The following is a 102,500-nucleotide window of genomic DNA, read 5'->3' as shown; positions in this document are numbered from 1 at the left end:
ATGTATTCCCACCGAGGTCCCTGGAATCTCATTGACAGCACTTCTCAAGACATATAGGCCAGAGCTGACTTCGGCATGCTCTTATGTTCAAAGGCATTTGCTGAAGCAAAGCCATAAGTGGGAAATATACTGTAGATCTACACTGAACTCAAAACTGTCATGATTACAGGCTCAAGTGAGGCACGCATGGTGTGTGGTGCATCTGCAGGGACAAACTCTGTTAAACTGTTGCTGGGAAAATGAGTAGGAAATACGTTATTGTATGCAGAAAGAGTATTTGTGTTTTTGTAGGACCCCTACTTCAACTCTCCAAAATGTTAAGACATCCTTAGCCACAGTCATCCTGACATAATGGGCTGATGAAGTGAGACCATTGTTGGCTTTCTGGAGCTAACCATGTTAGAATAAACTTGTAGCATTCAGAATAATGCAGTAGAGATGAGCCTTTAGTACAGGGCGATTGAATTGAATGAATGTCTTCTCTTTCAGGGTCTTACCATTCAAAGTGCATCAGCTTCTCGTTTCCATGGTTTCCCTCCCTGTGCCAATGCCATCTTTCCACCAGTCTGCCTGCGCGAGAGAGTGAACAAGGGCGGGGGAGAGATAGAAAAACTGAGAGAGAGAGAGAGTGACAGAAGGCTTTTAGCAGTGGTTATCTCTACTTTGCATAAAGTCCCCTTTGCATTACCCAGTGCATGAATGGTGTCTGAATAAACAGACCAACCAGCTAATGTGGAAGCCTCCCTGGGTTACAAGCGAGTGGGTGTGTATAAAGTAATCTAATTTGTGGTCTCCTTCAAAAACGACACGGTTTGATCAAGGATTAAAAAAAAAAAGAGTACATCTCCCAAATGGTATTTTCATATTAGTCACAACGAGCTAAAGGAGCAGGAGTCATTTTAACATCATAATGAAGCGATTCGCCATTCCCATCACCACCTCTTTTCTGACTGGTTTACACACACAGATATGTTATGCTGACTGGTTTACTGTGAAGTGAGAAGTGTTTTAAACTAAACTACACACAAAGAAGAAACTCAGGAGGCTTGAAAGGGAGCATAACTGATTCTCTTGTACATACATACCCTATGCGGAGGCACAGGCAGACAATACTATTTAGATTTGTATTAGAAAATTAGGTCAGAATCATTTGTGGCAGCCTTAATTTAAGCCTTAAAATTTTGGGTGCATCGTGTGTAGGGGTACCTGAGGGCTTTTCTTAGTGCGATACCTTAGTATTTGGCCAGGGGGCGCTGTGACTTTAAGAGGAGCATGCCTTTTAGTGGATGTCTGAGCTCAATAAACATTCCTTTCATGCTGTGTGAAGCTCTGCTGACTTATACGGGAACCCTGAATTTCTCCATAATTATGCTAATGGTCCAGATGGTGGCATGATGAGTGCCATTCTCTTTGATATTCTCACACTGCAGATTGCCTGTGTGCAGACCAACGCAATCTGACACACGTTCAAAGTCAGTGTTCACACCACCTACTTGATCTCATGTAATTACTTTGTGTTTCCTTTAACTGATACAAGCGCCCTCTTCACTATTAAATGCATTTGCTTTTAATTGTGAATGGGAATTTGACAGGTCCGGTAATGTATAATGTATAATGAAAGAAAGGTGTCAGCATCCTTTGCTTATCCACACATTTACTTTTAATTTCACTGTTCTGCACTCTAGTAAAGATACAACACAGTTAACAGCAATTTAATACTTCAAGAATATCATAGTGTCATCAGAAGATATAAATATACCGTAAAGTATGGCAATATCACCTGAAAGATCTATTTAATACACTATAAGGCCATACAGGAATTATTGTAGTGACTTTATTTTGGAGTAGTTCTACACCACACACACATTCATACACACACAGGCCAGCCATTCACGCCTGAGTCACACAATGACGGTGTTCATCCAGGCCTTGGACTCTGGTGGTGCCGATCAAAGACCTTCTTTCACATCTCTGTTGGGATTAAATGGCCCTTCACCCTCTTGGGGCTGTGCACCACTGTACCTTTAGCTCCTGCTGATGCACTGGCCCATGAAGAGCTGCTCATTGGGGGAGGACGCCGATAAGGTGCACGTAGTGTTAGATCAATAGCATGTAGACCCACTCAAGAGCTGCAGATATCCATCTTCTCTGCGCATTGCATCCTATAGGATACAGCTTCATTTGAACTTGCTAATCAGATAGAAACGCGATAGGTCTACTTACATCTCAAGAGCATGTCTTTCCCTGTGAAATTTAACAAGCAGTGCAGCCTTTGTGTGTATGCCACACACCTTCACATCGGAGGATGGCTCACACTCGAGAATAGTCTGTTGCTGGAGGGCTTTCAAGTCTAAAGTGGAGTTATTTGCATAGGTTAAATATTTGCGCCTTTCAGCAGCTTCTGTCGATATTACGGATTTGCTGTTCTGCCAATTTTAATTCCTTTCATCCCACTCCTCCCACATTTCTGGAATGATGGTGGAAATTGTTGAAGGATTGTTGCTTGAAATTCCATAACAGAGGTTTAGAGGAAGGGAAGTTGGGAATGATGGAACACAAAGTGGGCCTATATATCTTACTTGGGCATACAACAGAAACAAATCAGTGCAATGATAGCCTGCAGGCATGAGATTATATCGCTTGTGTGCAGGGTTTGGCCAGTTATTGTGTGCATTGCAGTGTATGCATAACTATTTCTGTATGGCCTGTACAGGAAAGTGACAAAGCTTAAATATTCTCCAGTGTGAACATTGACTAAATCATTGCTGGTTGTTTGAACCCTGAGAAAGATTCTTATTTCTTTCAGACTCTCATTGCATTCTGTTGCTGATATGCAGATATGCTGTGTCTGTGTCCATGGTGCTGATATATATATATCACATACATACATCACATGCCACTTGATGATCACATCTGATCATAGACATGATAACTTTATTTGTATCATCATATAGATTGAGGCAATTTGGTGGTTATTTGGACAGATTGCAAGTAAGGTTTCATGCTGAAGTTGCTGTGTGCACTTGCATTTCATCTTTACCGACACATCTGTAAATGCATGCGAGCTTGGCGGCAAGTTATTGGCGTAACAGAGAAACTACAGCATGAAATAAAGTTTTCACTCCTCCCCATTATTTCTCTCTGTCTCTTTCCATCCATCCATCTCTCTATATCTCTGTCTTTACATTCACATCATCTCTCTTTTTATTTCTCTCTGTATATCCATCTCCCTTATCTCTCCCTCCCTCTCTTACTCACTCTCTCTCTGTCTCTCTCTGGTGCGCGTTCACAACACTAACCTTGGCTCGACGTCAGAGCCTGTGCAGCAGTGCAGTATAATGGGAGCGCAAGCAACCCAGAGCGCCTCATAGGGGGCTGTATATCGCTGCTGTATCCTCTGCTTGGCACTCTCTAGCCCTTCTCCAAACCCTCTCCAGTACCTTGCCTACAGCCCATGCGTGGGCTCCCCCCTCCCCACTGGATCCGTACCCTTCGACATGGATGTCCCACCGTCCCTCGACCGGGAGGATTGTTGTTTCTTGGCGCAGTGAAGGAGGAGAAGGGGAAGGAATCATGCCGGGACTGCTAATGGATTTAGGGAAAGCGCAAGTGACCATGCCGTGATCTTGCGCATCCAGGGCCGCCGTCACCCTGCCTTGCCCAACGAGCGTAGAAGAATTACGGGGGAATCGAACCCGCGCACCGGGGGGATTAAACCACTGTGCATTTTTTAAAAACAACATGAAGATTACCTCCCATCATCTGATGATAAGCAGTCTCGTTTTCAGGTCCAACCTCAGGCTGATCCCGCTTCTGCTGCTGTTTCTTGGTTACTCTCGCGGGATGCCACACGTTTTAAGATTTGGTAAGAATCTGTTTGTTTATACGCTATCATCTGTAATGACGTGTGATCACACGAACTGTCTGTATGATTGTCGTCAGTGAATGAACGAATTCATCACGAGTATGTATCGAGACATTTTGTCCCACTATTGCCTTGTCTTTAGTGTAGAGTTGGCAAAACAATTCGACTTGCGCTCTATAGACTCATATTTGTTCATGGATAGTTTACAGTTGTATCGTTATAATCTAAATAGGTTTTGTAACAGTATTTTACCGAGTGCATTTTATCATCAAGAATGAATGGTGTTTTCCACGAACCTTGAAACCAGTGTTACAGCAACTTTGAAAGAAAATAACCCGCAGCAGTTCACGGATATGGGCAGCTGATGAAACTCAAGAACAATATCACTACCGGACTCGTTGCTCACATTTCCTCTCCGGTATTCTCACGGAGTCTTGTATCTCCACGGCCTTTTAAACTGCTGACACCTCAACATGTCCTCTGCTGTAAATGTTTACATGTAAACATTACCCGCTTCAAGATGCAAGATTACATGTAAACATTACACCCAGCGTGCGGATCAATTCCTCTGATCTGTCACAAGGGCTAATCGATACGGCGGGCAGTACTTTTTATTCGTAATCCCACAGAACTGCTATCCCACTAATCCCATGGGTTTTTGCCTTTTTATACCGTTATTGGCATCGTTCCGGTTCTCACATTTAGCTCAGAAATGTAACAGTTTAAATGCACTAACCGAAAATCATTTCTGATAGTTAAGTGTAGCTCATTAGCCTAAACATTGATTAGCCTGTTGTCTTCAATAACTAGAATACCGCCTGGCGGAATAATTATATGAATGCTTATTATTAAAGTAGTTCTTTAACAGTTGCCACCACGGTACATTGTTGCTGATTCATAACTTCTAAATTGTGCTAACGCCTGTCTTCATGTTCTAAAATCACTACACCAAGGCCGCTTGTGGTTTCGTTTGTCGTTTAATTAGATCCCTCTCAGGATGGCTGTGTTTTGCCTCTTTTTTTAATGTACAGAGAGCATCTTGAAGTGACAGGGGAGCCCCCCTGACAGCGTTGACAACACATCCTTACAATCCCCAATTCCCCAGATGGTCATGTTTTAGAGTCAGGCCGCGTCCGCAATAGCCGCCGCTATGGCAACGGGATGTGCTTGTCTTCCTGCTGCATCCTCAGCCCGATGAGCTATTTCCCGTCTCACACGTTGTCTGACAGTCGCCGGACGTCTATTCAGTAATCCTTAAGGGACGGCGAAGTCCCTGCATAATAGCATTTGACACGAAAGTTTCCAAGCCGGCAAATAATGAGTAAATTCCTGAGAAAAGTGGGGGCAATAACTGATGAAATATCTGTTACAGCTTGGAGGGAATTTTGATACCATGGTTATTTGACAATGTCAAATAAGTGTCACTATTGACTGTACCTCGCCATATGTCGACTTTGCTGACACCCTGGATCTGTAAGGCATCCGGCATCAGAAGCAGACAGACATAACCTTGCGAGATAGAAGGTGATGCATGTTACTGAGATTTTTTGCTCTGAGGTATTTAAAGCTCGTGCTTGATTTGGCCCGTGTTCTGGACGGTGGTAGTAGAGTATAATACAACTGGAGCAGCTGAAACGCGGCTAAAAAGGCGGGTCTCTGTCCGTGGTCCTGAACAAGCGACCAAACGAGCCACTGAACCGCCAGTTCAGGACCACGGAGAGCGACCCAGGCAGCGCGACCTGCTGCCTGTTGCTGAACTGGAAGCTCAATGCTTATGTTTTTTATTTTTATTTTTTGTAATAGACTGTCTGTAAAAGCTTTAGTCTCTGGGGTTTTGTACAACAATTCTCTGTCAGTCAAGTAGCAGCCACTTCACATCTTTCTGTTGTATGATTGCTCCATTTCGTGTAGTGTAATTCATTCTCTTTAGAAAAGATGATATGCTCTGTCTGCATTTTCTTGTAAAGGAGCTGAGTTTCCGAAAGATAGATGAAGATAGACTTGTGTGTGGTTGATTTTATCGAGAAAAGCGTAATGTGTGAGAGAGAGGAGAAATACAAAAATGACTTGAGAGACAATGGAGCTCATTGGTCCTTTTCCCATGCATTTCCTGTCCTGCAGGATGTACCTGCTCAGCAGATACTCCCAGCTGTTCCTGCAGGAGGCTGGCTAAATGAGGAGGTCAGCTCCCCTGGGTCTGTCTGTACCCTTCCTAACCCTAAGTTCCATTCTGCCCAGACAGGCGGCTCACATTGTACAACCACTGTTCTCCTGTCAGGCTGAGACCTTTAAACACAAACTAACACACGGACACACACTCTAACACCAAAGCATAGTCAGCCCTTTGTATTCATAGCATCGGCCTCACCATGTATAGTGCGACAAGAAGTGTTCTGGCCACCAGCTGCAGGAAAAAAATGCTGAGCTAATTTCCACACAGAAATGAATTATTGTGTCCAATGTTCTTCATTTATAAATCTTACAGGTAATTCATTTACTTTGATAGTGAAATGGGCCCGGTGCAGCCCTTACAAAGTGTATTAAGATACGCTTGAGATAAGATTCTCTTTTTATGATAAGTTTACACTTGCCTTTTGGGAGCACTGACAGAGACTTTGTAGCTACTGATACTGCTAAGAGTCTCCGAGAACAAAATGTTGTTTTTTTCAATTGGGTTTTCTCTCCACGTTCACCAGTAGGTGAAAGAGAAAGGTGTAAAATGTCCACTTGCAACATGAAATGTAACAAAGAACTGAACTTGGAATTTAAATTTTTTAAATGAATTTAAAAGCTGAACTATGGTTGGCTAACATATTTCTCCCCCACAGTTGTCATAGATGACCTGTTAGAATTCAGTGAGGGTAAAATTCAGGGTTGCATTAAAGTCTGTAGCATTATGTGTCTGCTAACTAGGCTAGAATTAAAGGAGCTCATTTACATTCTTCCATGGAAATACTTAGTGCTGCCATATGTACGTGATCTTTAGCTGTCCCCCGAACAAATGCTCAGTCACACAAGCAATGATTCATCACATCTGCCATTCCATCAAAGCTCATTGAGTTTTACTTACAGACATGTCTAATTCATAAAATGGCTCAGGAAGAAGTTATATAGATGGGAAATCAAAAATGAAATGGAGACAGTGTTTAAATTCTGATGATCATAGCTGGTCTGCGGCTGTGAAGTTGAATGATAACATTATCACCGCCATCTTCAATCCGCATTGGCAGATGCAGTATGTCCCTGGGCTTTCAACTGCTGCTAAAAGCATTGTTGACTCTGAGATGCTCATTTTGTTTGTTTATTTCCTGGTTTATATTTCCCAATACAGACATGTCTAACATGACTAAAACACAACATTGTTTTTCATTTTGGAAAGGAAATGAAGACATTTTTTCAGTCCCGTTGCAAAAGACAGTAAGCTATGTTTATCTAACTTCTTCCAGTGCCAGGATGAAGGTCTTTTATTTCATTTCTAATATGTAACACTCTTTTTCATTCCCTCAACTGTTGTCAAGAACAAGCAAGGGCAGAGGGAACAAATTCAAGGGGAGTTTGTCATTAATTGACTTTATTTGCTTTTTGCTTTCTGCCAGCCTGAATTATCAGCATGCAAGTTTAGTTTGGGTTTGCAGGAATTAAGGATAACACCCTGTGCCCTGGCCTACTGCCAGCACGTTCACAGCAAACACATTTAAATAGGCACAAAGCTGCTTAAAATATTCATGTGTCACTTGGCCGCTCTATAGCTTATAGAAATATGAAACTATCTCCTCTCTACTGGCACATGATTTCCACGGTTTAAAAATACCCACTGTGGGTTTCAAGAACAAAAGGAAGATCTGTCTTACATTAGTATGCAGCACCACACATTGGCTTGAAGCAGAGAACTATCTAGATGGATTCCTAAACATGTTTACATTCCTGAGACTTTGAAGGTCTTGCTGTCATGCCTCAATTACAAAAGGCTCAATGGCGATTAATTTGGTGTACAGATTTCTTGGCATTTTTAAAATAGAAAATATCTGTGAGGTATGAAATTAGTTTTCCTGTTGTGCTTAGCATTTAGTCATTTTTTTAGATTTACCAGCTGCATTGGAAAAGATTATTTGCATGAAGGTGGCTTTAGATGATTGACCTTGTTTGCAGGATAACCAGTTCTAGCATAACTGCCTCCTCAGAGATATTATCTATTTTTAAAAATCAGTCCTATGGTAGTCCTAATGGTGCGTTCTTTTTGTCTTGTAATCGCGACTAGTAGCTCGAGTGTGACGTCACATCCGTGTCGAAAAACGAATAACCACAGGGTTGTTGCGTTCTTTTTGTCACACAATACTACGAGTTGGAGAAAAGATGGATTTTTGTAACATTTTTAGTAACATTTAGGATTCTATTCACCCAGTTATTGACATATTACACACATATATTTCACAGTTTGATACATGAAAATTACATTTTGATTAACGTTAACGTTAGGCTACTGCTCTGCTTTCTGCTCAAGACTCGGCTTAAAGCCATTGTTGTCATATAGCAACCGAGCGTCTCTAGCCAATTTCAGCTGCACAAGCTACAAAATAACTAATCAGGCGGTATTTAACTCCTAATAAGACATGCCTATAGGTAGCAGTATACAGTGCTATGTGTACGACTTCTTCATTTGGTTACAACAAAGACAAAAGTGCTTAAAATTGTAGATAACCACAATGTTTACTACGTGTGATGCACGACGTAGCCATCTTTGAAAGTGAGCTCGGGGTCCTCTGAGTTCAGACGACTTGACGAGTCGTAAATACGACCTCGGGGGCGTTCTTTTTGCAACTTCAGGGTCGTAACTCCGGAAAACAACTCGTAAAACGACTTCGGTGGACAAAAAGAACGCACCATTAGTCCTATATTTTTCTACTGACTTGTGGAAGTCGGCATTGGCTTTCATTATTCACAGTCTATCACTCCTTGTCATTGTCACTCAGGCATTTCCCTGCATATGAGAAGGGTTAGGGGTTATATGTGCAATTGTTTAGAAACTGTCCCTTGAGAAGAGCCCTGCAACATGTCTGGCTGGCTCAGAGCTGAAAAACGCTTGCAAGGAATCTTTTGTTTATATGCATATTTTAACACATGTGGAGCTGTCCTTTTCACAATCCCACCAAGGGAGACGGAAGAAATTTTGAAGTCAATGAGAGGTGTAAGAAAAACAAGAGTGTTTGTTGGAGAGGGGAAAAACAGAGAGAGAGGGCGGGGGGGGGGAGGGGTAGGAGGGGAGGGTGGGAGGGGGGGGTGTAAAGTGTGAGCGAGAAGAAAAACAAAGATACAAAGAAAAGATAGATTAGTTTGCCTCTGAGCAGTCCACTCTCAGTTGTGGTCTTTTATTACTGTTTTCTGATGGCTTCTGTGAAGAGAGACAGAAAAGACAGTGGAGTGTGTTGTGGAAATATAGTGGGATGCCAGGAGTCATGCACTGCAGCTCTGAATAAATGTCAGCAGTGTATATACTATTAGCAAGCTGGGACTACAGATATGCAGGAATAGCTTTTACAGGAAAAAAAAACATTGGTTACGCAAATATCCATAGGTCCCTTGGGGAAATAAACCACAAATGTATTCTTATTAGGATCTCATGAATTTATCGATATAGTCTCATTACGTATTTGGCTGTCTCCACTTTCAGTAGACTATAAAATGGTGTGAATCAAAAAAAAAAAAAAATCAATGTTAGTATTGTTAAGTGGACTAATGAAAAAAAGGAAGAAACTGGCAGCATAGCAGTTAACCAGTGCCAAGTCCCGGATGGATGGCCACCTCCTGTGTGTACCTATCACAGGTTACCATCTGCAAGAATGCAAACACATAAACTAGAAAAAAGAAGAAATGTGTACTATAAGAAGGATGTTTGGGATCGGATTAATAATGCATGTCACTGTGAATTAATGACTACTTTAAACAGCCACAAGCTGCAGGGACTTCTGTGGGCCTGTATATGGTTTTGATGTAGACATTATCACATTTCTATCACAGATCTGACACATTCCAAACTACAACAAAGTAGGACTATTTAATTTCCTCTCTGTGTGATATATGTTTGGAACTGGCTGTGTTTTAAATGGTGTGATATATTTATACAATCTGCAATATCGTGCCACGCTTTGCGTCATGTGTGGGAGTAACATGTGAAGTATTTAACCTCATTGGAGCTCAACTGTTGTAATTAACAATTAAGTGTTTGCATACATGGAAGGAAACAAACATGGCTTGTCAAAGGTTTCTTATGGAAGCTTGTTATAATGCTGATTTGGAGCCGGGGTTAATGTTTACTGTGTATTTGCTCTAATTATTAATACATGCAGTTTTTGTCATTTGTTTGTTTCTATTGCGCTCAGTGGAAAATGTGTATAATTTCATCCATGCAATGATAAATACATTTAATACTGTGTCTTAATGTGTCCAGCAATTCTGTGTGAATTCCAAGCACGCAGTAAAGATTTTTGGAGGCACATACACTGTAAATGAAAGCAATGACGTACGTGGGATTTAGAAGTCAATCAATTACAGAAAGCCGTTCTGTTTTGGCTATGATGTGAGGCACCGATCAAGTTAGGATGTGGTGATTCACCTTCATCTCCAGCCAGCTGAATGAAGGAGTAAGAGGGGAAGGGCGAGCGACTGACTGAAAGAGAGAAAGCTGAATTTGTGCTCCCATTGACAGCGGTCGGATGTATGAACGTTTCTCTGTGTGAACCAAGGCCACAGGGGGAAATGGGCTCTGTGGGAGTACATATTGAGGCAGGGTTACCTAAAATCATGTTCTTTGAATCAGCATGGCACTCTATTGTCCTCGATCTACAAGGGCTATGCAAAACGTCTCCCCCTGCTATGTTTGAATTTCATTTTTCCTTTTCCTTTCCTTTTTGCTTAGAGGATTTTTAAGTGTTTGTGTGGCTTTCTCTAAATCAGCCTTCTAGCCTTTTTGCTTTGAAAGTATTTGTGCAAGGAAAGGTGAGAGGAGTGGAGAAATACAGTATGCACATTGAAGAAAGCATTTGTGTCTGCTTTAGCTAATGGAAACAGAGACAAGCATGAATGTTAGTGTCTTAGTTGGAGAATTGAAACAATTAAAACAAGCTGTAATGCTAAACTAACTAAATTTTTTCTACAGTTTGGCTGCAGTAGCCTCCATCAGGGTGCTGTTGATAGACGCCTACACTCAAAGCAACGTTTGTTTGATATGACCCACCCAGTCCTTCACACACAAAGCATTACGGCAGACTGGAACAGACTTGGATTGATTTCCCATCTTGCACAATCTGTTTTAAGATTTTGAGGAGAAATAATGAAGCCAATCGCTTCTGTTTCCAATCGCACAGCTACCAATGAGATATACCCACATATGAAGGCCATTTCTTCTTGAACATGACAAAAGACACTAGACACTAGACCAGCAGGGTGTGAATGAATGTGATAAATTGCAAAATTAACGGCAGACTGCAGATCAAAAGAAAGATTAGTACAGGACTCTTGATTTGCCACCAATTTCATCTCTATTGTCTTTTTATATTTATTTTTAAAAGATCTTTTCTCATTTATTCAGAAAAAAATGAGCATGCAGAACTTCGGTAAGCCTCTGGCTATTTTCCTCTCTAAAGCCAATGCACAGGTTCTTTTTCATTTCTTTTTCTCTCTGCTACTGTGCAGTTGCCTATGTGTGTTTGTAGAACAAGCAAGAAAAATTCGACACACCTCGCAGCGAAGTGTAGCATATTGACTTGTACCTGTAGCTCTGATTATCAGCTAGCTTGTGTACTGCAGTGGCTGATGGGAGGCTGATGAACCCAAACGAAGAGCTGACATTTTCCTGTCCTGTGGCTGAAGGAGAGGAGGGGGAGGATGCAGGTGTCCGTTCAGGTCTAATGGGCCATCCATTCAGTCGTTTAATTGAGTGTCTTTTATCTGCCTCCAGTGACCTCTTTTATTCTCCATTTCTCCCTCTTCGTTACCTTCGCTCATCTGTTTTTTTTTTCATACCTGCTCCTTTTCTCACTCTCTCTCTGTATCCAAACTCTCCTCTTTCTGGTCTTTCTGACAGCACACTGCCATCTGCGTATGTCCTACAGCTTACTCTGACTTTAGACATCAATGGCCATCACCTGTTGTTTTCTAAACACATCTGACGGGCTGCGAGAAGGTGTACTTTCAGTAGAAAATAATCCTTTCAGGGTTTTTCCTGGACTGGGGGGGGGAGGGCTACGCATGGCAGTAAACATGATCAGTCTGCGTACAGTAAAGGCAATGAGTCTGTTTTACCATATTTGACAGAAATCTATGCATTTACCTGTTATTTGAAACCCCAAATAACAAAACTGGTTAAAAAAAATTATATTAATATTTAAATAAATCACCGGGAGAGTCTGGTACAGCCTGACTCTGGAGATAAAACTGTGATTAGTGTTCATATTGAAGTTAATATTTTGCTTGTTTAACAGTTGTTTGGTAAATTGCTCTTTAGAGAGGATTTCAATCGCTATTTTTATTCTCAATTCTTATCATATTGGTGCTGGTGATTTTCCTTTGGGGCTAGCTAAAATCTCTTTGGGGGGCACCAAAAATTCCTCTATGCAAAAAAACCCTGCTTTTTCTCATTCCTTTTTCTCCTTTCTCCATCCCGCCCCAAACCGCCCTCCCCCCCTTTGTCCTCCACTGTCCTCTCTGTGTCGTCTTTGTCTCCCTTTGGCTCCCCTCAGCTCTCAGCTTGTCTCCTGGTCCTTCCTCTGTACTTTGTTCTCTCTCACTATCATCAAGCCTAGCTTCCCCTCTTCCCCTGGTCTCAGTGTCCTTGCACACAAAGGCATGAATCATCATACGACATACACATTCCAAACCTCTATTACCTATTGTATTTTTGAATTTCTATGCAAAGAATACCTTTTCAGTCTCAGGTTTCCATTGAACTTCCCCTGATCCTGGAATAGAACATTGTGCTGTAGCATGTCACCATATATACAAATATACAATACTCAATTGTCTCTTGGCTTAAAGCCAGCCCTTATATTGTCTCCATATTTTTTTCATGACAGTAATGGCTTTGATGAGACAATATAGATACCTTATGGATTTACTGTGGTGAAGTAACTCTAGTTTTAATGCATTGCAAACCACAAGCAATGACTCTGTATGATTGTAATTTAATTTGTCTGTGCAAGAAGAAGAAGAAGAATATTGCCGGATCTACTTTGTATATTTATATTTTACTTCATACATTTATGGCATGCTAAAGTCAGGGTTTACCAGCTTCTGTGTCATTACCAATCTGAATATCATAACTACCTTCTATGCAAGTATCTTTCCATTTATGAAGAAAAAAAAAATGTTTTAATCAGATTTCTGAAATCCTGTAAAAATGTGTTTTCCCTCCTCTGTAACGCCCTAGAAATACTCAGCTGTGAGCATTAAAGAGCCGGTTACTGAATTAATTCTTGACCTTTGGCTCTGTTGGAGATAACATCTACCCTTCTACAAGGAAGAAGTCTAATTTTACAGCCATTTTGTTCAAAATTACAATGGATAGAGTGTAATACAGGGCCATTTTGATGAGCAGGAGAACAGTGAGAATTAGAATGAGAGCAGCGAAGGGAGCAAAGAAGACGATAGAATCTTGTCTAATTTGCTGTGACCTAATTGCAACATTATAAATTATACTTCTTTTTAGCTCTATTCCAAGGTCGGCTGCGTATGATATATGGTAAAGGCATGATAGAGATGTAACTTTATCCTCCCTATTCACACTCTTTTCGGATAAGACTGGTGGTTTCATTTCAGAAATGGCACAATTGAGTGAGAGTCTTTTTGGCAAGTATGCTGGAGACAGTTGGAAATCCCCCTGCATTACTTTCGGAGAGTTTGTTTTAAGACTCCAAGATTACTGTTAAGTCAAGTTCTCAATCTATATTTGTTTTGGTGAGCAATACAGCTTGAGGGCCGGAGTATCCAGGGACGCTCGAGACACCCAGTCCATACTGTCTTTTCAGCTGCAATGCCATTAATAAATTATAATACGTTTTTTTTATCACAATGGGGAAAGTTACAGCAAACCAGAGATGCACATGCATAGTCTCAGTGTTCTCGGGGCTGGACTCCTGCCTCTCTTAGCCTGCAGTGGATAATTAGCATCTATCACACGTGCTTAGGCTTGATTAAAACTCAGTTTACAGTGAGCAGTGCTGTGAGGTCGCCATCTGTCACCTGCCGAGGCCACCATTAGACATACTGTAGTCAGTGGGAGTGAGGATGTGTGTGTGTGTGTGTGTGTGTGTGTGTGTGTGTGTGTGTGTGTGTGTGTGTGTGTGTGTGTGTGTGTGTGTGTGTGTGTGTGTGTGTGTGTGTGTGTGTGTGTGTGTGTGTGTGTGTGTGTGTGTGTGTTGATTAAGGAGGGAAAAGGATGGAGCATAGAAAGAAAAATGGCAGAAACGGGTGAGGCATGAAGCATCAGGAAACATTCTATTCAATAACCGGTCCCACTCGCTCCCTATGGCCTGTATATTAGAGCCAAATCACATATTTTCTGTGTTGGCAGTAAAAAGCTCCTGACTGCAGTTTTGGGATTTGTGTTATTTACTTGAACTTTATAACCTTTTGACGGCAGTTTTGGGAATACTCATAGTTTATACTTGGAAGTCAGACATAAAGTGTGAGAGCTCTAAGGCTCATAAAACCTACAATGGTGTGAAAATACCCCCATATGCATGTGCATCAGTAAAATAAGATTTTTTCCCCCCACTAAAATCAAATGTTTTCATGCCACTGCTGCAATATACAGTACATCATAACTGCATGGTGTATACTGTGTTGTGCTATGTTGATATACTTTAATATATGATGCATGATAACATTGGCATGTACTGTATATACTAATAGGCATGTTTGCATGTGATTTGTATAAATCGTTTTCACGTGGTAATACCCTGAATGTTAAATGTTATACCCGGGAATATTTGGGCAGGTTTTTCAGGATGCATTCAAAAATCAAACAACAAACTCTTAGCTTTGGTATCTTTCAGATACAGTGGAAAGAAAATTTTCACAGTGGCCCACAGAGAAACAACATTACTGAAAACTCTTTGCTTGCAAAGAGTGAAAATATTTACTGAAGCTTCACTGCTCTTCCTCAGTCAGCGCTGAATGATGCAAGAGGAAGAGCTCAAAACGCTTCGCCACCTTTCTGCATGTTATGTTACAGTCTTCTGCTCCGCATGCTTCTGTTGATTTGTGAGCATCAGAAGCTTTAATGGATGTTTTTACCCTTTGCAAGCATGGCGCTTACAGTTTTCTTTATGTTGTGATGTGTGCTATGTGTCTATGCCTGGAAAATGGTTGGTAGTAACATCAAGTATATGCGTTTTGTACTGAATGAGCTCTAGCATGCATGCATGCAGGCATTTTGAAAAAGAAATTATTGACTTAAATTTATTACATGCTATGATCTCTGCTTGCAGAGTAGTTTATTGAAAATAATTAAAACAATTTGATCAACAGAAAATTAAGTCATATCTATTTTGGCAATCATTTAATCGTCACTTTTCAAGCAAAAATAAGCTCCAACTTACTTTGCATTAGGGATTTGTGATGATATTTTCTGATATTTTACAAAATCAACATTTACGTTAACAAAGCTCCTCCTTGTGAAATGTGTTTTTACTGACACTAAGACGCGTGTGGCCTCTCACTGTTTTTCTGTGATTGTATTTGAAACTCGAGAACATTCCTCTAAATCATGCACACATCTAGATGTTACTGCCAGATAGTTAGATGATGATATGGAAAAGTTCAGCAAAATAATTTAATATAACACATCATCGTAGTAAACTTTAGTTGTGGCCTTTTTTATTTCAGGAACAGGCTGTTATTTCTGAATATAGTGTGTTTGATGATACTACAGAACTACCATAGCATTTGACTTTCTGCACTCATATTTCTTTAAGGAGCTTGTCTAATCTCAAGGGCAGCCACATATTTGTGTGTGTGTGTATATGTGTGCGTGTGCAGGCAAGTGTGTGCTCTTGGTGCTTATACATCTTATTTTCACAGTGCTAACTATTTCTTTTCAGTTACATTTGCAATTTGAGAGCAGTGGAGAGGTTGGAAACTGCGAGCAGACAGAAGTCATTTGGGACTTCAGCAATTCAAGGTCTGTGGAAGTGTACTCACAGTTTCGCACAATTAGTACCAAAAGGGGTCCCTGCTTGACAAATTAGCACACAAAATGTCAGCTGGTAGTTTAGCACATCCACAATGAGCCCTTGCAAATTAGCACATATTTTGAGGAGGGAGCTGGCACATTATTATGAATAGAAAGAGCCTTGCAAATTAGCACATCTGTTGCCAGCGCTCAGAATTAATACATGTTATATGATCACTGGTTTCCAACTTGGAGCTGGGTCAGAGACAAGGGTGGTGGCACACATTTCTAATTGAAGACTATGTGTGTGTGCGCTCATTACAAGAGATTGATTAAATTGACCTTTTGGCTATTATAGAGCTAATTATTATAAGTGTAACTGAACGTAGGTGTCTCTGAACGCCTGCCACAGGCGTGGGCTTTAAATTCTTACATCAGTCACATTTTCTCTCAGACTCAGTTGTTTCTTACCTGACACGTTTGTTTAGGCTCAATCTTTGGAGTGCGTGATCGTGTGTGTTCACACGAGTATGTTCGAGTGTGTGAGTCAGCCTGAGGCTTAGCATCGAGCAGTGGCAGGTGACAGTCCAGTCCAGTGTCAAGAGGCTTTAGGGTGACAGGAGTGATTCTATCCTGGAGGGAAAAAAACACACAACAAGCCGGATAACAACAGCTAAACTGTTGTTCACAAAAGCTGCTTTCTAATAGTTTCTATAACTCCATAACAGAGTGATTGATTAACTTGTTGATTGAATGCTGACTCACTGTATTAGTTTACTTACTACACTTACTAGTAATTCACTCTATTGGTTTTACTCTTATTTCTCTAATTAGATTTAAGATTGAGTTTGGCTCTTAAACAAATTTAGTAGAACCAGCCAAGATCTCTATTGAATACAATCTCTGAAAATCTCTATCTTCTTAGAAAATATACCTCTATTAACCAAGTTTACTGCCTTCTTTTTTTTGATTTTTTCTCTTACATCACCAAGGCTCTGTAAGATATTATATCTGAGCCAAGGCCAAAGAAGATGTAGCTGATCAAATAAAACACTGTTATGTATCACCTCTGCTGCTAACAGTATGAAAGCAGCATGTGCATGTAGAATGGAATACAATGTCGGTCCTCAGCAAACAAATAATGTTAAAAAATAATTTCTTTTAATGAGTAAAAGGTCATACACCAGGTCTTCATTTCCTTGAAAATAGATTTCAGATGAGTTTTCATACAGACTACACTGATGATGGTTTGTTTGTGTGATATCGTAGCACTGGCGAGCCTCCTGCACAGTTGATGTATCCCATGCCCTGGTCAGATTTCTGGGGATTTTCAGTGAGAGAGAGAATTGGCCCTTGTGCAGCATTGGAAGGTCAGTCTACCGCAAGGGGAGCTTCAGATTAATGACCAGGGGCGGCGACTCTCTGCAGGCCTTCATGCATCATGTCCCATTCACCGCCAAACATGTCAGGGAGCATTCCCATCGGGAATTTCAGGGATATTTACGGTGTGTTTTCATCACTTTTGCCTCTTACCTATTGGCTCCGAGCACTGATGCTCACCGGCTGAAAGACGGAGGGAGACAGAAACAGGCCAGGGGTTTGGGGAATGGTGGGTAGAGGTCTTAAAGCCTAACTGAGCGACCTTACACTCATACCTGGGCCACTTGTCCTAGCGACAGGGTTGCTCGCCAGTTGCCATGGCACCCACCCTACAGCCCACTACTATCCTGCAGCTGCGCTGCTGGTCATTAGTCACAGAGACAGGCTGTCCGCACTATCACAACGGCCTTCTTCCACCAATCAGCTGCTCAGATTCCAAAACTGCCGATGCCTCTCAGCCATAGCATAGATGTATGAGTTGCTATGGCAACATATCTGACTCCCTTCTCCCAGTGTACAAGAGCATCCTTGAGTAGAGAGGGCTAACTGTATTTTCATTCATGGTTTAGTAAGTAAGCCTTTTCTATTAGTAGTAAATACACTCTCCCTGCTAGTATTTACAGTGAACTGAAGTCACACAAATGTGTTTTTTTTAGAGCAGTAGAATATATTTTACCCACTTTATCATAAATTTCAAGGTTTGTCCATTACTTATATTTGTGATGTATGAATGATTTCTATTTACAGGAACTCATTTTAAATTGACTTAATTTCTGTTAGAAATTAATTCACTGGCAAAGTTGCTTTACAATGATCAATCCAAAATGCACTTGATTAACTGTGAACAAATATTAAAAGGGAGTGAAATTTTTCATTTCCACTTTCTGCTCAGGCTCTCTCTCTAGCTCACGCACACACACACAAACACACACACGCACACACACGCACACAGACGCACACACACACAGATCAGCAGGTCTGTTTTCTCGTCAGGGTGATTATCCAGCTCATAACTCACTCAGAGCTTTCATTTGTACTATAATTCATACCAGTCCCAATGATGGCGGCACTATAATTCACACACACGCTGATTATCCCAGCTGTAACTCACACACCTGCAATCAGACTGACCACAACACCAAGCAGCGAGAGGAGGATGGAAAGACCGTGTGCAAATGTGTGCAATATTTTCAGTAAGTAAGTCCAGTTTGGGAAGAAATCTTGATGTGTGTGTGAGATTCATCATTCATTGTAAACAATACTAAGAAAACATTCTCATGTAACATGTAACATTCCAAGGAGCATTAAATCAAAGAATAACCATTTAATTTTCTGCGATGTAATGCTTAAAACCTCCTTGGAAATATTTAATGTAACCCTTTGTGAACTCAATTATAATATTCCTGCTCTTCAGTTTTCACAAAAGGTGTATGATTAGTTTTAAACCAGCATGCCCTAGCCATACAGTGTGCCAAAGAAATCTGATGAGCATAACTTAATACCCTTATGCTCATTTTCAAACTCGTTGAACAGGCCAGTGGAGCTCAGTCTGTTCCCTCAGGGCAATAGTGTAATAATTATCCATTGGGTCAGACTGACATGATTCCAATCATCTTTAATGGTGATTCTCAGGTATTCCTTCTTTTGTAGATTAATTAATGAAATGAAATGCCATGAATAGCAGCATGATCAAATCACATCGCTGTATATCGGTTCTGACGCATGAATACCTCATTATACCACTCAATGACAGTGAAGCACAAAACATGTACTGAAGTGCCTTTTGTAGGTTTACTCTGAACTCCTCTTCCATTGTGAGACTCTTTTCCTCTCCATTTCACCTTCTTCAATTCTCTACTGGAATTAAAATAAAACGCTACAACATAGTAAGGAAGCAGGTAGGGAAGCACAACATATGGGTGTAGTGGGGACAGTGATAAAGCTCAAGTTAATGACATCTTCTTTGCCCTCCTGCACTCCTTTTCTATCACTCCCTGCCATGGCCAGATGCTTTTTTTTTATAGCTGCTGTGTCTGTTACTGTAAAGCTTTTACTTTCTCTACTCTTTTAAAAAAACAAAACAAATGGATCACTCTCTCTGTCGTTTTCTCATTCAGTCGCACCTTTCCCTCGCTCTTTGTAATTGAATCGATAAACAGGCTTTAAACTTTTTTTCAGTTTGGATTTTGTCAAACTGACTCTCTGTCCTCCGAGAAGATGGGAGCCGTGAATGGACTACTGAACTCTGCTCTTGACTCCGAGAGTTTTTTTTCTCAGAGCTGCTCTCACAACCCTCTTTCATCTTTTCCTCCCTTCCCCTGATCCATTCTCTTTTAAGTTTGATTTCTGCAAAGCTTTCTCAGGATTTAGTCCATCCTCAAAGGTGTACCAGCTTTCGTAACGTTGCCGATTTGCCTTTTTTATGTTTGTTTTGAAAGTTGAAAGTAGTTTCTTGACTCTACAGCTGTTTCAGCTGTTTGACATATAAATATTCTCTTTGAAACTGTAATATGATACATACTCTGGCATACTGCACCACCTAGAACACTACTTCATCTCGTTTCATATTTCTCACTGACCCCATTTTACACCTGAAATGAAGTATGTCCTGGCTTGTAGATTAGATGGACCAAATAAAAAGAAATGATATATTTAGTAAAAAAACAGAGCATGTAAATTTGATAGTAACTGCAATATGTCTATGTACGTTACTGACATGCATTTTTGGGGATGCTCAAATGTATGCAGGTAAATTATGTTTTGATAGCTTGAAAATCAGACGGTTCAAACATAGCCTTCCTTTGTCTAGGATTCTGAACCACATTAGTGGACCATATGGAGTTTTTAAGATTTTTGTTTGGATCAAAATAATTCGACGAGAGCTATTTTAAGTTGACAAGACCTTACTTTGCGATGGTAATTATATTGTCTGGCTCATGCGTCATGGTGAAACCGTGTGTATTGTTTATTTTTTTACTTTGACGAGTAATGAGCATCGCGAGGTGTGATTCACATATATCCAAAAGGTAACAAGATTGCTCTGACGAGCACCGCATGAAACTCCCATCAGGACACGCTCCCATTAAAAATCAACTGAAGTAACAGTTAAATACGATGCAGAGATAATCATTTGAACTTGTGAGTCGATTTGTTTTAATGAGTGTAATTAAACGCTTCCTGATGTTTCATCTTAATTTCAGATTTTGATTGGCCCCCCTCACTACGTCTGTCTTTTTATTCTTGTTCCTCTTTCTATACCACTTTAAATATCTCACTGATTTCTCCCATGGCTCTCTTTTTCCTCTTCTACCTTTTTTTGGCTTTTTGCCCTCATTTCTCTGCTCCCTGCGCTCTTGTTTTTCTTCGCTCTGCTCTCATTTGAGAATTGTTGAAATCAATGGGACAAAGTGGAAGAGTGAACCTCTCTGTCAAGGCTGAGCAAGGGAGTTAAAGAAGGGCACTCACCCCTGAACTCACCCCCCAATGTAACTAATTGCCTATAATTACACCGACAACTGCCACAGAATGCAAATCGGCTGAGATCCAAACGCCTAATCTGTACTGTAAATCAGTTTCATGTCAGCGTCTGACTGAGCTGTGTAAAGTACTAAACACAATAGCATCGGTGTTGAAAATGATAGCATGGCTTGAGCTGCATTATATTGATCATTTAAAAGAATGTCAATTGTGTTCAGGAATCAGTTGCAATTACAGGAGAAGGAAGTCTATTCGGAGATCTTGTTCTCAGCTGTTTTGTGTTCTTTCTGACCCTCAGGAGGAATATTTGAATCCATTGAGAGTGGCCCTTCTGGAGCAGAGGAACTAGCCTTTAAATTTGCCTTGAACACAATCAACAGGAACCGCACCTTGCTCCCCAACACCACACTTACCTATGACATCCAGAGAATAAACATCTTCGACAGCTTTGAGGCTTCCAGGAAAGGTGAGTCAGGAGATATGAAAAGGACATTTAGCAGAACCTAACAATAAGTACTTGTTTTGTTTGTAGTAATTTCTTTCTTGTTTTTCATTGGCTAAATCTGTCTGTGAAAATAAAAGGTTTGTCATATGGCTGCCATGCATTTAGGAAATGTATTCTTAACAGGTTTGTTAACACAAAAGTAATGAAAATTGATGACATTTCTGAAAGAGGACATAAAGCATTCCATGAGCATTCAATACGAGGAAGACAAATCCATCCAAAACTCAGTTACAACATGTTAAATGTTTGCTATTGACTGTTTGGTGTAACAGCTCACATATTATGTGAATTGAACATTAACTACCAACGATTGGAGACAAATACAGAAAATCAATTCAGGCAATCATGAGCTGTGTCTGAAATATAATTTACTGTCCGCTATTTCATTTGAGTGTGAAATGTATGCACTATTCTGGAATAGTAGTCTGACACCATCTAAATGTCCACAACGGCTTGACATTACATTGATGAAATAGGCTGTTACATTTACAAAGATTTTTTGCTAGTTTTGAAACCTGCATTTTAAAATCAATGTTTTCATTGCTAGCTTAGTCTTCTTCTTCTCTGCCTTTGCTGGCACAGTGCTGCATTTTTGGCACATTACAGCCACCAAGTGGATTAGTATTAAACCATTGGCAGAAACGAGTATCTCATCACCCATATGGTTGTGTGTCCTCACAAACAAAACCAGCCCCCCTCCACATCAGTTAGGTTGTGACTATTATGAAGCACCGGATTTTATATGTGGGCAAAAACTAAACAACACCAAAGACATTTAGAAGCAGTGGAATTTAAAAGCCCAACAGAAACATTAAAATAACTTGTTGCTTCTTCCGCTTGTTACCCTCCCAGCATGTGATCAGCTTTCCCTCGGGGTGGCGGCCATTTTTGGCCCCTCACACAGCTCGTCAGCCAACGCAGTCCAATCCATCTGCAATGCTTTGGGAGTGCCCCACGTCCAGACCAAGTGGAAGCATCAAGTGTCAGACAACAGGGACTCGTACTATGTCAGCCTGTACCCCGACTTCTCCTCCCTCAGTAGAGCCATTCTCGACCTGGTGCACTTTTTCAAGTGGAGAACAGTCACTGTGGTGTATGACGACAGCACAGGTACAGGTACAGTCGGTGTCTGTCTTTATCTTTCAGTGGTGCTTTTGTTTTGCATGCTGAGCGCGACAGTGTTTAAAAAACCTGTGGCCTTTAAACCTTAAAATGCCCAGAAAAACAAGAGGCACCAGGTGAACTACAAAAAGTCAGAGTTCAGGGAGTGCTTTGTAACCTGTCAAGTTAATTCAGAAATCAATAGCTTACTGTTCTGCCTCAGTCCTGCAGGTGCTGCCCATGTCAGTCTTCCAGGAGAGTGAGCAGCAGCATTAAAAAAAAAAGAGAACCACATTACCCAAAATGACCCAGTGTCTCTTCAGATTAATGCAATGCAGAATTGTAGTATGTGGGGGCTGACAACAGACGTTAATAACACAGAGACACTTGATTTCTGAGGGTGGCTATCAAATGTGTCTGTGAGCCATTTTGTCTATCCTATGACTTTGTGGAGAGTGGCTCATAATATGCATTTTAAAAGACGAGTCCTATTTTAGCAGGAGTGCAGTGATATTTTTATGAGGTAAAGTGTAATCGCTCCAGAGAAGATAACAATATTAAATACTCATTCGCAATTTATGAGCTATTTGGCATGATGTGGTTGACAGCTTAATGTAGGTAAATTAGACAGAGTTGAGTGGAGGTTTAAATTTTAGACAGGTTGCATAATGAATTCCCTCCCTACTCAGAGCAAATGAATATTGTCTTGTAGTTGACATCCCAAATTGTGCCGCTAAATAAGAAATGTAACACCTCTTCTGTTCCTTTTTATAACTAATAGTTTTACTGCTATTTTGCTTCTTCCATCAGCTCTACTTTCACTGACGCATAGATTTAAGGAAACCGCCAATCCTGCAGCATGCTAGCGCCTGTGCGCTAACCCCGGACGAAATCCCAATGACTTGTCCCACTTGCCACATTATTCTGACTCATCTCCTTGACCTCTCTTCACTTCCTGCCTTGGAGCTTAGTATGTTAACACCCTCATTCTCCAGCAAACTGCCCCAGTGAGATGCCAAAAGGTGACCTCTCGCCTCCCTCTCTCTGTCAGATAGGACCGGCTTGGGCCTCCTCTGTAGAGCATTTCTGCTATAACACACCTGACGCCCTGAAAAGTGTGACAGCTGCATTTCAGCCGCGTTGCTACCCCCACCGCTTCCACCTGGTCCCAGGCTGTAATCACACAGCTTCATGCTCCAGGGCCCCGCACTGCTGATTGGAGCCTATCTGACGGCTGGCAGGAAAAACTATCGGAGGGGATAAAATATTCACACACAGCCGTTAGAAGATCCAGGGGGAAAGTCTGAAGGCATTAGCCAGAGCCCACAAACATCTACACTGACAGTGTTTCCCAAACGTTGAGCTCCCCTGACAGATTTTTTTTTTTTCTTGCTTAACACCTCCCAAAGTGTCAGTATGAACAAAACAGGGAGACGAGGACATGCCCTGGAGTAGGGATCTATTGGGATTACCTGAGGAAAGTGCTAGGTGGTTCAGTATTCCTCCCTGCAATGGTACCTTTCACAACAAGACCTGCATGCTCCTATTTCACACCAATATTTCTATAGGCCTCAGGGAGACCCAGCCCCACTCACAGTAAGACCATTAAACTGCTCACACAGCACTTCATTTCAAAATAAAAAATAGGCTGAGCTATCTTAAAGTGGTTCCACAAAGAAAAAAAAAGAAATCCCATCTCTCTCCAGTTCCCTCTCAAACTATCCTCAGAGCTCCATCCATTTTTATACATGACAAGTAATCATCTCTCCCATCAATCCAGCCTCTTTCATCCCTGCACTCTGAAGTTCTTTACTGAGGGAGAAACTCATTGTAATCTCATCGCAGTATCTCCCGGAGAGCTTTCTACCTGAGTGTGTGGCCAAGAAATGAAAGGTGAAGATTGTACCTCAATATGTGATGGTGGCGTCAGGCTCCCTAGGGGCAAGTACAAGCTGGGCAAACAGAGCCTCTCTCATCAGAGCACATCTGAAGTGTGTGTGTGAGAGAGAAGGCAGGAATGGCCGCAGCTTTCCATCAGGATAAAATTGAACCTATTCCATGCTGCTGTACGGTGTCATGGAAGACAAGAGCGAATCAACATTTGGAAGGCTTCTGTGGGATTGGAAGTTTCTGTAGGAGGGTGCAAATAGAGGTTCTTTCCATTTTGTGCGTTTGGTATGCAATGTGCTGGGTTGGTGTTAAATTCTCTTGATAGGTCTGTAGCAGTCTGTTTGCTTGCCAAGCATGAGTAGGAGGATCAATAGACTGTGGATTAGGAAGACTTACATATGGGCCTATTTTCTGATGAGAAAACCTGAATCTAGTTGTTTTTTGTGGCCTCCTCAGCTTCGGAGATACTTCAAAATGGCAGCAGATCAAACACAATATGTAGCTGCATCTTTATAATTCTTTTTTCACGCTATATGTGTCCTCTTTGTCTGCAGGTCTCATTCGACTGCAGGAGCTGATCAAGGCACCGTCACGATACAACATTCGTTTGAAGATCCGACAGCTGCCCACAGAGACCAAGGATGCCAAGCCACTTCTGAAGGAGATGAAGAAAGCAAAGGAGTTCCATGTCATCTTTGATTGTGGACATGAGATGGCTGCATGGATCCTAAAACAGGTATGAAACCAACTGACAAATGAGCCAGGATAGTTCATTAAAGCGCCCATATTATGCTCATTTTCAGGTTCATAACTGTATTTTAAGGTTGTACCAGAATAGGTTTATAAGGTTTAATTTTCAAAAAACACCATATTTTTGTTGTACTGCACAGCTCTCTCTCACTGCTGCAGATCCTCTTTTCACCTGGTTTCTGTTTTAGCTACAGAGTAAGACCTCTTTTCATCTTCTTCTTCTGTACTATCTTTGATTGCACTCGCACATGCTCAGTAGTTCAGATGTAGATCATGTCAGCTAGCTAACTCTAGAGACAGTAAAAGAAAGCCTGTTTCTCCAACTTTGGTCAGTTACAAGGCAGATTAGCTGGGAGACTTCTAAATGAGGGCGCACATGTAAGTAGTTCTTTTGTAGATTATGGTGAACTTGTGTGTGTTGTAGCAGTGCTTTGCTATTGAGAACGACGTAGCATGCTAGCGTTAGCATTAGCATAAGCGTTAGCATGCTAATGCTAACGGTTAGCATGCTAACGAGCTAACGGTTGTGGTTAGCCAGCTCATTTCGGACTGTGACGTCACAGTCCGAGCCGATTTTGAACAGCTCACTAGGAGACTGAAGGCAGGACACATTCAGAAACCGTATCTCACTCAAAACAGCATGGATGGATTTTTTTCAAAGTTTGTATGTGTGTGGAAGCACCAGAGACACAAAAGAACACCCCAAATCCCAGAAAAAGTGATTTTTTCATAATATGGGCACTTTAAATTCATTGCAAATACCAAACCTGGGGGGACTATTTATGGCACTCCAAAGTGATTAATAACAGATTAGGCTAACTGAAATAAAACCATGCCAATCTCTAGGTATGGTGAAGGGTATGTGATGATGTGGGGTTATTTTAATTCCAAAGGCCAAGGGAACTTTATCAGGATGCATAGTATCCTGGATCCATGAAATCTGCCTGCTTCTATGGGAATTTAACAAAGGGGTGTCTATACTTATGCCCCCTGTATTTTAAGGAAGAACATTTATTTATTTACAATACATTATTCATTCACAAAGAAAATTGGTGTCCTTAAAGGTTGGATTTTTTCTCATTTTTTAAATTCATTTCCAAAAGATGATTTTTGTATTCCTCTTTTTAGTCAACTTTAGCATGGGTTCCTATACTCATGAGCAGCACTGTATATATATATATATATATATATATATATATATATATATATATATGAATAAAACTTCACATGAAGTAAAAGTACACTTGGGAAAATGCCAATATGAAATAAAGCAGACTTTTGAAATTGTCTATAATTAAATTAAAATGAATGATGAAATAACATTTCCTACTGGTATGTGAAATTATTCCACAAATTGTTGGTTTGTTTAAATATTTTACACAATTAATGTCATTTGGGTTCCATACCATTCATCTTTACGTTTAATATCTAAACAGTAAGAGCAGTTAAGTTAATGCAAAAGTAATTTGTGAATAAGATGAGTGATATATCTTCCTGAATTAAATTAAATATTAAATTACTGAATTAACTGCAGTCCCAAAATGTGCGTAATTTCCCTTTATAGAAACATAGACTAAGTATAGACTCATAGTTCATTCATTATGTACATATATGCACTAAAACAATAAGCTCATACAGTATGTGTTCCCTTTATTGCTCTTTCTCTCTTTAAGCACTGATGCAAATGATTCAGATATCTACTTTCTGCTCTGTGCGTCTTTAATCTCTTTGTAGAATATTAGATCTCTACTACTGACCCATCATAATGGAAGCTCTCCATTGCACAATAAAGGTTTTTTAATTAGAAAGTCTAATTCTGCTCACAGGCATGTTAAATTCATTTTACACAGGCACATTATTTATGACAAAGGTGGGGGTTCTTATTGAACTGAAGTCTTCTCAGAAGTGTATTGCACTGCTTGAATTCTCTATACAGCTGTGTGTCTACGGGAAGCAACAAGAATGATTATTTATTGACGGCCAATACTTGGTAGGCACAACAAAACAAATACTGTATGTCAACAGCTCAATTCAGTGCCTCTTCCAACACACTCACTACTAATTCAATTCAATTCAATTCAATTTTATTTATAGTATCAAATCATAACAAGAGTTATCCCGAGACACTTTACAGATAGAGTAGGTCTAGACCACACTCTATAATTTACAAAGCCCCAACAATTCCAGTAATTCCCCCAAGAGCAAGCATTAGCAATGGTTGCTGCGACAGTGGCGAGGAACAACTCCTTTTTAGGAGTTTTTCCTCTATTGCATGAGTATACGTCTTTGTCCAATAACTGCAATGCTTTCTTGTATTTGTTATGACCACACAGCGTTTTCCTGACTGTAAGTGTAATAATAATTCTATACGTCTTTTAATCAATCATCAACCCCACCTGGCCGCCAAATTCAAAATGGTCTAGCACGATGCTGTTCTCTTTTAATGTGAAACATTTTCTTTTCTCAGCTGGCTTCCTGGTCAGTGAAGAGATCTTAGTATCAGACTATACAATTTAAATAAATGCTAACTGCACATTTAGAATTAATTGAATAGAGTAATACTCTCATATTAATTAGAGTTATTATCAATATTAATCTTAATTATATATATGTATACATTTTTACTTACTACACTAATGTTGTTTTCTTCCTGTAGGCCCTGGCCATGGGTATGATGACAGAATACTATCATTATATTTTTACTACCCTGGTGAGTACGCTTTTTTATGTTGACAAAATGCAATTATTTACTATGTTGCCATTTTTTTGCACAGCACTATCCACCTGAAAATGTGTGTGGTTTGAACAGTTTTTTGGTTTTTGTTGTGGCTTCTTGCCCTGCTTGTTGCAAGGGAAAAATACATCTGTCTGTCTATGTCTGAAAGCAGTGTTTCTTCTCTGAGAATAAAGTTAAATATGAGTCAACCTGGAGCCAGAAAAAGAATAACATGCTGTTATTTACTACTTCAAACCCATATTTGTGCTGATAGAAATAGATGGCCTTTAAAAGCTGACTCATTGTCATGTTGTTGATTATAAATATACTCTTTCCATTGCATGTCCACAACCCTGAGTGTAGAAAACAAAAGCAGTTGGATATATTTAATTCTGACTCTAGCAGCAATTGAAGTTCTCCAAAGTTCTTTGATCCAGCCACTACAAAGATTGCTCACCACTCTGCAGATGAACAGCAGCACATCTTCCCTGAGCCCAGAGAACAGAAGACTGAGAGCTCAGATAATAGCCCTGAGCAGATGAGACTGTCACCCATTTGGTCCATTATAGCTAACAAATAAACGTCATGCTGTGTTGTTTGGGGCACAGTTGGAAAGTCTGATGGAAAGGTCGGAGAAAACTGACCTGAAAAAGACATTTATCAGTGGACAGGACATGTAACTATCCCTTGTGCATTCACATAAGAACCTGGCTAGATGAAAGTGGAGTGAGTGACAGCAGGTATGTCATTGGAAAAGGAAAGAGAATAGTGATTATAGGCCTCTGTCAGCAGGCATGCTTCTGCTTGTCGGGGTGGAAACATGCCTAACATCAGCCAGTGTGTTGGCCGGTTTGAGGCCACTGTGCCGGCCAAAGCTGCTGTATACTGGTGCCGAGCCATGCATGCTGCTTTCGGAATAGGACAGCAAACATTGACCGTGGCACCCCCATTCTGCGTCCATCACCTGCTGTTGCTCTGTCAACTGTGTTGTTGCATCCCAAAGACATCTGCCTGGTGAGATGCCAGACATGCTGTATGCAGGACAATTGGGTTGTCCTTTCACTTCCACATGATAGATGGCAGTCCACCAAAAGCCTGCCTGTAACCTTGAAAGCCTTGCCTTCATTAAGGCTGCTGCCTCCGCATGAGATAAAATAACTCCTGAAATACCTTCAACTGCACTCTTCTGCTCTCACTTGCTGCCACTCAAATGACTGCTCTTAATTACTGAGGACACATGACGTACAGTATAGAGGTGTACAAGCAAAGATGAGAAATTAATTATTTTTGCAGCTTAACCCATCTAGATTTTAATCCTTATGTATCCAGGACCTTTTTGCCCTCGACATGGAACCGTATCGTTTTAGTGGAGTCAACATGACCGGGTTCCGCATCCTCAACACAGAAAACTCTCAGGTGTCGTCAATCATCGAGAAGTGGTCAATGGAGCGGCTACAAGCCCCGCCCAAACCAGACTCAGGCCTGCTGGATGGATTCATGACGGTAGGCTCAAACCTTTTTATGCTGCTTACGTAATGCAAATGTTATGCTGTGTATGCAAAAACATGCTTATAGCTGCACTTCATCCTTGTATGTCAAAATGACCAAATCAATCTGAAGCCATATGAAATGTAACGGCTCCTTTGGGGGTTTTATGCTGCAGGCACTTGTGTGTGTATGTATAATGATGGTTAAGAAGCAAGGTGACAGTACTTTTTTTTTTTAATCATGTTTTGAAATATACAATAGTTTTTGAGGAGAATAAATGAGCACCAGTTGTCAATCACAAGTTTCATGGTAAAGGGCTTCTGGGGTGAGCACAGGAGCAGAATGAATGCCCACTGTGTGGTGCGTTCGGGCTGGTGCTCCTGGGTCTAAATGCTCCGTAATGAGGTGGTGTGAATGGTAATAGCCGTTTATCTGCCCTCCTGCCTCTCACAACACTCCTCTGGGAGCATGGCCAAAATATGACAATCTGTCAGTGTTCATGCAGAGAGAGGGAACAAATTGGATGGAAATTATGGCCTTGGCTTTTTTAGGATGGCATCCAAAAAATCATGGGATAAGGTGATTTGAAAGTGAACAAGTGAATGGAGCTCATCATGGACATTCAAGGTCCCTCTATGGGTCTGTGTGTAAACAGTGAGTTTTCTCCACCTCCCTCGCAACACCTTCATTGCAGACAAAAACACTTTCTCCTGCTTTCAGCTAGTCTTTCTTTATCTGGTATCATACATCTGTGTAATGGAAGATGTCTTTTCATCAAAGACTTAAAGAAAGAAGTGCCTATTTATATATTAGTCACACCTTTAATTTACACTTACATGTGATAAAAAATGAAAACACACAATCACTTATAGAAATCAATGTGTCTTTCCTAAATAAAGCCATGTAAATATACCGCAGTTTACTTTCTTGCCAGAAACATACAGTAAATATAGACATATCATATTTTATTTCCTTCAAACAACAGTATGTGTATCCTTTTTTCTCATGTGGCACTAAAGTGTGCAAAACCAAGCGAAGCAGTTACTGTACGTATGCAAAAAGATTAATGCAACGCACAAAGAGGTTAAATCACTTGATTTATTTCCTCCGCCGGAAATTAATGCATAATAGTGGAAATGTTGAATTGATTAATTAGCATTGCATGAATCATTTTGTCAGATCCTATACTACATATTGACATATCTCACTGGACCCAAAGGCTCATGCAAGCTTGATAAAGTACTTCATTAGAGTGCTCTATTTATAAATCCTGGCTCTGATGTATTTTATTCTTTAGAGTGTTTCGTCTTAAAAGGATTCCTTATGATGCGTCAATGAAGGAACTGCAGCATGAATATAAAAACATTGTCATTTTAATGGTATAATAAAGGAACAATGGAGAAGCAGTTCTGCTGGTGATTTTGAAAAATAGCCCGTACCTACATTATAAACGTGCGGGGTAGAATAATGGTTTGGTTGCTCTGCAACTTAAATGTGTTTAATACATTTGTAGATCTGCCTGATTTTTATGCTGCAGTGCTCTGGGCTCAGAAGCCACCTTGAAGGGTATCATTAAATGAAAGAGGGCTGCAGCAGCCAGTGTGTGACCTTCCACCCCCGACCCTCCCTCCAGCCTTTTATTTCCCCTCTCTCATGCCTTGTTCTCATTCTCTGCAACAGAGAAGCCTTGCTGGGCTCTGGGCTTGTTTGTGCTCGGTGACCAAGCAACAGTTGTGTAGCGATGGTTACCAGGACAACGCCGTCCGTGTCACCTTGTGATTTCATGAAGGATTGATTGACTGAGATGGGAGGAGGAGGAGGAGGAGGAGGAGGGTTGGGGGGGGGTGAGATGGAGGCAGCAGGAGGGGAGTTGATGACGAGAACGGGCAGGAAAGATGGGGGTGTGGGTGTTCCGAGCGTTTGAGTGGTGCATGCGATGTTTTGCCACGCCACTAGGCTCGCATTAATGCAGGGTAGTGTATAATCACAGTGACACACGGAGCCTTGGGTGAGGCCGAGTGTTGTCTCAGGGAAGGATGTATAATGAGAAGTCCCTCCTCGGCCCAGGCAGCCTCGCAGCCACACACTCGGCCCCTTCCTCTTAATGCTGTTTGTCAGAGGTATCTCTGACATGGAGCGGTGCATAATAAGAGCGGAGATGCTAATCAGTCCAGTTCATTTGTGTGTGGACGTGAAAGTGTTTGTGCTGACTCTTTAACCATATCCCTAGAGTAATTTGGAGCTGAAATTGTTGTAACCTCGATCTTAATGTGAATTAACAGCAGTTAGAGACCCAAGACCTTTAAGATAGATAGATAGATAGATAGATAGATAGATAGATAGATAGATAGATAGATAGATAGATAGATAGATAGATAGATAGATAGATAGATAGATAGATAGATAGATGGACTGATTATTATTTTTTCCCATCTGTGGATAATTATTGCCTGGAGCTAATTAGATATTTGGTTTAATGCTTCGTTGTAATTTGCATTCTTTTAAATCCCCATTCACTGAGCTAAGTATATACTTGGATTTAATTGAGGAAAAGACAAAAACAGTTTCCCAGTTGTACGCCTCACTGAGGCTTTAGGGCCACATATATTCTACATCTACATCATTTCATTTATGTCTACATTTCATTGAGCTATAATTACCACAACAGAGGGTGGGATGTTCTCCAGTGACAGCAATGCAATTCTGGTGTAATAGCTCATAATAATGATGGGGCTGCTGCTTGACTTCGCATTGGGACACTGTAAAATGCATCTTAGCGCTACACAGGCTAAATGATTTAGAAACACAACAGACACATGAAGATACTTAAGATATTGGCATCAGTAAAGAGAATCCGCAAATGTGACTGTTTTTTTTCCTTTCCATCAGCAGATATTGCTGAGATATCCTTGAGCAAGACACTTAAGTTGAAATCAGCACAACATGCCTGCTCAGCAAGCTTTCACAAAATACTGTACTGTAAATAATTGCTAATGACAATGATTTAAAAAAAAAACAGCAACAAAGCAGCATTTGTCCCCAACACAGAAAAGTAAATTGCCTTTTTTTCCTTCCCCTTAAAAAGCTGTTCAGTCATAAAAACACTGTTTGACTGTACATTGTACACAAGGAAAGCTAGTTTTAGTGACATACAAATAATGAAAGAAAGGAAGAGAGAGACAAATACATAGGCATGCCCAAACGAAAATGTACTTATATGGTTAAAATCCTTAAGATTTTCATTATAATATGCTGTTCATGGCCAGCATTTTTTCAGCAATAGCTATTCAATGTATTTGCATTATGTAACTGCCTCCCTATATACTCATTAATGTCAGTCTGCCTTTCCCCCATGGGAAACAATGTGCATTCCCATGCACAAGGGATTGACAGGAAATGATGCATTCACATATACTGGGTCCCATCTTTCACCAGATTTGCAAGCTGTGATTTGCAACATGAGATCATTTCCTCTCCTTGTAATTCGGACACATTTCACTAATTGAAACCAACTCTGTATCTGCCAATTTATCTGCATTTGTGAATGACAATCATTTGACAAGCTTTTGTGAAACATGGCTGCTGCACGTTATTCTTGAGACAAAATCTGAAGCATACGAGCATTTTAATAAAGACAACATTCGATCGTGAGTTCAGTGGACTTCTTTGTTAGACTTCGATTAAAACAATGATACAATGGATTCCTCTCAGCCAGTGTTTGTTTGAGTGGCCACTCAAGGTGTGTTTGCTGTCCTCAGTGATCGATACACATAATTATGAACTGAACTCTGGGACCTGTATTATTAAATAACACTTACCGGTACCACAAGTGACCCCCAGATTAATAAAGACTGAAATTATGTCAACAGGTTTTAGTTTACATTTTTAACTTGTCGGGGCGGATGATTTGTTTATATTAAGAGTAAAGATTGTGTCTTTGGAAGGCATAAAGGGGTACTGTGTACAGAGCAAGAGAAACAGGGAGGGAGCATTGTTGTAGAAAAATGTACAGGGGGACAGACAAAGAGGGAGAGAGGGGGGAGAGAACAGATACCTTGTGGCATTAACAAGCACTGCTGGGAGTAGAGTAGGAGCCACCCACATAACAAGAACGGTATAGAGGAATCTGCTAGATGTGTTTGTATTGTACTGTGTGTAAGTGTGAAGCACATACTGTAAGATGTCTGATTCACTTCCCCACGTTTGGTGGCTCCTCTGAAGGGGAGGACTTGGCTCAGGTTTGTTGTTGGGGAGCACATGGCTGCCTGCAATCTGACAATGGCAAGAGAATAGCGACACATGAATCCCTCTCCCTTGTGAGCTTCATTCATGCAGCATTTCAACCAAATGAGAGTCCTCGGTGTGGATGTGGAGCCAAATTTGGAGTTCCCCAGTCAATGTGATATTGAAAAGAGGACACATTCTGTTATTTTGCCTGATATGAATCAATGCACAAATAAACTTTACTGGAAATTAGATCCAGTTTTTGGGGATTCATTTTATTTGTTCAAAAACTGAGTTTTCCCCCTGCAGCTTAAATAAGTCCCACAGTATATTGGAAGTGCTCATTAAATACCCACATATAGTGCACCAGATTATATTTAATTCAGCAGCCAACCGATGCATCAGCATGACTGTTATTATCGGCCAATTTTAGCTTATCAGATTTATATTAGTATCAATATTAATGTCCGCTTATTAGTAACAAAGGATTAAAGTACATAAATGCCAAAAATGTCTAAAAACAGTGAAACAATTACATAATTTGGCAGTTAAAGGTTTGTCATTTGTATCACCTATAGCCACTTTCTCATTTTAGTTTTTTTTTCCTCAAATATATATATAAAATATATATTGTTAAATATCAGGCTCTAATAAGGTGTTATTGCAACCTGCTCTCCGGTGCTTTGATAACACATTTTCTTCGCAGCTAAATAGAATAGGGCAGTGCTTCAATGTTGGATTTGATATGCAGAGCTACCAGGCTGCACTCCACACAGGTTCACAGGTTGGTTGCGTCCATTACAGCAATGTGATCTCCCTCCCTCTGATCCCAGTTGGCAGAAGAGAGAGCCTTTTAAAGACAGCAACTGTGGAGAGCAGACACTCGATGCCCTGTGCCGGGCACCACCAGCTGGGCTTGGCACTGCATCAACATTATTAGCACCAATGATCCCTTGGTCCATAGACGCCTTTTGTGAGCAAAAACAGGCAGCAGGAGAGAGATGGAGTGGTGGAATTTAGAACAATAGATTTTTTAAATAGGTTAAAACGACAAAACACCGGCTAACAGATTACCTAACAATATCATTTGAATTCCAAAAACTATGTTACTATGGAAATTTTGGAAAGTGTATTTATCTGATGAAGTGAGGGGAAGAAAAATCAGTTGGCAGCTCCTAGCTTCTTAAGCTAAACATGGCTGGAGGCTGATTAAATATGAGGAAAGGCCATCATGTTAAACAGCCACTTAATCAGATGTAGGTTAGGCAGCATGGTGCTAATTATGGTGAACTCTGAAGTCGACGGTGCTGCCAACAGCATGCTGTTGCCTGAAGGGTCTGGTCGGACACCACTGCTTCGAGCATTCACTACCTCTTTTGTCAGACTTAATAAAATAGTGAGGCACGTATCATATTTGATGTTTCTATTGTGCTGTTACTTGCAATAATAATCTGTGATCTCCCTCCCTCCATTTCTAGCCCAGCTAGCGGCATGGCTCTAGGGATGGTAATGTAGGTCTGTATGTCAGTTGGTCCACCACTTTGGTCTCCACTGAACAACTCTTGGATGGTTTGCCATGAAATTCTGTACACATAATTATAATCCCTAGAGAATGTATCCATAACTGATTGTGGTGATCCCATGACTTTTCCTCCAGCGCCACCATGAGGGTAACATTTGTGGTTTTGAGTGAAATTAAAAGGATTCTCATGAAATGTCCCCCTCAGGATGACTTATAATATGTTAATAACTTTGGTAAACCCTTGATTTTTCTTCTCAGGAAGTCAAGTTTTGAATGTATCCAATATTATGGTTTATGACCAAATACCTATGCACAAATCACATTCCTATCAGTCTCAGCTGTACTTTGTGTTAACTTGCTAATTTGCAAACTTAGCACGCTAACTTGCTTAACATCAGCATGTTAGCATTGTCCTCGTAAGCAAGTTAGCATGCTGACATTAGCTTTTAGCTCAAAGCACTGCTGTTGATAAATGCAGCCTCACAGAGCTGCTGGCGTGGCTGTAGACTCGTAATCTTGTTTTGTGCAAAATTAATATATTCTGCTCATTGCTTTTGCTTTCACCCAAAATTAGACATTTCTGTAGGGAAAAATCTTGTGTGCAAGAACGTGATTCTGGCAGCATCAGGGGTTTGTTTGGAACAAACAGAAGAGGGACTAGCTAGTTAGTATGAGCAGTCTGTGCATGTTTTCTCCCATTTAGCTATGTATACAAATTGTTTGTTTTCAACGTTTGATAAGGTCACTAACTCTCTCTCCCCTTCTGACTGTTTTTCCGAAGTTCAAATATACTATTTATTGGCATTACAGAATATAAATATACAGTGTTGAGGCAAGTGTTTCGGTCAGAGTGGGGATTTGTCATCATTCACGCATCTGTCAGTATTTAATAAGATACTTTAATAGCACTACATCAAAACTGAATACACATACACCAAAGAGAGTTCAGCCCACTCTCTCACCACTCTCACAGGGTGCTTTCTTTTAAACAAAAAAAGCTGCAATGTAGTCCTTTTATTCCCTTTTAAAATGTGCTTAAATCTACAATAAAACCATGAATGTGCTTTCACATAAATCCTGCACCATCAATGGATCCGTTGCCCAGGGGTCCTCGTCGGAAGAAGCCAGTCTTACTTCCCTGTGAAAAAACAACAAAACTAATTTTAAAAAGAAGAAAAATGCAACAAAGCTGCTCTGTTGCCTCAGCATGTGGAAATGCAATGTGAGAAAGGGATTAAACCTCCAACGCACAGAAAAAGAGGGAAAATGACAGTGACACTACTGGCAAAGCCCCAAATATACCCACACTCTAAGCAACACTCATGTACAGCTCAGTAAAATACTGTAGAGAGCAACCGGGGAAGGCAGAGGGAAGACAGAAAGACAAAAGGGATGAAAGAGAGAAAGAGATACAGTAGAAGTGAAGGGAGGCCGGACTAAGGAGAGACAGGGGAAGAACATCGGTGGCCAGAAAGAAAGAGACAAAGAGAGACAGAGTGGAAAAGTTATGGACAGAGAGAGATGGCACCATACGGAGCTGCAGTCACCCGAGGGCTTTTTCCCCACCGAAATGATTTGACACTGCCTGCTTTCCCTTCTCTGCTGCGAGGCCTCAAACAGCCATAATATGCCCCATAAATCACGTATGTCACATTTCAGTGTTTTTCAACTCTTGTCTTTTCATTTTTGTCCTAGAAGTCAAAGTTTGCACAATTCTTAGTGCACTGACTCAGTTTCATCCCCCAGGGTCTAATGTAACACACCAATGCCAGAAATACATCTTGCATTAGAATTTAATTACTACAGTAGTACTAAAAAAAGCAAAGACGTAATAATATTGAGAGAATTTTGAGGCATCAGAAATATCTGTAAACTGTATGCTTCTCGGACTTTAAAGGAATACTTAAATTTGGGAATTTAGCATATTTGCTTTTTTACACAGAGCTACGAGGGGTATCAATCTTCTCATGTTACTCTCAACAAGAAAGCAAATACATGTATTTCCCAAAATCCTCATTGTAATTTATATGACAGGAAGTGTTATGTAGCCTCATCCATTTTCAGAGAATCCACTTTTGTCAATGTGGTTCGCTCACCCACTAGCTGCTCTTTAAGAGTCCATATTTCTTGCTAAGTTTAAAATTCATCCCTAATTATGTGAAGACATTTCCCACCAGTGTCCATTCTCCTCGTGACAATTTCATCAAATTCATTGTCTCACTTAGTGGGGGGTGAGTTAAATTTAAATATCATGGTGTAGTTATTACAGAGAATTAACTAACGAAGATTTAATTGCTAAACATTATAAAGTTTAGAAAAGCAGTAATGTGTCTGACAGCAGAAAGTGTGACTCAAAGACTTGTACCGACATACATATAAACTATGGAATGAAATGAATAATTACCTCCTTCTTCTATCAAATCATCAAACCCCATGGGTCTGTCTGTGATCTGAGGGCAGAGTGAATTTGGCTCCAAGAAAACAATGAGTTTCTCTCTCTCCCGCTGACACTGTGACTCTGATGCTGATGGCAATGCTGCGCGTGCATGCATGTGTGTGCGTGTTGCATTGCGTTGCGTTGCTCTGGGCCTGGCAGCTGGAGCCCAGTGATGCATGGTGAATAACAGGTCAGTGCTAATCTCATTAGGGCTAATCAGATGTATATGATATGTATAAACAGTGGAGTTCTACTGTACACAAGCAATGGCAGTACAGGTCCATCATCAGACAGGGTGTGTGTGAGTGTGTGTGTGTGTGTGTGTGTGTGTGTGTTAGGGCTGCACAATATATCTTTTTTTATCGTCATCGCAATATCAACTGCCGCAATATACATATCACGAAAGGCTGCGACATATCGCAATAGACAGAGATTTTTTTGTGTTAGTTGAAAGAAAATATCAGTAAGAAATTACACATTAAAAAGAAAATGTCATTCTTTTTTTTAGTGGTGCCTTTTACTGTTTATTCAATTAAATGTTCAATTTGTTGAAAATGATTTTCTTTCGTTTGTTTTAAATTCACCACGTAATTTGTTGTATTTTAGCAAAATACTGAAAGCAGCAGTTATGCATAATTGAGTACACTATATTTTTATTTAACGCAAGTAATATAATTTTCACGATATTCAACAATGTTATCGCATGTTTTTCTCATATCGTGGTGTGTGTGTGTGTGTGTGTGTGTGTGTGTGTGTTTAGAGGAATGCTGGGGAGAGGACGACTGATTGAGAGAGAGATGTTGTTTTTCAGGGTGCAACATTATGAGAGGAATTATGCACAGGTGGAGAGCTGGTGTGAATACTGATGCAGTGAAAAGGAATATATTTGTGTAAATACACACACATACATAGACAGACACACAGCAGCAAGTTCAGTATAGTTTGCAGTTCACCTGTTCTAAATTTAGGAAACTGCATGCAACTACAACAAACGAGGCATTCCTCTGGGAAGCTTGAGGTTTGTCACTATGTCTGAGCGTGTTCCCGTTTTGGTGTGTGGCATACACACATCTTGCTAATTGGTTCCTGCATGTGTGTGTTATTATTTGTATGCTCCTCATGTGTCATGTTTATGAGAGCGGGAACATGCATAGATGAACTAAGACATCATGGGGTGGAAAGGAAGATGTAAGGCGTGGAAAAAAATATGAGTCATTAAATGTAGCCTAGGAAAAGGGCATCTTGGCTGGTACTTTTATTGAAGCAGCGAGAGCTCTGTGTGTGATTTAAGATGGTTATGTGGGTGTTTGAGTGAAAGAGAGACAGAGAGAGGCGAGAAAGTCGAGGCAACAAAGGTTTTGGGCATCTTGTTTGAAACCCTTTCCCCTCTCTGTCTGAGTGTCCCTGGGGTTCGAGAGTGGTTTCACTTAAAGCACTTAAAACACCCCATAGGACCCATGCTTGGCTCTGAAATAAATATCAAGATCGCTCTTGGATTGTTTTTAAATTGAATGCAATCTGCCAGAGCTGTGAGCCATCATTTCACTTGTCCCCCCACTTCTCTCCTTCTTCCACTTGATGCCAGCCTCTCTCTTTGTTTCTATCACAAAGGGGTTTTCAGGAATTGTTCTGTTGCAAAGGCAAATAAGAAAAAGATCTTTGCCACATAAATCATTAGAACCAGACAATATTTGATATATCACGGCAATCAAAAGTTAAAAGATGGAGGAAATGTTTCCAGGAACGGTTGTTAAGTCTGAAATAGCAAATAGAATGGCATAAATCATTCAAACAAAGAGGCTGATGGGGGATTCGGTGGAGTATTTGGCCTCAGAGTGCAAACACTGCAGCAAACACAACTGTGTTTACAATGTACAGCATCTGATAAAATCCTGTTCTTAAATAGACTGATATATCTTGAAGGAAAATCAATCTTTATGTTACAATAAACAATTTCCCGTCTATATCGTTGCCTAGATAAAAATTCTGGACAGGGCCGTGAGGTATATATTATTAGAACGTGATACAATTGTCATTGTAGCATGTCAAAGTTTTAATTTTGAAACAGTGTACGCACATATGCAGTATGTGATTTCTCATAAAATAGTTCCTTTCATTTAAAAAAAAATCCTATATTATCAGCCTTCAGTCACACATCAAGGTTGTGCTAAAATATCCCAGCTGGATTTAAAACTCGGTCATTAGTCAGTAGAAAAAGGAGAAAATAAAAATAAACTTGCAAGCAGAACTTTCAAACTCTATCTAATTTTAGTGAAAAAGATGTCTGATTTGTGTTTTTCAGTGTTTTTCACTGAATATATTTATAATGTTTTATTAGGAAATACTGTGCATGCTGTAGCGTGACCCAAATTAATAAAGAGTTTATAGATGGAAGAATAGGAATGTAATATTGATTTGATTTTGGAAGGAAAAGGTCAAAAGCAAAAACTGAAATAAAGAGGTGAACAAAAAAGATTAGTAGAAAGCTGCACAGATTTTATTTGACTTGCAGGAATTCAACTCTGTCACTGTCAAACTAAAACCATTTCCAAAGTGAATTTGTTGAATAAATGAATTCAAAATGTATCGTGCACTTTAGAAGTGGACTGAAACTGAATGTGATTATTTTAACTTTTCTCAAACCAGATTGAGCTGTTTAAAAATGAAAAAAAAAAAAAACGTGTATATAGTTTATAACACAATAATTGGATGATTGGACATCCAATCTTTTCCTTCAGTGGAGAAAGTAGTGTTTGGATACTGACTGTGTGTAGAACTCCACCCCAGTATTCAATAAAATAGATTAGCAGAATGACAGACTCTTTTCCTAATCTGCATTTGCCATTAACACCACAACACTAGCACACACTTGCATCCACACACTGCCTGCCTGCACTGGGAGAGCAGATATGGCAGTAGCTGTCCCCTTTCCCAGGGAAGCAGTCGGGATGAAAGAGTTCAGAGATGGGTCTCCCATCCTCTGATCTGCTGCTGCCTTTGACATCAGCAGTCACCAAACTCCAAAAGCACAGGAGAACTGAGGGGACGAGCTAAAAACTGACAATATGCCCACCACCACAACCACACACCACTCCCTCCCCTCCTCTCTATCTTGAATGTTCTCTTTTCTTGCTGTTGGGGGTAAGATTTATTTCTTTAATTGACCTGCCACTATAAATATAGGTTGGATAAATTGTACATGTAGCACAATTTCTGCCCCTCCCAGACCCTTTCTGCATTCCTTTTCTTCCAAATGGATGGCATGGATGCTCTACTGCGCCTATAGAGACAACATAGGGAACTGATGTGAGCTGAACAGCAGCTCACTGGTCTCTTGCTGTGTGCCAAGCTCTGCCGAAGCCCTGCTCATTCTCTCTGACAGCGGGCGCTTCCACAAAGATCTTATAGCTGCGGATACTTTGTGGTCTCAAAGTCATTTTTCATACTCCCTCGCAGGTTGGTCATCCAGGACTTGTCAAATAAGATCACCACAGTGTATTTCAGCCTGTGTGGGACCATAGTAAAAGGATCTGAGCAAAGCTGTAATGTGTTGACCTGGGTAAATGTAGAGTGTCTCAAACTGTGAGGACAGACGGCATGAAAGGAATTCATGTGTGCCAGGCAGAAAGTAAAGATAAACCTCAGCATCACACTGTTAGAAATTTCAAGCATTTACTCCCTTTGATGACTTATTACTGGGATTTTATGGATGGCTATCATATGTGTTTTTCAATGCAGTTAAACATGTATCCCAGCTATGCTTTGTTTTGTGTACTTAGCATGTTACACCAAGTCTGCCAGTCAGAGTTGTCCCGTATGCACGGGTGCCTGTTTTGCGTTCCCTCCCTCTAGAGAGCAGGCACACCCATCAGGACCCATTAGTCGTCACAGTGACAGGCCGGCCTTCCACCGAGAGACTCTCCCTGGCGGAGCTTTCTCCTTGCCTCAGACAGTGGTTGGGTATTTTTTACTAACAGGCTGAGACACCGTGCCATTTGTGCGGGGCATTTACTGCTGGCATTACTTCTAATTTACGTTCTCTTGTCCTGACAAAAGAATAAAGCACGTCACCCGAGACTTCACACAGCTTCTTGTGTCCCTCCACAGGTGAACAAATGACGGATTAAAGGTCATGTGGACAGATGTATTGGCAGTGTTGTGAAAATGTCTAATGATATCACCTTCCTGTTTGCAGACGGATGCAGCGCTGATGTACGACGCCGTGCATGTGGTGGCGGTGGCGGTGCAGCAATCGCAGCAGATCACAGTCAGCTCTCTGCAGTGTAATCGCCACAAGCCGTGGCGCTTCGGGGGGCGTTTCATCAGCCTCATCAAAGAGGTACAAAGCCATCAGTGCTATCAATGTGCGCCCTGTCTTCACCTATGGAATCTGCTGAACACTGTAGCTTGCGCATGTTGTATTGATCAGCGCAATTATATGTTTGCAAACATTTCCTTTGTGAACTTCCTTTCAGTTGCACATTTTGCATTACAGTATTATTGTCTTTCTCTTGAAGGACATTGCGATCCTCATGTTAAAACCCATATAAACATCTATAACAAGTTTATTGCCTAATCTTAACAATACAACAACACAATAATCTTCATTGAAATGTAATCTAAATAACAACCTTATTATCCACAGCAACAACATGTTTTTTTGTGATGTTTCACGCCCTGTCTCCTACTCTCTCTCCGTGCATGTCTCCACCGTGTTTATATCAAAGCCTCTGTGTGTCTCCTTAACTATAGTCGGGGTCAGCCATTTGCTTTGTTCTACAAAGCTCTTTCATTCTGTGGATGGTATCATTGCAGGTAATTTTCAGAATGAGCCATTGTAGTAGCTTGCGCTTCCTCCCCCTCTTGTGTCTGCTATCGCTCTCCATGCCCGTCTGTTCCTCCAATGGCTTTGAAGTGAAACTTCAAGCACAATGAACCACATGCATAATGAACTCTTACCTGTCAAACCTGCTTCTATTCCGGCTGCTTTATTGTTTCTTGTTATGTTGTTGAGATAGACAATGAAGGGAGAGCCAGACAAAATTCATAATTGGGACAAAAAAAAGTTTTATGGTTAGCAGTTAGGTTGATATTGTTGCAAAAGACGATACATTGAGGTTAATGGAATGGCGGTGCTGAGGATTCTAGCTTATAATGCTGTGTGCTTCTGACTGCAGGCTCACTGGGATGGTTTGACAGGACGTGTTCTCTTTAACAAGACCAATGGACTGAGGACAGATTTTGACCTGGATGTCATCAGTCTGAAGGAGGATGGGCTGGAAAAGGTGTGTCACACAGTGGTGTAGTTGATGATGTGTGACTTCTGAGTCTTAAAGAAAAATATTAATATTATTTTTCTTATCGGTAGACAAGGTGCTATAAACATGACACTGAACTATTTCAACAGATTGGAACATGGGATCCTCCCAGCGGTCTGAATATGACAGAGTCTCACAAAAGCAAGACATCCAACATCACAGACTCTCTGGCTAACAAATCCCTGCGTGTATCCACCATACTGGTAGACAAAGACAAATGAAAACACAAGCAGCACACACAAAGAAAAGAACAACAGCTAAACTTGTTTCCCCTGTACAGGAGGAGCCATATGTGATGTTTAAGAAGTCAGACAAGCCTCTGTATGGGAACGACCGTTTCGAGGGCTTCTGTATCGACCTGCTGAGGGAGCTCTCTGGCATCCTGGGGTTCCGCTATGAGGTGCGATTAGTGGAAGATGGGAAGTACGGAGCGCTGGATGAGAGCACGGGCCAATGGAACGGCATGGTGCGGGAGCTAATGGACCATGTGAGTCAACTCTCACCAGGGCTGCACATAGTAAGATGCAGGGGGAAAAATCTGAAATGACCATTTCCTGCATTTTCTAGCCAGTTTATTTACTTATAATAACCAACAATGCAATGACCTAATCGTGCCTGAGACATGTGTGTCATTTTTGCTTTAATTCATTTCCATTTTTTGCGACTTCACCACTAAACAGTAGTTAGTTAGTTAGCATTAGCAACTCAAAAAGAAAAGGGCGCCACCCACAGAATTTCAAAAACCTTAAGCAGGAAATCTACGGAAGAAAAAGAAAACAGTAAAACTGGCACTGTTTGATGAATAATTTATTTCTTGGAGGGATTATGCAAAAAGAAACCTCAAGGGACCAAAAACAGCTAATCTTACGTTTGAGGGGGATAATTTATCAAAGATTAATCTAATCCCAAAATTGCCTCAGTGACTCACCTTTGACACCACATAAGAAGGATTGGAAGGACATATAACCTGTAATTTCCAGAAAAACTCAGCCTCCTAACTGCTAATCCTTGGGGCTCTAAATCCTGTACACATTGGCCAGACCAGCTGTCGACAGAAATCAGATGTTAATTCGATTGTTTGTTTTTTATTGGTTGACTCAAACACCTACCACCCACCCCACTCAACCCATATTATGTCATTGCAGAAAGCAGACTTGGCAGTGGCTCCTCTGGCCATCACCTACGTCAGAGAGAAGGTCATTGACTTCTCGAAGCCCTACATGACGCTGGGGATAAGTATCCTGTACCGCAAGCCCAACGGCACCAACCCTGGGGTCTTCTCCTTCCTCAACCCCCTCTCGCCTGATATCTGGATGTATATTCTGCTGGCTTGCTTGGGTGTCAGTTGTGTGCTGTTTGTCATAGCCAGGTAACATGTCTACCCCCAATACCCACACTTTTCCTTCCTTCCTCCTTCCTTCCCTCCTTCCTTCCTTCCTTATCCCTTTTCCCTACCTGTTTTCCTGCTTTCACTGACGCACAGCAGTTGCTTGCTCCCTCAGGCCTAAAGAGGTGAATTTATTCACTGAAAATTATCTAGCTGTGACTGGTGGCCAAAGCAGTCCTTCAAGAGGCAGTCCATGCCTCTTTGTTCTTAGATGACTTCAGTGATGGAAATATGGTCTACAACAAAGAAATATATCAAATATAAATACGTTACTTTAAAGGACCATGCCAATGTTTTTACATGTTTGCTTGTACTTTACACTACTGTTGAACATTTTCCCAAACATAACATAGCTTTTAAATTGTATTTGATTATCATTGCCTTTAAATACAACTGGAAGTGTGGACTGTTATATATAAAATATATATAAAAGGTGTGGTGATTGCCCAAAAAACAAACTCAGATTTCCGAATCTCTCACCAGCACTTGAACTCACCACCCAGAAATTTGCATAACAATTATTCTAGCATCATTATAATGCATTGATAAAGTAGCTTTGATGAAAAAGAATAAAAAGGTAATAAAAAAATTTCATTACCTGCTGTACCTTTACAGTAAACAAGTTAAAATAAGGAAAAACACTGGCGTGGTCATTAAAATCAGCTCCACACACTATTTTGGGCACATTTGCCAAGCATCAGCAACTGTAAAACAGGCTACCTGTTATATATCTCTTAATCTGCTGTAAGAAATGTACAAGTACAATGCTGACATTGTAAGAGTACAATTCCTACAATTATCATGATGAACCCACCCCCCTAAAACCCCCAATGCATGACCAATGTGGAAAGATGTGTGTTAGGCCCAGGGCTCCTCTTCCGATTTGATTCCTGAGAGGTTTGGGTTTAATGCACATTTCATCAAATGTTACCGGCACAATGATCACATGAGAGGAAAGCAGCAACTGTCACCTAAGTTAGTTCAGAATATGCAAATTATACCCGTAGCCCTTTGTTTTCACGGTTGGTCAGGGTAAGTGATTAGCATGCAATTATATTGATATTCTTGTGGTTGTAATGAAATGGCCTCGGTACTTTTATTAAATTATAATGCTCTTGTCTGCATGCATGCATTGTGCCTCTTTTTTGCCCACTATGGCAATAAATATTGCTTGTCCTTACACTATGTGTAAAAATATTCAGCAAAGTTTAAATCTGAAGTACAGTGTTTTCTTCTTCAGTTCGCTGAGTTAGTTTTCTCATAATTGTAGTATTGATTGGACGGCCACCGATTGATTGGTCAATCCCCCAAAAGCAGAGTATATTATTTTTTATCTTTAATCCCCTGCAAATAGAGTGAGTGGAGTGAGCTTATGAAGGTCTGGTTTTGCACAATAAAACACTAGACACCTTCAATCTCACCAGGGATTCAAGTCTTTGAACTGCTTTCCACACACACACACACACACACACACACACACACACACACACACACACACACACACACACACACACCATCTTTTCTGATTAAATAACATATCTCATTTCAAGCTCCAGAGAAATACATTTCACTTAGTGGTTCCTTCTAGCTCTGTTTGTGGTTGAATTGATTCCTCTATTTATTAACAAAATTGTATTCTCTCAGATCGCAAAACCTCTTCCAGTCTAGAAAATGTCCACCTGCCAAGAAGAATAAATGATTTAAATTGCATTATAAAATGTTTACATGTAATTACAGGATGTTGCAGTTTGGTCCCAGACGCCTGTGATTTTAACACCCCCCAACACAGCCTCTTCACTTGGCCTGAGAGAAGAAAGGCAGCAGATCTATAATGCCAGCCAGAGTAATTGAATCCAACAGACAGTTAATGGAGGGAGCGTGTTGTGTTATTGTGGCCGGGGACGGACGAAGGAGAAGTGGAACAGGAAAAGGGGGGGGGGGATCTTTTTAGAATTCTGTGCACAATTCGACATGTCCCTTGTGCTCTATGTGAGGAGGTGACCTTACGTCTGCATGTTTCACGTCCCCTTTTTCCTGGTGATCGGTGTGCAAAACACAGCCCGCAGGAATACGGGCCGGCTGCAGGCAAAGGTCATCCAGAGGAGCCACTTGGCCTGTTGCATACAGAATACATGTGTAGTCACTGAGAGGGACAAACGCAATCCAATCAAGAGCATGTTGTATAGATTTACACTCATATGGCACATATCAGGTGTCACTCACAATTGGCCTCCAGCTGCAGCTCAACATTGTTTTTCTGTAAACGGCAACGTAAATAAATCATCCCCAAAAACATTTGACTTTGAGATGGATTTGGTTGAGCAAATGCAAATACACAGTTGCAGCCACGGACAAATGCACACAGCTATAAAGGCACATGCGCAAACATTCATGCACCAGAGGCTTGATGCACACAGCCATAAAACCACACACTTATACGAACACATGCAAGCGCACACACTGCACTCTGCACATCCACAAGGCCATTGTGCCGTTTCAGTTGCCTATGGTTCCAAGGAGACCGAGCTCATTGACATTCCAGCAAATCCGACATCCTGATGGGGCTGACAGCAAGAATTATTGTGTGTCATCACAACCATGTCCAGGTAGATGATTCTCAAGGGGATGGCATAGCAAATAGCTGTAAAGGCAGAGTAAAATGACAAAAATGTTGCACGTTTACAATGCTTGTTAAATAAGGCTGTTAATTAGGCTGCTTCAACAACAAGGAGAGATCAAATGACATATCTGTATGTAGATCAGCAATAATGCTGTATCTGTAGCAAATAGTGCTACTATAAAACTGCCGCCATGTAACATTTGGTTTGGTAATGTGAAATACTGCTCTGTGCCTTGTATACACAGTATATATCTATATATGTCTCTGTGCGTCTCTAAAAGCTGCAGCTGACACATGGCATCAGATTTCGTCGCAGTCTGAACCTTTAAGACTCCACCCGTGGGCTTATTAGCATGCCGCATGTTGGGGGGGGGAGCTGCTAAACAGCCTTACCTGATGGGCCCCTCAACTCTGCATAAGCAATGTTCCTGCTATCACCCACTTCAGCACAAACTCAATCAGTTCCTGATGCTTAACACTAACCCAATCACCCTGTGCTAATGCCATGCCACTTTTGCTTAGGATAATAAATGAGAAATGTCCACGACTGACCTGGAGACACTGACAATCAGCCTAGGCAGGCTGTGGGAGGCTCGTGGTAAAAGGGGGAGGTTCATAGGCGATGCAAGGTAATCAGGGGGGAAATGCGGTGTTGGGGTGGGAATGGTGCAGGATGGGGAAAATAGATGAAGATGTGACGGGAGTGTGAGAAAAGAATAAAGCAGCTAGGGGGTGGAAGAACAAAGACGGCTATTGGGAAACCAGGAGAAAAAAGAAGAAGCAAGTCCCATGTCGGGGGTGTGAGGAGGACGTGGCATTCGCAGAGTAAAGGTGATTGCAGTTGCTCGGGGAAACACATTAAGGCTCATGAGTCAGTGAATCCAAATGAGCTCCAAAGATCATCACGTACTGGGACATTATCACCAGTGACAGTGTTATCCCAGCCTATTGATCTGTTCTCACAATAAACTGATGGCATTTGAATATGCCAATAAGTTGATCTCTGCGAAAGCCAGAATGATTTGCTTTGGTCTCTGCAGGAGCTTCCGACCCTGAAGCCACAACACAGGATTCCCACACATTTACATTCCTTTTGTTCCTGCTCTCAATGTTTTGAAATGTATGTTTTATGTGCTGTTTAATCTGCAGCGGGGAACATACTGTTCATTGCTTTGTGCTGACATATGTGTCTCTGTGCTCTCTCCTTTTATAGGTTTAGCCCTTACGAGTGGTACAACCCGCATCCATGCAACCCAGACTCGGATGTAGTGGAAAACAATTTTACGCTGCTCAATAGTTTCTGGTTTGGAGTTGGGGCTCTCATGCAGCAAGGTAGTTGCCTCAGTCTGTGGCTGCTGTTGCTCTGTAGAGCTGAAGCTCTCTTTATCCCACTGTCTCTGAGGGTTGGGTTGTTTTGTCCAAGCCAGCGGCAACAGAGAGAGAACTCTGGGGGTCCACCAATAGGAAGACAGAACTTAGACTAAATGTGCATGTCATGTTTTTTATTTATTTAATCAATTTAGCTCATAGGAACACAGAATATATGTGTATACAGGGTAGCTTCAAATACCACTTAGAGATGACATTTTGAAGAAATGTTAATCAATGTTTTTATCAACAGCAGCTCAAATAGCGTGGCTATGATTATTATTATGCTCTTTATCAAAGTAATGATAGTACTATTATACCCAGCGTCCTCTCCTCTTGCCCTTGGCCCATCAGCACCTAGAGATCAGTGGGGTGTGGAGTCAGGATGTGAGGTTACCTTGGGTACATGACTGTCTGGCCTAAACAGCCCGTCACTGTTTGATTTTCTAGGATAGATTTATGCAAACACCTTGTTCTCAGGAGACATTTTTAAATAGTGTTGTTCTGCATTTCCTGCATTATTTAAAGCGCTCACTTGTGACTAAGACAAGATCATTTCCCTAGTTTGAAATCCAACAGTCATCTTCTTTAGAGAGCTCTCTCAAGTGATTTCTTCTTGAAGAGAGTGTTGCATCTGCCTGAGCTGAAAACAAATCTAATCTTGATTCTTTTTTTACATGTTAAAAATAAAAAATGCCTCCTGCCACCTCCCTCACACCAGGCTCAGAGCTCATGCCCAAGGCCCTGTCGACTCGAATAGTGGGAGGCATCTGGTGGTTCTTCACCCTCATCATCATTTCCTCATATACGGCCAACTTGGCTGCCTTCCTCACTGTGGAGAGGATGGAGTCGCCCATAGACTCGGCCGATGACCTGGCCAAGCAAACTAAAATCCTGTACGGGGTGGTGGAGGACGGCGCCACCATGACCTTCTTCAAGGTAGCTGGGTCCCCCAGGGTGTTTACAGGGTGGTTTTATGAAGAATCCTTCTTTCTCACTTATTACATTTACATATTTACATATTTACATAACAGCAAGTGTTGTTTAATACCCCAGAAAACTCTTTAAGCAGCTACTTTTTTCGTAAATACAACACAAGAGCAACTGCTGTATCTGTTTACTGTGCAGCTAAACAAACTCATTTTTTTTAATTAAAGGAGTCACTCAATAATTATTTCAATATTTAAAACTGATCTGCTATCAAAAAATTACCATGTTCTGTTTTCTAGATGCATTTTTTATGAAATCATGTTTAGCACTAACCTTGGTGACAAATGTATTGTATTTCCTGTGACTGTTTCACAATAAAAGCCACCACCTGTTTTGCCAGTTGAACACTTTTATTGTGAACTAGCATCAGTAGGAAATGTTCCGTTTGCATTAGCAGTAGCTCGATGTTACGATAGTGAACAGCAAACAGTGAGGCTGATATCAATGAGATAAAATTTGAAAACAAACGCTGGATTACATCCATGATCTTAAACGAATAGTCTGTGTAATAAAATGTTACAAACAAACAAAATGATCATAGCTGAAGAATTTAGTGTTGACCACCACATTTATTCCTAATACCGGCACCAATCTCATTCCCCTTCTATTCTCTGTTATCTTGTAGAAAACTAAAATCTCCACCTACGACAAGATGTGGGAGTTCATGAACAGCAGGAGGCAATCTGTGATGGTCAAGAACGTGGATGAGGGCATCCAGCGCGCCTTGACCTCAGACTATGCTTTCCTCATGGAGTCCACCACCATTGAGTTTGTCACCCAGCGCAACTGCAACCTCACACAGATCGGAGGCCTCATAGACTCCAAAGCCTACGGAGTGGGAACACCTATGGGTAAATAACCTCAAACCTCTGTATGCCTCTGTGCGGCTGCCTGATGTGTTTATGAAAACATTTGAAAAGATTTAGGTCAGAGAGAGATACTGCAGATACTATGCAACAGATAAAGGTATATGCATGTAGTGTGGATGATTGAGAAGCTCTGAGAATGAAAAGGTTGACCTTTATTGATGGGGTCACAGGTATAATGCTTCAACAGTGCGAGGTGTAAAAGGTTTATCTTAATGAAAAGTGAATGGCTGAAGAGGTTGAATTTATGGATAAGGTTAAAATGTGCCCAGGGCTAAAGAAACAGGCGCCCTTTGGTTTTTTCTAGCCATAATGATTTTTAACGGTGTGTTTTAGCCTACTTTGCAGTCACGTAAGGCAGTGAGTGTAAGACAGTGAAACAATCACAGAAAGCAACCAGTAAGTCAATTTAGTGCAATTCCCTGTGACTTACTTGACACAGTCTGAATTATGTCTGAGCATTGAACCACAAGAACAAAGCCTCTCTTCAGAGAGTATAAAATGAGCACTAAGAACTTTCCAAACCTGCTTATTTGATCCAGCTTTTGTCAAAAAATTGCATTATCCTATGATGAGACGGAAGAACCAAAACCATTTCCACTTTCAGTATAATGATAACAGTTTTGTTCAGTCTTTTCAGGGTTAATTAACATGCTGCTTACAATCCTGATACTCCAGGGAAAGCTGGCGATGGTTTCAATCCTCATGTCACAGAGGTTAGAGTGGTCATGACGAGGCCACAGAGAGCATTGCAACCAGCTGTAATAGCCACATATATCACCAGTGATATGAAGGCCATCAAAATATGGAGGATTAATTCTGGCCATCCACATCTGGACCCGGCTACTGCTGATGAGTATGGGCCAGTTATGGATCTGCAGGGATGCCATGATTGCCGTGGCTGTAACAAAGCTGAGGTTATGCTGTGAAATATAGTCCCACTGTGGCGCCGTAAGTGCAGAAGTGCTTACACTGATGTCCTTGAGATGGACACACAGACCTAGAACGTGGATCAGCTCTATTTCCATTCATGTGGTGATATAGCGTATCAAATATACCGTATGACTACAAAATATACCCCAAATCACTTCAATTCCGCGATAAGTGGTTTAGTATTTTAATGCATGAAAAATGATTAAAAATGTCCGCTTTCAAAGTTATTACTGCCCTCTAACTCATTTCAATCTCTAATTCTGATGTTCATTGCTCAATATTTCAGAAATAAAGCCTCTAAAATGTTTCTGCTGTAATAGAAGAGGTCTCGTTAATTGCATCATTAATTCAAAGTGAGTTCCATTTTCATGCCAGATGTCGTCTTGGAAGAATAGGACTATTTTATTTGTTTCCCCTTGTTTCCTTGTCCCAAACACCATGAAGACCTCAGCCTTCATGTCAACCTCTAGACTATAACTTTTGCCCTGCTCAACACTGTTTAGCAGTGCATTCCCTGTAGGGCTGTTACAGCAATAAACCAGAGCAAGTCGTATAATAAGTCTTAACCTTTTAGTGCTTGACGGTTTTCACACGTCCTGTTCCCAAAACGCAAATGCGTCATCTACGGCTATCAACTTAAACTATGATCACATTAATACTTGAAGCCAGACAGTGTGGGAGTGATGGATGTCCTCTGCTGTTGAACATCTGTCAGGTAGTTGTGTATGCACAGTGTGTCAAGCACAGCGCTTTTCCATTTGCCTGGGCCCCGCTTTCCATATCCTCCTCTCTAAGGACCCATCCTATTAGCATTTATCCAAGGCCTGCTTTGTTAGGCCATCATTAATCATTTGAAATATGAGGGGAGCCAGAACCAGGGGACTGGGATACTTGATAGATTTCTCATCTTCAAATGAAGCAAGCATATGCTTTTCACATTCCATTCTGTGCATGTACAGTAGATATGCACAGCTCTGAATATGCAGTCATATCTACTGTACATACACACAGAATGGATGGATGTAACATATATGTCTCAAAGTGTGCATGTCACATAGAACAGCACATACACCCAGAAGCACACCACTGGTACACTCAAAAACATGTCATGATCAAAGAAGCAAAGACTCTTATGCTATTCAAAAATCAGCTGCACTTTGTGTAATTTTCCATTGTTGTATTAATGTCCCCTTTGTCAGTCTAAATACACAGAGACATGGAGATGAAAGAATGATGGATGGTAGCAGATACATGATAGATGAGACAGAGAGGGAATCATCTGAAGGGGCTGACAGGCAAAACTGTATGAGAGCAACAGACAAAGTGATGCTACCTGGGGCCATATTGAATTAATTCCCCCCGAAGTTTTAGCTCAAAATGTTCCCATGTTCGTAAAATGATTTCTATCATCTGTCGGTATTATAATTATTTTACATTTTACTACTGTTTAACCTCCTTTAAGTCACTCTAAATAAGCACATGAATGTGCATGTGCAACCAGGCTTAATTATGTATGAGTTTGTAATCATATCAATACACTAACAAGCTTTTAAACCAGTTTATAAATGAAACATGAATGCTCACAGTAAATATTAATCTTCCCTGGCCTGGTTCGGGCAGGGTGCGCTGCGTCTCATTTGGCCGTGTGTTGCTGTGGATGGGAGAGGAACACGACCCCACTCGGGTACTCCACAACGATTACTCCTCCTTTGATCAAGCCAGCACCCGCTGCGCCTTAATGCCTTGTCGCTAATTCTGGCGCCTTCCCACTGTCTGCGGATTTGGGTTCTTTTACTCATAATGACACTAACATGCATAAAAACACACTGATAGGGCAACCCTATCTCAGATACACACATTTAATCCCAAACACATATGCACCCTTGTAAAGTAGACTCCGCTGGGCTTCTCTGTTTTTTTCCTGTTTATACGCACAATTTATGGCATATGAAAGCGTGTGCAAAGAGCAGCTAATTCGTCAGAATCAACAGCAGCTCTGATACACAAAGCCAAGTCTTTGTTGCCAACTCCCTGTGCATTATAATTCACACACTGCAGAGAGGAGTGAGAATTTTGGAATCACTTCGTGAATATAGGGATTAGTGGGATTTGAAGAAGGACTTACAAAAGAACTCCCTCTAAGCAGCCAACAATAACATGACAGGTTATATGATCACATGCAAGCCAGAGTGTGTTTCATACAGTACACCCACCACCGCTGGTTAAATATACACATAAACTCAACAATAACTTTGCAAGGCATAATCTGGTTTTATCATATCCTGCTATTATCCGGGCTCGCTAATCTCATGTCTCCTCACAGGCTCTCCATACAGAGACAAGATCACGATAGCCATTCTGCAGCTGCAGGAGGAAGGGAAGCTGCACATGATGAAGGAAAAGTGGTGGAGAGGGAACGGCTGTCCCGAGGAGGAGAGCAAAGAGGCCAGCGCTCTGGGGGTGCAGAACATCGGCGGGATCTTCATCGTGCTGGCTGCAGGACTGGTGCTGTCAGTGTTTGTGGCTGTAGGGGAGGTGCTTTACAAGTCTAAGCAGAATGCCCAGCTGGAAAAGGTACTGGAGTCTTTTCTGATGCATGTTAAGAATTAAAGCTTTTGCCAATTTGTCTTAAAGATGATAGTTATTCGGAATTTCATCATTTAAGGTAAAGCAAACCATAAATTTGAGAAATTAAACCAAACTATCAAATAAAACATACATACTGTATTGTACACTTGTAGTGCATTTTTAGTTTGCATGTTTGTTCTTTTTTGCAGGTTTGAGAATGAGTTGGTGATGAAACAATACTCAAATGCCCATATGTACGAGTCATTGGTCGCTGTAACTGTTCCTTCTGTCCATACCGGCTGTGAAGTAATCCCTTGCACTTTTGCATGGACTGTGGATTTTTTCCCCCATCTCTTAATTGTATGCCACATCAGGATGGGATCTCTGCACAGCCAGTATGGACGAGAGGAATCATTACAGCAAACAAAAACTGCATGTGAGTGTTGTTTGTAAGACAGACTTAAGAAAATGTGAATTTATCCTTTAATCTCGAGATTTGTCTAAAGACATTCACCATGCGCACAGTGCAGCATATTTGCAGCCACCCACCCCGCCCCTCTAGTTATGTTTCTTTCTAGCAAAAGACTGAATATATTACAGACTGTTTAATCTGTGCTCTATTTTAGTACTGAGCGCACATGATTCATCACAAAGTGTGGAGTATATATTTTAGTGTTCTTTAACTCATACAATGATGTTCCCAGATAATTGTGAAAGTTCTTTTGATAGCTTGTTTTAATTATTTACATCTACAGAATTAGCACAGCCCAGCGGCATGTTACTTTATTGCAATAGTAATTAGTTTCTGGCTTTTTTAAGGTCTGCATATGTTTCAGAACACATCTCAGCTATCATTAATCAAGAGCCGCAAGACTGGGTCATAATATTCAGATAATTTGCAAATGCCACAATCTCTAGGCTGCCAAGGTGCTAGCAATTTGCATGCAGACAACAAGCCTTTTTTTATTTTCTTTCCCTGCCAACCCCCTTTTTTACCCCCTTCGTTCTCCTTCTTTTCTCCATCACTCTAATCCATATCCCTCCTCATTGTTTTTCACCGTTTCTTTTTCTCTCACCCTTTCCTGCCCCTCTCTACTTCTGTAATCACTCATCTTCCCAAGTGTGCGAAATATCTCATTCATGCGCCAGACAAATATATGTAAAAAATTGAGAGAAAAACAAAAATACCTGGTGCATAAGCCACCTACAGATATCCATCTCACACACCTACGCACATACACAAACAGAAAAATAATAGCTTCATATTTTACTGCTCTCCTTCCTCTTTCATATCCTCCTACACCCTCTAAGAATTTGAATTAGATTTTGCATAATCAGAGAGTGAATGCATGAGAATTTGTCTTGGCAACGTTGATGCAAAAGCATATTGACATTTTATAGGATTTCACACCACATACAATGCAGGGATGACAGAGGCACATATCACTGATGTTACATAACACGCGTCACTGTGAGGGGGTGATTTATGTTTTAAAAGAAGGTACCAATATTTTGGGATTTAATCTGCTGAAGTGGATATTTAGTCCTTTATTCAATATATTTTAATTTTCCAAAAATTGCAAGTGTTGAATGTTTCTCTTAGTTCTTGGCAGGGTGCAAAAGGCTCTGAAACACCATTCAGACCTTAGTGTGATAGTAAAGCTATAAAGCTTATTTCTACATCATTTTGTGTACTTTTGTTCTGGAACTGTTTTTATAGTTTGTTTTTTTAATGTTCAACATAAAGGGGTGATGTTTGAGTGTCCACATACTTTTGGCCGTGTATTGTTATATGATACAAACGGAAGCAATACTTAAAAAAGGGAGGATAAAAAGGCTTTGGAACACACCATTGTCTTAAGAAAATATGCATTGAAATATAATTAGTATGGACATGAATATAGCCCCACCACAATGTTACCAATGAATGCATATTGTATGTAGAAAAAAAATTAATAGATTTGTCTAGTGTGGCAAAACAGCATGGTGCCAGCAATAACTTTTCCCTCTTTCCTGTTGCCTTCTGCAGCGATCATTTTGCAGCGCCATGATGGATGAGCTTCGTGTGTCTCTGAAATGCAAACGCCGCCTCAAACAGAAGCCTCAGCCGCCCGTCATCGTTAAGACAGAGGAGGTCATTAACATGCACACATTCAACGACAGGAGACTCCCAGGAAAGGAAACCATGGCATGAATGCTGAGCATACCCCGAACACACCCCTCGATAAAAACCATGGAGGGGAGACGGGGTCAAATGAACGCGGACTTAACCGCAGACTAAGGGTTAGCAGTCAAAACAGGATTCCTTTCGAACCCACTTGCTTATGTAGATGGATGTTTCCTGTGGAAATATAGATACCTGAGCAGTGTCACCTCACTGTGACGTTCATTTTTTTGAAGGGAGCTGGAAAGGAAGGACTCAAAAGTATGTAAATTGAAAAGGGATCCAAGCAGGTTTGGGTCAAAACATAAGTCTGGTCCACACTAGAAGTGGACTTAAACACATACACATAACATATATACTGTATACATACACACACACACCTACACACTCTCATCTGACACACCTGTGCAGAAGGGAAAACTCTATTGTGACAGTAACACCAGATGTAGTTTTTCTGTTGATGTCAATGCCCTTTTGTCTTACCTCCATGTGTGTTTGACCCCATCGGTCCCTCCCGTCAGTGGCTTGAGTTTCTTTCAAATGATTTAAACAAACACTAATCTCACACCAACAAAGGGAACGGTAGTCAGTGCCAAATGGTTTACTATGAACCAATGTATAAAAGTGATGTTTAGTTTGGAATCACCTATGCTGACCTTGTCAAATACTCATTGTTTTCTTTTGTAATGCCTTTCTCGTGCCAAAGTCCGGCCATTGTGAAGAACTTAGTTTCTACCATGCCTGTTATTATGTTCAAAGCCTCTACAAGCAATGTATACTGTCGAAGTCCTTATTCATGTCCGTCCGTACACGCGGTCTGCAGTTTTCACTGTATCAGTTGTTGTTTAAAAATGCAGGATTTCTACAAAAAATGTTTGTTTTTGTACAAGAACAAGAGGTTTTGTAGTACTTTGTATCATGGTAGCCCCTCCTGAGGACAAAATATGTAGCAGATACCAACTCAGCCCTCAAATCCTGTCAACTAGTGGCTGTGGGGCTTCAAACTCTGCTGTGTAGGGTTCATTTCTCTCATCAATCAGAGACTTAGTCTTTTGTCTGTCAGTATCATGGGGCCAGCTGTACATATTGTCTGGGGGCAATGTGGTGGTTTTTGTTCGGTAAGAACAACAAAACCGAAAAATAAGTGGTGCTCAAAGTTGGAAAGGTGGTGACTCATTCTGGAAATAGAAACAGAGCTTCTATCAGCAAACTCATGCTGACATCAAGTGGTTAACTATCTGTAGCTATGATGAGTCACCATGTAAGACATAGTAAAACATGCAAATGTTGCTTGTGAAAGTAAACATGTAAACAATGTTGTTACCAGGCTACATTTTAGCCCTCGTTGACAGCAGATAATTCAAGTTTTATCATGGGATCTTTCAGAGTATGGAGTCCTAAAAGTCCTACTTAAGACATAATGAGTCAAACTGCTGCACTAGAAGAAGAAAAACATCACTTGATACGAGAAAAGTATTGAAACTAGTTGACTTGATTGAAAAGAAAAAGGTTGAAATAATCCCACAGCAGTGACAGATTATTTTTTAGAAAAAGAAGACTTGTAGATATATGTAGATCTTTGCATTGTGGACAGGCAGTGAAAATTAACTATTGGCTATAAATAAAACACAAGTCTCAACCCAAGGTCTATTTAGTAGCTCGTGTGCAGCTTTCAATCATATCATGATCTTCATCAGCAGAATCTAAGATTTGCTCAGTTGCCATGTTAACATCTAATTGCCATTGTCAACTTTTGAGCCCACATGGATGAGAACTCCTAAAAGTACTCATAAAAACTGGAAAATTGTAACATCTACCATTTCAACTGAGAAACTCTTTTCTGCTGAGGAAGATCATGTAAAAATAAACAAAAGCCGCAGTTATTAAGTAGTATTTAACTGCTGTTTCCATGGGCAGGAATGAATTTTAAACCTCAGTGATGGGCGACCTGTGAATGTATGTAACTGCAGTAAATGTGATGTGGGAATAATCAGCAGCTTTGAGGCACTTCCTGTTTGTTACCATAGTAAATGTCTCACCTTGGCTCATTGCTTCGATCATGTTCCCTGAAGGGGACTTGAGTGACCCAGGGGGCATGTTGTTGATGATAACCTATGGGCGGAGCAGATCATTTATCCACTAATTGTCTCCAGATTCTCGTCACTTTAAAGTGACACAATCACATTTGGCCCCACGACACTTGTTGTCTGTTAACTCTGTCCCATGTTGTGAAATGACAAGCATACTTGGTAGCTTACTTCTTCACTGCCCCTGTCTTCTTAAACTAGGTAATCATTGGATCTGTTATTCCAGGGATTTCAGAAACAAAAAGACACACAATGCTAGTGATGACATCTCTGCTGTACATGAATGGATTTAGTCAATGACTTATTTAAAACAACCACATATACACATTGAGAAAATTGACAGGGAAGACATAAATCCTGAAACTCGTTGGCGTTCTATCAGTGCTGCTTGTCATTTTTCCACGCAGCTAAATCTAGTGGCGCGAGCTGAAGTGAGTGAATACCTGGGTACATTTATTAAAAAAAACGATTTCAAAGGCTTGGCTGTCCTGTCGAATACAAATATGAGCTCATGGAATTTGACATTGATGCAAGGTTTTACAAATAATGTCATTAAAAATGTCATAATTGTAGTTTTGCCTTTTTTTATTCATACAACTTTTTTCATATTCTTTTGGTAACAAATGAAGTGACGACAGGAAATGTTTTGGTAACTTAATTTTACTGATGCATCAAGCATAATGACAAGCATTATGACCTGCAACATTTTGAAATGTCAGGCTCTTCTAATTGAGTAAAGGAATACATTAGGTATTTGCTACATTGTTAATCAAATCAAGATTGTAAGCATGTTGAGCAGCTATTTTTCTGACTGGCTCACTGATCCATCTATCCACCTCACACTCTGATCCAGAGTTTTTGAAATACCCCTCTGAGATCCAGGAAGTCCAGATGACCATAAGTATATAGCATTCACAATGATACACGGGAGACTGCACAGCCTGATAAAATGTTCCTGAGAATGTTCCACGCCTCCTGACTCTCTGATTTTTCTTTTTTTTATTGTTATTTCCCTTTCACAGGTGGTTGCAGGCAGGTGGTCAGACAGCTCTGGGTTTCTGACAAGGTTTTTCAGGAGTAATGACGAAAAATGTTTCTGCAGCCCGAGCTCTGCCGCCACAACATAAATGGCCACCCTGTCTGCCCTCCAGATTGACAGGGAAGGTCAGAGCATGCGTCAGTGCGTTCAGCAGGGACCGTTTAGTCTGTCACACTTATTTCCATCATATTAAGTCCTCTTCCTTCTTTTCCTAAGTGGTCATTGGAAAGGTATCCTTGAATAACATCTTGTTCATTAGGCAATTAATGGCTGAGATTGCGTTGTGGACTGGAAATTGCTTTCTGAATGTGACTTTGGTTTGTCATACAGATATTATAGGCTAATAGCACCTGCCGAGGAAGGTTTTGTGAAGGAGGAAATGTATTTCTCTGCTCATTTCCCAATGCTTTTAATAATTCAGGATCCCAGATTAAGAATCATGTAAGTCCACTTTTTTCCTGTGAAACAAGTAGCAGTACATGCACTTGTTAAGTCATTACAGTAGCGGTGGGTGATATAACGATATACAGTCTCCATGAGTTTTTATAAATGCATCAATCGTCAGAGATTTCCATACAGTTTATACTTTGGTATTTATACCCCAATGGTTCAAATTAATGAGCAGGACTGCTTTATATTATTAATGCACCAATGTGATGAAGTAGATTTGTCATGTAATTAATTTGCTTAAATAACAGTAACACATTCCTGTTCTGTTGTTGTATCCACAGTTTTTATCGGACACTTTTGATGGCACCATCATGTTCACATATGTGGTTTTGAGTGTTGCATCAATTGCCATGAAATTTTGTACTGACATCCTGTACAAGTAACGCTAGCATAGATGTAAACTTTCATAGTCTTGTTCACTTGATTTTTCAGAAAAAAATACAATATCCTAAAATATACAGATATGATTAGAGGCCAAGACTAATTTGGGGCAAAGCGCCACCTGCTGGAAACTTTAAAAAGTTAGCATTTTAATGGTACTCAGTAACTTAGAAATTGATCTAATTCTGGATGAATGCATGACATAAAAATCCTCAGTTACTGCTGTTATTTGTCACTATTATACAATTTATGGTCAGTGGCTGAATGAGTTTGGCTCCAGAGGCCGCACTCACAATGTCAAGTGCCCCGAGTGTGGAAAAACAACAATGCATGCCCAAAGCCTTTGGCAATGAAAGTGCACACATTTGATACCATGTGGGCCTGATTGCCTGCTGCCCCTCTGCAATTTGATTGGCTAATGGCTATTTCCCAGGTGACCTCATATGCTCGTAGTTAGCAGAAGTCTGTTAGTAGTTTGTAGCATAGTAACTGCAGTCAACATGAACAATGTGAATGATCTTCTACAGCACACATGCCTTTTGCAGAAAAACTAGAGATTAAACACCATATTAAATGGATATTGGTATAAACCAAACTGCTGGTTAAAAAAAAAACAATCAGATTTAACTTGGGGGTGGTTCTCCAGAGGGAAAGAAATGTCTAACTCCTAGCTTGTCAGACAAGATGCTTTTTTGCTTCCTGTGTGTGTTATTATTCAGAGGGGATATAACCTGGTCAAGAACAGGCTTTCAGGATCTCAAGCATCTGTAAAATTGTGTAATTTTCAGTTTGTTTCCACCTGAAACACCACTGGATATGATCATTTGAAATTACATGTACAGTAACAGGATTTTATCTATATCGCTCACCCCTAGCACTGTATAATAACTATACTTGTCACACCTAGAACAACTACCGACTGCAATGAAAGATGAACAATCTATCCCTGCAATTTAAAGAATAAAGCTTGGAAATATCACTCATCATGGTTTCATTTAAACTCAAACATCTGAGCAAAGTGAAATAATAGATAAAGTGTTGCTAAATAGAATCCTTATGTTTATAGGTAAAAGTTAATGTGCAGACTACAAAAGCACTTGTTGCTTTCAAACAAAAAGGCAAAAAAAATCAATATTTAACACCATTCGATACACCCTCCCTAAAGCAAGTCACTGATTCCTGGCATGGTCCGTGTAAATAATTTCATGATTTGTTACCATGTGGCTCATATCAACAAAGCCCGTAGCAATTGTTGATGCAATATTCAGCCTGCCGTAGATGATCCCCCTTCTGTAGACATTTCAGCTCAAGAAATGAGCTTTGACTCCTTTCTGTGGAGTTCAGCATGTATAATATGAAATCCTGGGGAAATGTAATAAAAGGGGAATAGCAGTAACTGTCTGAGCTGGGCAGGCGTTGTTGGTTGAAAAAGTGATGATTTGGTACGCATTAGTGTCTTGCCCAGCAGTGGCATGTGTCTGCCCAGAGATATCACAGGTGGGTGTATTGGTGGAACCATTGGGCCCACACAAAGAAATCTAATGGTCTTACTGGAACTAAGTGTATTATCTGTGTGTCTCCAGCATTTGCCACCTGTATGTGGGTTTCGGCAGTCACACGTTTGTGCCCAGTGGGAGAAACCCCGATTCGGCTGCAAATGAATTTCAATTTGAAGAAGTGATCTTTTGTGTCATGTAGCTATTTTTTGGGATGTGGTTTTCTATCTGGATGTTTTTTTTTCCCAGTGGCAGATGTGTTGTGGTGGGTGGCAGCTGCAGAATGGAGGAGCACAGCTTGCTAAGTGATTCACCCTGCTTCTGGCGTCTCCGTTACCCCATGAGTCTTTTCACTGACAATGTTTTCATTTCTATTTGCTTTATGTGTAACTAGGATGGTTAGCTCGACGCTTTGACAGCTCTGTCAGAAAAATGACAGTGCTGGTTGAGGTGAGAGAAACTAATGGGACGTTTGGAGGCTATTTCATTTTCATGACCTATTCTGCACTTGTCCTATAAAAAACAAAGTTGTGGATGAATATGACACCAAATTTTGCGATAGACATATTGATGGTACTCTTTCTGATAAAACCCCCAGACTGATACTGCAAATGAGCTCACTATCTGATGACATCTGCTGTATTTTTGTATGCCCACACCGGACATAACAGTGCTGAGTGTTGAACCAGTCACATCTCCTGACAGGGGAATCGCTTTTTTGTTCACTGCTGTCAAATAGCACTCTCCTTCCTCACCAAAATCCCCCATTAGGTTCACTCAAACAAATGTTCTTTCTCTCCCCCTCTCTCTGCCTTTGAGTCATTCATACTGTTGATTCCAGCTCTGGAGAAATACATCTGGCATAACGCCCTTTTCTTTCATCAAGGCAGCAGCTTTAAAGTAATTTTCCTCCTCTCATAGGGAGCCAAATGGAGACGAGTAGATGTCGATTCTCTCATTTTTGTCTCTCCCCTTTGATCTCTTTCAACATGAATTCCCAATGCACAAAAAGTAAATGGGATTTTTTTTTTCTCTTTCTCTAGATTATAGTTGATCATACAAAATTGACCACAAATGACTCCTAATGACCCCTGTGTTTAAAAAAGCATACCCCAAAACACTCTGGCACACACTGGCTATCATTACCTATGGTGCATTTTAATGAAGGATGAATAATTCAGGGTGCACTTGTTGATGTAATAGCCCAGTGATGCTGATGCTGTGAACATCTTTATGGAGGCTTGGCCATCTGCACGTGTGTATGTGTGTGTGTTTCTGGGGACGCTGAGGGTTTTGTGAGAAAGGACAAAGGTTTTAACGGTGCCTGCATGCCACTGTGTGTTTATGTCTGTCGCATTAACAGACAGCCGTTGTGATTTATCTTGTATTCCCAGTGCAGGGGCCCCCTCTATCTCACTGGAAAGGTTAAAGCATACAGCCTGGAGGCGGTACTACAAAGGTCAACATGCAGTTTAGAAATGAGGAATAGAACGATAGAGAGAAAGACTAAGAAGATATGTACTCCTCTCCTCTCTTCGGCCTCCATACTGCCGCTGACATCCTGAAAACACACACTGCACTGTTTGCAGCCAATTTCCAGCAATATGTATCCTCCAGTTCTCTCTATCCTTTCTCCCCTGTGTTCTTCTTATCACCGCCTCCCTGTGATACCTCCAATATCCAATGCCATAAAAATAGCTGGCCTTGACAAAGTCATCTCCAGAGATTGTATATGAAAAAAGGGAGCTGTGTAGGAAAATGATGGTGGGTAACAAAGAGAAACTGTAAACAAAGAGCGTTCATTTAATGGACCCCCTCAAGCCTGGATGTGCTTAGTAGAGAGACTGTGAGAGAGACAGCTGGTTATAAAAAGCAAGGCACTGGGCCATTAAAGAGGAGCAGGAGAATAGAGAGAGGGCTGTGAAGAAACACCAGCTTCTTTGGTGATTCAGATGTGTTGAGGTGATTAATCTGCTGTGGATGTGTCCTTCACTGGCCTGAGAGGAAGCAATGATACAGTAGCACTAGGTTTCCTCCTAGTGGAGAAGAAGAGGAACTGATAGAATCAATTTTCCTTTACTTTGAAATCTGTCATCACTTCCTTTGAGATTCAGTGACAAGTAGGTGCAGAGAATGGTGTATTGTACTGATTCTATAGGTAAAAACAAAAAACAAAAAAAGAATAATAATAATGTTATGATGGTAAATATTAAGACATTTTTATGACTTCTTCATGACATGGCTTTTTTTACATTTTTATGACTTACTATATGATGACTTTTTTACATTAGTATGGCATGCATACTATGACTTTTTTACATGTTTATGACATACTATACTATTACTTTTTATGACATACAATACTATTACTTTTTATGGCTTTTTATTATTATATATAATACATACTAATAATATGACTTCTCACATTTTTTATGACATACTATATTATGACTTTTATTGACATACTATACTATGACTTTTTTTTTTACATTTTTATGGCATATTATACAATGACTTATTTACATCTTTGTGACATACTATATGATGACTATGATTTTTTTGGGGGGGCTTTTCCGTCTTTAATGGATAGGACAGCTAGGTGAGAAAGGGGAGAGAGAGGGGGAAGACATGCAGGAAATCATCACAGGTCAGACTCAAACCCTGGACCTCTGCGTCGAAACATAAGCCTCTCAGTATATGTGCGCCTGCTCTACCAACTGAGCCAATCCAGCCACAGATGACTATGATTTTTGAAGACGTACTATACTATGACTTTTTTATGACATACTATACTATGATTTTAATTTAAATTTTTTTATAACATTCTATACTATGACTTGTATTTACATTTTTATGCATACTACTGTTATACAGTATATACTGAATTTTGCTTGTTGCCTTTTTTATTGTTCCCTTTAGCCCTGCCACGTTCACCTGCACATCTGCCACACTCAGCCTCGTCTTTGTTCACCACTGTCCTCGCTCGGATCCCCAATTCACTACACCTGGACACCAGCTCCATGCCCAGACGGTCCTGTTCACCAGTTATTCACCTTTTGGCACATTTTATTTGTTTTAAGGAACTGTGTCTGCATTATGTGTTCTGTTCTGGTTTATATTCAACTATACTATGACTTTTTATGACTTTTATTACACTACACTATGACTTTATAAAAAAAAATACTATACTACAATTTTTGTTTACATTTTTATGGCATACTATACTATGATGTTGTGTGACTTTTTAATGACATTCTATACTATTGTATGTCTTTTTATGACTTTTTAATGACATACTGTACAATGTCTTTTTTTACATTTTTATGACATACTATACTATGACTTTTATTTACTTTTTTATGATATACTATAATATGACTTTTTATGACTATGACTTTTATTTACACTTTCATGATAAACTATAATATGACTTTTTATGACAGACTATTACTTTTATTTAATTTTTTATAACATTCTATACTATGACTTTTAATTAAATTTTTATGACATAGTAATGTTATATATACTGAATTTTGATTGTTGCCTTTTTTTAGTTCCCTTTAGCCCTGCCACATTCACCTGCACATCTGCCACGCTCAGCCTCTTCTTTGTTCACCACTGTCCTCGCTCGGATCCCCAATTCACTACACCTGGACACCGGCTCCATGCCCAGACGCCCTGTTCACCAGTTATTCACTTTGTTGCACATTTTACTTGTTTTTTGTGAATAAATTGTGGAACTCCTCCCTGTGTCTGCATTGTGTGTCCTGTTCTGGTTTATATGCTTAACGACTTTTTTATGAGATACTATAGTGTGATTTTTAATGACTGTTTTATGACGTACTACACTATGACCTTTTCTGACTTTTTAAAGAAATCCTATACTACAACATTTGTTTAAATTTGTTCGACATACTATTATATGACTGTTTTCGACATGCTATACAATCACTTTTTTATCACTTTTTTCGACATGCTATGCTATGACTGTTTTTATCACTTCTTCAATATACTATACTATGACTTTTTTGACATGCTATAATATGACTTTTTATCACTTTTTCAACGTATTATAGTTTGACTTTTTATCACTTTTTAATGTACTACACTGTGACTTTTTTCAACATAGTATACTATGACCTTTTTTCAACATACTATACTATGATTTTGTCATCACTGACTTTTTTTGACTTGTTTATCACTTTTTTCAACATACTATACTATGACTTTTTTATCACTTTTTTTCGACATGCTATATACTATGACTTTTTTCACTTTTTTCAACATGCTATACTATGACTTTTTTATCACTTTTTTTCGACATACTATAATAAGACTTTTTTCAACATACTATATTATCACTTTTTTTCAACATGCTATAATATGACTTTTTTCAACATACTATATTATCACTTATTTTTACATGCTATAATATTACTTTTTTATCCCTTTTTTCGACATACTATACTATGACATTTTTCAGCATGCTATACTATGACTTTTATGACATGCTAAACTATGACTTTTTTCACTTTGTTCGACATACTATGACTTTTGTTTACATTTTTATAAAATACTATATATTTTAAGACATGCTATACTATGACTTTTTATGACGTTTTTATGACATTATACTATGACATATTTATGACATACTATACTATGACTTTTATTTGCATTTTTATAAAATTTTATACTATGACTTTTAATATACTATTCTGTGACTTTGTATTAGGGGTGGGGGAAAAATCGATACAGCATAGTATCGCAATATTTTCTGTGGCAATACTGTATCGATACACAGACGCCAAGTATCGATCTTTTATTATATATGTGTTGGTCAGTATGTCTGCTTGACAATCTGATTTTGCAGCAATACAATTGAAGTGAGATGAACAAACGGAGAAATGCATCTTTTTAGATAAAAATGATGTTGACAAAGTTTCCTTTTGGGGACATCATTTGAAATTGGGAAAAATTTGAAGTTGGAAAAAAGGTAATCATTTGCAATATATCGCAGAATATTGCAATATGTTTAAAATCGCAATAATATCGTATCGTGACATAAGTATCGTGATGATATCGTATCGTAAGGCCTCTGGTGATTCCCACCCCTACTTTGCATCACTCTTTTGACTTACTATGCTATGACCTTTTTTTTGACATGCTATACTATCACTTTTTAATTACACTATACTATGAATTTGTTCACATTTTTTTTGACCAACCATACTATGACATTTTATTACTTTCTTGTGACTTTTTATGACATACTATACTATGACTTTATAAAAAAAATACTATACTACAATTTTTGTTTACATTTTTATGGCATACTATACTATGACATTTTATGACTTTTTAATGACATACTATACTATGTCTTTTTTTACATTTTTATGGCATACAATAATATGACTTTGGATTACTTTTTATGACACACTATATTATGACTTTTTTTGATTTTTATGACTACTATACTATTTTAAGACATGCTATACTATGACTTTTTTATGACATACTATACTATCACTTTTTATGACATACTATACTATGACTTTTATTTACTTTTTCATGATATACTATAATATGACTTTTTATGATAGACTATGACTTTTATTTACATTGTTATAACATTCTATACTATGACTTTTATTTGCATTTTTATAAAATTTTATACTATGACTTTTAATATACTATTCTGTGACTTTGTATTAGGGGTGGGGGAAAAATCGATACAGCATAGTATCGCAATATTTTCTGTGGCAATACTGTATCGATACACAGACGCCAAGTATCGATCTTTTATTATATATGTGTTGGTCAGTCTGTCTGCTTGACAATCTGATTTTGCAGCAATACAATTGAAGTGAGATGAACAAACGGAGAAATGCATCTTTTTAGATAAAAATGATGTTGACAAAGTTTCCTTTTGGGGACATCATTTGAATTTGGGAAAAATTTGAAGTTGGAAAAGGAAAAAATTGGTAGCTAATTTACTGAAATTCGAATTGCAATATGTTTAAAATCGCAATAATATCGTATCGTGACAAAAGTATCGTGATGATATCGTATCGTAAGGCCTCTGGTGATTCCCAACCCTACTTTGTATCACTCTTTTGACTTACTATGCTATGACCTTTTTTTCGACATGCTATACTATCACTTTTTAATTACACTATACTATGAATTTTTTCACATTTTTTTTGACCAACCATACTATGACATTTTACTACTTTCTTGTGACTTTTTATGACATACTATACTATGACTTTATAAAAAAAATACTATACTACAATTTTTGTTTACATTTTTATGGCATACTATACTATGACGTTTTGTGACTTTTTAATGACATTCTATACTACTGTATGTCTTTTTATGACTTTTTAATGACATACTATACTATGTCTTTTTTTACATTTTTATGGCATACAATAATATGACTTTGGATTACTTTTTATGACACACTATATTATGACTTTTTTGGATTTTTATGACTACTATACTATGACATGCTATACTATGACTTTTTTATGACAACTATACTATCACTTTTTATGACATACTATACTTTGACTTTTATTTACTTTTTCATGATATACTATAATATGACTTTTTATGATAGACTATGACTTTTATTTACATTGTTATAACATTCTATACTATTACTTTTAATTTAATTTTTATGACATAGTAATGTTATATATACTGGATTTTGATTCTTGCCTTTTTTATAGTTCCCTTTAGCCCTGCCACATTCACCTGCACATCTGCCACACTCAGCCTCGTCTTTGTTCACCACTGTCCTCGCTCGGATCCCCAATTCACTACACCTGGACACCGGCTCCATGCCCAGACGCCCTGTTCACCAGTTATTCACTTTGTTGCACTTTTTTTTTTAATGAATAAATTGTGGAACTCCTCCCTGTGTCTGAATTGTGTGTCCTGTTCTGGCCTTCCTTTTTTTTTTTAAAAAATTTTTTTTTTTTTTTTTTAAAATTTTTTATTTTATATTTTTTTTTTTTTTTTTTTTTTTTTTTATAAAAATTATAATAATATTTTTTTTTTTTTTTTTTTTTTTTTTTTTTTTTTTTTTTTTTTTTTTTTTTTTTTTTTTATTTTTTTTTTTTTTTTTTTTTTTTTTTTTTTTTTTTTTTTTTTTTTTTTTTTTTTTTTTTTTTTTTTTTTTTTTTTTTTTTTTTTTTTTTTTTTTTTTTTTTTTTTTTTTTTTTTTTTTTTTTTTTTTTTTTTTTTATTTTTTTTTTTTTTTTTTTTTTTTTTTTTTTTTTTTTTTTTTTTTTTTTTTTTTTTTTTTTTTTTTTTTTTTTTTTTTTTTTTTTTTTTTTTTTTTTTTTTTTTTTTTTTTTTTTTTTTTTTTTTTTTTTTTTTTTATTTTTTTTTTATTTTTTTTTTTTTTTTTTTTTTTTTTTATTTTTTTTTTTTTTTTTTTTTTTTTTTTTTTTTCTTTTTTGACTTTTTTCGACATGCAATACTATGACTTTTTTATCACTTTTTAATTACATACTATACTATGAATTTTTTCACATTTTTATGACGTACTATACTATGACTTTTTATGACCAACAATACTATGACATTGTATTACTTTCTTGTGACTTTTTATGACTTTTTTATGAAATACTATACTATGACATTTTTTGACATACTATATGACTTTTTATGACATACTATATTATGACTTTTTTACATTTGTATGACATACTATATTATGACTTTTTATTTAAACATTATACTATTACTTTTTATTACTTTGTTATGACTTTTTATGACTTTTGTATGACATACAAGACTTGTTATATTATAACTTTTTATGACATACTATATGACATACTATACTATAACTTTTATGACATATTATACTATGATTTTTTTTACATTTCAATGACATACTATACTATCACATTTTTGTCTTTTTGTGACTATGACTTTTATCACTTTTCATGACATACTATGCTATTACTTTTTACATTTGTATGGCATACTATACTATGACTTTTTAATGTAAATATTATACTATTACTTATTTTATTACTTTGTTATGACTTTTTATGACATGTTTATGACATATTATACCATTAATTTTTATAATGACATACTATACTATAACTATTTATGACATACTAAACTATGACTTTTTATCAGTTTTTATGACATATAGTATGACTTTTTTTCTAAGGCAGCACGGTGGTTCAGTGGTAAGAAGGTTCTGGGTTTGAATCCAGGTCATTCCGGGCCTTTCTGTGTGGAGTTTGCATGTTCTCCCTGTGTTTGCGTGGGTTTCTTCCCACCATAAAGACATGCATACTAGGACTACAGTTGAAAATTAGCCGACTGGCTAACACTGGTGCTTTTACAGAAATGTTGATTAATGTGCATTGTCCTAATCAAATAAACTTACAACACATGACACACTATACTATGTAAGGGATAATGTAGAGGCGGTTGCTATAGCGAATACAACCCCGACAGGATGATCAGCCTTGAATGAAGCCATGTAGTAAGACTTTTTAATGATATACTATACTGTGACTTTTTATACCATGACCTTTTATATTACACTTACCATAACCCAACTGCTCTGCAGCATCTTTCGTTAGAGCTCCCCATTATGGTAAATACCCATGGCTTAAACTCTAAACCTTGGGTTTGTAGTGTAAGATGTTTTTTTTATTATTTGTAATCTCCAAGCTCAGATAATCACTTACATTATTTTGTTAGTTACTTTGTAGTTCTGCAGAAGCTTCATCAAGTCTAATTTCAGTATTACTTCCCATAACTAGTAAACTGTTCTTTATGTGTCCAATTGGTGGAATTCCCCTTTCACTGTGAAACATACCTTTGAAGTGTGTATGCAATTGTGTATGTGTGAATTTTACAATCTGAATTACGTAGAAAATAATATCCAAGCAAGCATAAAACCACTTCAATGTCTAGTAGGAAATTATACATACTTTAATGCCAATATGATAGGTTTATTTTCCAATCAAGTAAAACATTTAAGACATATTTAAAAAACCCAATCCAAGATTCACAGAAATAAAAAGGCAGTACACTTACATTGGGGCTAAAATAATGAGTGATATGCACATAGAAGAACATTTTTCCCCATTCAAAAGCAATCAGTGCTCGGCTCTAGACATACTCCAGAGAAGGAGAGCCCAGAAGACACCCTCTGGCCACGATGCAGAAAGTAAAAACATTAACAAAAGAGAATTGTGAGGTTATTAGTCAATACAAGGAGGTATCTGCATTTTAAACTGGTTGGATGTATAGGTCCTTTTGAGGTCAGATGTTCCAGTATGATTTCATGTACATAAACACAACATGAATCAGACATAATAAAGTTCAGTTAAAAAAATAAACATCATAAATGCTTATCCCCTAGAATACATTGTTTCTCCAGACAAGGCAAAGCACAGAGCAGCTGACAAAGGCAACAAACCTACTGAACAACCACATGAGGGAGCACTGAGACTGGCTGCTGAGGTTTTCCTGTCTGGCATCATGGCATATTACATCCTGTCTGTCTCCAGAGGCTATTGATACTAAATGTGAGTAAATGTGAGGCCTAAATGTGATTTTTATATCCATCTTGGGTTTTGGAGTAGTCTTTGGACCATGTTTGCATGGTTTCATTTTAGGCATTTATCGTCCCTTAAGCATTTGAAAATGTAGATGCTGCTAACACAATTGTTCCTTCAATCATATTATATTAGTTGATATTATTCTAATTTAATCAGGATTAAGTCAAATGAAAACCTCAAATTAAGTGAGTTTGACATTTTAAAATGAACTGAATGTTTAAATGCTCCTTTAAGGTTCAAGAAAAGGCCAATAAAACCCTTTTTAAATTAAACTGGATTATCTCAAAAATACAGTGCCACGGACATTAAAGCAATAATTTGAGATTTTGGTAAATATACTGTACTTGTATACTATTCCAGCAGCTGGTTAGCTTAGCAAAAAAGATTGGAAGCAGGGGAAACAGCTAGCTTGGCTCTGTGCAAGCCAAGGGTAAGTTTGCCTACTAACACCTCAAAAGCTCACTAATTAAACAAGATATAACATTTTCACTAATTAACATGTTACATTCACTAGTTTGCTACCACGTTCACTGTTTTTAAAACATCAGACAGAGCAAAGCTAGCTGTGCATGTAGCCATGCATTTAAATGGACAAAAGTGAGACCGGTATCGATCATCTCATCTAACTCTCCACCAGAAAGCAAGTAAGCGTTTCCTAACATGTTGAAGTATTCATTTAACATTTGGAGATACATGGTTTTCACTGGATAGCAACAAATCCAGCCCAATTTTAAATATACTTTTTGTGTCAAAGTGAAAACCTTTCCATTTCTTTTCCAGAGGTAAGAGAACCTCATTTAAATTCCCAATGACATTTGTAACTTTTCTAATTACTAATAATACAGCCTTGGAACAGAGCCTTTCTCAACAGTATGTTGTGTGGTTCACTTCATATGTTTAGATAAGGACGATAGTTTTTGAAAAACTATCTAATGTTGTTTATTCCAATCTGTATATATATATATCTTTTAGCGGCCTTTAGCTAAGACAATTTCCCATAAACCTTGGACATTCGCAGGCTAGCATCAAAAGACGAGTCCATGCGTGAGTCAAGGGTTCACGTCCAGCTCACAGCTCATTTTAGACAGCAGAGATTACTGGAAAGTAGAAAAAATCACTTTACAAAAGAGCGTTCGCGAGTTTTATGGATATGGACGAAAATCAAGTTACGATGACGATGAAAGTATTCATCCTATGAAAGGAACACTAAATAAGAAATTGCATTGAATGAAGCCTCTTTTAACTTTTAACTACTCGTACGCTAGTCTCGTATTGCCAGACCTACTTTCACAGCGCTCCATTAGAGGGTCTGGTTTATTGGCATTTCCTTAAACCAATCATAATTGTCAATGTCACAATGATGGTGCCTCTGCAAACGAGGCTCGGGAAGGAACTTGTTTTGGTGGAACGTGTACGTTCAAAAGTTGTTTTAGTTGTTCAACAGACAGTCTAGCTAGCTGTTTCGATTTAGCCTGCAGAGATCTGAGGAGCAGTTAATCACAGTCCTTATAAATCGATGGAGTTTAGAAAGCCAACACAAAGAAAGCGGAAGGTGAGGGACATCCAGCCGAAAATGAGGGACATCCGTCAGAATTACCGGCGGCACCTGAACAATCCCAGAAATCCCAGAAATGAAACACGTACACAAACGCATGGTGGCTGCCTTGCATATCCTCTGTCCGTTCGCTCCATTGACTCGTAAAATTAACGCACCGCGGTTAAACAGCAAGTACATGTCTGGCTTTACAGAAGCTAAAGGAACAGAGGCTAGCCTGGATGTGATGTTGTGACCTTGACTCTATTGTTTGGCAAAACAAAATAAACATCAGACCACAAAATCCAGAATTATCCCTGACTCATTGCTTGTGTTGTCTAGTGTTTGCATGATTCAAAACTTAAGACAAGTCAGAATATTAATAACATGATTCTACCAATTTGTTATCCTACATGCAGCCTTGACAAACCTCTATGATAACCATTTCATTATTATTATTAGGTTATTCTCTTGTATGAGAGGGTTTTCTTGGCTGTGTTGAATACTGAAACAAGAGATCAATCAGTAGTTACATTGATTGGAAGAAAATATAAAGCTACTAACAACAATAATATCACTATGTTTTACTGCGGTTGTGTATTTTGTTCATAACTGATATAAACACGCGTTCTATTCCATATGTAGGCCTACTGCAACATAGTGATTCTCTCGGCTGAGTGTTAATAGTAATACTGCGGCCATTATGCAAAATCAATCTTTGATCTCATGCATTAGTTTTTTAAAAAGTACTCTTAACAATATTCATCTTCATTACGCCTATGCGATGTCACCGTTAGTACAAAATCTACTGATTTCATGTTAACTGTTAGCAATGCCGCTCTAAATTACAAATATAGTTTGCAACAAGAAGGGGCTTCATCTCCAAACCACACAACTTCTGATTATCTGAGGCTGTAAAAATGGTTGACAAAAGGCTATTACCTTGGAGCCCAAAAAGAGGAAAATATCTATTTGGTAATAGGGTCAGACAAACAAAACAGAAATAGGCACTCCTTGTGCGAAGTACAATCCTATTCTTCTCCACCTTAAGCCCATAACATGAAGTGGTTACAAAAATGGTTATGATAAAATACTTAAAAACAACAGTCCATGTCTTTTCAAAATGTGTTCACACGGAAATGTTAAATATTTCATATTTAACACGTCTATAGCTAGCCCAACAAACTGAGGTAAACCCACATGCTGTCTGCAGTGATGAGTGTATACTGACGGTATAACACAGAGCTGGCAGAAAAACTTCACCCTGGATGTGTGAGACAAACTTGCCCGTTCTGAAAACTTGTGGATACCCTTTAAAAAAGGGGCTTTGATTGTAAGATATTTGGAGTCACAAGTGACGAGCCATTTCAGGGCTGATTCGTTGAAAATGTGGTGTGACTCTAGTGCGACAGGTGGCAATTCAATGAACAAACAACCGCATGAAGGAGGTAGAGGGGGTCTGGGAGGAGGTAAGGAGTTTATGGAGGAACAGCGCATATGAGGTAGGCTTTTGCTGTAAACAAAAAAAAAAGTTTTGCAGTCAAAGAAAAAAGTAACTCATCAAATCTGGAAAGGAAGAGCAGGGAGTCTGTGGCAACACTAGGGAACTTCTCACACAACACCTCAGTACAATAAAGACCTACAGTTAATTATACAAGCTCATCAAAAAAATATACAAAACAAAAAGAAATGCACAACTATGTATAACTCAAGAGGTAGTTGCTAATATCAGTACATGAATTGGTTACATACGTCTCTTTACCATTGCTTAACAGAGTTTGTTGAGTCAGTCAGTGGATGATTCCCAAAAGAATAAAATACACTTTTTTGGTTAATTCCCTGAGAACAGTTCATCATCCTGAGAGGAATTGTGTGTAAAACTGTACAAATACATCATACAAAAAGATGTTGTTTCCATAAAGATTTGAGCATGGGCTGTGCTCCTTATGTGGTTTGGTCATTCACTTTTTTCTGTCATGCTGCATTGTTGAGATTTGATTTTTTTTTTTTTAACGCACACACACATTCAAAAAGCTGTACATTAAAAAAAATAATAATAATAACCGCAGTGTTGCGCTTTCAGCAATAAGTCCCTCTTATTGTGAAAGAGCGAGGATAACAAGCACTTCAGCAAGTCTAAATGCCTTCAAAAAATAAAGCCAAACTCTTTGGTATAGAAATATACCAAAAACAGTTGGTTGTCTACTTAGAGCTTTTAAAAACACACAAGCTAGTTTGATATCATCATACAAAGTTATTTGATTTGTCAGAACATTAAGATACAACTCCAAAGCGACCCAACATGAACTTTGTGAGGAGTCGACTTCAGATAAGCTCTTTTCACATTCAATATGGTCAGAGAAGAGTTGTAAGGTCAAAAATAAGTGCTACTAAAGCAATGCTTGGGATTCAAGTTATACCATTAGCAGCACTCTCTGTCTCTCTCCCTCTCTCTTTCTCTCTCTCTCTCTCCCTCTCTCTCTTCAGTGAGTCTGAAGCAGCAGCAGCAGCAGCAGCAGCGATGGCCTCCCATCCCAAAGAGGACTGAGCATTACCTGGCTGGTGCTAACTAACAACTGGTAGGCACAGATGGAAGAGGAACAGGTGGTTGGATCGTACTGCAACACAGCTATGAGAGCAAACAGCTTGGCGTTCTGTGACATTCTTTTCCAAGAGGAAGAATTGGTGAGGTATTAAATAAGTAGAGCAGCTGTGATGACACTGTAATGGTCTGCACCTTTAATCAAACAAGGTGAGTCTTTGTGCTGGGTCAGAGGTGACTGCTGACTATTTGAACTAATGAAGAAGGCGTGGCGTAATTTTTTTTTTTTTTAAAAGGTCAGTTTGATTTGTCATGGATGAAAACGGTTAAATAGAGAGCAAGTTACGAGTTTTCACACACAACAACAAAGTATCCCATGCAATATACAGGGCTATTCACCTATGTCAGAGCTGATTCCTTATATATGCATTACTTAAAGTTAATATAATTTTAATTATATTAATTATGATAACTGTGACTTTACATATATTAATGACTTATACTATGATTTATAAACTGTAATGTTATTTTCAACTAATTATGCAACAACCAAAATGTCTAATGATCAAAACTAAACTATGATCTAACTGGATTATATGATAGTCTTATCTAAAATGGTCTATCTCTAATAACAGGAAACCGAAACGTTATTAGTGTTGACTCGCACCTGGAGCAGAGGCCAGTCTGACAGTTATGCTTTCTTTCGGAGCATGCACAACACACACATACAAGCACACATGTTCCTGTCTCCTCTCTATGTCTTGCAAAAACACACATGCTCACTCTGTGACAATCAGTTGGTCCAGTCAATTTCATGTAAGAGAGAGGTTTGTAGCGCGTGTTTCCAGATTATAGAGAATTTCTTTTTAGCAGCTCACCATCGTTTTAAAAATTCCCTCTGGAATCCATAAAGTTTCCCTAAAGATCTTCATAAACCAAGCTAACAATCCTATGGGTCTGGATTATTGCTCAGAGGGTTCTGAGCTTTTAAAAAGTCCTCTTCTAATCCTTTATCAAATCTACCGTGTGTGCCAAAAGGATGCAACATGATTTTTGAAATGATTAGGCCTACAGGATATAAATTTGTGGCTTTAAAATCGACAATATCTGTAAAGAAAAAACATTCGAAATGGCCAACACTTAGGTCCAAGGAGAAAAAAGAACAAGATTCATACCACATTGTTTCACTCTTGAGCTGCACTGATTGAAACAAGTCATTCCCTGCAGTCACCATTCCAGCGGTGGTTTCCATAGCTGCACAAGATGACTGCAAGTCAGTCACACACATTCACAAACGTCCGTACCCCATCGATGGTTGCCATAGCTGCGCTGGTTAGAAAAATAAAAAATAAAATAAACAGCAAAGAAATCAAGACCTCCCATTTTTTCACAGGTGTGAGGTAGATGAGGGGGGGGGGCTTCAGGTATCCTTGATTGAGGGGAGACATGAGGATCAGGAGTTAGCGGTGAAAGGTTCACCTCTATGGGCTGTCTTCAGGATTTCCTCCACCTCTGGGTCCGGGGGCCGCGGTGTGTATGGGGCTCCTCAGGGGAAGAGGAGGAGCCCTCCAGGGGAGACGAGGTGGCGCGCTCCTCCTCCTCTGGGGGGCAGAGGTAGGGCCCGGTCCCTGGGCTGAAGGCCGAGGTAGACGCATGTTGGTCCTGAGAGCCTGTGGCGGGCGCCAGCGCCTTGTGGGGACACTGAGCCACCATGTGCGTGATGCTCTGGCAGTAGTGGCATTTCTTTGGCTGGGGGGGCAGGCCACACTCCTTGGCATGGTGATCCAGACCTCCACAGTTATAACAGCTGCAGAGGATGGAGGAGACAAGGATGGAAGACAAGAAACATGGGGTGATGACAAACATATCCAAGAGAAACAAAAAGTAGAAACCCTCAACACATTTCATGTTTCTTCTTTCATGAAACACAAGACAGCTCAAAGTTTTAAAACTGACATTGTAGCAGAAAAAAAATATTATTATTTATTAACTATCCTTTTTTTTAACTAAATAAATACATGACTCAAAGGCTACGTTCACACCGCAAGTCTTAATGCTTAATTCAGATTTTTTTTTTGCTCAAATCCGATTTTTTGTTTGGCTGTTCACATTACCTTTTAAAATGTGGCCTATATCAGATTCCAGTATTTCGAACTGACCCACATGAGCAAAAGAATAACAACAATGACATCAGACGCAGCACGCTGTTGCACTAAAGTTAGGGAGGTTATGGAGGAAGTAAGCATTTTCGCTTTTATTTCTAAATGTTTGTATAAGAGCAGGTGCTGAGGAGGAGACGGTCACGGTATGATCCTTCTAGTTTTGATTGAATTTAAATATCTCCCCATACACTAATTAGGTCTAACACCTCACTCTCCCTCCATTGACTTGCTCCATCACTGTTCTCCATTTTTAAGCCTAGTCAAGTTTTTATTTTTAATGTCTGTCTAGGGCTAACTCCCGCCGGCATGTAATTGTGACAAATGTCGATGTAGATTGACATTAAATCCGCCTTGGTTGTTCACACTGCAGCCGCATTGAAAAAAAACAACAACAAAAAAAATCAGACCTGGGTCTGATTCAGGACCACATATGAAAGTGGTCTAAATCAGATTTGAAAAAATCTGATCTGGGCAAGATTTGAGTGTTCACACTACTTCTGAAGAAGTCTGACCTGGTCACTTGACCCCCAAAAAATCTGATTTGGGGCACTTTTGCCTGCAGTCTGAACATAGCCAGAAAAAGAGAAATACACACTATATCCTCATAAAACATCACCACTGTGGAGTTGAAATGACGACGCCAACTAGGATTCACCACTGGATGGCAGTAGGACACATGATATTGCTCTGGATCAAAAGTGAGAAGCACTCTGTGGTATGCCAAACTACGCTGTTTTATTAAATTTGACAAGAAGCAACTGGGTGCTGAAAGAGTTAGAATTAAAAAAGAAAATATTTCATCCCGTCAGCAATGTCACGGACAGTTTTTGGTCTTTTAGGCGTTATATGCTCGTATTTCAGGCTTGATGTCACTTTTCAGGGTTCAATGTCTTTTTTATTACTAATCTGCTGTGCAATGCTCAACAACGGTTTGAAATAGGGCGCCTGGGTAGCTCACCTGGTAGAGCGTGCACCCATATACAGAGGCTCAGTCCACAAAGCAGCAGCCGTCAAAAATAAAGGCCTAAAAACATATACACATATACATACATACATACATACACACATATACACATATATATATACACATATATATATATATATATATATATATATATATATATATATATATATATATATATATATATTTCTCTAACACATCTGTTTCACACAGATTTTTATTGAAAAATATGGCTAAACACAGTTTTGTTTTCTTTACGTAAAAGCTGAAAGCAGCAGTAGCTCATGAAACAATGGTTCACTATCAGGGTTTTAAATGCATCCAGTTTGACAGCCAATTAACAAAACGAGCATGGACACACAGTGAAAAAGCATGTTAGCAAATTTCTGCCACTTCATAAGAAAACAAATCATGCCAGGTTTTTCTAAAGAAGTCTGTTTCAGTCTTCATTGCTTTGGAACATGGGCTGAATTATTTCCAGAGAGCATTTAACATCCATGGATGGATGGATGGATGGATGGATATTTCTTTGATGCATTTCTTTGATGCATTTCTGCAATGCTTCCTAATTACAGTAAAACCTGGGGAATATATCATAAATAAGTCCAGTTTAAACACAAACGGGATTCATTAGCGTAATTTAAATTAACAGCCATAACCATAAAAACAATAATACATCAACTCCAATGGTACCAACAATTACGTATTAACCTGTAGTAGAATTAGGGTTATATTTTGAAGTTTATTATATTAAAGAAACTTATTCCAAAATCATTTCAATTCATGTGTCAGATTATGCAGTGCCTAGTTATAAAACAGCTTAATCTCAGCTAAACTGACCTAAAGGTTTTAAAAAGAGAACAACGTTGTTTCAGAAATAAAATTACATATTTATTAGCAATAAAAAAAGTTGTCATTTCTAAAGCTTTTTAATCAATCAACATTAAATAATGTATTCTGTAAATACATTCTTTTTTTTTTTTTTAAAGGTAATTGTCATTGATACCTTGTATTTACGGTGATTCATAAATCACATGACCAATTGATGAAATATATTGTCAATTAAAAAAAAAATAACTTCTGATACCACCTTAATGAACAAGGTAGATAAAAACATTTGGGGAATAACGCATGGTATACCAGAGACCAGTTAGAATGTGCAGTGTGTTTCATTTTGATGGAGACATTTTCTGGCAGTGGTTTTGTTGTTGCAAAGCTTTCATAATAAATGTCTTCACTTATTATTTCCACATAAGCTGAATATTACAACACCAGTCTTAAATTAAACACCTTAAGAGAGCTGAAAACCACAGAGCAGTAAAAAAAAAAAAAAAAAAGGACTACACAATGGTTGGTTGACCAGCAGGGGTCAGAGCAGCGTGACTGCCTCAGGAGCCACTGGCACTGAGCGGGACACAAGATGACATCACAGACATCTACCTGCCATCTCTGAATCCAATACTGCCTTGCTACCACCTTAGTAGAAGGTAGAGACACTTGACCTAACACTGGATCAATTATCCCAAATAAACTGAATTATTCAGCTGTGTAAAACAATCAGGGAGGCTTCTATCCCAGATACTGTTTCCTCTTTTCTAACAAAAGCTTTTCTTTTCACACCTTAAAAAAACAAAACGTGACAATGCAGGGTTGTTCCACTATAGCAGCTGTGGCGCAGAAACAAAAAGAGTGGCAGAGCTGGACTTTCTAATGTAAATGCAGCCTTGTAGTCATGTCATGCCTCCCCACATCAGATACAGCACATACTCGGCTCTGCCTGGCAGCGTTAGCTATACATCGTTCTCTGTCAACAGGAGGACAGGCAAAACAGCCTCTTCTGCTTAAACCACCAGGTGTTTTCAAGGAGCTCCATATTGCTCCTTCTGACAGATTTTAGCAAAGCACCCTTCAGTATTTTACTGAGGACAAAACAATTGATTGAGCTACTGCCGCATTGAGATGCATATAAGCCCCATCCATCCCTGTACTAATGCCATCTCTAATGTAAAAGCTGGCAAATTGATTTAAAATATTGGCAAAGGAAGGCAGAGTGCCCTATTCAATTGCTTATTATGGTGCACAATAACCATAGCAACAGGCATGTACTCGGGCAGATTGAATAGATTTAATCTATAATCTCAGCCCACTCAGAAATAGCTCACTGCTGTGAGATGTACATATAACATATGTCTCCTTCTACTATAGGAAGACCTGCTTTCCAAATGCAAGCTGCCAACACTCACATATATTCAGCTTTTGTTGGATGAAGCCAAGACTGGTGCGTATGAATCATTATATTCCTGCAGACACAAAAAACATTAAAAAAAAAAAAAAAAAACTTTCCTTTTTTCATTTCCATGTTTCTTAAATTTTTATCATACTCACCGGTCTCCCTTTGGTTTGCGTTTCTGGAGTGGGACCTTCCCTTTGGGTCTTCTCTCGCTGCCTGCGCAGGGTCCCCCACCAGGTCCGGTCACCCGCAGGGACTCCAGGCCCTTACAGGACTTCTTATAGGTGAACTCCACCTGCTCACCCTCCTTTAAGCTGCGGAAGCCCTCCATCACCAGTTTGCTCTGTTGGGAGAAAAAAGCAATTATCCATTTAAAAGTGGCAGGCACTAATAGCTCAATGAATTCTTTGCAAAAATAATAATGCCTGCAATACACAAGGGTCTGTATTTCAGTCAGGGGTGCCCAGTTTGTTGCATACACTAAAATAACAATACAAGTTAGTGCTCATGTATATATACTGTAGTGGTATCGAGATGTACTTAACCATTCTCCTTGTATTTCTGAACCTTGAATGATACGGTTACCTGACCAAGTCTATGTTTTACATATGAAAGGTCTCCGATAAGCAAGTTAAAGGTAAAGAGCCTCTGTCTTGAGCAGAAAAGGTAATATTTTTTAATGAAAAGACACAATTTAATGTCTTAGTTCTTAATTTCTGCCCGCACAGCATAAAGCTCAGCATTAATGTTTTTCAAGTACACACCCATCACAGCTAATTTAACACTTAAATATTTAGCAGTTGCCTGAGAGCATTATCAGGTACCCGATCAACACTTTTCATCTCTAAATAATTGTCGCAGAAGAATCAACACTTATTAAGACTGGGAGGTTTACTGTGGGGGCTTGTACGCACTGCTTCATGAAGTAGAACACAATGTACACAGAAAGTCATCATTCAAACATGGTGGATTGACTGTATGTGGTTTGCACCAACTGCCATGACAGTCTGTGCACAGAGAGACTTATCTCACAAGCGTCCTTGCTTTTTTCCCTTTATCTACTTTTCGCAGAAGCACCACTTCCTATTCCTTCAGCAAAGAGAAAAGACGAGTACATTGCACCAATGCAATCATTTTCTCCCAGCACACCCACCATCCATCTTATCTACATGATCGGCATTATTGATTTAGTTAATACATAACCACTGGAGAATGATTTATTTCTTGTTGATCGATCGCACAGAGCGGACAGCTGATAGGCACTGAATCCATGACCTTCATGAATCGCAGCGAGCCCTGAAGATCTCAGCATAGGTAAACACCCACCCACATGAGCACGCAGTGTGCAGAGCTAACCTACTACTATACATCCAGGCCTATAAATAACACGCAGGCTATCTGTGGATCACGGATGTGAAGGAGAAAATGGCAGAAAAAGGAACAAATGATCAGAGGGAATCAAATGTGAACCTGTACAGGAAGGAGAGAAAATGTGCTCAGCTGCATTTTTTTTCCCATCTGTGTCAATGCCTGCAGTAACAGGAAGCTAAAGGTGCTCTATAGGTTGTTATTAGTGGATACATACATATACACACACACACATATATATATATATATATATATATATATATTATATATATATATATATAAATATATAAATATATAAGAGAGTGAAAAGGTGGGAGTGTATAAAGCAGTGAGACAAGAGAAAGTGACAAAAGATGTGTGAATTAATTACAAACAAAGAATGCTGTCTGAGTTCCCTGCACTCTGATGGATATCTATCATACCCGTACAATGACATAAAGATAAAAGTGTAAGATTGGAATAAATTAGGGATTACATAAGAAAGGAAAAAGTCTTTAGAAGACATTCGGTTTTATTGTATGCTTCTTAAAAACATGTTGAGAATAAAATTGGAAAAAAGGTAAATTGTTTAAGCCATGTTTCATTAAGAGGCTCTTAATTTAATTTTATAATAAAAACAATATAAAAAGTAAAGGAGTAAAACGGTAAAAAATAAAAATAAAAAAAATAAAAGAATGATCTTTTCATCAATTAGTACAGCTTTCAAAATGGCTTTTAGACAAATGTCACAACACCATCTTGAATACCATCTCACTGCAACATTTTTATTCAAAAACTTTAAACTCTCATAATGTGGAATAAGACTTCTGCATAATGCACGAAAAGCTTTTCAGAATATTCAAATGTAATAATATCCAGTTATTTATATTAAATTAATCAGTTTTAGGTTATCTTAAAAGGAAGTTTTCATGCAATTCCATTTTAAAAACATTTTTGACAATTTTGACAACTGAAATTAGATTTTGTATGTGTGAGCTTTATACCAAACTTTAACTTTATACATAAAACGTTTTGTATGAAAGAAACCTAATACACAAAAAATAATTTTGATTAAAAAGGAAAATAGGTTAATACAATTTATTCTCATTCCTACTGTCTGAACTAAGACTTTGCTACTGTAGATGTTTATGAAGGGCCAGAATGGACATGTAGAATTTCAAAAATCCTTTATGTATTTTAGTGAATTTTACTGTGTATATTTTGAATTTTTTTTTACATTAATAGTTTTGTTTTGTTAGTTATAGTTTTTAGACCATTTATCTTGAGTTAATAGGAGTAGCTACAAATATTATCCAATTAAAAAAGGCACTCCAAATATACTCAATCAAAGCAACCACAAGGAACAAAATAGTGGTTCAGAACAACTGTGCCTTGTGCCTTAAAATCCTTCCAAATGACTGAAAGGCATTCCTGCAGCAGAAATCAGCAGAAAGTGAATAAAAAATGGGGCCCATCCCCCACAAAACAAAACGGATTCTGAATAATGATGAATAATCATCCACTCGTCTCTAGACCGGGTGGCACATGAGCCTTTCCTGTTCCTCTCCTGTCTTCAGTCTACAGGCAGCATGTCTCTCCAGGTCAAAGTTGAGTGGTTTGTCTCAGCACCCTACCCCCTCTTCAACCCTGTCAATGCCCACAATGCACCAGTGAGGAAACCACACAACCTCTTTTGTTCTGCAGAAATGCAGGAAAACACACACACACACACACACACACACACACACACACACACACGTCCTCCATATAAGACGTGGTATCACACTCATGCCTTCATGCCTCAGATCATTTCTGAAGCAGGGGCTTGCAACAGCTCAGTCTCTGCACAATTACGTAATAAAACTCAGCATGTTGATTTACATGTGTGTGTGTGTGTGTGTGTGTGTGTATGTGTGTCTCTCTCTCTCTGTGTGTGTCTGTGTGTTCACAAATCAGAACCTGTAACCCGAGTCCCGTCCTCTCGAGTGACCTGGCGGGTGTCCTGACCCGTTTCAGTTTACGCACAGAGGTCAGGAAAGGGCACGGCCAGGGAGAGGGAATGAGAGAACGTCAGAGAGAGAGAGAGGGAGAGCACAAAATGGAGGAGTGGCCTGGTGCATGGGGGGGGGGGTGGATGAGGGAGGGAGTTTGGAGGAGGAGGGGAGGGGGTTGATGGAAATGCCTCCAGCGCATTCTGTTCAGCTCCAATGGAGGAGCAACTCCTGATCAGTGGCTGGACCTGGGGGGAGCCCAGGAACAAAACCCCCATTTGATTAGGAGCCCCATAGGTCAGCAGCAGAAATCCGGGGGTCAGTGGTATAACCATCCCAGCACCACCCCCTGCCCGACTGGCGGACCACACCAGCTCTCATCCCTTTAACTCAGAGCCACCAGCAGCTACTGTCACCCTAAAAAGTGAAGAAACTGAGCCAACAAAATGGATACCGACATACTCTAAAATGGCTCGATTATGCTTACGAGCTTCCTTATATGTAATATATATCTTCCTATGGCTCTCTGTGTGTGTGTGTGTGTGTGTGTGTGTGTGTGTGTGTGTGTGTGTGTGTGTGTGTGTGTGTGTGTGTGTGTGTGTGTGTGTGTAGGAAGAAGCCAGCGATCAATAACGGACTCCAACATCCTGGATAGAAATAGCCCTCCTTTTCATCAGCCAAGACCTCGTCATCACCAGGCCCAACAATCAATACAGGAAGTTGTAATATGAGGGGATGGGGAAGCGCAGAGAGGAGACCCGCCATCCTCCACCAGCCTCTCTCAGTGGCGTCCACCGACTTTGGAATGGCTAATTACGGGATGCTTTAAATCAGAGGTGAACCACGCAGTCCCACACGCTGGATCGTGCTCGTATGGAGAGGAGGGGGGGGCGTGAGGGAGATGGCGGTCTCCATGTGGCGTGGTGCCATTAAGTAGCTTTTTACACACAGGAAATGCTAAGTGGACAAAGCTGGGCCAGATCAGCTCAGATGGACATAACCCAACAGGACGCATGTAAACCAAAGAAGAAAGAGAAGAGATAAAAAGGAGCGAGAAAGCTGGACGAAAGAGGAGGGGGAACACACAAACATGCCAATGAAAACCACCAACAGAGCTGCTCCTATGACGCTGACACCCCAGTCCTCCTCAACACGTTGTCATTACCGGCCCTGACCCTTAAACCCTCCCCAACCCCCATCAAACACTTAGAAGCCTTCATGTTTCCCCTGCCTCAAATTAACAGCATCCAACACCCCCGATTATGACTGGGGCAAATATTTGATCTGAGGGAGGAAGCACTAGATCATCTTGCTACGTTTATCAGCACGAGAGGGGAAATGAACCTCGCTGAGGTGACTGGTGATAAAATACACAGCCTGCTAATAACTGGAGCTATTCAAAACAGAAGCACACACATCTGTTTTTGCACAAATGGTTGTGTTGTGACACCTATGTATACTCATAGGAAATTATTAACGGCAAAAAATAATCTAAATAATATATATATATATATATATATATATATATATAAACTGGTTGAGAGTAAAAAGGTTCTTAATTCACATTTCTACTAAACATTCACCATGACGCATAGCATTAACTCAGACCTATTGTTTCGAATATTGACTGCATTTGTCTTTAAGTTTAAGTTGTATGAACAATATTAGTATTACACATTAAATTAAAATCATCTAATGGATGTTGTTGTAGCTGGCTACATTTGCGAAGGCAAAAAGCAGCAACTAGTTTTTCTTCTGTATATTTTGGCACTGAATTGAACCTAGTTGCATTAGCATGATGCATGTCAAATGTCACTGAAGTGGGAAAATGCTTATTAGTTGATTTGCTCGCTTATGACGATGATATTAAGAGATTAATATTATCAAAGTAGGTCTATCTACCGTGTTTTTCATTTGAGAAAAGGTGCAAAGGTATTTTATCTCTTTCTCCACCTTTTCAAATTCAAACTCAATTTCCAAATATTCTCTGGTCCCTGCTTCTTAAATGTCACAATTTGATGCTTTTCTTTTTCATATAAAATAGTAAACTAAATATATTTGGCATGTTTTGGTCAGGTTAAAAAAAAACAATTGGAATAGATCACTTAAAAGAAAAGAAAAAACGATTATTCAAGAAAATAACCTGCAGAATAATCGAAAATGAAAAGAATCGCTAGTTGCTGCTTTATTATTTTGTTACTGTAATGGATACGTTCTTTATTCTGCTACGAAATTAAACAGACCAAAAAAAATTCAAACATAGATGTTGTTTGCATTATTTATGTTTTATCGTTTCAGTCTGTTTAGATGTTTTAAAGCAAATGAAATAAACAAATGTGTGAGGTGCAAACATACCCAACACTGTGCAGGCAGTTTTTGGGGGGGATTTCAGGTGAACTGCGACTTGTTTCAGCCCTGCTCTGCTTTCTACTCCGCCACCTTTCCAATTACCAATCATCTCCGCTGTATGTGGCCAGCTCCTCAAAAGGAAGTCACATGACTAGTCTTTCTTCTTCTTTTGCATTTTTTGATGAGGGTGGGTTGGTGGAGGGAGGGGGGGGAGGGGAGGAGGTGCAGTGTGGCTGCAGGAGAGACAAAGCCTGATACTGGCTATCTGGAGGCAGAGATGGGTGGGGCCTGCATGCCAAACGGTGACACGGACCAGAGGTTAATCTCACTAGGGGCCCACTTTAACCTCGCTACACAAAACACACACACACACACACACACACACACTCTCTCACATGCACACACACACACACACACACACTCAAAACCTCAAACATCTTACAACGGTTCACATGTAGGAACAACCTGGTGGTGGAGAGCAGAAAGTAAGAACCACACACACACTCACGGGGGCTCCATAAATTGAACACACACTCTGGAGGTTTTAGGAGAATAGCAGCAGCAGCAGCAAACTGTTCAACATTTCAAACTGATTACCGACAAAGGGCAAGCAGTCCCCCACCTCACCGCCACACACCCCCTCACCCCACCCAACCCTCCTGCCTTTTTGTCTTTAAAGAAATTCCTCTTTTTAAAAGAATGCCTGAGGAGAGAGCACACCCCCACCTTCCCCCGTGTCCCAGCAGGAACTCACACACACAGTTACACGCAGAAAAACACTCAGTCCAGGTAGAGAAGGGGTTGACAAACAGAGATAATGAAATTGTTTTGTGTGTGGAATCACTAAGCAGAAAGGTAAAGCAGGCGAAGAAGCTTAATTACCACACACACACACACACACACACACACACACACACACCTTCCAAAAGGAAGTGATCAGATAGGAGCCCTGATGAAGAGGCCTCCCAGTAAGCGAACTCGTGGTCGGGCGGGGACCCTCTCGCTGACTCACACACATACACTCTCACCCTCCCTCTCTTAACTCCTGCTCTTTCACTCACTCGTCTTTTTCCAACATCTCACTCATGTTTTTCTCCTCGACTACCACTAGCAGCACCACTCTCCTCCCTCCCCCCCCACCCCTCACTAACACTTATTTTCCCAGATCCCTCCTTTTTCCTTCTCCTAGGAAATCTCCTCCTCTTTCTCCTGTCATGCTCCCTCTTCCTCTCTCCATCGTTATTATCTCAGCCTCTCTTCTCTCTTTTTCTATCTCTCTCTCTCTTCTCTCTCTCTCTCTCTCGTGCATATAGGGAAAGTGTTGAAATAAATCTGAAATCTCTCCACTATTTCTTTTAAAGTAACTGACAGCTAAACTTGTATCATAAATGCAGATGGCCATGATCTTTTAGTCAAGCCACAATCTCTTTCAATAGCTTGTACAATAAAGGCCTGCTGATTATGCATCAAAGATTTCACAGATTCCCCATACTTATCATTAAAAATAAAAATTTCAGATATATGTCCAAAGGTCTTCAGGCTGACAGCAGAGACACAGAGAGAGAGGAACAGTGAACAGAGAAAACGAGTGACTCTTTAATGAGAGTGTACAGTATATGCAAATACTGGGGTGTTTTGCATCCTGTATTACAATGTGCTTATGAATGCATATTGTCTGCTCTTTGTGCTAAATGACAGCTGTATTATTGTAAACATGTAGCTGGAAACACTGGGAGGGGGAAATGCACTAGTGTAAACATGATTCATTGTGTGCTAGATAATTCTTCTGTTTAAAAAAAAAGGTTTTAGTTGAACAATTTGTATTTTTTTGGAACATGTAAAAATGCATCTAGCTACACATAATTTAAGAAAATCCTTATCCAGAGCAGAAAGTGACAGTGATTAACTGCAACCATTTTCAAATCTACACCTTTCTAATTCAAATACCTTACTAGATGGCATGCATTAGAAAAATATTCCCACAGACACCTGGCTGGTTCCACAGCCACCCTTTTCTATAGGTTACAAACTGCTGAGACAGACAGCATTTATTTGACTTCTGCTCAGCTCTTCAGGCTGTTTTCTCAGACTGCATCTTCCTTCTCAATTGCTGATCCACTTCTAAAACCTCTGTGGCCAGCAGGGACATTGGCAATGCAGCAATATACACTTTCTCTCCTTTTCAGATAAGCACTACTACAGTGCTCACATATCAAAAACTGGATCCACACACAAATAAAGGCTGAAAAGAAATATGAAACATTATTTGACGTAGGCTTACACGTGTTAATGATTTTTTTAGCACCAAGTTTACAGTAGATTTCAACTTATTTTATTTCCAACAGAAAAATCTAAATTCATTTTTATCGTCAGTATAAGAGATAAAAAAAAACTAACTTTTTATAGAGTAATTGTACCTTTATAATCAAAAGGTACATAAGACGCAAATCAAAAAATATATAAAAAATAACAAAATAAAGGGATAATACAACAGAAATGAAAGAGAATAAATATAGCAGTATTAAAGACCTAATTTCATCACTGCAAATGTGTCCCACTGGTGTACAGCTGAGGCACAACAAATAGGTTAACAAAACCTTCTTTTCAGCAAACCATGCCAAACTCAGAGCTCCCACTTTCTGTTTTAAAACTAGATACAACTTTAAAAAAAACATATGATCAAAAGTTATTGAAGTTCCAAAAGAGTGGCCTGATAAGGAAATAAATCAATTACCTTTATGAAACCATAATTTACAGTTCTCAGTACTCCTAGTTTGCCTGATGAGTGGATTATTCAACACTGCTGACATCTGACCCATAATATGCCCCCCTCCCCTCTTGCCACCAGTTCAGCACAACATCCCATGAGTCCACAATAAAAACACCTCTAGGGGAGGGTGTCATGAAATGGCGAAAAATGCCTCTCCTCATCCTTCCTCACACAGTATTTTAAAGCCACTTTATAGGACCGTAAAAAAAGGGCGATTAAACGTGGGGAAAAGAGGAGCTGAACAAGGGAGGCTCTTTGTGTGCTGCAGAATAAGTCGAAAACAAAGCCTCAGAAATGAACTCCATGCACAATAAATCAACAGTAGCTATACATGCGGTGGAAACAGGCCAAATGTAAAGGGAGGTTTCGAATACATCTACAAAACAACAGCAAAAGGAGCAAAACGCCTCCTAGAACAGCACGAGGGTTCACAGTGTGACTTTTTAAAAACATGTTTTCCGACACACGTTAGCTGGCTGCATATGAAACCAGCTCTGCTGTCCATTAGAGCCAAGTGTGAATCTAACCGGGTCATAGCCACACGAAATTTCTTCCCTTCCCTTTACAGTGCAGAGGGAAGCGAGGGAGGGGACGGCTTGGACACATGTGGCTTAAAAGAGGAAACTTAACGTGTGTGTTTTTTTGTTTTGTTTTTCAAGCCCGTGGACAACGTGTGATTACACAGTAACATGTTGGCCAATGCAAAACATCCGGATGATACAATGTAGCTGGCGCTCTGGGAAGAAATAAAAGGGGGCCTGCGGGGATCAAAATGGGATTTGAAGTGACAGTGAAATTGTTGCAATAGGAAATGCAACTAATCAATCATTCATCGCTTTAGAAAAACCAAATCCGGACGAGGCCGGTGAGCACCATATCACTACACCGCAGATGTTTACTCATCGGTGGTTTTTCGGCGTCAACTTACTTGGTGGACGAAAACATCCAGAGGGGGGTCAACGGGGCTCCCTTCGCTGCTGGTCATTGAGATAAATCCAAAGCCCATCCGGACGTTGAACCATTTGCAGAAGCCCGATCCCGACAGGATCTGAGGTCGAGTCCGGTCCTCCTGCTCGGCGGACTTGGCGGGGTCTTCTCCGCCACCTTTACCCGGCCCTCCTGAAACACACAGGAAGCAAGTTACAACATTTACAGGCTCGGAGATACACCGCAGGACGGCTACTTCCCTGTGCGCATGAAGGTTTATATAATGGGCTCTGTTGTTAAAACTTAAAAAATTAAAAGGGGACCCCCAAAAAAAAAAAGGGTTTTTTCCCGCCCCGCCCCCTTCAAAAGCGGGGGAAACCTTTAAAAAAAAGGGGTTTAAAAAAAAAAAAAAAAGTTCCTAGGGACTTACTAAATTCCACTACTATTCATAACATAAGCGATCAGGGGGCGCGTGGTGCTGTTGATCCGGTGTGCATCAACGCATACATTCCCTCAAAAAGTTGTTTGTTACTCCCTGACAGATGATCGCCTCGGACTCGTGCACATGCATCTCAGTCGGTAACTTGTGGAGGATTTGTCTCGTGCATCTACAGCCCGCTCCTAACAGTGGAGTCGCATGCTATATGATCCCAAAAAAAAGGGCAGGTGTACACATGGCTCCTCGAGCTTTACCAGTGGGCAAAGTAGCATATACGCTCTAACAATGCATATCTTAACGCAGCGAAACGTGATAAGATATGGTGCTATGGGCTACAGGGGCGGCTCGGCTCGGGTTTGAGGTTTGGAACAACAATCACGTTGCACCTTGCCACACCACTACCTCCCTCCCCGCGCGAGCAGATAGGGAGGAAAAACTAAGAGCAGAAAATAGAAAATAATTGCAGAATAACCTTCGGCCATGTTTCCCCGCGGACCCTCTGCGCCCAAGTTGCAATAGAGAAGCTTCCTCTGCGAAAACGGGCTGCGGTCGTCACCATTAATCCGACATCCTCGATCCCATCGGTCACCAATTTAGCTCGCATGGTACGGCGTGCTTTCTGCCTTTTGATATTTTTGTCATGTCTCTCTTTCTTCCCTTCAATCCCTTCCTCACTCTCACCACCTCTGCACTGCTGTCCCTCTCTTCTCTCTCTCTCTCTCTCTCTCTCTCTCTCTCTCTCTCTCTCTCTCTCTCTCTCTCTCTCTGCCTGCCTCCCTCTCTCTCCCTCTCTCTCTCCTTCGCTCTCATTCGCTCTCGAGCTGGCTGTGCCCGTTCCCGTAGTGGGAACACGTGACTTTGTCAATTACATGCTTTCTTGCTGCTAATTTCTGCCCTTAGTTTCAGGAAGAGGGGAATCGGACTCGCAACCACGAGCAGGATACACCCCAGTTGTGTTATTATAATACAAACAAGCCCTGTGTTAATAATAGCTTCGAACATCCAGTAGATTGTACAGTTCATACTGTGTTTTTACTATTTATACTGTGTTTTGTTGATGATAAAGCTGTCTTGTAAGGGGTTGGTGTAGCTACATAAAGCTATTATACTCAGAGATTAGATTAGATGGGATTCAATTACATTTTAATGATTCCTTCGGGGGCAATTGGGTGGTCATAGCAGCAGGACAAAAGAAAACATGGAAACAAATATAAACAATGAGGCAAGACATTAGCAAAAGCAACAACCGGTTTGGGGCTTTTAAAAAAAGATTATTATTATTATCATGCATGAACATGCAGCACTTGTTTTTGTCATTCATGCTTTATAAAACTGAAAACCAACATGTGAATAGATTTGAAAACAAAATATGAATATTAACTTAGTAACTAGTTAGTTAGTTAGTTAGTTAGTTAGTTAGTTAGTTAGTTATATAGGCCTATGTACATAAGTGCCCAGCCCACATGGGCTTATAAAACACCAAAAATACTTATTGCAGTGGTGAAATATTTGTCAGACGATGAATATCACTTCTTTCATAAATCATCACATTACAAACAAAGAAATTCTGTCCCAGGCTCGACATTTAGAATCTGCCACAAAAAGATTTCCCTTCATAAAACACACAATCAATCTCAGGCATATAACATGTATTATACCAAAAATAAAACACTAAATGAATTGGAAGACAAGGTTAACTTACCACAAACTCATACTACCAATAATATCACTTCTGTGGAGACACAGCACATAACAACGTTTTTCTATATCTTTGTCTTAACCTACACTAACACTGAACTCCAAGTCAGCAGTGGTGAATAATCCAGGCAAACTAGCAGTACTAAGAACTGTGAATTATGGTTTCATAAATTGATTTATTTTCTTACCAAGGCTACTCCTTTGGAACTTCAATAACTCTTGGATGGTATGGTTTTTAGTGTTGTATCCGGTCTTAAAATAGAAAGTGGGACCTCTAAGTTTGGCATGTTTTTAAAGTCTGATTTATATTTCAGTTAAATAACCTCACATCTTTGTTACAGAAATAACCAACCACACATTGGAGACCAAAAATCTCTTTACCTGAGAGCAAAATAACTTATAATAACAATACAGAATAAAAAATGTAATGCTCATTTTCTATGCTTTCCATGCATAGAACATGTTGTTTTTGAGCTCATGTTCCTCACATACGACCAGTTACCTCCCAGCATCATAGTGGGCACCAGAGGAGAGCTGAACTCACAGCTTTGGAATGTGACTGGAAAACCCAGAAAAACAAACCTGAAAACTGATGTGTTCACTTGTCAGTATAGAAAATCAACCCTCAGGCCAACGGACACTTTGCAGAAGCTTTTCAGAGATACTTAAAGGGATGTACAAAGTGATGATTAAATGGTGGGTGCCTTGTGTTTGATTCTCCTCTGCATTACAAAATAATAAAGCTCCAGCAAATGAGAGCTTGTGAAGACATTTCTTTTGCTCTGAGTGTGAACCAGTTTACTTTCAATACAAGTTTGACATCACCAAGTGATCCTAATAAAGCAAAAAAAAAACAAGAGACCCTTTATCTTCATATACATAACTTGTGTCCGATTGATACTTATTATGTTATTGATGCTTATTTTTTTGAGAAATGCTATGAATTTACATCATAAAAATGCATGTCTGTTCTAAAAGGGGGGGAAATGGGTGAAATGTATCCTTACTGATTGGACATGTATTGTGTCTTGATAACCCAATAAAGATATGTATGAAAAGAAAATGCATGTCATTCCAACAAAAAACTAAACAGATGTGTGAAGCCTATTCCACAAAAGTAAAATCAAGTGTTTAAACTCCAATACAAGGCTCACTGCATATTCAAATGACACTTTATGTCCACCTACATGCCACAAACACTAAGTCATATCATAAGCTGCGTTACTCAAGGCCACGCAGCAGATCAATAACAACAAGCCTGAAAAATACTACGTCTATTGAGAAACTTCCCTTGTCTCACGTCTACCCCGGTGGGGCGTTTCTCGAGGGGGTTATTCCCGGGTATGAGCAAAGAGGAAAACACGTTGGAGGAATGAAACAACAATAAGCCCATCTCCACCCACCAGAGCTCAAGAGCCCACCCTCCGGAATTCACAAGCTTTACCCCTACCCCCAATCCATCCATCCCAGCCCCCGCGCAAAGGCCTGTTTTGGAAGATGCTTGTAGAGGAGGCCTCTGCAGTGGCCATAGAATTACTGTTTGGGTCACAGGGTTGGATACCAGTGTCAGATGTTATCCACTCACACATATCCTGACAGGACCTTTCTGATTAGGACAAGTCAGTGGAAATCCCAGTAGTGCAGCTCACTGACGTGTGCAAGCTAATGGCGAGGAATAATTTAGATATGGGTGGCTTGGGTGTGCCTGTTAGTCAAAGGAAGCAACTGAAATACCAAAACAGAGATTAGTGGAGATTTAAAGGTACCTTAACTCAATGTGAACACCTTTAAACGGCTGAGAAAAATCTTGTTAATGTGAGCTGAAGGGGAAATATTAAATAAGGTGTTTTCAGGGGACAAAGTTCTTAATTAAAGCTTCACTTAAACACATAACTTCTTTTCTTTATATTAGTTGTTTGTTTTATAATAAACACCAACTAGATATCATCCATGTATACATTTTAATTGTCTTTATGCTACAGGATAAGTTTTCAAACTTGTTTTAACTTCAGATCCCCCACACACACACACACACTTTTTAATTTGTGGAATACAGCACATGGACTAAAACAGGCACTTTTCTTATGAAGTTTTGGAAAATAAAAGTTAGGGATCAACACCTTTGGTTTACATGGTTTACAAGCCATCTTTTTGTTTGCCTTTATGCTGCAGGAAAAGATTGTTTTTAAACTTGTCATTCATTTTTTTTTCTCCACTGTTGTGCGAGTGTGTGGAATAGCATCAAACACAATGGCAACTTTTTATATAAACTTAGGGAACTATTCCTTTTTAGATGAACTGAAGACACAAACATTAGATGTTTGTTTTAAAATGACCACCAACTAGAGATCAAACTTTTGCCACCATCTTATTTATCATTTATCATGTTTTATAATCACCACCAGGTACAAGTTATACTTTGGCTATAACTTTTTTTCAAACTTCAAACTTTACTTTTGTCTTTTTTCCACATTTAACGAGTCATTTTTCATATTAAGTTCTGCATAAAGTTAGGGAATTCATATTTGTAACATAACCATTCACTAAGATGAACTAAAAATACAGCTTGTTGGGTTTATTTATTAGTTGTTTATCTTATAATCATTAAAGTCATTCTTTGGCTACCTTTTTATTTGCCTTTATGCTGCTAGTTTGAGCTTCAGATCAATCTTTTTTCCACATGCATATTTGTGGAAAAGAGTAGCATATGAACAAAAAGAGCAATGTTTCTTATGAAGTTCTGCAAAAAGTTAGAGAAGTCAGATGTCTATGAATTGGCCTATTTTTAAGATCCAGTTATAACGTCGTTATTTTGTGATTTAAAAAATGAATAACTAGCTTTGATAATAATGGCATGAAACATTGGTAAGGGTAAGCTATTTTGGCAAAGTTAAATATAACATTTCGATGTAAAAAAAAATACTATACTGCCTGAATGAGAAAATGTTATCCACTTATGATTAAAATGTTATAATAGAAATGAGTTACATTACCTTTTGTAACTATAACAAGAACAGACTTGTGCAAACCCTTTCAAGGTGAAGTGGAATTTAGATGTAGAATCAAGACAGTGTGGAAGTATTCTGGTTTGGTCTATTCATAACATTTGAATATATTTATAAAACATAACATATCAGACATATATAGGTATATATAATGATGTTTTCACAGGCAGTTACAATCAAACTTGTGTATGCTAGATATGTGGTCTTTTCACTTAAAGACTTAAAAAAGAGAAAACATTTAAAATATACAGTATATATCTCCTTTCTAATAATGCAGGTGATTGTTTGCTGCAATGAACACCAACAGGAGGCCATACATTATATTTAAATACTATTTTCTTTTATCTATCTCTACATGAGATGGGTTTTTAAACCTACTATTCAAACAATCAACTCTTCAGAAAGAGCCATTAAAGGAAAGTGACTGCAAAATGAAATCAGTCTGAGATGTATGGCAGTTACATCTCAGACATAAGAGATAATTATATGAGTATTTAACCTCACCAGCACGAGCAGATTTCTGAGCTGTTTGAATCCCAACTTTCTGAGCAGACTTTAGACTCCATCACCCCAGCTAACCTCACCCAACCCCCACTGCTCACCCTGAAGGCTCCCAGAGGAAATTTACTTTTACCCTGCTGCTGTCAATGCAGTTCAAAGGGTTCATTGGGTTGGTCTCTCTCTTTTCTCCTTTCTTTTTTTTAGTGAAGGTGTTATTTTTTTGTCGTTTTCTTCATGCATTCCAGCCACCAATCCTTCACCTTTTTATATCCTGTGCAGGGAGGGGTAAACAGTGTTGGCAACGCATCTCCTCTCAGTTATTTTTCGAGAACTGGAGAGTATGAACAAGAGAACGGTTTTTACATGAAAAGGGTGATTGTTCTTTTCATTTTTTTTTTAATTAATTTTAAATTGTAAACACAGGCCAATATGGCTTAACTTAGTTTTAAATAACATTCTTGGAGATTTCTGCCTCTATCTCTGTAAAAGAAGAAAACAATATTGTTTTCTATTTAAATGAAGTTCTTTATTGGGCATGTCTATAGATTTCGTTAAGGGATATTTTGAATCAACGAAAAACATGACACAAGTCTCACAAAAGCGCATCGATATGTCCCATGTGCTCCATACTTGACCACCAAAGTAAACCAAAATCTTGTAGGACATGTTCTTCATTTCCTCGCTTCATTTGACAACACAATTAGCATTAAATCATTCGTTTAAAATCAGATGTAATATTTGTGTTGATGCAATGAATGTTTTGTTTTAAGATACTTTAAATCCGACCCATTTTCAAGAAACTGTGGACAATTTATTTTTACCACGTCTTGAACCAGCAGGATGATTTTCCTTCAGTTTGAGGTGGGCAACACCGAGAAAAAAATACGAAAATAAACTTTTGGGTGGGTAGATCCCGGGGTTTTAAATACTTTTTTTTCAATCCGAAAAAGTCTCCTCCAACAGGAGTAAACAGGGTGGAAATATGTGAATGAAATATCGGTGACGTCAGAGAGAGGGGGGAGGTTTGGAGAAGAAGCGCCTCTACAGCCGGTGCGCCAAAAATTGCGCACAAATGGGACAAACATATCCGCGTACACTTCTTCGTTTTATTTTTCTTCTGCTCGGATTCGACGGGTCAGTACTTTATTTGCCTCTTCTTGGGTTCATTTAACATTTTAAAGGTTTCCATTTGTTGATCACCTACAGCATGTGAAAAGACTTCTAACCTAATGAGCGATGCATTTCCTTAACTAAATATCATGCTAATATCCCTATAATATTCTTAGAATAAGTCTGAGATGGCAGTGATCCATTACGTTTTGTTTTAATGTTCGTCTTCGATCTCTTCTTATGTCCTTATAAGGATCAGTTTTGATTTCTTTGTGCCATTTGTTCTTAAACAATAGGCTTCAATATAGGCATTTGCGCGTATTTTTAACTTCATAACTTTATTGAATGGGTATGATCAAAGAGCCGATCCATCACTTTCTCATGTTGTTAGTAAAAGCCGGTCATTTCAGGTCAGTGGTAAAGCAGGTTGTACAGCTTCACAGGGGTGAGCTGAGCGAGGCTGCAACCAGTCAGTGCTTCTTTCTGGACATTTACAGAAGTTGAAGAAAATACTCATCAAAAGTGACTCACCTGTAGGAGACGGAGCGGACATCCTCCTTTTTTTTCTCCTCCGTGAATGTAAGAGGTGGCAACGGCACAGCAACCGTTTCTCCCGGTGTCCCCTTTGATGGAGCAAATGTGGGGGGGAAAAAGTCGAGGTTCAGCCTGCTGGACTTGAAGCCTCCCGACGCTGTAGTTTAAATGACATGTTTAGGCTGACTTTAACCTGGCGTATGAAGCCAAAGTGACCGGCTGGAATCAAAGAGATTTTCCATGGATGAATATTTTATATAGTGCACTGTAACATAAGCTGCAGCAGGGTGAGATGGGGCAGGCAGATTTTGTTTTTAAATGTGTCACCAACAGATTCCTGGGAGCCTGTGGCATACATCTGGATAATCATCTCCAAAATGATCTATAGCCTTTATGAGAGACTTGTTTCATTGTCAGCTCCCAATTTTTCACAAAAGGTTGCTTCTGAGCTCAAAGGCAGTCAATCTACTGCTTCTCATTTTTGCATTAATGAGAAAGACTTCCAGATGAATCAGAGCTACACAAGAAGCACATTTTTTTAGTTAGTTTTTAGTTAGTTAGTTTTCTTCCCAATAGCCAAGATAATGATAGGTCATTGGTAAATTTAAACCCAATCTTCTGCATGCCTTAGAGCTTTATCATGGCTCTTCAAACCATGTGACATTCTTGGCCTCCCCCATCATGCCCCCAGCCTTCCCCCATCTCTTTCTCTCTTGTTGATAAAGATCCATACTTCACATCCCCCACCCAGCTTGTTCACAAGCAGCATTCAACTATTTAGAAAAGCTGAAAAAAAAGATACAATTCCCTTCAAAGCCACGACAGTAAGTCATTTGACCTGATCACACATAAAACAGGATTACAAAAGGTCCCATACCTTAATGTATAGCCTAATACTATAAATGAACAACCCAAAACCTTCCCTACTGATCTGGCATCTGCTCTTCACTCACTCAGCCTTGTGTCCTTACCGAGCAGCACAAATAAACTGTTCCCAGACCAGTGATTGGGAGTCGATAAGCCCAAAGAGTCAAGACAGAGAGAGAGAGAGAAGATTGAAATAAATAGCGCCACCCATTGGCTCGCCACACACGACCCTGTGTGATAGATAGATAGATAGATAGATAGATAGATAGATAGATAGATAGATAGATAGATAGATAGATAGATAGATTATATTTTTTAACTGCAAGGTCCAAACTTTTCTATTTTTAACTTAAGTTATTTTTACTTTAGGCCTACATTAGTAAAACTTTACCAATTTATATATTTGACTACAATGTTGACTACTAGTACTATGTGTTTTTTTAAGGAGTATACAGGTCTGGAAAAAACGATGTAATAAAAATAGACATAATGACTGAAACATGCCTAACACGTTGGTTAAGGGCCTGCTACTTGTTTCAGGGGGGAAACAAACAAAATAATAATAAAAAAAAAAAAATATATATATATATATATATATATATATATATATATATATATATATATATATATATATATATATATATATATAGCCTATTTATAAGTTTTGGTGCAGTTGAGTGTTTGTCCTTCTTATCCTCTTAGAGTGCAGATTTCAACTACAGAAAGAAATAAGTGAAATTAAAACTTTTATAGCAATAGGCCTACTATAGTTAGGCGATGTAACAGGGAGTTATTTCATCACTGCTCTTCCGCCGAGTAATATAGTTCCCCAGCGGTGGCTAAGCGGCGATTTCCGGTTGGCGGATTAATATTTCAGTATGGTACCAGGTGTGTGCTCATTGGGTATTTTAGAACGTCTTCAAATGTGTTAGCCAATAAGAAATTAGGACCCGTCCCAGCAGTTTCATCAGACATATTAGGACGTATGGTTGATAAGAAATATTACAGGATCCATATTAAATGTGTTAAAAGTTATATTTTAGAATATATAATGTTATAGTCTATACCTAAGCGTCATGAAGTCTGTAACATACGCAAGCAAATCAGCTGGTCTGTACTCGAATGCACCAACAGCTTCGGTTAAGAGAATTTGAAACAAGGTTTGCTTTTTAAAAGTCTGCACATCAGTTTGCAGTCCTATGTAGGACTACAGGGTTGGTTTGACAGGACTGTCAAGCGCCCTCTGGTGGTTCACTACTCTCTCGTGCACGTGCACGCACGCACATATAGGCCTGCATTACACAGGCCTACATAAATTGTTTGTTTAGTTGGGAGATGATTAAAGGGAGATTGGGCCTTTGCTGATTATCCTCTTTATTATTTCTTGTCAAGGAAGTGATCAATCTACACAGCAGCTGTATTGTGTATTAGTTATGCCACCTTTTGTTACCAAATCCTATTACCTTCAATTTTGTATTTCTGGTCTGCATGGGGCTTATTTTTTGTCTTTTTGGAAAATTATTTTTAGTAGGCCTAAATGTAGAAGTCAAATCCCACGTGCATACCCTGTGTTATGCAAAACCTGCAAAGACTTTGAATTGTTCACTAATGGGCTATGATGTGAAAAGTTTAAAATGTATTTAGTCTATTTTAAAAAATAGCTTATATTTTTTTATTGTAAATATTATTTAGTCCCCCCCCCCCTATTCGTTTACTCTGAAAGTTGTTCAGTGATTCCCAAAGACTAAAGTTGTTGACCAAGTGGATCCATGTAGAGCTGGAAAGTTAAAGAAGATAATTTCGTTTTTAATTATGAAAATTATAAAAAAAATAAAATAAAAAAAAAGTCTTATAGTGTAATTTGCCTGTTTCTGGCTTTAGTTTTTAAAACCGTTTCTTACAGAGAAGCTGAGGAGACATTTAGATTGATGTGTGACTGAAACCTGTTCATCTCTTGCACTGCATTTAGTTGTTTTACTGTATCATTTTACAAAAACAGTCACTTTAATTTTGTGGAACTGAATAATCTGAATATTTTCATGAAATTATTAAAATCTCAATCTCAAAACTTTCAACAAAATCAACATTTCAGTTTTGATTTTTTTCCACTTTCATCCAGACGTTTGCCATAAAAAAAATAATTTAACATTTCAACCTTCCTAATTTCCACTGCCCTGGTTTAAACAAAAGAAAAAAGATTTATGTGCATTTCACTTTTCTTGGGCTGAATCAAGAATGACATAAGTTTATTTTACAAAACGTTACTGAGAATTTGCTGTATGTGCATTTATTTTACATAATGTGAAAGTTTATGTTCAAATGAAAAGATAAGTGTGTTGTGGTCATTCTAAGAATCTATAGATCTTTTGCTCAGACACTTTCATTCTCCTGAATTCTCTTTTCAGGGTTCATGTTGTAGTTGTCCACAGCTGTGTAGGCCTAACAGCCTTTTCTTACATAAGCGATTGAAATGTTGTATTTTGAGAAAATGTCTTAATAGAAGAAGAAAAAATGAGTGAAAATGTGACTGTTTTAGTACATTAAAATGGTAAGTTAAAACAATTTGTTTTCTAAATACTTTTTGTTTACAGTTACAGGCAGTTTGCTATAAATCAAACAGGAAGGTGTGAATTTAAAAATGAAAAATCCATAAAATACATGGAAAAAAGTTTGCCCAGTCTTTTGCTGAATTTAAATTCCACTCTGAAATGAGTCGTGAGTAGGAAAAAGTCAGATTGAGAACATGTAATTTGTCTTTCAAAAGTATCTGCACTTTAAAATTCCCTCCATAAACATGAAAGTGGGACATCAGAGAAGATCTAGAACATGAAACATGTATGTTGAGTAATCCATATGGGTCCCTCTGTCAGACCACCCTCATTTTCTACTCCTGCTGCACGTGTTGGTCATTTTCAGAGTGAGTGCCCCCTGGTGGAGAGCCAGACACTTACAGCTTCAGGTGCGCTGTTGTCACTTCCCATATTTTGTGTGTAAACAGGGACTTGTCTCACAATAAAATGCTTTGGATGAATTAAATACATTTAAAATATGTAAATTAAATTGATTGAAAAGACCCAGTTCTCTTTGTTGTGTAGTTAAAGATAATCATGACACATCACACGTTAAACTACAGCCAACTTTCTTTCTTCCAACTATCAGTCTGTCTTTCTCCACATAATGTAATTATTAAATTCTTCAAATAATGGGCAGGATTAATCACTGTTTAAAAAGTTGTTTATTGTAGTTGTGGCATTGTGTTTTGTTCCCTTTAAAAGGCAAACAATCAGCACATGTCAAGAGGTAGAAATAATTATCAGTCTGAAATAAATGTGGGGACACACAAACACACACACACACACACAGTTTGTTTTTATGAGTTTCCGCACTCACATCCACAGCAATACTGTCAACTTGCGGTGTCATTTGCACTATACTTGTTCATGCTGGGCGCCATCCAATGTCCCACAGCCTACATTCTGTGCACTAACGTAAAATAAATAATATGCATCATGTTTAAGCACCCAAAGGACACAGAAACAATGTTCAAATAAACCTTTGCCACTTCGACCTCATGACAGTAACTGCTGATTGGCTGATTACTGTAACCGTGAAAGTACCCCCTCCCTTTACACACCCATCACTGACAATGTAGTCATTCTTTGTTTCATTAGGACTACAAACTTGGCCTACAGTACAGGAGAGGGTACGTTAGCTGTGAGTGCTGCAGATGGGGCAGATCCTGATGGAGTCTGTAACAGGCTCACACGGAGAGAGACAAAAATAGATAACCACAAAGACAAAAATAAAAGATGCAGTGATGGTGGCTGGGTAAACATGAGTTGAAAGATCCGGCACGGTGTTGGCGTGAAGTTATAAAGAAAGTGTGAACAGCTGATGATATGAACAGTATTCAGAAGATGGTGTGAGAAAAGGAACAAAATAAAAGAAAACACACACACACACACACTTTAATGGGAGGCGCAGGTTATTTGACCCAGGAGATGTTGAGACAGCGAGCGATGAAGGCGTAGGTGTCGGCCACCTCCTGGATGACCTTGCTGGTGGGCTTGCCGGCGCCGTGGCCTGACTTTGTGTCCACAAGGATGAACAGAGGGTTTGTCTGCTTGGGGCTGCGGCCTACAATGTGCTGCAGGGTGGCGATGTATTTGAGGGAGTGGAGAGGCACCACCCGGTCATCGTGGTCCCCTGTGAGCAGTAGCACTGCAGGGTACTGGACCCCGTTGCCTTCTGGGATGCAGATGTTATGGAGCGGGGAGTATCTGGCAAAGAAGAGCAGTGGGAAGGTGCAGAGTTCAGATTATAACATATATATAAAGTGTTAATAAGATATTTAATATCCAAGTGTCAGGAAATATAAACAAGCTGTATGTTGGTTAGGGCTGAAAATAATCTGCAGTTTATATTCTCAATTTATCAATTAATCATTTTGTCTGTCAAATGTCAGAAAATGGTGACAAAAATATTCCCAGAGCCCAAAATGGTGCATTTAAGATACCCTGTTTTGTACAAATAACAGTCCAAAACGCAAAAATACTAATTTTACTAACAAATATGACAAAGAAAAGCAGCCAATTCTCACGTTAGAGGCAGAAACCAGGGAAAGCAGGACATTTTTGCAATTAATCAACAAATCATTTCAGCTTGAATGTTATAGGAGAGTTTTTTCCAGTGAAATCAGTCACTTTAAGTGAACTGCCTTGACAAAATACTTTGATG

The 102,500-nt window shown here is 39.3% G+C and overlaps 3 protein-coding genes across 7 annotated transcripts in view; 1 reads left to right on the top strand and 2 right to left on the bottom strand.

Annotated features, from left to right (window-relative positions):
* The first annotated feature begins 3,299 nt into the window (after positions 1-3,299).
* On the top strand, positions 3,300-64,932 carry LOC120546833 (glutamate receptor ionotropic, kainate 2-like). 2 transcript variants are annotated; one of them, XM_039782059.1, is made up of 18 exons: positions 3,300-3,865; positions 21,187-21,354; positions 22,246-22,503; positions 24,939-25,120; positions 27,791-27,844; positions 29,180-29,353; positions 41,717-41,860; positions 42,699-42,806; positions 42,929-43,042; positions 43,120-43,326; positions 43,985-44,208; positions 48,060-48,178; positions 48,936-49,153; positions 49,830-50,055; positions 53,327-53,577; positions 55,601-55,705; positions 64,108-64,219; positions 64,743-64,932. In XM_039782059.1, exons 1-18 carry the CDS (start codon positions 3,742-3,744, stop codon positions 64,913-64,915), a joined length of 2,961 nt encoding a protein of 986 aa, XP_039637993.1. In that variant the 5' UTR covers positions 3,300-3,741; the 3' UTR covers positions 64,916-64,932. The 2 variants fall into 2 exon arrangements, with proteins under 2 accessions (XP_039637993.1, XP_039637992.1); XM_039782058.1 differs by having other exon boundaries at positions 22,246-22,509.
* A 5,209-nt stretch (positions 64,933-70,141) lies between these two features.
* Positions 70,142-90,760, bottom strand: lin28b (lin-28 homolog B (C. elegans)). Of its 4 annotated transcripts, none has more exons than XM_039782707.1 (6): positions 90,521-90,760; positions 89,611-89,801; positions 80,381-80,568; positions 80,239-80,295; positions 76,352-76,679; positions 70,142-76,201 (listed from the first exon to the last, which is right to left on the bottom strand). In XM_039782707.1, the coding sequence occupies exons 1-5, from the start codon at positions 90,528-90,530 to the stop codon at positions 76,367-76,369; spliced, it is 759 nt and encodes a 252-aa protein (XP_039638641.1). In that variant the 5' UTR covers positions 90,531-90,760; the 3' UTR covers positions 70,142-76,201; positions 76,352-76,366. The 4 variants fall into 4 exon arrangements, with proteins under 4 accessions (XP_039638641.1, XP_039638640.1, XP_039638639.1 ...); XM_039782706.1 differs by having other exon boundaries at positions 70,142-76,196; XM_039782705.1 differs by having other exon boundaries at positions 70,142-76,679.
* Positions 90,761-100,979: 10,219 nt separating this feature from the next.
* LOC120546584 (prolyl endopeptidase) overlaps positions 100,980-102,500 on the bottom strand; it is a 12,151-nt gene continuing 10,630 nt past the window's right edge. Inside the window, exon 14 of the mRNA XM_039781600.1 lies at positions 100,980-102,043. Coding sequence (XP_039637534.1) covers positions 101,749-102,043 — 295 coding nt within the window. The 3' untranslated portion in view covers positions 100,980-101,748. The remainder of the gene's footprint in view (positions 102,044-102,500) is intronic.

The sequence above is a fragment of the Perca fluviatilis genome, chromosome 18, assembly GCF_010015445.1.
Source record: "Perca fluviatilis chromosome 18, GENO_Pfluv_1.0, whole genome shotgun sequence".
NCBI lineage: Eukaryota > Metazoa > Chordata > Actinopteri > Perciformes > Percidae > Perca > Perca fluviatilis.
The sequence above is the reverse complement of the archived record's forward strand: the minus strand, read 5'-3'. Positions and strand labels throughout refer to the sequence as shown.

Bases quoted from the DNA above. Each gene is read 5' to 3' on its own strand.
- LOC120546833 (XM_039782058.1), top strand. From the start codon at position 3,742: ATGAAGATTACCTCCCATCATCTGATGATAAGCAGTCTCGTTTTCAGG. The intron at 25,121-27,790 runs GTATGAAACCAA...TTCTTCCTGTAG, and splicing joins CTGCATGGATCCTAAAACAG to GCCCTGGCCATGGGTATGAT. The intron at 49,154-49,829 runs GTAGCTGGGTCC...GTTATCTTGTAG, and splicing joins CCACCATGACCTTCTTCAAG to AAAACTAAAATCTCCACCTA.
- lin28b (XM_039782705.1), bottom strand. The intron at 80,569-89,610 runs GTAAGTTGACGC...TTCTCCCAACAG, and splicing joins TGGATGTTTTCGTCCACCAA to AGCAAACTGGTGATGGAGGG. The intron at 76,680-80,238 runs GTGAGTGTTGGC...CATCCTCTGCAG, and splicing joins CCAACAAAAGCTGAATATAT to CTGTTATAACTGTGGAGGTC.